The sequence below is a fragment of the Pangasianodon hypophthalmus genome, chromosome 20, assembly GCF_027358585.1.
Source record: "Pangasianodon hypophthalmus isolate fPanHyp1 chromosome 20, fPanHyp1.pri, whole genome shotgun sequence".
NCBI classification, from domain to species: Eukaryota; Metazoa; Chordata; class Actinopteri; order Siluriformes; family Pangasiidae; genus Pangasianodon; species Pangasianodon hypophthalmus.
The window spans coordinates 8,384,035-8,516,218 of record NC_069729.1 but is presented as its reverse complement, the minus strand read 5'-3'; the positions used below and the strand labels follow the sequence as shown (position 1 = coordinate 8,516,218).

General features: G+C 38.3%; 2 protein-coding genes across 19 annotated transcripts in view; one reads left to right on the top strand and one right to left on the bottom strand.

Annotated features, from left to right (window-relative positions):
* Positions 1-18,735: 18,735 nt before the first annotated feature.
* nfasca (neurofascin homolog (chicken) a) lies at positions 18,736-101,521 on the bottom strand. Of its 18 annotated transcripts, none has more exons than XM_053226956.1 (34): positions 101,352-101,521; positions 100,315-100,366; positions 67,444-67,507; positions 61,376-61,534; positions 58,842-58,859; positions 57,778-57,883; positions 56,804-57,000; positions 54,859-54,981; positions 53,579-53,749; positions 52,649-52,702; positions 50,156-50,267; positions 49,861-50,045; positions 49,579-49,710; positions 49,309-49,452; positions 49,043-49,154; positions 48,796-48,962; positions 48,031-48,178; positions 47,777-47,907; positions 46,815-46,856; positions 44,896-44,997; positions 44,595-44,792; positions 43,957-44,027; positions 43,213-43,435; positions 43,016-43,131; positions 41,848-42,058; positions 41,540-41,662; positions 40,602-40,775; positions 39,738-39,776; positions 33,630-33,869; positions 33,049-33,168; positions 29,136-29,285; positions 27,687-27,818; positions 27,450-27,519; positions 18,736-23,871 (listed from the first exon to the last, which is right to left on the bottom strand). In XM_053226956.1, exons 4-34 carry the CDS (start codon positions 61,467-61,469, stop codon positions 23,643-23,645), a joined length of 4,134 nt encoding a protein of 1,377 aa, XP_053082931.1. In that variant the 5' UTR covers positions 61,470-61,534; positions 67,444-67,507; positions 100,315-100,366; positions 101,352-101,521; the 3' UTR covers positions 18,736-23,642. The 18 variants fall into 18 exon arrangements, 17 of the variants coding, with proteins under 17 accessions (XP_053082931.1, XP_053082930.1, XP_034169979.2 ...); XR_004580199.2 differs by lacking the exons at positions 100,315-100,366; positions 101,352-101,521 and adding exons at positions 26,434-27,297; positions 80,710-81,043 and having other exon boundaries at positions 23,735-23,871; XM_053226955.1 differs by lacking the exon at positions 100,315-100,366.
* Positions 101,522-117,549: 16,028 nt separating this feature from the next.
* The window catches only part of pik3c2b (phosphatidylinositol-4-phosphate 3-kinase, catalytic subunit type 2 beta), a 64,552-nt gene continuing 49,917 nt past the window's right edge, over positions 117,550-132,184 (top strand). The window contains exons 1-4 of the mRNA XM_026935382.3: positions 117,550-117,873; positions 127,573-128,436; positions 128,762-128,862; positions 129,971-130,131. Of these exons, the coding sequence (XP_026791183.3) occupies positions 127,678-128,436; positions 128,762-128,862; positions 129,971-130,131 (1,021 nt within the window). The 5' untranslated portion in view covers positions 117,550-117,873; positions 127,573-127,677. The remainder of the gene's footprint in view (positions 117,874-127,572; positions 128,437-128,761; positions 128,863-129,970; positions 130,132-132,184) is intronic.

Here is a 132,184-nt window from a genome sequence, read left to right as displayed (position 1 = left end):
TGTCTCTGAGCCAGTAGTTCATCTGTGGTTACACGGAGGCTCTGGATGATTTGCTGGATCACCGGCTGCTGCTGGCAGTTAGTTTCTAGGAGATGATTCAGCATGGGATCCATGACTAGGACAGGTTGGGCTTGATTTGTGTTCATGCCCGCATCCTCCACCAGGGTAGAGAATTCTTCATCTGCATGAGAAAGAAATAAATATCAGCAGGATCAGTGGTGGGAACATAGCTCACTTGGCTGCCTCTGTATTGCCCTTTTATACTCTTGGCATTTCTGCAAAAGGGTAGAGAGCCACCGCTGCAATTATTCCTCACCAGCTGTGTGTGATTTCACTGCCCCTCCTTGCAGCCACACGCTGCTTTGCTCTACAAAACAACAGAGGTGCTGAAGTGGCTCTGTCCTTTCAGCACCTTGGCAGCATTTGTGCAAGGAGCGTGTTGTTTTTGTGTGTGGGTGAAGCCCTGTTAGTTGGGCAGTGGTCAGTAGATGTGCCAAAACTCCCAAGAGGACTGTTTTGGAAAAAAGAAGGTTTTAAATATCTAGGAGTGTACCTGGGAGATGATCTCGTTGTGCAAAAGAAGTGGGAAGGGACCGTGCAAAAAATAAAAGGTCTCTTAGACAAATGGAAATGGCTGGTACCCAAAATGTCTATAGGGGGCGCACACTAATTATTAATAATCTAGTGGCATCCTCCCTTTGGCACATAATAGCCTGCATCGATCCACTAATTACACTTTTAGCAAAAATTCAGTCAATTTTATTAGATTTTTTTCTGGGACAAGCTGCACTGGGTGCCACACAGTGTGCTATATTTACCTAAAGAGAAGGTGGGCAAGGCCTGGTGCACCTACACAGGAGAACCACTGCCTTTCGTTTACAGGCGTTTACAAAAATGTTTAACCAGTTCAATGTTTTTGAGTTGGAAACCTGTGACCACTGCTATTCTAAGAACTTTTGGAGACCAGAGACTTGACAAATCTCTAGTCCGATTGGATCCAAGAAGATTAAACACCTCTAGACTACCTGTTTTCTATCACAATTTTTTTAAAGTGTGGAAACTTTTTAAGGTTCAATGGGCCATAGCCACAGACTCATTATACTGGCTGCTAAAAGAGCCCCTGATTCATGGTGCATGCTTGGACATTTTAGACAGTGTGTTCACTAGAACTCTCCTCATGTCTGGTCTCACCAATCTGAGACACCTGGTGGGTGGATTGTAGCACTCCAAAACTATTCCAAAAGTAGGACTCCCTCCTCTCACCTGAGGAAAAAGAAATGTTGAGAAGCACTGGTCACTTTTTAGAGTGTAAAAACATTACAAATATGAACTTGCATATTGTCTCTGGTAAAAACATTTACAAGGCGTGTTTGAAGGTTTTTAATAAGAAATTGCTCCATGGTAGAGCTGACACACTTTGGCACACTGTCCATGGGCTGAGCGAGGATGAGTGACCACAATGGAGAGCACTGTATAAGATACCACTAACTAAAAGAGCTGGAGATATACAGTGGAGAATCCTGCATGGAATTATTGCTGTTAATGCTTTTATCTCTATTCTATGTCCAGAGACAGGCCATGAGTGTCCTTTTTGCCTCCAGAGGGAGACGATTTTTCATACTTTCATGCAGTGCTCTTTTTTCCTTCTTGCGCACTGTTTTGTGTTGCTTTAATGAAAGATTCTCAGTGCAAACCTTTATCATGGGTGTAAAATATATATGTAGAAGGCAAGCTGAATGTCAACTTTTAAACTTCATTCTGGGCCAAGCAAAATGGCCATTTACATTAGTAGTAAAAATAAGGTTGAACAAAAAGGAAGCCATAATTTAATATTGGTGACTACAGCGATGATAAGTCCAGGATTTTAGAAGAAGACAGAAAACCTGATAACATTTGAAAGAATTTGGTGCTATAGAGGAGCGCTGTGTTGTCTTTTTGATGATGAATTTCCTTTTGCATATACCCAGTCCAAAAAACATAATGTGGGTTCCTCTTTTTTTAATTGAAATATTATTTATTTATCTATTTATTGGTGTTATGTTTTGAGCAATTGTAATAAACGTCCATTTAAAAATTAAATTCTCTCTCTCTCTCGCTCTCTCTCTCTCTCACTCTCTCTCTCCTCTCTCTCTCTTTTGTCTTTTGTGTATTGTCTCAGGGTCTTTCAGTGGGGGTGGAGTGTACAACCTTCTCCCAACCCCCTATTTCACACCTCTCTATTGAAAATTTGCACACATTTGATTGGAAGACCAAACACACTGGCTGGACCTGGATGCAAGCCATTGCAAGCTATTGTAGTATGGACAATGACATCAAGCCCCCATGAACTTAAATGACGCATTCGTATTACCACTGTATCGCCTTATTAGCACTGTATTGCCACTGGACATGTCATATGAAATTACACATTATGAGAGTACTTCATTTGTACCTATGTTACTTACCCTATACAGTAGATCTAATTCATTCTACTTAACACTTACTACTGACTTCCACTTGTCCTTTGCACCCTTCAAGTTTATTTTAAGTTTTTTAATATACATTTTTATATAAGTTTATATATATAATATAACATGCAAACTCATTTCAAATCTAAAAAAGATAAGCGCAATGTGGTTGGATTTCACTGGAAAAGATATGAAAGCTAGCTCCACCCATAACCTTAAACCTATCTTTAACATTCTTGTATTTTATTATGAATTGAGTTGTGCAAATTGTTATGAAGTGTGAGACCATGTTTGGTACATAATAATTTGCAAATGCCTTTGTGCAGATTTGATCAGATGTCCTTATATATGACAGGTGATAAATGAAAAGAAAAAAACACACAAAAATGTCTTTGGAAAGCACAGGGTCACCATGAGCCTCCAGAAAAGCTTCAGTGCATTTTGGCATAGATTCTACACATCTCTGGAATTGTAATGGAAGGACAGAGCACCATTCTTCCAAAAGATATTGTGTCAGTTGTTGTTTTGATGATGGTGGTAGAGTTAGCTGTCTAAAATATCACTCCAATCAAGATATAAATGCTTTATCATAGCATAAAGGTGATTAGTAAGAAAACCTTTGCAATGATTTGCAGTAAGCCTTAATATAAAGGAACAAGTGAACCCTAACAATGCCAGCAAATGCCTACATTTAATTGTTTGTTTTTCTGGCAGGTGTTCTTATTCTAGATTTCTGAGAGAACCACGAATCCTAATGATATTTGATATCTTCTGACATATGCATGCATATGTCAATTGAAAGTGACTATATATCTACAAATATCAATTTATATATCATCTTTTTTTCTGTGTGCATACCCTCATTGACATACATTGACTTACATGTCTATAACCTTAAGATTATTAGATTATTGGTCTTGAAGTTTACTAAATTACATAACTGTAATTTCATTTTCATACATCTATTTATGTTTTAAAGGCTGTTTAATGTGGTGATGTAGTTGTGTATTTGCAGTTGTATTAGAAATTCTAATGAAGGTCTTCTGAATGTGTCTTAGAGTCCCTGTTAAGGCTGCCACTCAGAGCTGCACATCTGTGGCAGGTGGTGAATATTATTGCTGAATATTATTGCTGTTATTGCCACTCCATTTTCTCTAAAATGTCCACTGACTCAGGACGACATACGCAGCAGAACTAGGTATCAGGTTAGGCAGCAGTGGGGAGAAGAGAGCTAGACCTCTACAAAAGCTACACTTTTACACAACAAGGACAGCCAAAACAATGCTGAAAAATATTGAATAAAACACTAGGCTATTCTTAGAAGCAAGTAAAAAGCAATGTGCTCAATTTTAAGAACACTATATATTTTATTTCAGCATCATTTTCAAGGCTATGTACCTTTTCCAATTATTTTGGAATCATATACAGACCTGTCTATTATTTAATTTAATTATTTATTATTTAAGAACACATTATAATTTTTCATTTATGTTTCTAATATTGGTTTTAAAGAATGAGCTAAATTAGGCCATCAAATGGCAAAGCACCAAGCAAATGTTTAGATAAGATTAGCTTAGCGGTTTTGTCCTCATAAATTTTAACAACAAATGTAGTTTTTCGTTTCGCTTCGTTTCGTATTGTTTTTGTTTGTTTTCACTGGTCTGAGGTTGCTAGGTTAGGTAAAACCAAGTCTTTATTTCAAGCTAATTTGAAAAAGTGGCCTAGCACCTCAACCAGCCAAAAACTACATAATAATAATATTGTATAGAGTAGCAGAAGGACAAATGACATGAAAGGATATGAAACAATGTCAGAAAGGCAGGTGGAAAAAAATGCTGGCAGAAAGCTGGAAGTTACAAATGTAGGGAAGCAAACAATGGATGGAAGGCACAATATATTATTTGCAAAAGTGAAATTTTTTTCAAAGGCTAATTAACAAGAGCCCATAAATTTTTATGGAAAAAAATATCTAATTATGCACTGGTCTGAAAACCCTCTGACTGAAAAAAAATCAAAGGAAGATACTCCAACTCGATACTTCAACAAACCTTCAACATTCAAGATGATGCTGATGTATAACCTTCAAACTGCAGGCAGAAATCTTTTTTTTTTTTGGAGTTTATAACATGTTCACTCTGAAACCTCTGTTACACTAATAGCAACAAAGCAACAAAGGGAAAACAACAAACACACACACACACACACACACACACAGACACACACACACCTTGAAAGGTACTTAGCACTGATGAAGAAAAAGCATGTTGCTAATTGACCCTGCTGCCTCAGGATGAAGTCATGGCGGAGATTTATTAAATGGTACTCAGGTTATATTAGTTACACGCTCTGAGTACCGGTGTTTTAAATTCAATTTACTGGCAAGATTCTGGGAAGTTCCTACTTTACTTCCCCCACAATGTGACTGGAGGATGGGACATTTTTTTCAAATCCCTCTTCCCTGAGTTCGACAGAATGCCTGGTTGGTGTGTTGTTCTCGGGAATCTGAGTGTCTGACTAGCTGTCCGTTCCCCTCCCTGATGTCATATTAATTTTCATTTCAACCATTCGATCCTCACCATATCTTGTTAGTGCTGTCACAGGCCAGGGAGGTGCATCTACATGGCAGATGCTAGCATATTTAATGTGTGTGTGTGTGTGTGTGTTTGCAAGACATGTGAGACACACTACATACTGGTTCTCTTATAATAAACACACGTATTGCCTTTATTGCCATTATTGTATTCAATCTATTAAATAGCATATAGTATACAGAGTTGTTTACCAGAGTAAATATTTAAAGTTTAAATTGTTATTGAATGTTTTCTCTAGCTGTCCATTTAGTTATATTTCTTCATTTGGTCTGGGTTTGCTTTGTTAAGGACTGATGTTGGTTCAGATAATGTATTGATAACATACAGTATATCCAGTATATTTGTTGTAAAAAAAAAAACATTCAAATTACAAATCATATTGTTTATATTTGTTTCAAGTTAAAGACCATGCTAATGTCAGTCGGTAATGCTCCCAGGCTGCTTCATAAACTACACTTACTGTATCTGTGCTGGCTGTCTCCCTGAAGGAGGCTCCATCTGTTGCACAAATGGGATCAATAGTGATGATTTTTAATGATGTCTAAAAGCCCTGGGTAACCTGAGTGCTTTATTCATGGTCCTGCTGCCATCTTTCTTACTGATGACCCTCCAGTCCAGTCCAGCCACAGTTACAGTTCACCCACACACAGTCACTGTTATCTGTTATGTTCATAGTAAGCTCTGCTGAACAAGCTGATTACAGAAAAGGTTTGAAGCATTACAAATCCATGGCAGGAAGATTAAGTTAAATCCATGGCACTGATAGAGAATTATTGCAATTTACAGGGATCTAATGTAAAACAGAGATAAATTTTTATGCACCACAAAAATTCAGATCATAGCCTGTTCAATGTTAATGTGAAAACACATTAAAAAAAAACCTTAGACCAGTGAAAAACAGAGAATGAGCTCATGCAAATGCAAATAGAAGTAAGAATGTGCTCCAGCCTCTATAACCTAGGGCCAAATATCCAAACTTTGATTTCTAAATGCACTTTTATGCATAAGCTGTCTGGTCATTGGAGCCCTCTTTTATTCTGTTTCCCTTCACTTTTATGGGGCAGTAGGACAATTAGCATTTAGATGAAGACTGTTCGTAGATGCTTCTGGCACTGTCAATGCCCATCTCTGAGAAGTCTCTTCCTCTGGATAATGAGAGTCATGGAGGGAGGGATGACAGAGGAAGGAATTCACTTTACAATTGACGGCTGGCATCTGGGCAAAGGCCTCGAGAGGCACGATGTCCCTCCTGGCGCTGTCTGTGTTTGATGGGTGCGATGATAACCAAGTTCATCTTTCTAAAAGGTAATATAGCAACAATATAGTGTGCTCAGACCTGGAAGAGTTTAACAAGTATTATGTGTACTATGGTTTAGTTTTTCATCTGGTCATCTCATGCTGTTAGTCAGCTTTGTGATCTGTATGTAAATAAATTTCTTTCTAATAATCAATAAATGTTGTTTGGCCTTTTAATATAAAATGAAGAATATTATTATTAAACATAGAGTGGGGTGTCTGACTAGTGTATTATTCAATACGCTATAAAGTCATATTTATAATTTATGTCATTTAAATATTACATTTAATTCAACATAAAACACAGTGGACAGCACAGTGGGGAAATCAGGTAGCGCTGCTGCCTCACAGCTCTAGCGTCCCCAGTCAAATCCTGAGCTCAGGATACTGCCGCATGTTCTTCCCATGCTTGCCTCAGTTTCCTCCCAAAAACATGCCAGTAAGTAGACTGGCTATGATGATTTGACCTATGTTGTGAACGATTACCTGAATGGTGTAAAAGACTGCTATTGACTGCAGGGTATCTTCCTGCCTTGTACCCAGCATTCTTGTGTTCTCAGGAATCGCCATGACCCTGACAAGGATAAAGCAGTTACTGTAGAAGAAGATGATTAATAGGTAGCACTTGCTTTTGGATATTGGTGTTTTGTGTGTGTGTGTGTGTGTGTGTGTGTGTGTGTTTTTAACACAAATGGAATGGTCTTTACATCTATATATATGTTCAGAATGTTTAAATGCAATTTTCTCCCTTTTCACTTTTGGAGGCAACCAGACTTTAAAATGTTATAACTTTACTGATTGAGATATTGTATATGCAAAACAGAAACTTGTTTCAGTTCAGTAAAACTGTTCATTTTCAGAACTTCATATAATAGAAAATATGAACATTTTTATAATTCCCAGAGTACCACACATATAACTTAGACTTGGGCAATTTTTTTTTTTAAGAAACTGGCTGATGGATGTCTACAAAAGAAAAATTGAATGTGGTCATTTTATTTGTAGAGGAAAGCTGATTCTAAGTCAAATTGAGTCAGATTGATTTGTTTCTGTAGGATGGAAAAATTTAAATCTTTACTACCTTGACTAGGGCATTAAAACGTGCCCTTGAGGATTTGTGCGTAAAGAGAGACCACTTACATATCATCATTGTTTAGAATCACAAATTTCCCGGTTAGAAGGGACCTAATTTTATAAGTCCTTATCAGTTTTGCCATTAGTATAATCATGAAGAATTTTTTCCAATCAAGTGACCTGATGTATTCCCTTGGATTTGTCAAGATTATTCTACAGTTCTGTTATCATTCTATTACCACTACAGCTCATTCAAACCTGAATCCATGGTCTCAGTACATCCTAGCAAAAAATATTGCTTACACAGATGTGGGATGGAATAAAGAATAGATTTCAGAATAAAATGCAGCTCAGGTGCATTTCAGCATATTTATCTTTAGAAAGCATCAGAGCAAAATGCCCAGAGAAGCACACATACAGTGCTAAAGCCATCTGCCTGTGGGACATCAGGTGATGGCCCACCACTGAGCTGCCAGCCAGGAGCAGATGATGGGTGTTAAGGAGTCAGCTTCACACCTGTGCTAACCCAACCAGAACAAACAGCATAAGTAATGACTGAACTGTCTGGGTCATGGGGCTGTTCTCCAGCCCACTTTTTCGAGATCGTGTGAGACAATGAGCTGGTATGGTCTATTATTATTATTATTATTATTATTATTATTATTATTATTATTATTATTTTGTTGCTATATCATTTTATTTTATTTTTGGTAACCACTTTTTCCTGATCCAAAGTTGATCCTGATCTCACACAAATTATACATCTTGGCAGTTCATCTCAGGGCATCACAAACTCATCCATCCCTAGGGGCAAATAGTTATAGCCAGCAAGGAGGGTGAGAGCAAACCCACATAAATACTTGAAGGACATGATGATCTCTTGAAAAGTGGTAACATTTTTCGGCAATTATAATAACCATAGATAAAATTTTACCACAGGTATCCAGACATTTATTCTATCGGATGTGGTAGTCATTTTTTTTTAATCTATGTTCAACATTGCAAAACACTAACTCAAAGCCCTCTGTGTGCTGAACCAGATATATTATAGTGGTTAACACTTGTGTTTGCTTAAGAATTTGCCCAGGATCTGCCTTTGTTAATAAATACTTTTACAAACCCCATTTGCACTAACTGACTTCATCTTAATGTAATTTGACTGAATAATAAATTACATTAAGATGATCAAAATATGCTTTGTGTACACTACTGCATTAAACATGCCAGCAGAACAAATATATTTTCCATGATGTGTGCAGATGACTGCATATGTAATGTCTGATTCATATTTCCATTTTGGCCTGTCTATTTAAAATGCAGTAAAATTAAAAAGAGAGGGGGAGTTATTTAATGATAGGCAAGAAAACCCAAAACAGATGAGGCACCCAATCCCTCAACCCTCCCCACTCACTCCTGCTCTTATCTTAGTGCATGGGCCCCAAGGGACAAGATCCATTAAACCCCATTATGTAGATATAGAGAACATGAGAAAGAAGGATTGATCCATCCAGACACAGGGGGAAGACGCCTACAATCTTTTGCACCAGTCTTCCTGGAGAGGCTGACATTTCAGGGGGCATCAGAAGCTTAGAGGTGACACTGCTTTGTGGCTTTCTGACACTGCTTTGTGTCCAGCTGTCTGTGCCCTTGACTCAACCCCCTGCTATTCAAGTAAACATTGACCCAGAACAGGCCACATGCTCAGGACCTGATCTCATCCACTGACAGGAAGAAGCTTAATTGTGGTGGAAGATGATGCTCTTTTTAGTGTGGTGCCATGCTGTGAGCGCCGTAGACGAAAGAGATGTGCCAACAAGGCAGACTTGCATCATCCATATGAAGAACCCCAACATGTCCAGGGTCAGAGGACATGGAGCTGATAGTGAGATAAGACTACCAAAACTGTAGGAGTGTATTAGTTCTGCTTTACGCATTGCTCCCTCTCTTTCTCTATTTGTCTGCTTATCTTTCTCTCTCAGTCCCCTACACTCTAGCAGATAGACTTAAAAGAGTAGTGAGATAAAATATTAATTACTGTTCAGATTAGAGTTCACACACCAGCTGAGAAGCTTTGTCAGGGTAAAGAGATGAAAATTAATTGTTAACAATTAACTGTCTTTTATTAACTGTTTAACATTGTCTTCAATGTTAATGACAATATTTTTTTTAAATTGAGGTCTCTGCCATTTCTCAAGGTGTTAAAGTGGTCTATAAAGAAAACATCTTTTAATTACTGGTTAATTAATAATTTTTTTTCATGTGGCTCATGTTTCAGATAAATACATTTGAGTGCAAAATTTTTTGCATTTAACATTTTACAGACATACCCTGTTTTGTTACTGATAATGAAGGAACATCTGTGAAACCCAGCACACTTGTTGGTATAAATTACATTTCTTTTTCTTCTTCATTTTGTATTAATAGTATGTAAACATTTGCACTAAATTTAAATGATGTTCTGTAGCCACAAACAAAATCTCAGATAATGTTATCCCTAATGAAATATACTGTACACAGTATATCTGATTAAATATGCCTTTGAAGGGACTTCTAATTAAAAGAAAATCAGGAGCTTGTTTTAAACACTCCCAGCTCTCGCTGTGAAATCATTGGTGAGTGAATCACACCTACTGAGGTCAGATGTTAAGACTGCAGGTTCATGGCATCACAATTTCACAGATAGATGGAATGCAGAGTAGAAGAGAGTGAGGGAAGGGTGTGCCCATTTATGACATGTAAGCTAATTGGCCTTCCGTAGCTTTTGCCAATTGTGCCAGCTGGTATGTTTTATTAAGAACCACTTTTATGTGGCCTTGGGGACCTGCCCAGGGGGTATCTGGAGTTAAAACTGGCTGGGATGGATGCATGTTGTGGCGAGTACACAGGAAATCATGAGCCTCAGGGCTGTTTGTACCCTGTTGGATTTTTGGTTGACTCTGAGCTTGTCAGAATGCCTTAAGTCCCATTAATTATTGAGAGCCAACTGAGCAATGGATGCTGGAGCTTTTAAGGGCAAAGTGATGCCTGACGTTCAACCCCCTGTGACAAATGAAGGGTAATATGATTACACACTGGGACTCTTTGTTTTTTCCTTCTGACTAATGGACAATGTGTGACAAATGGCACTCAGACCCGATTAAAACCTGAAAGGTGCATGGACACACTGATTAGTATGCAATAATCTGTTTAATGTTGTAGTGCTAATGGCATTTTTACAGTTTGTCAAATGTATATCTTTGCTTGTGGAATTAGTATACACCTAGGTGGTTTAATGTATAATTTACTTGAGAGTGTTGCATCCTATAGCTTCCCTCTCACGCACAGAATAATGGAGACTGGAACAAATGTATGGTGACAAACAAGCACACAGGCACACACGAACACAGGCACACATGCAAACACACAAATCCACAGATGCTTGCTGTCACGGATATATTAGTCAGATCAATACTGCACATGTCAGGGAAGTGAGGGACGGGGTTGAGAACAAGGAGTGTTTTTATCTAAACACACAAATAAGCACATCAAGAACATCCCCTCTCTAAGCAGTAACATCTTGTGAGTAGTTGCTATCACCTGTCTATATTTGCCTGATTGAATGAATGATTCATAAACTTGCCATATGAAACTAATGGTCATTGACTTACCTTTGCAATAAATTGGCAGCAGGCTGTGAATGGTTATGTGTTATTACCGGTAACACATTTATCTGGGCACAGTCATTGTTACAGTATATAAGTTCCATTGTGTACTGTAACTACAGTGTAGCAACTAGTTAATACATCTAGTTAATACAAAAGTCCTCCTAGCAAAGCCTGTCCACCTGGTGGCCATCTCAGTAATCCTACAGAAAAACGTATTTGCTTACTATAGTTATGCAGACACAGCTATATTTAGCCATCTCACCAACAGACTACACACTCATAGACTTTCTGTGTCAGTGCATTAAGGAAATAAACAATAGGATGAACTACACTGTTCTTTTAACAAAACAAAAGCAAAACAGTAGGTGATTCAGACCTCTATATGCCAAAAAATCTTAGCATGACCCTTAATAGTCATGTTAAAGCAATAACTAAATCAGCCTTTTATCATTACATCTATCCCTTTAACTCCACCCAGATGGAAAAAAATTTGATGTTTACCAACTATATTTTAGTTCTGTCCCATTTTTATTTTCAGGTTGAAAATTGAGAGTTACGTATCTATCCATGGTTTTTCAACTGAGGGGAGGCATGCCAAGTTGATTTCCTTCGGTACTAGTGGAGTATTCCCAGTTTCCTTGTTTCCTTTGGTTGCACCAATAGCAAAGCTGTCACCTTGGGACCATGATCATAATCCCATATGGGTAGCCTATAAAAATGTTCCTGCTATGTCATGTTTGTCCTCTGGTCATTCTTGTCAACCAGAGTGGCCTAGGTGTCCTGGTAGTCCTCCACTTCACAGTTATATACATAAACGTCTATTCTATTTCCTTCTGTTCCAGTTCCTTTGTCCCAGATGGTTTTATTTGGAATTACCAAGACCCCACCAGACCCACTCTGACCCAAACTGATATTTTTAAGGTGTGTGGTCTGCTGCAAAAGATGGGGAGCAGGCACAGAAATCCTCTCAGTAACGGGTCTCTTTGACCATAATTGGCCAATCAATACATAGGCTGTCAAATGTGCTGCATTGAGGAATTAGGTATGAAAATGAGAAGCATCCACTGAGTACAACAGGGTTTGCAAATCAACTGTAGTAAGCTGTATATTGGGACAATCATGCTCCAATGCATCCTGGCCAACAGCGTTCATCTCTGCCCAGTCCTCGTTGCAATAAATTCAACTTGATTGATTGCAATCAATTCAACTTTGGCTCTGCCATAGGTGTGCCACATTAGCTAATTTGCAAATCTTCCAGTTTCTGGGCACATAACTGCTATGAGATGCATCCACTATCTAACTGCACTGACCAAATAAGTAGTGCATTTGTCTACTTCCAGAGCTTGCATGCCCAACTTCAACATCACTTGCCATTTTGTGCCCTTTGGTGGTTGATTGAAAACTATCATACTATGGCCTTGCAGTCCTGAAAACATTGCAGTACTAGAACAGCTTTAATTCCATTGCACACACTGTAGGTTTTCTGTACCCATTGTGCCTGCCATTGCATGCATTACATCATTAAAGACCAGGAGCTACTGTGCACCATGTTGTGGATACAACACATTTTGCAAACCAGTGTTTCAGCTCCTTTATATTCAGCTGCATACCACACAGATTTATGTGCATCAGCATTTACCATTAGGGAGACCATCGGTATAACTGAAAGCACTGATATTGACCTTCTGATTCTGCCATTACAGCCATTGAGAAGTACACAGGGTCTGTCCCTGTATGAGGCAGCTGTACTAAGCATCTCAGTGTTCTGCACTTGCTGATGTTGCAGTGCTGGTAACAGGTCTTAAATCTGTCTCATGCCGGCTGCCAACTCCATCACTCTTCGTTTCAACATTGTATAGATGCTTCCTCTTCCCGGTCTAGGGGTCTGAGTAGCCAAGCCATCTGCCAATTTCTGTTCCTACCATGACAGTCCAGCAAAGGATAACTTACCGTTTACTTCCTACAGGGCTCCACAGCCTTGTCTGATGTTCACTTCACTCCATGCTGTAAGCATGCCATATCAACGAAAGTATAATGATTAGTCAGCAGTATTCTTATAGCCTGTGGTTTTCATGCATTGCTATGAGGCAAACAGGAATCAACACACCCTAAGGGAGTCTTTATTATTATGGGAAATTTCAACAATGGAAAAATGGAAAATCAAACAAAAATTTCAACAATGGAATGAGAAAATCAAACAAACCTCACATCAGCTCTCCCCAAATCCACCAACACGTGAAGTATCCAATGAGAGCAAATAACATCTTGGACCACATTTACTGCAATATATCTAGGGCCACACAAAACAATTTTCCACGTCTACCTCTGGATAATCAGATCTCCCTGTTTTTGCTGCCTGCATACAGATAGTTCCAAGGGACCTTCGGGACCAAGGGATCAACGCATCAGGACTGTATACACTGTGTCAATAAATGTAGTAACCGGAAGAAGTTCAAAGTGGCAGCTGCACAGGGCTGTCATATTAACCTTGAGGAGTATGCTTCATCACTCACTGAGTTCATTAGCAAATGTGCTGATGATGTCATGACTGAATAAAAGGATTTTACCAACCCAGAAACCCTGGAAGAAGAGTGAGGTCAGGAGAATCTTTCAATCTCATGGAGGCAGATTCCAAAACTGGCAGTAGATATGAGCTCAAAGCAGCTAGAAACAGAATCCAAAATAAGGCATAAAATCTGCCAAGAACATCTACAGAATGCAGACTAAAGAAAACTTTAACAACAACAATCAAACCTCTCAACATGTGGCAAGGTCAACAAACAATCACAGATTACAAAGGCAAAATGAAATGCTTGTGAACCACTGATGACTTGCAGAATGTGCTTTTTCTATGCATGCTTTGAAGTCAATAACCAAGAGTCACACTGTAGCATCATTACATCACCTGATGACCAGTCTTTTTAGATGACTTGATTTGATAGCTGTGGAAGATAACCACAATTATACCTGTTCAAACACCAACAAATGTGTGAAGGACTACCACCCAATTGCACTCACTCCTATAATAATGAAAGTACTTCATCATGGTACACATGAAACTCAGCAACCAAACAACACTGATTCACTTTGGTTTGCCTATTGGACAAATCTCTCAACAGAAGATGAACAAAAGAAGAAATCTCCACAGCCACCCACCTTGCACTTACGCAACTTGATAGGAGTAATGCTTATGTCACAAAGTTATTCATCAGCTTCAGTTTGGTGACTAACACCACTATTCCAATAAAAATTGGTCAACAAACTCAGAGCCCATGTCCTACACAACTGGATATATAACTAGGTTCTAGACTTCCTCAGTGGTAAACTCCAGTCTGTCAGGATGGGTGACCTCACTTCAACTATAATCATCCTCAGCACTGGTGCTCCACAGAGCTGTATATTCATCCCAATCCTGAACACCCTGCCATGCCCACTTGTTAACATGACCACTTTACAAATTGCAAAATACACTTTTTTAGTTAGGTGTAACTACATGTTTTGAGCTACATAAGTGATGAGATAAAGCTCTAAGATAATTTTGTATACTTTAACTTATATGCTTTATAACCAAGTCACCACCATAAATCTTAAGCTGAAATGTGGCTAATGGAACAGGTTCAGTGATTCTACTCATCCCACATGCTCTCAGATAATGATTGTATTGGCATTTTTTAATTATGACCTTTTTTATTATGCTCATAAAATGGTCAAGTGATGTCGTCTGCAGTTAGCAGAGGGGATTATTACACCCATGGCATATGAAATATGTTTCTCTGCCATATAGTAATCAATATAGAAATAGGTAGAGTGTCGTAAACCTTGATAACTATTCTATAGTTCTATCCTTAAAAGCTAATATTGATATTTTTCACAATGCAAATGCTAATACCATGTCACATTGTTCTCTAAAAGACTTTCAGAGACCAGACAAACATCCCTGTAAAGGCTTTATCATTATTAGTGTCAGTGACCACTTGGACAACTCTGTTCTTCTAATATCTTTAGGTCACTTTCCAGTGTACTGCATTTGCAAAATGAAATGGGGCCAGATGCATGTGATAAATCATATTTACTGGGGAACAAGGGGCACAATTTTGGCAGTTATCTTGTCTATGGATGCTGGAAGGGTGAATGGAAATGAATTAAGTAGTGGATTAGAATGCAGCAGGAGATGCAGGAGCACTCTGTTAGATTAAGAGAGAGCAGGACAGGTTGTAATGCAGCACCTGGCAGGAGTTTGTGTCAGGAACATCTGGCCATGTTTATTTTAATTGTACCCGATGGAGCGAGAGAATAAGAGAGAGAGAGAGAGAAGTAAAGATAGAAACGGACAAAGAGCAGCATCTGCTTTGTGAAAGTATTTGCATCCAAGTATTAAAAATAAGCCTAATATATATGATTATGTTAGTTTGTCCACTTACTTTTGAGCCTGTGAAAATGGAAAGACTCTGTAAAAATTACTGTAATTCCTAAATGGTTAATGTAATATTTTTGTTAAACCCCTTGAATTAAAGCTGAAAGTCTACACTTTAATAACATCTTGATTTCTTCATCTCAAATATCCATTATATATATACATATATATACTTGTATACTTATATTGTACCTGAGACTACTTTTTTTTTTCTTTAAAGCAAAGGGCTGTCACACCAACTATTGACTTTTTTCATTTATTACTGTTTACTGCTGTTTATAGTATATTTATAGCATATTTTTAATGTAGGAACATTTAATTTCATTATTTTTGAAGGCATCATTGCTCTCTAGCATTTCTTTGTATGTGCTTAAGACTTTTGCACAATACTGTATATATATATATATATATATATATATATATATATATATATATATATGTACATATAGTAGATTACACTCTGAATATGTGCATAGATCTGTTCCCATTTTGTTTATTTCCAACAGTTAGCTAAATGTTAGCTGGTTTTTATAAATTGATAGCGATGCAAAATTTTAAGCATATGCACAGAATGCACAATGAGTCTGTGTACCATTTTGAATAGCAAGAGCTAAGTTCTGCTTAAAAGCAAGACACACATCCAGTAACCAACTGCACAAATCCTTTTCAGTTGTCATAATGAAGAAGGGACATAATTAAATCATTTAGGTTTTAATGTTATGCCTTTCTTTCCCATTATTCACTAAGAAACATAATTTGACAGGTATGTCTTGGTGACTGCATATATAACATACTATACAGACAGCACTAGTACCTAAAATAGATAAGGCTAAACTAGCCTAAAATAAATACGATATCTTATATAGAGGTACAGTATGTTAAGGAGGAGGTGTAATGTAATGTAGGTATAGGTGTTTTAATTTTTTTAAATGTACTTTTACTTGAGTAATTTTCACTGATTTTACTTTTACTCAAGCGAATTATTACTAGAGTACTAGTACAGTGGCAGTATATATATATATATATATATATATATATATATATATATATATATATATATAGAGATTTAAAGAGACAAATAAACTATTATGTACAATATAATGAAATGTGACATGAAGTATCATGATTAATAGCAATTATGAACCATTAGAACAGACACAGTGTCTGATGAACGTTTTGTTATTTGTGTTTAGCATTGCTTTTATTACTATATCCTGTCTCATTTATGAACCTATGGATCAAAAATACTTATGGATGTATGATGTGAAATGTCAATCACAGGCAACAAGTTCAAGTTTATTATGGGATGTCATCAGTACAAGTGAACCAGTGAGCCAGAAGAGCAAGTCTAAATATACAAATATCTTGGGGCAAAAAATTGTAGCAGAATATTATTAAGGTTCAACAGTAAATAGATTTAATGCAAATAGCAAAACCTATTAACTGTACAAAATGTGTTGACTTTTGGGATGATTAGTGTGTTTAGAAATGTGTGTGCCCAAACCAGAACAGTCAGATAGGAATTGAGCCGAAGTCACTTATTCAACTCTGTAATAAACTGAAAATGAAGCTTATTCTGTAGTTTTATAGTTTTATAATGAATCTGTGTTTTCTTGTACTGTTTTTGTCTGTGCATGTATTCTCTTGTGCCAGAGCCCCAATTAATTTCTTATTTGTATAATAAAATCAAACTTGACTTGACTTGAACTGCAGCTGGAGGGTATGTAAGCTGTTGGTTTGTAGAAGATATATGTGAAATGCATTTTCATTTTAGAGGTAGGACAGGGTATGGTATTAATATTTACTAGTCTTATAGGGGTCAAGCAAGACTGTATTCTGGTCTTTTAAATAAAATATGGCTCTAGTGCTCTGCCTGCCGAATCTTGAATGGATTTATGGCCACAGAGATTTTATTAATCTTACCTCTGTTTTTTTTTTTTTTTTGTGCCTGCCATCATGTCTATAAAGAGGAGGATGCAAGCCGGGTGCTTTAATGGATATTCTTTGAAGCACTAATGATCAGATAAATCAATAGAGAGATACAGGGGGAGAAGACACTAGCTATAATAATACAAAGATTAAAGACAAGTTCTGATAATGTCTTTAGAAACACAGATACCTCCTCTATTGTCTTCTGACTAGGACTAGGGCTAGATTTGTTGTAAACAATTATCCTGTCTTGGAGTAGTGGTCAATCATTGAAACATCTCAGAACTGTACATAATTGTATGTATAATAGGAAGGTATATGGCCTTTGGTTCACCTAATGTGTCCTTTCTTTCAGAAATTTTAAATATAAGGGAAATTCATCCATCCATTTTCTGTACCGCTTATCCTGCACTGGAGTCTATCCCAGGGGACTCAGGGCACAAGAAGGGGGGTGCCCTGGATGGGGTGCCAATCCATCACAGAAGGGAAATTCATATGTTTGAAAAATAAATGTTCATTTGTATTAATGCAAAAAAAAAAAAAAAAGTATATATCATGATCTTAATATTATAAGGTTCTATCTGGGTGAAGAGCCATTTTGGGATATGGGCTGTCAAAGATTTGACATTCAATCTAGCAAAACTCTAAAGTACTGAAATTTGCATTTGCACTTCAACAAGACCAACTTTAAGATTACTTCAAATTTCCTTTTTCAAAATTTTGAGAAAATACTTATTACAAAATACAATAGACAAACATAGATAGAAACTTATTATTCTGCAAGATCAAATTCTATTATATAGTATATCATATATTATAATAGTTTTTCTATTCCTATTTTTTTTACCTTGAAATTAAATTTTTTTAACAATACTGAAGTAACAATATTATTAAATTAACAATATTAAAATACATTAGAACAGACAATGTATGTTTCTGTTCAACCACACAAACATGTCTTACCTGTCATGCTAGTTAAACTTCAGTCCCTGGTTACACTGGAAATTTCAGTTTATGAAGCATGTCGCATATAACAGTCTAATGTCTGCAATATTTAAAGTTATTGTAATTTACCTGATGCTAGCTTCCCACTACTCTGAAGTCTTTAATGTGTGGCAGAATATTTATATAATATAAACCAAGACCCAGCAAAAACTTTGTAAAATAATAATAATTAAAAAAACACTACAGGAGAAGAAAGAATCCCCCAGTGATGAAGTTTATGTGCTTAACACATTTTTGACAAAAATGCCAGATAGTACCTTATAATATTGAAGCAATGATATGCCATTACCCATTCTTATTTTCACACAATTAAGCATTAGCATAGACACCAGAGGTAGAGAAAATGACAGCTTTACTATAAAGAAAGGATTTTTTTCTAGCAGATTAAGTTGCAGCATCTCATCATACATGGTGAATCACGCATACATGGTGAATATGATCATATGTCCTTTTTTCTTTTTACTACATTTACATAAAACATCATTACCCTGCATGTAGAGGCAATATATCAATGAGTGGTGTTCCGGATGACTCAGAAGATGTGATGTATAATAATAATAATAATAATAATAATAATAATAATAATAATAATAGCAGCAATGGACAGGAGTCCCATCCAGGATGTATGCCCAACTCGTGCCCAATGTTCCCAGGATAGGCCCAGAAGCCACCCCAAAACTGATCAAGATGAAGTGGTTACTGAAGATAAATGAATTACTGAATAAATGATGATGATGAAGAAGAAGAAGAAGAAGAATTTACAACTACGAAATGTGATGGTGGTTTGGATTAATCTGATTTTTCAGACAAAACAAATCTAAGATTAAAGATATTTGTTTAAATGCTGAAACACATTATTGGATTGAAAATACATATACATATCTATATTTTCAGTTCTTTGACACTCAATATTTAAAACACACCTTTTTTCGATTTAGTAGAGTATGCTGACTATAGTATGCAGTTTGCCAGAAAACTTTGCCAGTGCGCATAGAAACTGAAAATGTACAAAAGAAATGGAAAAAGCATATGCAATATTGAAATATTCATATAATATAGTGTTATAAACCTGGACAGTACACTATTTCATTCTCTCTTCTTCATGGACAAGGAAAAGAGTCTATGATAGCAGTAAAAGTGTCTGTTTAGATATGAGTCCAAGGTCCAAAATAGGGAAAACAGACACACACTAAGTGCTCGTTTGCATGTACAGTAGAGTCTCTCACCAAGTTGGAGACTGTGAGTTCACTGACTTTGCAGATTTACATAGTATGCAATTACTCTAAATGGTTAATCTGTGGTTCTCAGAGACATCACTGCCACCATAATTCATGTGCTTTCATTTGGTCAATGCATGCAAGTCATCAGGCTGCCCCTTCATTCAAGTGACACTGATGGTAAGGAAAACAAAACAGGCAGAATATTTGGTATATAAGGTATTGGAGAAAGCTGAAATGATGATGTCCAGGAATACTGTTTTCAACATACCCAAGACGACTTTCTCTCACCATTTTCATTTTGTAGAAATCCCTACTGCCATGTTAAAGTCTATTCCAATGTTTTATTTCCTCAATGGAAGTCTGTTAGATGACCCCTTGGAGGACTGAGGAATTGAGTCTTATGTTAACTACAGACTGACACAAATTGCCAAGAAGGTACTGAGTTCTGATGATGCAATTCCTTTCCCAGAAATGACAAATGAAGCATATGAACATAAGCATAAACAAGAGCAATTCAATATTCCAAAAAATAAACATTCAAACAGAGTTCATAAGCATAAACAAGAACTATAAAATATATTTAAAAAAAAACATACAACAAAACAGAGTTTTATTATGTAGTAGTACTAGATATTAACATTATTTTACTCTGCTAAACTGTCAAAGAAATCTTTTTAATTACATTGTGCTTGCTGCCCACCGAAAGATCCTCTGCCCACTGCAACTGCTGCATGTGGCCACTTGTGATGCATGAGGGAAAGTCGATGAGGGTGTGTTAAAGGCAGTATTACAACACAGGATAGGTGAGTAGATGTCCCAGGAAGAGGATATTATGAAGAAGCAAGCCCAAGTCTGATATTGAGGTATAGTGATGATGGGAAAACTGAAGTGACAAAAATCTTGCTTCACACAGTAACGTGTACACCAAGAGAAAGATAAGCTCAGCCCCCAGTAGATGGGGGCAGAATGCTACAATAGCAAACCCTTACAGCTACCAAGATTTCTGCCCATAGGTTTGTGCAAGTAACTGGGACAAATATGCACAAAAGAAAAGGAAAAATTGGGTAAACAAGTTGGCCTCATTCAATACTCGAGACCAGGACTGAGGTAAGAATAACAGCTGAATCCAAAAAAATATCCAATCCAAGCGTAATATTTTGAACTGCCTTCAGTCCAAAATAGGCTATATTTGAAACGCATATAGTATTTAACAACACAAATAAGAGATATAACATTATAGGCTTAATGAACTGAAAAACAAAGAATTAGTCCTAACCTAGTTTCAAAGCAAACCCGTATGCAGAAGCTGACCAGCAATTTGATTAATAAAAATAAAACCATGTTGCAGTTACTGTCAACTGTCAATTTATTACAGCTGATCTTTAGCTCAGCTGGATGTGGACATGCCTCCTGACAACTCTTCAGCTCATTATATCGCTACTTTTGTCAGAAAGTTAATATACAGACACACAAGTTTATGATATATATGATATGACTTTATGACATTCAGCCTAATACATTAACAATGTGGATCCCCTCTGACAGGTTTTGGTGAAATCTAGGGGGCCTCTGGCTTTACCTTGGGGGACTTAGCGCTGCCAAGACCCCCATAATTTAAACACTGTTAGTGCTCAATTTGCAAGTGTCAAGTCAAAAATCTACAGATGGGTGACAAAGTAAAAGAAAAAAAAAAAACAACAACAACAACATACATTCTTTGGCTACCACAAGCCACCAGAACAGCTTCAATAGACACTGCCATAGACTCTACTGGACCTGTATTGGAGGAATGAATATTATTCTTCCAATGGATAAGTGGCTGCTCTCAAGTAGTGTTTTAAGGATGGTGGTGGAAAGTGCTGTCTAACACGTCACTCCAAAAACTCCCATAGGTGTTCATTTGACTTGAGATCTGGTAACTGTGAAGGCCACAGCATATGCTTTCATCATTTTCATCCTCATCAAATTATTGAGTGAGTCCTTGTGAACTAAGGATGGGGGTGAGTACATCCTGGAACAGACCACTCCCATCAGGATAGAAATGCTTAATCTCTGAATAAAGATGTTCAATCAGAACAACTTCATATTGATTAGCTATAAAGCTTCCCTCTAAGGGAACAAGTGGACTCAAACCATGCAAGCATAAAGGTTTCCCTTTAATTTGCCACCCGTCTGCAAATCAGTATTTACATTTATGACAGAGAGCCCAAAACTGTGTCTGACTAAAATAAACAAACAATATTTTTTTCTGTGTCATGTAAAAGTGACAGGAAATAAATTGAAATATATCAACATATTGGAACAGTAATACAACAACAATAATACAAAAGAAACAGCACTATTAACAGATAAAACATACATTTAATGGATACATACATTTAATTAGTGGATAAAACATCCACTGCCCTTATCCCACACATCCATTATTACACAGTATGGGTCTAATATAGTTTTTTTAAAGTACATATTTACTGTACCTTATATTAGGTGAGAAACTATTCAGTGACCTCATGAGACAAGCGGTTAAAATTGGGTGTTCATTAAATTAATCAGCAATATATTAATTATATAAATTGTATAAATTAAATACAAATAAATATTTAATTCTACATACACTGAGCCCTCTGCTTGAAGTAACTATATTGGTGCTGTATTGGCTAAGTGGCCACGCCCACCACTGTGAGTGGCACTAGACTTCAAGTTGCTTTTTAGGCAGTGTTGAAACCAAGCTCTGAAAAGAAAGCATGCTAAATTGTATGGTCCCCTATTTAAGCAATGTAAATAATCCTTTCATATAACCTCACCATGCAATGTTTTAATACCAAAACTAGACCCTATGTGTCTGGATCCACTTTTTGTTTTTGTTTCTGTAAGATGTGGGCGATATAGAAGATTAAAAATGGTTGATAATATCAAGCATGGCTTTAATGTTAAAAATTTTCAATAATGACTTTTCTTATGCGAGCCATTTAGCATTACTGCTTCCACGTCTATCCGTCTACTTTGCACCTAAACACCCTAGAACAAACTTACTAAAACAAAGACCACAGCCCAAAATACTAGAAAAAATAGTGGATGTCAGATTAATCATCATCATCATCATCCCCATTATTTAATATATAGTGCCAACTTTAAAAAAATGATTATACAATTGTGTTTTATTGAGCTAACAGAGATAAAGTTTTCTTTTCAACCACTCTATTGTCTCTTGCACAAACATGACCATGCTCCAAAATAATGCATTTTTTGTTTGTTTGTTTGCTTGTTTGGTTAGTTGTTTTTTTTTTTTTTTTTTAATTTGATAAATGATGGTGCTTGCCTACAGTTCTATAAACATCAGCAGTGATAATTAGAAATGCTATAGATGCAGCCAATGAAAATATACTTGCAAAAATAGGCATCACACTACAGCAGACATGTCTACTGCTAGGGCACGGGTGCCAGGAAGTATAGCATTTCAGTGACTTAACAGTGACTTAACAGTAACTTAATGCTTTTTGCATTATGAAAGAAAAGAAGAAATTTGATCACCCAATTTCAACCAAAAGTAAATTATGGTAATACATAGTGCATAGATTTTTATGGTACAGCAAGCTGTGCCAGCACTGATTACAGCATTCATACATCTTTTATTGACGCATCTATCATATTTTTGGCATTTGCCGATGTTCCTTTGTTGATTCGGCCCACTACTGGTATGTCACAGGACTTCTGCCTGTGTCTGCTTTTCTCTGATATTAGGAAGTGTGAATGTGGGTTCAGGATTTTGAAAAATAAAAAATAAGCCACAGAAAATGCTTGAAAGTCTCAGGTTGCCATTGTCTTCCCTGTGCCCCATTGCCCTAAAGGCACACTGAAGTCTGAGTTCTGAATTCCTCAACCAGGGGTTTGTTTTCTCACCCCTGCTTTCTTCATAGGGACTGTGCATCTCAACGTTAAGTGTGTATATGTGGTTCCAGATTTCTCTCTATATATTGAATTAACTGTGTGTGCATTTGGCCTTCTGTTCATTCCGGGATAATCTACGCCAGAGAGTAGATGGCATTGACAGGTGATGTGGCCTCTGAGCTCTCATTGCCCTCCGTCTCCTCCTTATCCTTCCTGACTGTGTACTGGCCTATGAAGGAGCCGTCCTCATTGAACTGGCCATCCCCTCCCTCTCCGTAGTCTACTAGACTGTCGTCACTTTCCTTGACATTGCCGTCTAGAGAGGTCTGACTTCCCTGCAAAGGCTTGTTGTCCTCATCGCTGCTGTTGAGGTAGGAGAAAAAGATGAGTGGTTATGCTAACATCCCACTTCGCACCTCTTCCAAATCCTAACCTCATGAAATTGAATTTCAGTTTGAATAACAAGTGCTGTAAACTGAAGAGTTGACACTCCACAGAACATCTATTCTTATGCTCACAAAGCAAAATTGCAGCTAGAAGAATGAAGCCTGTAAACAGAATTGTATCCACTGAATTGCATCCTTCCATTCCTACGCTTACTGCAACTAGGACAACAAGTGAAGAGTACACAGAATGGGACTATTCGAGCTGCCATACTCCTTTGTTACCTTTACATTTTTCAAGCACAGAGGACAATCTGCACCGGATAGCAAAGAGACAAACCCCTATTTTTTACCTGTAGTTCAGGAGAAAAACAATAGCGCAAATGAATGAGAAATTAAAACATCAAACAAAGCCTTCATTAAAAAAAAAAAATTAAAAACTTTCAAGGTAAACAAAGGAGGTTGGGGGTCAGAGAAGTAGGTGGGGTAGACCCTTTATTTATGAACTACTTCTGTAGTCTATAGAGAATGATTCTTCATGGTTCAGGCAGTATTTAGTAAATAATTAGGACACATATGTCCTTTTAATTGCATGCTGGTGCTGTTTGTGAAGAGAAAGCCTAATCATGCAAGAAGTGTAGTACTTTAGCAAGGTGCCCAAAAAAGATGCACATAAAAAACAAATGCTTATGTTAACCCAAGCATTTGCAATATTTTTTTAATGAGTAAATGATTATTCTCATTTTGTAGAATATCAGTGGGACATGCACTTATTTACAGGAAATAATTCAGGTTACTTTTTTCTTCTAAGAGAACCAATAATTCAATTCAATTCTTCCATACTAAAAATGCATTCATTTAATTTGAACTTCACGTAAGCAATAAGCATTGCCTAGATACACTGTTTATTGTAATTTTTTTTGCTTATGAAAATTATGATAAGGCTAGAAGACATGGTTCCTTGCTCTAACAACTCATCAGTTTCAGACCCACACCAATACTGGTGACAGTGTGATTACGGGATCAGTGGAAAAGCATTGGGAACATTATTAAAGTGAATTTATTAATTCCTTAATTTAAACTAGATTTAAACCATATTGGTTTGGTAACTGTACCACAATCGTCTAGCCTCCATCAAAATGAGAAACAGGCCAACCTCAAAACTGCTTATCTTGAGTTTTTGTTTTAATCGATTATGAGTGATACACTAATGAAGCTCCAAGATAAATAGCTTACTGTACATAAGACTTTATAGGAATAATTCAAAAACCTAAAATAATATATGTTGACAATGCAATAATGGATTGTGTGCTTGAAGATTAAAAATGAACGCTGAATTTATTCAGGAGTATCAGGGTTAACTTATAGCCAAAGGTTAAAAGCCTCTGAGGTGAAAAAGGTGGAAAACAATCTCACTATATTTTACGATGTTAAATAATTTAATTTAGCTGATGCATTAGGGTCAAACCAGAGGTCTAACAAAGAGTTATGGTAAAGAATCTCAGTGAAATTCACTTTTCTTAAATAACTTGCTCCAATACTGTATATTATACTTTGTATTGACCAACATGGTAATTGATTAAAACCAAAAACTCAAAGCAGACAATGTATTAACTGGGGAGTACGAAGTCTGAAGCAGCTGTTTCCTCTACTTTCATACCTTTTCCTTTCAAGAGACCTTCATGGACCAAGAGGGGAAAAAATGACAGGAGGGTTAAAAATAGAGGAGGGAAAACCAGTTAGAAGAAGCCACTGGAAAGGGACTGAAAATGTCCTAATAGCTGAACACATACATCTATCCAACATTTTATTTTCTGTTACTTTTGTTTCCCTAACAATTTGAACAAACAAAGAGCTATACATGTGTTGTTTCTGCTGATTGTCTAGGCTACTGGCTGGATTGCTGGCCTGCAATAGTGAATGTAATCATACTATAGCAAAATAACAGTAAAATATGATCTCTAAAACTGAAGCTAGAGATCACATTTTCACAGAACCTCGAAAAGTGAATATTTTACCATTACATGCATGTTTCATAGCTTTGAGTTTTGCTGCAGGCCAGATTAGAGCAATGCCATTGTTAAACCGCATGCAGGAAAAACAGTCTGTTTCAAGTTGTTAGTCTTGCTGGATACAAGAACAGTCCCTCAAGGGTCTCAAACACTGGCAAATGGAAAGGCACTTTGCCCTTCACTGCTACTCCAGAAATCAATTTGACCTCTGTGTCACAGGCTTTTAAATTACAATTCGCCAACAAAAAACAAAGCAATCACTCACTTACAGTAAACTGTCTTTTATGAGGAGTGTTTCTGGACCTGGTGTTGCTGTTACTGTATTCTGCACTAGACTACAAGAATTCTATCATTGACAGTAAGTGCATTGAATTACAGACATATTTAACAAGTGTTTGACACCCTTGAAGAACTACACCATGGATCTGGTATCAGCTCTAGCCCCTCCCATCTAGCTGACTTCCCCTTCCAGAAACAACCAATAGCTGACATGCTCAGGCTAAGAGGGATGCTGTGTTGAAACCAAATACCTGTTTTCGTTCCTTAACAATGTTCGGTGATTGGGGGAACAAGGATTTAATTTGAGAGGGACAGAGGTGTTAGTACCAGAACTATTAATTACTTGCAAAATACTGAGCCAATCATCAGAAGATATGTAATTTCTAGCGATTATATTAAGATGAATGCTAAAAAGGTGATAAAACTCTCATAACTGGCTGCACTTTGTCTTTTAGTGCACTGGTTAGCTCATGTTTATGACTTCCTTTAAGATGTTCCACAGAAGAAAACCACCTCTATCATAGTTTCTGCGTGACGTACCTATTCATGAAGTTATAAAAATATTATGGTGGATGAACGAACAGAGTCTAGGTTATGCCAAAAAGACATTAGAAAGCACTCCTTCACATGCTGCTAATGATTTTCTATCATGACTATTGCATAGAATAAAGTCATAGATATGATTAGCGCCACAATGCAAAGGCTTGTTAGCTGCCAAACAGCACACACACCGTCTGTGTGTTCAGACAGTATGCTACATGTTATATAATGCCAAATAGAACTTATTGTTCAGTTTTAAGTCTCAGCTCAGGCTTTTTAGAGCTGACTTCAGCAATGCCATACTGCTAACAGCGAAGCTTGAGCTTGCCTAATGAGATTGTGGTTTTTCGCAAAGCAATGCAAAGCTTTTGTTAATGTGTATATTAGATTTTGTTGATGAATATGATCTAACAGGATTGTGGTTAGTGTAAAACATTGAGATTAAGTTTGTTGAATTAATCTTGTTATACTTTGTTGCCAATCTTTAAATTAAATTTGTTTGCAAAGTTATTTATTAGTTTTGATTAGGACATAGAACGGCATGTCCCCCTCGTGTCAACGTTTTCCAAGCTAACCTGAAACAGGCAAAAAAAGGCACCCACCATCAGGAAAAACATAAATACATGTACAATATAATATCCACAGAATCATAAGGCAGCATAGACATCAACCAGGAAAATTAATTTTGATTATATGAAGCTATTATTAAAGCAGGCCACACACTTACTGGTAATCAAATGATCCATCCTGGTCTTTGTGGTCCACAGGGTCCAAAGGGAGGTCTTTTTTGTCTCTCACTGAGGTCAATGGGAGTGAATGAGCTCAGAATTAGCAAATGAATTTCAGTTCAGCGAGTCCAAATCTTATATATACCATATTTAGTGAATTATACTGAACTGCACTGCATGCTCAGTATAATACACAGTGAAATATATTGTATACTGCATAGCATTCTGTGTGTTACCTGGATATTTCCCTCCTCGGCTTCTTTTGATAAAGCAAACAATGAGCAGGATGAGAATGAGGAGTGCAATGGCACACATGAGACCAATGAACCAACCCTGCGTGGCAATGTCGACTTGGTCCGTACTGTAGGCTGTCAGTCAACACACACACACACGCACACAAACACACACACACACACACACACGTTCGTGAAAAGTGAGGAGGGATTTGGAGAGCACATGAAAGACAGAAAGAGATACTATGCAAGAAAAAAAAGGAAACTGAAGTTTCTGACATTAAACCATACGTATAATTTCAAGCTAAATGAATTACTCACCACCATTTTCCTGTGATTTATGACCACAAAACCAAAAATTGAGTCTTTAATGAATCTCTTTATGTTTTAGTAGGCAGAGCCTTCACTGACAACTATGCTTTATCAAAAACACATTAGCAATAAGAAGAGTGCATTAGGACCTGCATTATCAAACCCTGCTCTGTGTGAACAGAACTAGTCCAGAAATCACATTCTGGGAAAGAAAAAAAAAAAAAAAAAAAAAGCATGGGCCCATGCTTCTTACTGCTACTACAGCTTGTGTTCTGTAATCTTAAATGTAATCTTGACTGTCCCTGAATCAGTAATGTGTTTGTGTGTTTGTGGCATATTATGCTAAGAAAGGGATATAAAGCTACTCTGAACCAGAGACACTCAATATCATAAACCAGTCCAAGCCAGAGGGGAAAACAAGTCTGAGGGAGAAATTGAGGATCGATATCATATTCCGCATGTTATTACACGAGATGACATTGATGATTTCATTTGGCTTACCACACCCAAGGCACACAAGCATTCCAGGATTACAGCATCATATTAAAAAACTAGTATGCACCTTTTGATTTTTAGTACTGCACTAAAAACCACCACAATCAATATAACCTGGTTGTATTTCCAAAAGCAAAGAAGCAAAGAGGCCTAGCTGAATGACTCATTCAGCTATGCAACTTTAAAAGTGACCTTTATAACAACTTTTAACTTCACAGTAGAAGGAAAGGTAAACAGTATTCATTTTGAATTTGATTGATTGTAATTATTATTTTTGAATGGCTGTGTCTCTGGGCTGTTAAAAGTGTACATCCCAGGATAATGTCACTGTGCAAAATATTACATTTTATATAGGCTTTAGTCACCTATTATTATTAACAAAACTCTCAGTGGCTACGTTTTGCTAATGGCTACAACATTTTTTTGCTACAAGAAAGACATTCTGGGGGAATTATATTTCATTCCTTACATTACATACTAGACATGATTTTTTTTTATTAATTACAGTTTGTTGCAACTACAACTGCCAATAGCACAAAATGAAACCATTTTCAGAAGTCAGCTGTTCCTAATATCCATATACTTGTTGAACAGACATTGAAATAGCTAAACCCAGCAGTGCATCGTTTATACACCAGCCCTCACCTCCACTGGTCTCGAAGGTGACATACTCGCTGGTGATGCTGGGCTGTTCGTGGGAATACACACGGAGCCGGTACTTAGCTCCAGCTATCAACCCAGCCAGCTTAATGGGGGGTTCATGTTTGAACAGCACACTTTTCATAGACCCATTACCTTAGGAGGAGACGTAAGACAAATGTCCGTGAATCCAGGACACAGCAACCTGCCAAAAAACATGACTGGAAGCAGCCTTCACTTCCATGAGATGGAAGGTGCTGTGGATGTATTGAGACTAGAAGGTGAAAGTGCTCATACTGTATATCAGTGAAGTATTAAGACTAATCAATTGAGGACTTTCAAAAGTGTCTAAAGAAGTCTAAAGAAGGTGCAGTCTAAAAGAAATTTCCCACCAGACAGTGTGGCACGGCACAGCATGGTGACAAATTTGAATTCGGAACCATCTATATCCATATACCAAGCCAAGTGTGCCAATAGTTTAGACTGCATTTACAACACTGTTATGAGCAAACATTGAACTGAAGGTTTTGGGGTTTTTTTTGGAAATTTTAGTAAGCAACAAGAAAGCATTACTGTAAGTAAATAAAAATTAATTTGAAACATTAAATTGTATTACAAAATTGTGATATTGCCTAAACCTTAGAGAGAAAGGATATTTTCAAAAAGAAGGAAACTTTGGCAGACAATTACTATACTAATGAGCCTTATTGAAACATCAGAACAATTCTGTGAAGAGTGCATTTGACCAATTGTTGACCTGCTCTACGTGTAACTCAACTTGCATGTCCTGGGAAATAAAACTCAGCAATGTTATCTAATTTCAGAAATTGGAAACAATGGACCTCATTTATCAATCTTAGTCGAGTTGTGTATGAATGTTCCAATAGGCCAAACCAAATGAAATATTCCAAGTACTGTATATTTCAACATGTAAATTACCAAGCACGTTCACAGCACAGCTGATTTACATTTAGCGACAAAACTCCATAAAAGGCAAACCTCATCAAGAGCTGAAAATGACAAAATGACAACTAAATGGTTGAAAGCCTTTAATGCCTCCTAGGATGAAGTGTGCTAGTGTGCTTGGATTGCTCATTATAAAGTTATAAATCTAAAATTCACTAGTTGCACAAAATTTTCATTTAATTTGTGCATGCAACTGAACTACATTAGCTTTTTAAACTTACTAAGACTTACTTACTAATTTGTATATAAAACTGCAGTAACTCATGCTAATTATTATGTTTTGAAGTCTATCAATCAAGGCTCACATTAGTAAGTCTCCTTATATGTAAATTTACACAAACTCAGAAGCCCTTGTAGAATACACACGTTTTTCTAACTAACTGGATTTAAATGAACACTAAATTTCTCATGTAAATTTATGAATAAATTAGTTTATATCCAGGTCGATAAGTGAAGCCCTTTGACAAAATAGATAATCACGGATAATTTACCACTTGCCACACTGTCTGGTGGAAAAACATATTTCTATAGAAAGTGGTATAATAAAAGAAAAATGTATTCCTTTCCTTGCATCGTTCATTAAAATAATTTGGGGGAAAAATACAATAATATATTTATTCTGAGTCAGTACTGCCAATTAGGGGTTGATAGAAACAATTGAGCAACAGTCTCAAACGTCTACAGACCTTTTCTTATCTTGAATGAAAATGCACACCACCATCACATTATGCCTTCTCAGAGAAAAGCCAAGCTAGCATAATGCTGTTAAGAGCATGAGCATTACTCGGGTGGTATTCCAGAAGCTGATGACAGCATGCAACATACTAAAATAAGAAGCAGTCACACACTGCTTGTCGAGAATTCAGCCATTTCCACTCCCTGAATTTTAGCACAGCACATGCCTTTTCTGTGAAGAACCATAGCAGCAATAAAATATGGCTTAAGTGTGATGGTTAGCTAAAGCTACAAGGTAAACCAAACTGAAGGTATTTGCTCAATATCTTTATAGAAATCATAATAACTAGTCCCACAGAAACTTAAAGACATAATGGCCCATCATTTGTAGCTTTAGCTTTTTGAAAAAAAAAACCTAATGGTTTTTTTTTCCAGAAAAATTGATGGACATGCTGAATGGGGGGAAAAAGAAAAAAAAACTGCATGCCTGTGGGCCAGTATAGACTCCATCAAAATGTGATTTTCTTGGTTGTCTTCATGAGCATATTAATGTACAGAGAACGCATAATGAATTCAAAAGCAGTATATAATGTGTTAGATTTTTGTTCGAGGTACAAACTACAACAAATCAAAGCAACACCAGACAAGCAATTCTCCTGTCCACCTTTACACGCCATTTCACAGTACGGCACACACACAGAGCATGCGGCAGCCAGCTACTTCACAGCACCAGAGCGAGACAGAGAGAGAGGGAGAGAGACAGAAGTAGGCCCATCAACTGTCTAATTACATATTCCGTTTTGTGAGTGGAGAAATCTGCAGAGGTTACTTTATAACGTGTGTGTGTGTGTGTGTGTGTGTGTATGTGTATGTGTGTGTGTGTGTGTGTGTGTGATATCATACAGTGCCATGATATCTAATCTATCCACTACTCCTCCCCACAATACACAGGTTCATATTCATATTTTGTACAATCTACTCAGATGAAACCACCAGTGTACATTTACACTGTCTCAGAGTGTGATTGCATCACCATGCCCTCATATACTTGTTTCAAGGTCAAGACTGTGATTCTGATAGCCCCCTTGAGATAAAGTTGGGTAGAAAACATTAACCCCTTCATTATCCCTCTCCCCTAAAAGACAAAAGAGGAATACAGTAGAGGCCTAGCTTGTGCATTAGATGCCAGCCAGGCTCTTGCAGTTTGCTCACTAGGTAAGAACTGTGAGCCAAGCTAAGCAGCAGTGAGGCAGCCATACAAAGAAATATTAGCATAAAAGGCACATGGGGTGGAGGTAGACAATCAGGTTCAAATGGTAGAGAATAATATAGACATGTGAAGAAGGAAAGACCAAGAGAGAAAGAGGATAGAGAGAGAGAGTGAGACAAAGGGAGACTGTTATCCACCATCAGCTACTTAATACATAGCTCCTGAATCGGCCGCATAAATGCAGTGAGACTTTTGTGTAACAAGAAAGAGCTTTAATTAAATGTCACATGCGAATCCCAAAGTGCTACACGGAAAAGTGCATGACTAAAATTAGGGATATAGTTACAAGCATTAAATCTGTAAATTAGGCAGAAATGTAAAATGGTCGTTAGCCACATAACAAAGGAAGAGGAGATTTTCGTCAGAGAGAAATGTTTCGAGTGGTGATATCTCTAGGCATTTGGTATAATCAAGATTCTGTCTTTTGAGTCATTTTACTCCCTACTCACTCAAAATAAGAGGGTCTTTTTTATTACTATTAGTCTCTTTCTCTCATTCTCTTCTTTCCTCTTAATTACACTCTCTTTGTCACAAATTTACTCAAATCTCTCCCTGTTCCTGCGAGCCACCAGAAGGAATAGGAGCTTCATAAAGGGAACTTTAAGGACTCGCGAGGACACAAACCCAAAGCCCAATGAAATGACTAAGACAGGCTCATTTCATCTCTCAGAGATGGCAGATGAAACAGAGCACTGCTGCTTTGTTCTTTCTAAAGTTCATGGATGGAATATCTATAAGGATCACTGTACAAGAAGGTACACAGCATGAAAAGTAGCACTGCTCATAGCTGTTAGATATGATAAATGTTCCATTATTCTGTACAATATCTAAGCTATCACAGAACAAAAGGAGCTGGAATTCACAGCAATATCTGTGACTAAGCATATCTCTGCAATAAACTCAGCAAGTTCTTCAGATGATCTTGGTCTTGATTTATGTCCTAGCAAGCCCAGTCGAAAGCACAGAGGTTCCCTTCATAAGCTCTCAGTGGGAGAATCTGGGTCTTACTGTCCAGTGTGAACTCTAGCACAAACTCGCTGCTGTCAACCGGGAAGTTGTGCTTCCAGCTGACGTTAGCATAGTCACTGTTAGCATCCACGGTCAGATTCCAGATCTTTACATGCGGGGCTAAGCAGAACAGGTGGGAGAGGAGTACATTTCACAAATTTCAACCACTGGAGGAAAGTGACAAGAGCTAATACTTACTACACCAGCATGTTAGAGCCACACCACTTTAATACCGTTTTGTTATAATTTCTGCCTTTAATATGATGAAGGCCCTTCTAAAGCTGCTTCATCACATTCTGTAGAGACTGTCTTTTAATCTCATAGGGGAATAACAAGCTAATTGGATGCCACAGTCAATACAAATAATTATTATATGTCGATCCTAATTTGGGGAAAATGTCTTTTTTAAGGGCAAAGGTCAACTCTCGGTCAAGCCATTTGTCAAAAATGGGCACTTAAGGCATCCATATAATGAATACTTCATCTGAAATGTCCAACTTAGCTCAGTCAGCTATAAATACGATTGAATTAACTGCCTTCTACTTTTACATTGACTTTTATACTGAAGTCTGTGCAAATACCCGGCATGAAAGGCAGGGTGGGGTGGGTTGTAGTGGTGGTGGTAGTACTGGTAGTGGTAGTTGTAGTTGTAGTAGTTGTTGTTGTTGGAGTAGTTGGAGCAGGAGTAGTGGGGGTGGCATCAGTTGTAGGGGCAATGGTGGTAGTTGTTGAGGTTGTAATGGTTGTACTTGGGATGGGAGGTGGGGAAAAGGGGGGAAGAGGAGTTGCAAAGGCATCCAAGGCATCTGTAGAATCGATTACTGAGAGAGGAAGAGAGCAGCAGTTAAGCATATCAAAATGTAGTTAGCAGCATAAAAGACACACAAGCAGAGATCACAAGAGAATGACCATGAACTACAATGCTGGAAAGAATTCCCACAACTATAATTTAGAAATTCTTCTATTTCTGCCATACAATATAAATTATGAGGAAGCTTCTCTCTCATAATGAAATTCCACATACAATGGACATAAAAAGTCTACACACCCCTGTAAAAATGTCAGGTTTTTGTGAAGCAAACGAATGACACTAAGATAAATCACATCAGATCTTTTTCCACCTTTAATGTGAAACTGCAAAGTATACGAATTAAGTGAAAAACAATCTTTATAGGGAAAAAAGAAAAATAAAAAACTTACAATAACCTAGTTGCATAAGTGTACACACCCCTAAACTAATACTTTGTTGAAGCATCATTTGATTTTATTACAGCAGTCAGTCTTTTTGCGTAAGAGTCTATCAGGATGGCACAATCTGACTTGGCAATATTTTCACACTCTTTCTTTCAAAAACATACTAGATCCAGCAAATTGTGAGGGCATTTCCTGTGCACAGCCCGCTTCATGTCACCCACAGATTTATAGTTGGATTCAGGTCTGGGCTCTGGCTAGGCCATTCAAAAACATTGATCTTCTTTTGGTTAAGCCATTCCTTTGTTGATTTGGATGCATGCTTTGTTTCATTGTCATACTGAAAGGGAAAATTCCTTTTCATCTTCAGCTTACAAGCAGACACCTGAAGGTTTTGCACTAAAATCGACTGGTATTTGTAGCTATTCATGATTCCCTCCACCTTGATAAAACCCACAGTTCTGGCTGAAGAAAAGCAGCCCTAAAGCATCATGCTGCCACCACCATGCCTCACTGTGGGTATGGTGTTCTTTTGGTGATGTGCATTTTTTGTGCCAAATATACCTTTTGGAATTATGGAATTATTATACCTTTTTTATTACACCTTACCAGCCTCTCTGGTAAGATTTTGTCTTGTCCTTTCATAAAGTTTGGAGGGACATCCTGTTCTTGGTAATGTCATTGTGCTGCTCCACGTTTTGGAAATTTTATACCCCTCTCCTGATCGATTCTTTTCAACAAATGAGAAACCATGCTTGCTTTGTTAGCTCTTTGTGGACCATGGCTTCAGCAGTCGGATGAAACCAATAAGATGTGAAGAAAATCCTACAGAAATAGCTGATCGTTATTTGGGAATAATCAGAATAATTTCATTGATGACAGCTGTATGATAATTACTTTTGAACATGAGATTGAATGTGATTGGTTCATTCTGAACACAGCCACATCTCCAACTATAAAAGGGCATGCACACTTCTGCAACCAAGCTATTGTAACTTTTTTATTTTTCCTAGTTCTCCTTAAAATTTTTCTGATTGTTTTTCACTTAATGTTTATATGTTGTAATTTCACAATGAGGGTGGGAAAAGTTCTGACATGGTTTATCCTGGTTTCATATTTTTCATCACAAAAACCTACCATTTTAACAGGACTTTTAGACTTTGTAGACTTTTTATATCCACTGTATTTACTTATAACTAGAATTAAGACAGATTCAGTTAACTACAAAGCAGCAGATTTCACACTTTCCATTCATTTAGGATTAGGACAGTGGATTTCAGTTCCAGTTCTGGAGACCCCCAGCTCTGCTTTTGATGTTTTTGTTAATAGAGTCATGTCTATTAGCCTTTATGCATCATAAATATACTGCAAAATACTGACAACACAATTCAATGTGATATTAATATGCTGTATGTTGAAATTTATATTTAAAATATACACTCCCTGGCCATTGTATTAGGAACACCTGTGCCCCTGCTCATTCATGTAGTTATCCAATCATGTGGCAGTAGCGCAAGGCATAAAATCATGCAGATACAGGTCAAGAGTTTCAGTTAATGTTCACATCAAACAGAATGGGGAAAAATGGGAACTGTGTAACTTTGACTGTGGCATGATTTTTGGTGCCGGCCGTGTTGGTTTGATTATTTCAGAATCTGCTGGTCTCCTGGGATTTTCATGCACAACAGTCTCTACAGTTTACACCGAATGGTACAAAAACAAAAACATCCAGTGAGCAGCAGTTCTGCCAGCAGAAATGTGATGATGATGAGTGTCGTCAGAGAATAGCGGCCAGACTGGTTTGACCTAACTCAAATAACACCTCTGTACAACTGTGGTAAGCTGAAAAGCATTTCAGAACACACAAAATGCGATGCAAAACTAGGCTTGTGCGATAAACAAAACTATCATCCCTACACAATATTACATTGCCACGATATCCAGTGACATTTATTACCAATTATATTATATTATATTTGATTTCTTGTCTTTTTCAGGTTAACAGTTCTGGACAATTAAATCATTTATTGAGATATTTTAAAACAGAAAAATCATGATCAGGAAAAAATCAATATCACCGAAACAGGGCAGCTGAACATTGGAAAAACATCTCATCTTAGGCAGGGTTGTAGCCCATGTCACATACTTATTTGGAAACGTGGGGGTGTCAGTGCTCTGCTCAGCTTTTACATGAAGCACAAAAGGCAACCTCAGAGTCTGGAGAAGAACTGACATTTCTGTTTCATTTGTCCAGGTGCTCAACCTATTGACATTGTACAATAAGGCACTGCTGTTGGTGAATGCAGCTGAATTTTTTGTCTGAGAAGTTTATCTATTATTCCATATGCTATTGTAGTATATAATATATGTGCTACAGAATATATTGGATTTCCACTTCACTACATGTTACAAAGCTTCAGATAGAAGAATACAGAAATGTCTCAATTTTAAACAGTGAAGACTGTAGACCAGCAACCTTCACTTATACCAGTGCCACACACACTACCATCTACATATACACCATTTTTTTTTTCATTTATTCTAGCATATGCATGATCATATGCTTTGATACATACAGTAAACAAGCAGTATACAACGTCCTACCTATGTTTTAATCAGTTGTAAATTATATTTATATGACATATACATCAATTAATATAGTGTACTGTACTTAATATAATTCATTTTAGTATACTGTTAGTGCATTTGAATCTTTTTCTGATCATTACCAATACCAAAGAATTCATGATGGAAATACTGGTCAACATATTAGACAGTAATATTGCATTTTTTTTCATAAAGGAGAGTAGGGGGTCCCTACAGGCCTGTAACTGAAAGTGATCTAAGAGACAAATGTTCCTAAAGTTAGCGTGGCATGAGTGTCTTCTCAAAGAAAAGCACCATCAGATATGGGGTGTGGCAGACTCAAGGGGAACTTCATTTCAGTTGTTTGAGAATCACATGAACTGATGCAACACTGCCACCAAGTGGTTTCCTCATTGGATAATATAGTTGTGGGAAATCCATCATGCAAAACATGTCCACCACCATAAACTGTACCATATTGCAACCGTATTGCAGAAGGGGGCTAAGCATCTCTGTACCCGATATTAACAAAATTAATGAAAATATAGTAAATAACACATGATTGAAAAGAGAAGAGACAGCCTTACTCTTTCACATCTTCACCTAGTGAAATCCTTCAAAACAATGCAACATCACAGAAGCACACCTTTCCCTGTATTAATCCATGCAAACGCAGCCACAGAGAATAAGCGTTAAAGCAAAGCTCAACAATTCTGACATCTCATTAGAGCCGATCAGCAGGCAAAATGTGAAATGTGTATGATGGTTAAGAACAGCCAGCAGGATACGAAACTGCATAAACACCAAGGTTATACCTATCAGAGGATGTCCCTCTGAGCTCAGTACTATTTACCAAATCATTATGCTTTCTAAAAAAAAATACAGTGGATGTGGGCTGTGCATTCCCAATGGCCAGTCAGCAAGCAGCTCAGTGCATTCTTACCTGTAAGATACCCTGGAGTAACAAAACATAGAGCTAACTACAACAGAATAGATCAAAATGAAATCAAAACATAGTGGCAAAAGCACAAGCATTGATGGTACATGGATTAAGCAGTGAATGAATGATTCCTAAACTTCTTACTTAAAGGAAGTTGTAGGACGCATGCTCAGATATTAAGTTGATGATCTTCAAGGCCTTTGAAGCAAAGCAATGTTCTGAATGAGTAAGATTTGAGTCTTTCAAAACAGCATTAAACCTTGAATACTCCTACGTGGTATTTGTGGTTGTATAACATTGCTGGAGACACTTAGCTCAGCAGAAATACCCAACAGCTCTCTGTTTCTCAGACAGTCATGTCACAATGTAAAACCCTTATAAGGACCACTCATTCATGAAGCCATCAGTTTCCTGCATGCTTAAGTGTGAAATGAGAAGAGCATGCTGGGATAGGCCACATGAGACATGTGACAGTAAGGGACTCCATGATAACGGTGCTCTCAGGGATCAGGGGTCAACTGATAAGAAATTAAAAGTAAGAAGTAAAAGAAAACTCTTAGTTACCTGATAACAAATCTAGAACCTATACACATATATAGGCTACATCCTAAAGAAAACAGCTGCACTAATGAACATAACACCATTTATCTAAACAAGTATAGTGTCAGTAAGTGGTAACAGCTGTGCAGTGAATGTTTCCCATCCCTGAAAGCACATAGTGATATGGACAGAAAAATAAGGGTGGACACACAAACTGAAAGATAGCCATCATAGTAGCCAGTGCAGTTAAGACCACTTCATTAAAGTGAACATGTTAATGTGGACCACTGTGCCACACCAACATGTACACGTCACTGTGTAAATCATCAGCATTTTTCATATCACCCAAGTCTTTAATGATTTAAGCAAAAAGGACTGTATTTAGAGTTGAGTTAAAGACTGAATTAATACTGAAACAGCATACATCTCAGAATTATCTATATTTGGTTTGGGCCTAAAAAAGATGAGTATCTCAGTTATTCACTACTATCCATTATGTTAAACTTAAGTACACAGCACCACTGCCTGACAATATGTTGTAACTACAATATTTCAACTTGAAAGTCAAACTCAACCTCAAGGTTTGTTCTTTATGCAATCTCAGGGAGTTTTTCCTTGCCTGGTGTCGCCTCTGAGATCTGAATCTATACCTGGAGTTCTGAAAAGCAGCTTTTGACAATGTCCATTGTTAAAAGTGCTATACAAATAATATTGAATCAAAATAATAATTATGAAAAAAATTCTTATAATCACACTTCTGCTATAGCTCACACCAGCTTCATGCTCTCTAGCATTGCTGGTACCAAACAGCACTGCATGCTCATTTGATATCTCTGCAGGTTCATCATGTGAAACACTAAGCGTTCCTTGTCTGGTGTCTTCTCCATTATTATTAAGATATATTATTTATATATTAGGCAACAATTTGATGTTCTTCCCTAATTCTCATTTGTATATTATCTGTATGTATTTAAACTGGTTATTTTATTAAATATTCAATTAATTATTATTTTTTTTAATTAATCTCTTTCATGCTACATATTGCTGCAATTGACAAGATATTAAAAATGTATTCTTTATTGGTCTGGATTTTTTACAGCTTAAAAGCAATTGCTTGTTTTAAAGAGAATGGCGTTGACGCAATCAAAGAATACATGTATTTTAGAAAAACCTGTATAGCAGATGTCTGAACTTTCCCCTTGTTTTTACTGGTGTATTTTTGAACGTCAGTATTATCAGCTCTATATACAGCCCAAAGAATGCTGTGATTGTACAGCCATAGTGGTGTTGATGTACTGTGAATAAAGCAAGCAAAATTTGTAATATAGGTCAGAATTTTCTTTATCTGGTTACAACTGCACTGTGCAAGAAGGGAAAACAGGAAGACAAGCAGAAAGACAGAAAGGCAAATGGACAGGCCATTCCTCATTACCTACACCTGTAGGGTCAGTACCTGAAGTCACAAAGTCTTCTTTTCATACCGAGGGAGAGACAGACAAGAGAGGAAGGAGGAAGGGGACAGGTCAGAGCATACTGAGAAAACACAGAAGTCAAGAGGCAAGCAGCATGAAAAAGAAAGGATAGAAAAAGAGAGAGAGAGAGAGACAGAGAGGATTCTCACAAAGAAGACAGGAAGACAGGAAAATGACAGACAGAACCACAGAGAAGAATGCTGGGTGATTGTGCTCTCAGCAGCCATCCATTCACTGATCCTAACTACAGTCAACAATGGTGATTGACCTGAGCAGACCTAGGTGACGTCAGCTTTCAGTGGAAGGCATTCTTCATACTGTTTTAGCATTACAAAACAAGCTTCTGTTCAGTGAAAACGAGAGCGAAGCTGCCTCGAGAGAGATCTCTTACACACTTTCCTCTCTCTCGCCTAATTCTCTATTTACACAGGCCGATGCACTCACTCTTATGAATGTGAGTCTGTGACAGTGAGTCTGTGCTCCAGTACTGAAATTTAATATAGTTTCATAGTAGGATTAGTTTCTTAGAATGTAGAAAGGAGTGTAGGAACATGGATTTACTTTTTTTCTCACTTTTTTGTCAAACTGTCAAAAATCAAGCAAGTTCTACAAGTGTAAAGTAGTAAGCATATTACAAACTGTATTAACTTGTGATTACACAACAATTTGTAACTTGATTCGTGTGCATGCTGCTCTTTCTTGAAGCTCCCACTAACCCCTGAGAAATAACCCAATATTCCCAAGTTGCCACTGATAACAAGGATTTGTCAGTCCACACTCACAGCATGTAGTAAGCGGCATATGCTGTATGTGTGACAGCTCACCTTCATTGGCAAAGTGAGGCGATTCCTCAGCATAGACCTCACCAGAGCCGACCTGCGTCCGAGCAGACAGGTAGAACTTGTAGCGGGTGAAGCGGTCAGGTAAGCGCATGGTGTACTCTGTCTCATTAGGGAAGAAGCTCAGGATCTGTAGATTGCCCTCCTGTGTCCCATTCACTTGAAAATACAAAAAGCGATTTGACAATTTTGACATAATTGGTGTAGCCATGTTAACTGTCAAGTCTGAATTATTTTTAGTTTAGAGCAGCAAAATTTCCTTACTTCTCACATCCTTACTTGTAAATTAAGAAACCGCCAAGACTTATAATGTGACAATTAAGTTATTTTTTTGTTATTTTTATAGTTATGTCTGTGAAAGGTAGATCTTTTGTGTTTTAGATCTTGGGATAGCTTGACTGCTTGAGAGTTCGAACTTACTTGAACTTTTTATGTCCTTAATAACATATTCAAGTAAATGTGTGGATGATTTTGAGTCATTAGACACTTTCTTGAGATGACATCAAATAAAATAACTAGAGCTTGTCAACAGTGGTACAAACTTTTGAGCTCACTAATAAAGACAATTACTTATTTACACTTAACTGCAGTAATAATTAGGCTATATTTTATTAGATACACATTAAATACACCATTAAACAAAAACACCATCAAACACTGAATAAACTGAGTTTTGAAGATTGTGGCAAATTATTTATTTATTTATTTCATTTTAGCAATTAGCTGTATATATTAGATTTGATTAGATTAGAGAAACAATTAAAACAATTTAACATGAATATAAATTTATAGTAGGACTTGAACTAAAAGACGTTCTGATTCTTATACTTGCCATATACTGGAGCCGTCAATAATATAAACATTTTCTGGATCACACTGACTTTTCAGACTAGACGTTTAGAGGTTAGAAGATTAGAGCTAACCTGTCTTGTATTGGAGTGTGTATCCGATCAGAATGCCATTCGGCTCTAGAGGCTTATTCCACTCTAGACGAATGGTGCTGCTGTCCCTCTGGACAATCCTGAAGAACTTAGGAGCCCCTGGCACTATTGAGCAGTCAGAAAAAGAGTTCATTATTCATTTGTAAAAATTTAGGATTCAAGATAATAACAGACATTACTGCTGTTTTAGACATTACTGCTGTTTTAGTCAATTGGTAAATCAGTCCTTTCATTTTAAAAAGAAATAAAAATAAAAACAAAAGGAAAGTAAGTATCAGGTAATGTCTTACAGCCTTCCTTGGTCTGAAACTCCACAGTGTTGCTGTGTGGTCCCTCAAATTTGTTGTTGGCCACCACCATGTACATCTTGTATTTGCTGTAAGGGACGAGGTCCATAAGGACGCCACTGTTCTGAGACACATCGCTGAAGAAACCTTTTGTTTTCTTGTCCTTATTCACCTTCAAGTCTTTCACCAAGCTGGCCTCCCTCCAGTAATATAGCTAAAAGAGTGGACAAGATAAATGAATAAAGATTATAGGCCTCTTTACTTATATAGACATGTATTGGTAGCGAACATACCATAGACACAATTGATTGTACACAGTGCCACATTAAATGCACTCATCGGACATTAATCCATCTCAAACAGGTGCAGTAGGCCCTGAGCCAAACTATAGTCAAACTATAGTTCACATACTTAGAGGTGGAACAATACAACTTTTTCTTTCCTGACACCATAAATTAATTAATTAATTAATTAATTAATTAATTAATTAATTTAGCTTTGCATACTAGTTGATGATACTGATCCAATCATTTTTTAAGTACTAGGCCTTAGAATTTTTATGTAAAGTTTGTTATACTGTTAAATATATATTATTTAGATGTATCTAAATTTATAAGTTTAAATTTATAATGTAAACAAGCTCATGCTAAAAGATCACAATTTTATTTCTTTTTTTAATAAGTGATTTTTTTGCTGAAGCTCTTCACTTAAAATTACCATACCCATACTACCCTACAGGAAGAAATACATAGCGCGCACCATAATATTAAAAAAACAAAAAAAACATAAATATCACAATGCAAATGTTTGCAATATTAGAGAAAAAATGTAATTCCATTCCATTCTAATACTTATTCATGACAAATGCAATAAAATCAATATGTAAACAATATGTATGTGTCCATGAAAAACATTCACAGTAAAGCATAAATAAAATCTCTGTACACCTTTAGCATGTTAGCTTATTACATAATTGAACTGGGTTTGCTTTTTCACTCTGGTATGTTATCCAGACATATCTGCTGAATATCGTATCTGTTACATCTCTAACGCTGATGTGACAGATAATAAAGTAGCAGTGCTGGACACTCTTTCTTTTAGGTTCAGTGCAATGATGGACATTGAGGTCATATCCACTTCATGGATGACAGTAAGGCAGGTAAGAACTCACCCTGTACTCTTTAAACTCTCCATTAATGGATTTCGCCTCAACAGGGATCCAGTTTATATTCACTTTATTGCTGTTTAACTTTGATACCCTGAGCTCTCCAGGTGCCTCCACAGGCCCTGAAAGTAAAGTGCAAAATATTGAAGCATGTGGAATACCAAGCACATAGAGGTTAACATAATTCAAATGCAGGTACTTACTGTCCTCCCCTGAGTAGCCAATCACTATGTTTGACTCAGGGCCTGGACCAAAGTCGTTGACTGCCTGGATCTTGATCTCATAGGGGACATAAGTATCTGTATCAACAACCACATGCTTCGTATTGGTAGTGGTGATGTTATTCCATTCCTCCTCCAAGTCCTTCCTCCTCCAGGAGACCACATAACGTAGATCAGGACCATTCCTTTGGTTATCAAGTAGGGGCTGTGATCACAGATTCATATATTAGTTTAAAGAAAGAGTCACTGCAGGAAATAACTAAGCCTAGTTACATATTTTATATAGGTATTATAAAAGTGAAGTGACATACACAAAGTTTCTGGAGAAACAAGATGTTTCAGACAAAAGTCCACTGGTTTCACCTCCTACAGCTTTAGAAACACTTTGTTTGCACAGCTGACGAAGGACAGCTACTCAAACAACTAGATACTTGAATTGTATTCTGTTTCACTTCTCAGTCATTTTAGACAAACGCTGGTGCCAAAGGAATAAATGTACACAAAACTACTATAAACGTATCCCAAGAATGGGATTTTGTGTGTTTGTGTTTCCATTAACAATGTTTCTGTTGTTAATGACTGTGAGATACAGAGGAACATAAAATATATTGAATAAAAGATAACCGTTCTCCAGTTGTAATGCTATAAAAATCAAAATAGATGGTGTTTTAATGGGATAAACAGAAGATGAAGGTTAAACTAGAAAGAGATTACAACAGTAATTACCTGCCAAGTGATCTCCATGTTGGTTTTCTTGGTACCCCACCCTTTAAGGCCACTGGGATAAACATAAGGAGCTAAAAACAGAAAGCTACACATTAGCATCCTACTAATAGTTTACCAACAGAAAACTTTGTGCAATTTCTATAAACAAAATTTTCAAAATTATTCACTACATAATTGTATTAGAGATTGCATTTTAGGTCATTTCAACCCCCAAAAAGTCTCACCTTATTTTATTTTAAGTCCCACATAATTTACTAACTATGATAAATTCGATAAATAAGATAACTTATTTTAACAACAGTGAGCAATATAAACCTGGATTCACCAATAGCTCCTGGGAATTTAAGGGGTTCAAATAAATGTGTTCAAAATGATTTTAGTCCTCATCACATGACCTTCATCTATTACCTGCTCTATCAATGCCTGCACACACCTAACCTCAACAAGTATGCGAAGGCGTTTTGTGCATCTGTAAATATTGTTGGAAATATGAAGGTCAGCCTCTTAACTATACTGTGTTTGACAAACATATTGCTGAATAAATGTGATGTTGCAGTCATGTTTCTAAGAGCAGTGGAACAGGAACAGTAACATTTTCTCTTTTAAAAATAGTTTCCCCTTGGCTCTCAGTTACTTACGTGCTCCGCTGGTCTGGTAGCGGGCTGATGGCCGGCTCGGTCGGCTCTGACCCACACTGTTGATTGCGATCACTCTGAACTGGTAGTTCACAAACGGAGACAGATTCAGGTTCACAGAGTTCTGATCACCTGCGTAACTGGACAGATTTTGCCATTCGCCTGGTCTCCACCGGTTCTCTTCATACTGAACAAGGAATTCTGCAAAGATGGGGTCTTAGATTGTTAGATATTCAAGCAATATCTGAATATTCACATGATATATTTCTGTATTTGTATGTCAGGAGTAATGATGGAATCGTACGTGTAATAGGACTGTTGTTGTCATTGCCGGGGATCCAGGTGAGCCGGACGGAGCGTGCTGAAAGATCAGACAGCTCCAGGTCCTGAGGAGGATCAGGACGATCTGGAGGAAACACAGGACAAATGTGAGCAAAATCATCACATTTTAGTTTCTATGTCGTCTTTCCAAAGGGTACGGTTAATAAAGTCGGTATCTGAATTATTATAGGCAGAGCTTGAAATTAACACCTATTCATCTGCCAAAAGTTAACACAATTTGCCAGTAGCAGGAAATTCACCAGCCACTTTGATGCATTTGATAACCTATGTTGGTCATAAAAAAATAAATAAATCAGTGCTACAAAGGGTCTCCTTGCACATGCACATTTTCTGGGTTATCTCATAGAAGGATAGATTTAGACAGACAGAAAGTTTGCTAGGCAAAATGTGCAAAATGTAAAAATACCACATCAAATAATAACTGAAAGCTAAAATTTTCAATGCTCTAGAAAAAAAATGCAGTAAAATTTATCATGCTTGTAATATATTTGCACACACTCATACATGCACAGTGTTCTTGCAGAAATACATTGCTACAGGCTACTAAATTTAAAAAGAAAAACTAGCAAAAGTGGCTGGTCACAGCAACTGATGGAATTTGTAATATACGAATAGGTCCATAGATTCTGTTCATATAACAGCAACAGACTCCAAATGCTAATGCTACACCTGAAAGCAACTCTAGCCTTTATCTGCTTACTTGTAAGACAAATAATGAAGGAATAACACACAGCTGACCATGGAACAGCTGAGCCAATTGTCTAATTACTTTTGGTGACTTAAAAAGTGGTTGACCACCAATAAAACTTTAAACGTTAACCTTAAACTTTCACCCGATTTGGATGTAAATAGCCTCAAACTAAAGTAAAAAGTCTGTATTTTGAGATCATTATTTCATTTCAACTCCTGTATACTGTGGTAGACAGCTAAAACAACAATAATTTTGTCAGTGTCCAAAAGTATGTACCTGACTATGTACTGTATATATCATTTTATTTAGCAGCAAGTGACAATCTGCAGGGTTTTAGCCCCCTTTGGAAGTAACATCCTAAGTGGCCAAGTGGCAAGTTACATTTAAAACATAAAAAAAGACCATAGATGAACACGTTGCTGATGTTTTTTTGATGATGTATTTAACCCTGTCAAATGCTTACTGAAACAGATTAGGTGATGACTGCCATGTTTTAATGTATTCTAGTTATCATTAGAATTCACTTACATTCAGTTAAAGATTAGCAAAAGAGGAATAGTGGAACACATTTCAGCACTATTGGACAGTTCCTAAGAAAGATTTATGTGAATGTTATACTGCCTACATTGATCAGCATGTCCCAAACATAGCAGACATCATCTGAACATGAGCTTTCAAGAATAGATGGTTTGTAAATCCATCAAACCAATCATAATTTAAAGCTATTTGAGTAAATCAAGCTCTGCCAAGGAAGGATCTATTGGTATTGTTTAAAAATATTACTGACGTTCAGGCTCTCCCGAGTATCCGGATAGCAATTTTTGTGAATAAGCCAAAAATACTACTAATAGTATTCAAAAGTAGGTTGTTTTTTTTTGCATATTGTGCAAATAGGAGGAAATTTAGTGACTGGAATTGATTTTTTGGGACTAAAGGAATCAGCAGTGGAAATCATTTTTACTGTACACCTCATTTTATAAAAAAAAAATTTAAATGTAATAATCCGCTTTAGAAATGTATAGTGCATTTTAAAAAACTGAATATAGAGTTTTTTTTATATAAAAAAGAATATAGCACAGTGAGAAAAGTAAATCTATCAATCATACAGTCAGTAGATTTCAAAAATAAATAAGCAAAAATAAGTCAACCACAAAAAGCCTTTAGGGGAGCAGAAGGAGAAGAATTGTTACCTGCTAAGGCACTAGGTTTTGAGGGAGCTAGGGATTCATCCTCTGTGAGGTCAAAGGTGAAATGTTATGGGTTAGTGGATCTATTAGTAAAGCAAGTAAACATTTATATACAGTGTCTATGCTACTGAGCTTAGAAAACAGAAAATACTATAAATACTATAAATACCAAAAATACTATAAATACTACAGAGACATATCAAGTACCAGCTAAGATTAAAAAAAAAAAAAGAAGCACTGCAGACATGCATTCTATGGAATTACAATGTCATCTACAGATCACCAACATGATTTAACTAAAGGAAAATAAATATTCAGAAAAACTATTAGTTAAACACAGCTAGTTAATAAATATTGGAATATTTTAGTTACCTATACATGACAATGTCCCAAGTAATGTGTTAAAATTGCCAGCAATTAGAGTTAACATTGAAACAAGCCAAACCCTGCTTTAATTCTGTATCTCTGCTTTCATCCAGTGTGTGTGTAAGAGTGTATGTGCATATGTACAGACAGGTGACAAATCAAAGGAAAGACAATAAAGTGAATTACTAATGTGTTATTTTATCTCTCAATTTGCTATTTCAAGTTCTCAAATTAAGAAGATTGTGTCCTCATTTTGGTTCATTTGTGTTCTTCTCTAAAGATAACATGGCCATGATTTAGTGTAATGGATAAGCTGGCCAAGCATTCATCTGGTACTGCTGCGCTGCAGCTCAGGTTTAGTTCATAAGTCTCTGTTTTGGATAGGAAATCTTAATTAAAGTATACTTTTTCATTTCCTCTCAGAGGACAACCCGAACCATGCCAGGGAAATGCCTATAGCATAAGAGAGCCACCATTTTTTTTCCCTTTAATTTGTCACCTGTGCATGTATGTATGTATGTTTGGGTGTGCCCATGTGTCTGTGTGACCAAGAGGGTATGCATGTCAATAAAATGCAATGTGTGTGTGTGTATATATACCTAAAACAGTAAGCCGGGCCGAGGCAGAGTCCTGGTCTAACTCTGTAGTAACTGTACAAGTGTATGTTCCCTCATCATCAGGCTGGACGTTGCTAAAGGACAATGAGTCCTCCTCCTTCTTAAACCTGCTCCTAAGTGCAGCAGACATATTCAGTTAGATTTAAAATGACATTAGATAAATCAATATGAACTGAGTGTGGTGGTAATGCATGGCAGACAATAGTGTGATGAGGAGTGTAGTGTGTATTGCGTACAGCCAAGGAAAATGCAGGAGCTTGTCGTTTTTGAGCCAGGTGACAGTAATGGGGAGTGAGGAATCGTGTTTAATCTTGCAATCAAAACGAGCCACACTTCCTCTATTGGAGGAGAGGTTCTCTGGAGCTCGGACAATCCGCGTCGGCTCTGGAAGGAAACAACGCAAGTAAGCATTAAACACCTAATAAGCATGTTACACCCTTAACCTACCTCTTTTGATTGTATAGCAATGGCATTGAAAGGGTTATTTAAAAAAAAAAAACGAAAATATCTTGCCTTAATCTTACATTAAGAAATAATCATGAAAGAGGCACATAAAATATCATCTTGTTTTTCTCACATCTGTTTGATTCAGTACATGATCAGAGGCATTTTTTAGAGAAATTAGGCCAAGAGTGTAAAGTTTTATTGTTAAATTTTATTCCACTTTTAACAATTTATTTTAGTTATGATTTATATTGTTTGTTTGTTTTACTCAAACAGAATAATACTACTCTCAGCCTTGCATTCAATTACAAGGTTTTTTTAATAATTAAAAATAAAAGAATATAAAAGAATAAAAGAATAATAAAAATTAAATAAAAGAATAATACTACTCTGTGAATCTTGCATCCAATTACAAGTTTTTTTTTCCTTAGAGCTGAAAGAATAGTAGAATTCAACTTGGCATGAACATTTGAACAGAATTCACACTTTTAGAACTTTGTCTAGACATTAAAACCTGATTTGGACAATTTTGTAATACTTTATTTTAGATTCCTCACCTTTGACTTCTAAACGGACCTGATCTTCAGCTTTGCCCAGGATGTTGCTTGCCACAAAAGTGTAAGTTCCCTCATCTTCAGGTCGAACTCGCTTGATCTCCAGGGTACCATTTTCATGCAAGCTGTACTTCCCACCATTCGGAACTATACCCTGGCCATTCTTAAACCTAGATGAATGCTCACACACTTAGCATGGTGCATTCTGAATCTCAACCTTATACAATTATACAACCTCTGTAGAACTTACCACCGCACAAATGGGTAAGGTGAGCCAAAAAAAGGGCAATCCAGAAAGGCTTGTTTGTTCTCGATCACCTTAATCAGCTGGTTCTTGGGTCCCAATAACCGGGGTGCCATATCTGTAAATAACCGGGGTGCCATATCAGTTGCTATAACTCAGTTACAGTATTTTCACTTCCATTTCTAGTTGAGCACTGAAATGTGTCATCCCTCTACTGCTACACCGGATTCAGCTCAACATCTCACTACTTAGTTCTTCAACAGATCTCTTACCCAGTATGTTGACAAATGCGTTAGCCAGCAGGTAGCCATGTTCGTTTGAGGCATTGCACTGGTATACAGCGCTGGTGCCAATTTGCACTGAGCTGAAAATGATCGCATCACCAACCACCTCCCTGCTTGGATTTTCCAGTGAGCCTAAAGTTTCAAATGTAAAAAAACAGACAAAAAAATTAGGTCTTGCGACAGTTGTTGTGTTGTGTAGCACAGTGTTGTGTTGTGTTGTACTGTGTTACGAAAATAAGGATCGACGTGCAGACTCACTCTCTATCGGCTCTCCATTCACAAGCCACTGGATGCTAGGTTTGGGGTTTCCACTGGCTAAACACTGCAGCTGGCCATTCTCATTGGGTGCTAGCACGAGGTTAGATGGCTTATGTAGCCAAAAAGGAGCAGCTATGGGAAGTAAGACATAAAACTTACAAATACATGTGAAAATCTTTTTTTTTTCTGATTCTCTTTATTACCAACACATCAAAAGCATCAAACAATAAAAAGATTTCAAAGGTGCCAAATTTTTAGACAAATATCTTCTTTGGGTCTTACCTTTAACTTGAACGGAGATAGTGTGGCGGATGCTGCCCATCTTATTACTGGCCATGCAGATGTAGTCTCCAGAATCCTCGTCCGACACAGAAACTATAGACAGGGTCTTATGGAAGTTCTCAAATTTGACCTTTCTCTCTGGCAAATCCCCTCCTTTCTTAAACCATTTGATTTCAGGAGTTGGACTGTGTGTGGATCAGAAAGCAAAGGTGTCAAAAGGCAACATTTTGCACCTAAACACCAGAACAGCAACCTTTCATACTACTGAGTGTGTTTTATCTTAAGAATAACTCACACTCCAGCAGCTATACATTCCAGGAGAAGCTCCTCTCCGCGGAGCACCATCTTGGTGCTGGATATTCCCACAGGAGAGAGAAAGGTAGGTGTTGATTCTTGAATGTTACGTGCTGCGGGACAGGAGAAGATTCATTTACTATGCAGAATACACACAGATAAGACAAACGGACCAAGAACCGGAGTTAGGGTTCTATGTCTTGGGGTCTGTGCTCCCTATTGCATTTTAGTGAATAGCACACACACACACACACACACACACACACAAAGCAAGGTTGTAACATTTTGTAACAACTAGGACAAGGCCTGTTAGTGACACAGGGACTATAGCCTATAAATGTGACAAACACATGTTGTACAACTTTCTTCTGATAACACAGAACTTGATCTGATTCATGGAAAAATTTCCAAGACAGTGGAGACTTCATAGAGAAAATTAATTTTATTAGTCACGTAAACACAAAATTAGTTGTAAAAGTCTGCTTGTTGATTTATCTGGTTGTACTAATGCACTTTGCAAAGTAATTATTCTAAACTTAAACCAGTGAAAAAATTTAAAGATGGATGTAGTGGAATGGTTTGTGGTGATTTTAATGATTAGTGGTTGAAATATACCCTACCATTTAAGGTGGATACCAACAGGAAGCCTTCGCAAGTCATTTGAGTGATACGGGTATTAGCATGCCACAAAACCCACTACAATTATTATATCTATTTTTTCCATGTTTGATCCTGTTCAATATGTGGCTTGAAATAAGTGGATCTCTGTGGCTATTTGAATATATGTTCTGCCAAGTCCAAACACATGCGTCGTAGGCTGACTGGCATTTCCAAATTGTCCGTAGTGTGTGAATGTGTGTGCGATTGTTCCCTGCAATGGATTGGTACCCCGTCCGGGGTGTCCCTTGCCTTGTGACCCGAGTCCCCTGGGAAAGGCTCCAGGCTCCCCTGTGTAGGAAACGCAGTACGGAAAATGGATGGATGGATGTTAGCCACAAACTACAGCTCAGCTGTATTTGTAGCTAACATTAAAGTTAAGATTATTGTGAAATCGTTAGCTTGTTACTTAACTATTCGATTCGCCTGCATCCCCTTGGGAAGTCGTATATGAATCAGATCAAGTTCTGTATTGCCAGAAGAAAGGGGAGTGTTTTAGCATGACTAATCATAGGTGTGGAACCCTCTTATTTCCATCCCAAAGCCTCAAAAATCAATGAATTAATATTTCAGACTCACAAGATACTCTCCTTCAATAACCACACTTGCTGATACTACTCTGTGCACTCATGTTGGCCATGCTCTATTAAAGATATTATTATTTAAACATTGTAGAAATGTCAGCTACCTCATCACACTATCATGCTAACTAACTTGGCTAAAATCAACTAACTACAAGTTTTTTTTCTAATTAATGTTAGTTAGCCAACTAGCTAGCTAACTAACCATAACCACTAACATTAGCTAAGCTGGACAGCTAATTAGCATTAGTTGAAACGTCTTTTAATTAGTTTTGTTATAATTATAGGACTGAAATAACTGTAATAATTATGGGATATTTATGAAAGTTACATGACATTCCATGAGTAGAAACATTGTTTATTGTTAACGTATAGGACTACAGTTGGAGTCGGACTTGTAGCTGTGCCACATTTTGTGTATCTTGACAGTTGATTCCTTAGTCTAGGAATAGTAGATAATACTCCTATTTTGTTTAACAATCACATGTTGTTATAAATCCCCCCTCTCAGCACGTGGTGCATTTCCCAGTACAACAAGTACTCCTCTCGTGTTGTTTTGTTAGGATTTCACTCCTTTTGTTTATGGAATGCCATGTGCTTTTGTTTCTGTTCTAGTCCTGTCTCCACCCCTGCCCTGTCATTGGTTGATTACCCTAATGTGTTCATCTGTTCTGTGTCTCACCTTGGTTAGTTTGGTTGTTTGCTTCTGTTCTTTTGGAATGTATTTTCTGTTCCTCCTTGCAAAGTCTTATTGTGTATTTTCAGCATTAATTCTGAGGCTTATATCCAGTGCCTTATTTCCAGCTTTCATGGTTTGGTTTTGACCCACGCTAGTGTTTTCATTTTGTGATTACGAATTGACCTTGTTTAACTTGATCTACCAGTGTTCACGTCCACGCGACATTGACAATGATTCTTGGAGTTCCCAAAATAAAACACATATTCAATAACTGCATGTTATATGTATTTATCAGCTGACCAAACAACAGCTGATAGGCAGCACTTATAACATTTTTTGGCTAAAATGTGGCTTAATTAGAACAGGGGCAGCTAAATGTCTCCTATCTAAATGACATGCTTTTAATAATAGCCAAAATAGACGGTCAGGCAATTACTGTGACATGACAATGTTATATTGGCACATGGTTATTAAAGGCATAAATACTAGCCCTGTTAGAAGACAGGAAACTGATGCTAGAGCTGGTTAGGGAGAGAGAAGAGAAGCTGAAGCTGTAGAAAGCCTTTCTATGACTCACCACCGTATATGTAAGTGTCGTTTGGAGAGTAAACAGTGTCATTATAAGGTTCTTCTGTGGACAGAATTAGATCATCAACGTCCAGAAAGTTTGTTGTGCTCTGACATTGCTTTAAACTATTTATTCATCCCGATTCTGTTCCTTTTAATCACAGCAACTGAGTGGGTAACTATCAAAGTCAGGGAAAATTAGCAAACTTTCTACACAAAATAGATTGATAAGCCCTGTCTGAGATTCTGGGCACCAGATTCAGGTCAAATATCAAGTTTATCATTGACACAATTGGAAAAAGATAATAAATAATAAACTTGGGGAAAAAATTATTAACCATATAAGCAGAATTATCTCCTCTGAAAAAGAAATCTGCAAAAAAAAAAAAAAGTGCAAACAATTTACACAGAATTCCATATAGGAGAGCAGTGATCTCATCCATGAATGGCTTTCTGCAAAGAACCGGTAGACAAAGAGATCAGTCAGCTGTCAGGAAGAGGGGGCTGGGCCCCTTCTGTCCTACTCCTCATGCTGAAAGCTGATTGGATCAATAGAATCAATTCTGAATAACTCACAATAACCCTCAGTGAAAACCCCACATGTCATGTTACAACTCAGCCCTGCAGTAAACAGCCTCATCATATTTCAAATAGTGCAATTATGTATTGACACACTTTAAAAGCCAGGAAGTATTTTACTGGTAAGAGTATAGCTATGTGATGGATCTTTTTGGATGGACAATTATCTCAAACCCTTTCAGAGATGTTCCTTCATCTACTAGCTATGTGAAAAAAATCTGAAAGGGAAAAGTTAAAATATGACAGTGCATCCAATCTACAACATGGAGCAATGCACTGTAGTAAAGGCACAGCATCAATAGATGGCCACATTCTACCTCGGTATTTATTATCAGCTGAACCTGAGTCAAGCCTTACTCACTTGTCTGTACTTTGAGGATAAAAGGATTCTTCTGTTGGATGGTGTGTGTGAAGAGAAAACGGGCATTGCAGCTGTAGTCAGTGTTAGCGTCCTTAGCAAGCACATTAGAGAAGTAAAGATCTCCATTCAGGCCCATGGACACTCGAGCATCCTGCACTATAGGCATCATTCCTGGGAAAAAATGAGAAGAACATTCATTAACTGAAATGAAAGCCTGTGTGCTTCTGAAAGCTTCTGAAACTAATCTGAACTACACTCATATGCCAGTGGCCTGTCTCGTGGCTGGATAATAAGATATGCCTTTTATAAGGTATATCAGAGGTTCTCAAACTTTTTGCAGCCAACGAGCCCTTTAAATGTAAAATCATTTTTACAGCCTCTGTCAGTATACATATACATTTTATGAACATAATCCAACTATTCAAATATCGGACTTATTCCTTAAGCATGTAAAATAATCTTCTGGCTATTTACTGAAGCCACAGAGTTTCTTATTCCTGAAATTATGTTAGGTCCAAGTTGACATTATTTATAAGTTATTTGTTTTTGAGATTTTGCAGTTTGGATTAAATCCACTCAATTCAAGTAACCAGTCAAACTGACTAATAATTGTAAGAGCTCAATAATAAATATAGAAACTTTGATATGGTGGGTATAGTAAAGTAAAAAAAAATTAAAAATCACTGACCCTATAGCTACGCTTCACGGACCCCACTTTGAGAACCACTGCTGTGTCTATATTGTATAAATGAAGACTATAGCTCTGATATTACCATAAAATTAATTATGTGAAAGTACTGTATTTATTTGCTTCAATAGAAAGAGACAACTTTATAATTTTGACAATGACAATGACTTGTCACACTGTCATTATTCAGACCACAGTAAAATAATTTTTTTTTTAAATAGTCCATGTGCACTCAACAATGTGACTTTGCTAACTGTCACATATTACACAGACTGTACTTTGATAATAATAAACTATGCATATATGGGCTCATGTGCACTTAGTGATCTGCTAAATCAGATCTGCTAAAATATCCCTGAGGCCTTATTTCTGTCCTCTCAGCAGTTTTCCAAGCACTGCAGAGTCATATACACAGGTTCACTCTCTCACACACAAATTCACTACCTCAGCACTAACACAGGCACATGGGAATGAGGCAGACAGACAGAGACACACATGAATCAAAAGAGAGACAAACACAAAGTAAGACAGGAACAGGTGGCTCATACAATCAGGACAGGCTGAAATGGAGGGAAGGAAAGTGCTGACTTACTACTGTCCATCCAGAATGTTTTAGGTGGCGGAAGGCCAGGAGGTGGGTTACAGGCCAGGACAAGAGGTGATCCCTCACTTATTACCACTGGCTCCAAAACCTCTTTAGGCCACAGCGGTGCCTCTGAGGAACAAAGGAAAGCATTAGAGCTGGTCATTTCGGTACAGAACTTATTGCAGTGCCACAGTCTTGGGTTGTTGTATTACCAGTGATTTGTTTATCATCTTTTCTGTAGGTTTCATGGATACTTACAGCGGTTATTATTCGATTATTATTCGATGCCAACATGATTTGAAATGTTATTTTTGTGATACTAAAGACCAGGAACCTAAGAAACATTAATCATGAGTACATTCTAGAACAGGGGTGTCCAATCTTATCCACAAAGGGCCAGTGTGGCGCAGGTTTTCATTCCAATCAAGCAGGAGCTACACCTGATTCCACCTGTTTAATCAGCTGATCTTGGCTTTCAATAGACTCAGGTGTGGCTTCTGCTTGGTTGAAATGAAAACCTGCACCCACACCGGCCCTTTCCGGATAAGCTTGGAAACCTCTGTTCTAGAAATATTCTGTATATTCCTGATGACAATTTAACTATTGTCATTTTGTACATATGTTGTACATATTTCTAGGGACAGGACCATAGAGGCAAGCAGAAAAAAATACTTAAGATTGTGTTATATGTGCAATTGATTGGTACTGTGCTACTTTCCACATCCATATAGTTTCATTCTGTGCTCCACTGTACGTTGAGAAGTGACCTCCAATATAAACACTGGATTTGACAGTCAAATGTAAGGTGAACAATAAGCATTACTGCTTTTGCAAAAATTTTCTGTTTTCTATTATGTAAACATGTTGAAATAAGTTCTGTTTCAGTTTGCAATGTAAGTCTAGTGATTTATATTTAAGAACACTATATAGAAGTATTTTTATTCCTAAGATAAAGCCTACTACAGTAGCCTGCTCAGCAACAGTGCAACTGGACAAAACGTGCTATGTTAGCAAGTGACTGGATTTTTCACTTAATATTAAGATAGGCAAATAAAGGATTTGAAACATGGAAAGTCAAATATTGCTGGAGTAATTAATACAATGCTTAACAAATTACACAATTTGCCACACAAACACATCCATTTGTAGCAGGCATCTGTGTTTTCCTCAGCACTGGAATAAATGTAGATCAGAAAATGTGGACTTAATGTTGAGGTTTAAAATGAGCTGCTAAAATAGATTTTCTTAACACTGAAGGTACTGCAGCAATTTTGCAGAGGATTTTCTTTTCTAGTACTACCGCATGTATTTTTTAATGTATGGTAGAACATCTCGCTATTGTCACATGTATATCACATTACTTAAAAATGCTAACTATACTGTTTTATCACATCAAGTGCAAAGAGTCAAGGGAAGGAGTCACGTCATGTTGGGGTAAAGGAGCAGCTGACGTAAGCATATTGCTAATTCAGATTCTACACTGTTAGCTAATGTGATCTACTTCCAGCGTAGTCTCTGCCAATTCCAAACTGATCAAAAGAATACAGCAGAAAACAGGCTGTAAAGATCAACATTGTTCTTTCTTTTGCAGTTGAATATATGGTACAGAAACCATACATAATAGTAAGACACTGATAATGACAAAATTTCAAAAAACTAATACAAAAATCATTTATATATAATTTTCAGGTTTAAGGTCTTGACCATGCAATGCTCACTCATGTCAGTATTGTTTATTACTGTAGAAGCAAAGTATCTCTAGTACAGATCTCATTGTTACTAATTGGGTATTACAGCGCCGAAGTCCTGGGTTAATTCTAGTGTTAGCATTGTTATCGTTTCTGTCATCTTTGGTCCTGATCACTTGGCAGCTCATAATGTACTTTGGTGCTTATTGTAGTGTCACAGTTATTCATATATACATTTTAACACAGATCTCATGCTTACTTACTGGAAACACGCAGCAGTGTTTTGTTGGAAATGGCAGTGCCAAAGTCATTCATAGCAAAGCATTGGTATTCTCCCTCGTAGTCCTCAGGCTTTCCACCATTCCTGAAGCTGATCTCCAGTGTGCCCGAGCGTTTCCGCATGGACACACGTGGATCCTTCTCCACATTGAAGAACTTCCCATTTCGTCTCCACCAAAATCTGGGCAAACCAATGGCATGCAGTTTCAGTAATGTTTCACAGTGTTTCATAATTTTAGGATTATTACACAGACTGGTGCACTGTTTGACAGCAAAGAAAATAACCCTCATCAAATTACTCAGTATGTTTAAAGCATATTAAAAGTTGCTATTTAGACCATGAGCGTTCCGAATCAGTATTCAGGGAATGATCCACGGAATGCATTATTCTAGCACAATAGCACTGTGGCTAGACTAGTGGAAGGTTATATAAAGCTCAGTACACTGACAGAAAAACAGCCCATCTGAATGGGATCAATGTGCAAACATTCATGTAAGCTGGTGGAAGAAATTAGATGGAATTAGTGCCAAATACACACTATCATCTAAAGCTGGAGGTGGGCGGGGGATTGGCATTTCCTCTGTCAGTTTGGAGTGCAGAATGTAATAGCACATACTCAACTTTCTGTGCTAATGGCTATCAACTTTAATTAAAGAAAAAGAGATAGAAAAGAGAGAGAGGGAGAGAGGGGTGAGCGGGGACAAAATGTGACAAAGACCATGATTGTGGCAGATCCGGAGGGACAGTGAGACTGGACAAAAGAATACCAGCAAGAAAATAAGGCCAAATAAATAAAAGAGGAGGCCTACTTTTGAGGTTTGGGCAAATGCACAGCAATGTCTATAAACAATGTCCAGGACAGGAGACTGGGACAAGCAGGGAGAGAAAGAAGGGAAATACAAGAAAGTGTAAAAGAAACAGTAGGAGAACAAGAGCAATGGCTTTGTGCATGCTTACGTTGGTACAGGATTGCCCTTGGCCTCACACTCAATGATGATGTTATCTCGGGGATCCACAATATAGTCCTTTGCTGACTGCTTCACAATAGTAGGGGGCTGTTTCACTGGAGCAGGAGGAGAGAGAAACACTTATCAGAGAAAAGCTGTGGATTACTATGGTCCCCTAATGAGCCTCTTATAGTCAGAGACTTTAGTTCTCAAATTTTCAGAACATACAGTTCTCTTACTATACACATAACCTCCATCATATGCACACATTCCTGACTTTTGTCTGTCCCTTAAATATTATTTCTATTGTTAGAACTTGAAGGAATTTGTATTTTTAGAACCTTACGCTTACTGTGAGACAATTTGCAAATGCAATTAAAACACTGAAAAGCTTTATGTCCCCCAAACTGATCATCTCTGTTAAAACTAAGCTTGCCTTTGAGAAAAGATGCAGAGCTGAGCAGCTCTGTTAGGGGTGGAGCCTATTTCTGGGCCAGAAACAATATAAACCAAAGCCTTAACAAAGAAACTAAGGTTTTTCTAAGTTATCTTTGAAATTCTATGATTATTCTAGTTCTGGGAGCATATTTTTAAAAAAATGCAAAAGATTGCACCATTAAAAGGTAGCTTAAATGAGATTTTATGACTCAATTTTATGACTTATTGAATCATGTCGACATCTTCCTGCTCTCATTGGCCTGTTTAAAGCTGAGTTGATTGTATTTAAACATGGACAAGACATTGTTTTGTATTCTCCTCTATTTTAAGCTGATTGAGCACTAGAGAAGTGCGTCCTCATGGCAGAAGATCACCTGCTGTATGGGTAAGGTTAAATTCTATACTAAAATGGTTTGTTTAGAAGCAGGTAGATATTAATTATTCAGCACATCAGCCATATTAGTCTTAACTTTAGTTTTACTCAGTATTAATCTATTACTCCAGGGAAATGGAGACAGTGTCCAACAATAGTGCAGAGTGGTTCAAATTGTACATTCGATAATCTCAAATGAAATGTTACTTGCAGTAAGGTACTCTTTAATTGAACAAGTTAGTCTATGTTAATGAGACACTTACAGTCCTGCTGGATCCTTGCTGTTAGTTCCATGAAATAGTGAGAGAGGGAGAGAGAGAAAGAGCACATGAAGCCCAGAATGACTGATTAGTATACCTTAGTGAAAGCTGAAAGCTAAAATATAGCTACAACAGACACTATTGTTTATATTAGATTGCCAGACAACTACAATTACAATTAAAGTCTATTTTTAGGAGTCCAGATTTCTAGTTAGTGCAACTGAATAGGACATACCTGTTAATGGCGTTCCAATGTGTAGAGAGCACAGATAGCCGGAATAACAATATATTTATTTAACAGGAAGAAAACAGAAAAAAATTGTTAAGTACATTTGATTATGAGTAAAGTAAGAAGTGACAGAAATTAATATGACATTAAATAACTATAAATCACTGTCACTGATCATGCTTAATAAAGCCATTTCTTTTTATTTTAACAGCATATTTGCATTTTTATGTCTTGTCTTTTGGTTTAAATGACAGCCCTAGTAGGGGGTCTAGCACATAGATAACAACTACAATTATTATGATGTATGACTGTGTGCAGTCCAATCTGCTTTTCTATTGTGCCACAGTAATTATAATAGATGACTTTCATTTAAAGGGCAAGACATCTTTAACATTACGCATTTATGTGTTCATAGTCGCTTGAAAATAATGTGGCGACAGGTGCAACTCTGCCGCTTTGCTATTTATCATCTTACATCAATAAAAGCACATATCTGAGACCTCAGGGGTCAGGCCATCATAAGGGGATATGTGAGTGGGTGTGTGTGTGTGTGTGTGAGATAGAGAGAGAGAGAGAGAGAGAGAGAGAGAGAAAGAGAGAGAGCAGCCAAGGTCAGCTGGAAGGCGATGACAACCCTCATCAATAGGCGTCTCAGAGAAAGCAGGAGGGGGTTGTGAAAAACTGAACAGAGAACATATTTAAGGCTATGTGCATACAGCTAACCACCCTGGGAGAGGTAAAATCAACAACCCATCAACAGGACAAAAAAATACCCTAAAATGGATTAAGGAAATGTTTTCTAGTTTATTCTTTCAATCAAAACTCAAACCGAAAACCTGATATAGGATGAGTTTCCCAAAAACACTCCCACACTGAGATAAAGGTAGAGCAAGCACCATAGTGAACACCCTCTCTACCAGTTAAGATGATTCTTAATTTACAGTGCTGTGAAGAAGTATTTGCTCTGATTACTTCTATTTTCACATCTTTGTCACACTTAAATGTTTCAGATCTTCAAACAAAATATAAGACAAAGACGACGTGAGAAAACACAAAATACAGTTTTTAAATGATCATGTCAATAATTGAAGGAAAAAGTTATCCAACACCAACTGGTCCAGTGTGAAAAAAGTAATTCCTCCCCTAGTTACTCAACCAATTAAACAAATTTCACTGAAAATTGGGTTGAATTAGACTAGCCATTCCATACTGTATGAGGATCTGAACCATTTACTGTGACAAATATGTGAAAAGAAAGGAAAATGTGGGGTGGGGGATACAGTACTGTACAGTACTATATGGTGCTATGTACGGAAACTGAGCCCAGAGTGATCGGTTGGCAGAATGCACCAACCAGCCAATACACTCCTAGGTTTAAAGGCCATTTAATGAAAATCATGCGATGTGTAAACTAGAAATATTGCATAATACTAAAACAATATAATTCTACACAAAATATACTGCATATACTAGGACAAGCTCAGTGCTGACACTCAGTGCTGATTGTTTGGAATGGTGAGAACGTTCTCGGAGAAAATGGGGGTGGGTCTCTCCATTTTCTCTCGATTCATTTTTCATCAGATGTCTTGAGCAGAGAATAGATCATTTCCTCCATAAACAAAAAAAGATAAAGCTCAGGAGGCACCTGAGCAGATGCACACTTTTCTCGATTCCCCCCAGTTGATAACTTATAATAATAAATGCATTGATAATAAATGCCTTGTTTATAACCTTTCAATGTTTTATAGTGATTTAGATTTTTTTTTTTTTTTTCAGAAATAGTGTGAAAATTTTCTTTCTGGTGTATTTCACCCGAAAAAAATGTGGAGCGTTAAAGAGAGAAGGCAGGCACTGGGCACAAAAGAAGCCATTACAGTTGCTATCAGTGGTGTTATCGAATATGCTCTGTGTGTGAAATAATGACAGAAAATGACTGAAAGCATTAGGAATCAAGGATAAGAATGTATACATTCACAACATCATTCAATGTGTGTGTGCGAGAAAGAGAAAGGTGGGGAGTGAGAGAGAAAGAGAGAGACAGGGGAGGGGTAATCGTGCATTCTCTGTCAGTGCAAATTGCCTGCATTGCAGAAAAAAAAACTTGACATCTGTATTTTAACATGAACTGCAACATTATCATAGCACTACACACCTCCATATCAGACGGCTTCCTGCAATCACTGTCATCCATTAGTGAGCACGCTAATCTGCCATCTGTCTTTTACCACACCAATTATGCCAATAATTATTTACTCCATAAGCAGTGATGAGTATCTGCCTGTGTTATGATTTTATTACTATGACTCACGGTCTGGAGGGACATCGATGGGAGCCGCCTCCTTCCACAGCAGCACAATGATTGACAGCACAGCCAGAGGAGCCCACTGCCCCTGCGGCCACATCTCTCTCCTCCGATTGGCTGGCTCCAACCTTCACGCCGCTACTGACTCCGATGCACACCTTTGATCTAAAAAAAAAAAAAAAACAAGAAGCATTACAAGAATTCCACTTATAAACTGTATTTTGTAAGCAGAATTCTTCGTATTATTAATATTGATAGTAACAAGACCTTTCTGATGTATTTTTATGTATTTAACATTTATCAGTACTAAAATACAGTATATTCCAAAGACATCTAATAAAACATGATATGTGATACTTATATACTTAAGATGATTATTTAAGTATATGTTGTTTAAAACTGGGTCAGATAAATGATTTAGTATTTTTGGAGAAACATTAAACTGAAATATAACTGAAGATCCTGTTCATAAACCGTATGCTTCATTTTTTGCCTCTGTTAATTCAAATAGGTAATAAATATATCTAGTCACAGCAAAGTAATATGACAATACAGTATCAATATTGTGAAAATTACATCACATACTTATGTATATATATGTTTACACTATTCTGAGATTACTGCAGGTACTGTCAGTACTTTTATTACACTAATCACATGACATGTTTCTTGTTAAATAACTTATTTTTGTCAATGTTAAATAAAAATAGAATTAAAACCACTGATAATCTTGGTTTTGTTTAATGTGGCATTGCAGGTTTTGCTGGCAAACTAATATATTGTGATACACATTGAGTATATTCAAATATAGTGATATGACACATGTATGTTTGCTGAATACCACAGCGCTGTTGTATTCTCAAATCTTGTCAGAAGGTGTTGATTAATTTTCTATAATAGCAGCTCTGACAATAGTGCCAACTAATTCAAATCATAGGTTTATATCATCGTGCTCTTTCTACTACATTATCGTTTCCATAGCAACAACTCATTCACAGGGACTTGTATGGCAGATGATCTAGCTGCTATAATGTAAGTGATACCAACATTAAATGTGGAAATAAACGGTTAAAAATCACAATGTGTCATTCATTAATGAATGGTATAAGTGGAAAAACACACAGGGACAGGAAAATAATCTGTTCTGGGGTGATAACAGTAACTCCAATAACAGTAACTTTTTGTTGGGCCACATCACACAACTCCATTGTTGATTTTCATTGTTGATTATTTTCATCATGGCCTTTGGTGTTTTATTCCTTACATATTATCCAGTTCCATTTTTAACACACACTGTTAATCATTGTCATTTATTAATAGTGATATTAATAGTGTGATTTTGTTTGAGTAATGTAAAAAAAAGCTGTATTATTTTTTGATATACGTATTAGTAGTAAGTTGAGACCTGTGGAGTGTGTGTTATCATTATAGGAGAGAGGAGTGGAGAGGAGAATCTCTGCTACACAGAGTCTATTCTAGTTCATTAACAGGAGCACTGGGCCTAGAAATACAACATAGAAGTGATATGAAATACTGAACACATCAATGAAGGCACACAAGTGTGTGTGTGTGTGTGTGTGTGTGGGTGGGTGTTTGAGACTGTATCTCTCTGCATCAGCAGTTCTAAGTCTCCGCATCAGTACATCTGTCACTCTCTCTCTCTGTTTCTCTCTCTTTCTCTCAGCAGGAGAGGGTCAGTTAGAGAGCCGCCATTACAGAAGCCCCATGCCTTCCATCTAGCCTGCTTATTATGCGTACTATCTTCCTTTGTGTTTGAAAACAGATCATCCGAAACTAAGACCACCATTAAATACGCAGCCTTTTGTATGACCTTATACACAAATGTAACTTTTGTCCCATTTTACATTATTTTGCATATTCTCAGTATGTGTGCACTCTTGCGCTACTGTAATAGGAACACCTGTACACCTGCTCATTCACTCAATTATCCAATCAGCCAATCATGCAGCAGCAGCACAATGCATAAAATCATGCAGATACAGGTCAAGAGCTTCAGTTAATGTTCATACTAAACAATAGAATGGGGGGAAAAGTGATTTCAATGACTATGACCATGACATGGTTGCAGGTACCAGGCGAGTTGGTTTGATTTTTTTTCAGAAACCGCCGATCTCTTTGGACTTTCATGCACAACAGTCTATAGAGTTTACACTGAAAGATGCAAAAAAAAAAAAAAATCCAGTAAACTTTAGTTCTCAAATAACCACTCTTTACGACATAGTGAGCAGAAAAGCATCACAGAATGCACAAACTACATCAAAGCTTGCGGCTGATGGGCTACAACAGCAGAAGACCCCACTGGGTTCCACTCCTGTCAGCAAAGAACAGGAATCTGAGGCTACGATGGGCACAATCATCAAAACATAATGAATCACTGCACATCTTCAGTCTTATATAGATACTAACACACTCACTGTATGACACCCCCACCACACACAATCACAAGTCCTCCCTCTGTCTCCTGTTTTAATCTGTCAGTCTACCTGGCAGGCTGAAGATGGATGTCAGGCTGCAGGTGTTGAGATTTTGAGCTGCATGCCTGCTTGTGTGTATGATATTGAATGAAGTAGCCAGACACACTGAGATGTAGGAGATAGATGTACAGTCAGAGACAAAAAGAAAGAAACATATAGCTTCCCTTTCATTGTACCAGAAAAGAGCTGGAGAGAGAGAGATAGAGAGAGAAAGAAAGAGAGAGAGAGAGCAAATGTGAAGCCTTGAAAGCAAACTCAATGCGAACTGACGCAAAAGAGGTCAGAAGAAGCCCTGCAATTTTTTTTTGTTCCTTTTATGTTTTTTTATTAGCAGAGAATAAACAGCCAGCAAATTATCCCATGACATAAGCCCAATGCGAAAGAGAAAATCACCGTACTCTCCAGAGCAAATAGTAATACTGATGCTACTATATAATATTATATAACAGTATATAAAAGCTGGTAACAAATGTAACATGGGTTCTTAAAACAGGGCACCTTACCTATAAATAAGCCCTAATATACCTGCCCCAAATCAAATAATACAGTATTTACACATTGTTTTGATAACCTACGGCTAAGTGCAACTCAAATCCTTTAATAATATAGTTGGTTGGCAGTTGTGCTAACCAATTTAATAATTTAATCCTCCTACTGCCACTGCAGAATTATGAAATGTATTGTCATTCTTTTTAACACTAAAAGAATTTGTAGTTCCAACAGCTGTGGTTATGAGCTTGTCCTCAATGCAGAACCATAATTTCAAGGGGTGGACCTGGATCCAAGTCCTCCTATAAGCGTGACCCTAACCCCTAACCCTAGCCCACACAATGCTGTACAACAATAAACAACATTTAACACACTTAGCCTGAAACACACTGAGTTGTCGCCACCCTTTTTGACTTTTGGTTCGACTCCGCCCCACGGACTTTTTGTTCTGCACCAGAGGACACTTTGTGATTACAGTTATATAGTTATTATACTGTAAATATTTATGTTATGCTGTGAATATTTACCCTAGTTGTAACACTTATACATATCATCGTAACATTATGATATTTATTTGATATTTCAGAGATAATGTAGAACAAAGCCCTCATACATGCACTAACTCAGGCAGCAATAGCACAACACTGGTGCTGTCTAGCTCCGCAATCTACTCAGGCTATAGGATGATTTCTATTCACACCGCAGCAGTCTAACCCTGTTTCCTAATGGTGCACTACTCTGTATTCCCTACAAATGGCAACAGGCAATATGGATACACTTGGATAATAACCTATTGCAATGCACTGTGGGACATCATGGGGGCAATGAATATTTTCCACTATATTTTCTGACATGGGTACAATGTACTATTTAGTGCATTTTCTGCATAAAGTTCCTGCTAGCTTCCTCACTCCTGCTCTGAGCACACGTTACCTATTCCCTCAAGTAGTATTTACACCTATTCTTTATCATTTGTCTTATTGTGCATTGTTAGCCTTGTTTTTTTTTTTTTTGGTTTTTTTTTGGAATTACACAGGTTTTCATGGTCCTTATTTCCATAGAAAGGTTTTCATTGTTTCCTATGATTTTGACTTTGTTATTCATGTCTTGATCTTGTTTATTGATTTGCCTACTTTGGACATCTCTGCCTATGCTGTGACTGGGCACCAGCCTGGTGCCTTCCTATTATTCCATCAGGACAACACACTGAGAAAAACAAAGAGCTGCAACAGCTCATATGATGGAGCACTGAAAGGCCACTTTTAACTTCTATATGCAAATTATAAGCAATCTGTGACAAAGATGTGCCTGAGCATTTGGACTAAGAGCATGTGCCAAAGTTGCAGTCTGTCACCATATAAATAGGGGTTTGGCCAAATGTGTTCTCGCTTGGCTTATGTTTCAGTCATCATATTTAATTTTGTAAAGAAATGCTGTCAGTTGCGCTATTTAAAGGCAGAAACAGCCAGTCAAGGCAGTTTCATATTTAAATGTGTCTATTTAACAGAGGTATCATCAAGGAAGCAAAATCCTGTTTGCTTTCTTAGGAAATCCATCTGTAAAATGTTTCAGTTTCCACAGTGCAATTACAAATTGCTTTTTTAAAAGGAGTTATGGTTAAAAACAGGCTTGTAAGAGAAAGCATTAAGCTGGTGCTTGCAACCCACATTAACAACATAATGGTGCTTAAACCTGAACCCACTTCTCTTACATGTGTTTGGGCATGACGTCTGTCTCGAGCCAGTTATGTGCAGAGAGGTCTGAGACTTTGATGGATTGAAATGCTAATTTGAACGCCAGCTACAAATCTCTGGTGGATATCCAAGCTAAAAGAGCTCCAGCCAATTAGAAATGCTTAAAGTGCATACTTAAAATGCAGATAGAGAGAGAAATAAAGTTTACAGTCAGGGGGTTTCAGCAGGAAGGCTCTGTCTGAGGATGCATAGTCCTAAAACATAAAAATAAAATGCCTCAGGACAAAAACTAATGCCGCTAGTCTGTCTGTAAGATGAAGACTACAGTTAGATGGATGTCTCTCTCTCTCTCTCGTCATAGTAGTAGAGCAAGCAGTGAGATGCCACCACTTTGACTACACAACAGCCCTCACCACACAAACACATAAACAGACATCATAATTTCGAGCTATAAGTACTCTCATGCCCATCACAGGCAATTACAGGCAATTAGAAAGTTAAAGGCTCCCTGTTCCAGATATTCCTGTCCCCACCTCTCTTTTTTTCATTCATTGTCCCCAAACCCATGCTGCATCCCTGATTTCAGTAAGACAGAGAACGAGAAGATTTTATAGGAGAATATCCCAACAAAACAAACAGCAGCAAAAAGCATTGTGTAGAGAGTCTGCTTTTTCAATAAGCTGTTACAGGTAAACTGCACTACAAATTTCTCACCTAGAGATATGTCAACACCCTTATTAAACAAATATATATCCACACACAAAATGCATGCTCATAAAACTACAACAGGGCTTCAAAGGAAGAACCAGCAAAATGGCCATTGCTCTTGGTGCAACTGGGGTCTGCACTGGGGCATTGTTTTTGTTCTTTCGGCTGCTCCCTTTAGGGGTCATCACAGCGGATCACTGGTCCGCATGATTGATTTGGCACAGGTTTTACGCCGGATGCCCTTCCTGACACAGCCCTCCCATTTTCTCCAGGCTTGGGACCAGCACTGAGAGTACACTCCCAGTGGCTGGGTTGGTTCCCTGCCTGGGAAATGAACCCGGCCCACGGTGGTGAGAGTGCAGGCTCCTTAGCCACTAGACCACCAGGGACTGGGTCTACGCTAGGGGTGTAACAATCGTAATCATCAAATAAATTATAATTGAATACAAAGTTGGTCACATCTATCAGGGGCTAGTAAATTGAATCGTATCATATCGTAGCAGACTCAGTGGTGTATCGAATCTTTGCCTTAAGAATCAAAAGTGTATCATGTGGAAGACTGAGGTTTACAGCCCTAGTATGCACATGGTGTATCTATACATAGTGAAGAAAAATGTAATACATGTCTAATGATAATTTTGTAAATTTCAGAGTTAGTAACAAAAAAATCTAATACAAGAATACTTACACAAAAACAAGGGGGAAATCTGGGCTGATGGACTAATGGATGACGAAAGCAGAGTCTCTTAGACCTGTAAACAAACAAACATACAAACACAATTTAAATTGTCTTCAGAATACAGGGAAAAAAAATTATTTTTTCAGGAGCTTCTTCCCACAGGCCAATCAGGCCCTGAACCAGGACAACTCCTAGGACTAGACCTTGGATTTTTTTGCATAGCACCCACACTCCCTACATTCCGGTTAATATACTCGTATTATCCTGTATTTCTAAATGCATTATGTCTTAGCTATTTCACTGCAACTGCCTCAGACCGATGTTGCACAGCATCGTATTGTACATACAACTGCACATCTCTGCACTTTATTCCTCATATAGTCCATACTTTTTCCACCAACTATCTTTTATATCCTTTATATTATGTTTTTATCTTTTTTCTTTCTCTACTTGTGTGCAAGTAAATTCTTTTTTTATGTAAATTCTGTTTTTTTATGTCACCGGACAGTTCTAAAAAACATTTCACTGCACATTGTACTGTGTATGGTTGTATGTGTGACCAATACATTTTTAACTGAATCATCAGAATTTGAAAACAAATATGCATGCACCTAAGGTAAGTGTGATAAGTGTGTTAGAATTTGGTGTCTGTAATGTTATGTGTTATGTCTGTAATTGTCATGCCGTGACAAAAAATTTCCCTCAGAGATCAAGTAAAGTAATCTATCTATCTATCTATCAATCTATCTAAGATGGCATACATCTAAATGTCACTGTAGGTTCTTTTTTGGGATTGACTATACTAAACCTCTTATAAATTGGTTTATTAGTCCTTCTCTTAAAACAATATATGTGGTTCAGGAAGCTCATAGCTGCTGACTGCTACCTGCAAGATACAGTTTGCCCTTACAGATTGTTACAGATTGGCAGAATAGCAAAAATAATTGCAAGAGGTGGACAAATAATGCAGGATAATGATTTTTAAAAAAGCTGTTGCAGAAGAATGCACTGTACATACCATACTCTGTTAGGACACTGAAAGAATGAATTACCTTCTACTTATACTGTGCCAGTGCTAGAATGTATAATAGTGTCAATTTACACTTAGTCCTTTCTAATTTGGAGGTAGTTTGAGTTGTAGTCTTTTGCCAAAAATATATAATAGTATTTTTGTCATTTAGCACAGGTGGAAAATACTTGAATAATTATACTTCATTACTATACCTAAGTATTATATTGGTGTATTTATAGTTGGCATGCATATTATTAAAATTGAATACTTGTACTTTTACATAAGTACATTTCCAAGAAAAAAAAACATACTTCCTACATGTTTATTTATTAGCCCTGAAATGTAGTCATTACAAGTCCCGAATGTTTCCTTTTCTCTTCTCTCTCAGCCATTAGCTGTGCGCTATACATGAATCAAATGGACTCAGGTTTAGCATCCAAATCATTTCGGTTTATCATCCAATCAAGTTCCTCAATAGAGAAAAAAAATCAATCATGAATCATGCCAATTTGTAATCTCTAGTGACCTGCTCATGTCACACAAGGTTAACGCTATAGCTACCCATGTTCATTTGAAGATGAATAAGCCTCCACACTGCAGTGTCCACCTTGATTAGAAGCGCCCGGGCTCTACCACAGTAAAATGTTTCATTATGCTGGAGTAAGCAAGGTCTCGTATAAAATGAGGCGTCTCCTCCGAAAAAGCTAATTTGAAAAGCATGCTAGGGTAAACGTTTTGCTAATTTGTTAACATTTACTGGCTATATTTAACTAAGTTGGCTGGTTTACTTTGCTAATGCCAGCTTAGACTAGCACTGATTCCAGTAACTAATGTAATGGGCTTGGCAGCACATTCTACATTCTAGCTAATGGGAAATGTTAGTTAGTTTCAGGATAATTTATTTCTGATTACTGCATTATCAAACTGCATAGTGTTATTCATGACATATAATCAGCAAACCCTCAGAGACTGAAAATAGGTTTTTAGGATAGCATAGCAATAGCATAGTTTCTTTAAAAGCAAAAATCATCTTTTAAAAGATTTAAATTGACATTAACTTAATTTCATCATTTAAAAACTTTTACTTTTTAATACTTCAGTACATTTAAATGTAGCACCATTAGTTTACTTTGACTCATCATCTATACTCATCATCTGCTCTGTTTAAGTTTCTAAAATACAAACGCTCTAATTTACCATATTTTAAAATTGAACTCCAGATTCTTCAATGGAATGCTGTTCGCCTTAACAGCCTTTCCACAGCCTTTCTCTTTTAATTTGTGTTATTTAAATGAAAGTGTTAGTTCTAGCTAGCTAACATTATATTAACTCAAAAAGAGACTACAAAGCAGTTTTCCTAGGGCATAAAGCACCCTAGCTAATGAAGTTAATATAATCAAACCATTTCTGACATTTATGTCTTGTTTTAATTCATATTTATGTCACTACATTTTGTCAGAAATTTTGAGTATATGGGTTGATTATTATTTATTTAATGTTTTGTTGTTTCTGTGAAAAAATGTTAAAAAAAAAAATGCTGGAGTGTAAAATTTGTTTTGTACTGACCTTATAGTGCCATATTACGACATATTGTACAAGGCGTTACTGCCATTAGTCTTCCATTATAAGGTTTCTCTGAGTAAACATTTTCCCTTCTTTTCTCATTGTCAGCAATACTGTCCATGCTAGATAATGATTAGGTGGAAAAACCACTGGGGTATTCATTGGAAGAACATGGCCTCAGAACTGAGCTGATATGCTGCATGTATACGAGCAATCAGGTCAAACTCATCAGTTGTCTAGTTAACTTGATTTCTCTTAAAATGAAGAATGACTTTGGGACAGACAAATGCTAACAAAAGACATTTCACACAGTACTGGAGCATTCAAGTACTGTGTGAAATGTCTTTTCGATTGAAGTAAAACAAGCAGGAAATGTATAGTTAGTGATACTGTTCATGCAGCAAGTCACTAGGCAATGGAATGCTGTAGGTTTTTTTTTCCATCATTAAAATGTAAACTATTCTTGTTAACAAAGTCTCAGTGGAGAGAGAGAGGTGGCACTGGTAGCAAAAACGTCAGCACTGGTATTATTTAGATAGCGTTATCATTATGTCTAAAGTGCTAGACTTATACAATAAGTCTGCCAAATAGCAGATGTTATAATGCCAGAAAATGGCCTTCGAAATGTAAATAAATAAATAAAAGTGGACGGTGGAACTCTAGCTAGTTCATAAAATGACCTTGACTTGCTAGGTTTTTAAACGTGTGGATTAAAGGACAAATTTAAGAACGTGGTTCTCTTAAGTGCTGTCTTTGTGGACAAAGTTTCATAACATCCAGTCTTGTAAAATGTACATGCATACACAAACGTGCACGTGTCCTCACTGCCTTGGGCTTGATATGAGAATCGGTATAAAGGTCACATGATGCTCTTGACTTGGTCCCCATCTGTCCAGTTCTGTTCATTAGCTCTCTGTAGTGTCATAAACTCACATCTCGTCTCTCATCTGCCACCCTCCAGGGCTATTTTGCTGCCCTGACCTCTGACTCAGTAAATTATGGGTCTGGGCAGGTCAGGAGGTCACAGCAATAACTGTCCACTTGGGTAGAGGAAGAGAGTCAAGGGCTTGGACCATAACCCAACAACTTCATCAATGAAACAGACTTTAATCGTATTGCTGTAGGGACAGCTGTGACAGTGACACTGTTAATGAAGCTAGCAGATAATAAAAGCTTCTTGGTCGTTATGTTCCTCTCAGTTCAAAGCGTTGAAGCAGATGATCTCAGTTAAATAAGCTAATATAGAGTAATTTAATGAAGATTTAAATCACAATTTTATTGGAATGAAATCAAAATAGATAGCTCGGGTAAAGGGGATGTCCATTACTACATAGTGATTTGGATTATGCTGTATTGGAAGCCACAGGATGAATGTATTAAAAGGATAAACAGATCTCAGAAAAATGAAAGAATGCACCATGGTGCAGATCTCATGCTTGGCAGGAATGATGGCTGGATGCTGCATAGTGACCTAGTTTTAACAGGAGGAGCAGAAGAGTGACTATGGGGGTGTGCAGAGGAGTGCGAGAAGAGAGAGGTTTCTGTAGTAAAGAGGGATGGAAGGAGGAAGAGTGTGGAAAAGGGAGGGTGGAGGGAGGAAGAGTGTGGAAAAGGGAAAGAGGCTTCTCTTTTTACCCCCTGAGGACAAGCCTGAGGAAATGGCATGTTCAATCAAAGATAAATCAATCTAGCCTGTCCCTGACCCATGCAAAGCTCTTCTTCCACCTAATGTACGAATTAAAAAGTAAGTGGCAGTATAACTGGAACATGCACACACATTCTCCTCTCTCATTATATAGCCGCTATCAATCAGTGCAAAGCCTTGAAACAGAAAGAAAACAGTTCACACATCAAATCTGTCCAAACATCAGTATCACTTAAAGAAATCTCACCTACATTTGACACTAACTTCTCTAAAAAAAAACTGTTAGAATTTTGCTGTCACTTGACACAATTTGGTTAATGACGGAATTGAGACAGAAAAGAGCCATTGGGGCTTTAAGTTGTCTGATTCAGTGATGTATGATGTTAATGAGCGTAAGGGGCAAGTGGGCTCCACGAGGCAAGGAAATATGATTATGGGTCACTGGGCAAAAACAAACCACAAAAATGAAGCACCTGACACTCAAATTATTAATATGTAATTTTAAAATAAATTTATATATATATATATATATATATATATATATATATATATATATATATATATATATATATATATATATATTAATTTTCAAATTCACTTTCATGTGTTTTGAACTTACATGTACATGTTTTGCTTATGGAAAGCTATCATCTATCATCTGAATTCTGGAAAACTGTCAAGACTATGAAAAATCTGGTTTTGACAAAAGTTAAGTTTTTCTGCCAATAATATACTTTGACATTGCTACTTAAAAAAATTATATTTTACCAAAATGATGAGGAAAGGTTTAATCTAGCTATTTTCTATCCTAGCCTTGGCATCTGTCTACAAAAATCATGCTGTATCTGTGTGATTTTTTTCACAAATTGATCAGATTTTTGGATAGTTACCTGCCAGAGCAAAACAAACACAAACCTGATCAATTGGGTTTGTGACCAGATACTACAATGCAAAACGTCTGCGATGATCCTGCGCCATCACACTGTCATTAAAACAGAGAAGAGTGCTTACGCACACTGTACAAATCACCAGGGACAAAGTATTAAAATGCTTCAATAACCTTATAAAAGACATTAAAAACAAGAAATGTAGTCAACAGAACTGACTCAGTTAATCAGAGCTCATTTCAGCACCAAAGTTAAGACAAATCACTTGAGTGAAGGGACAATAATGAGACATGCTTAAATGCTGTGACTTTTACCTCAGACAGAGACTGATGTGGATGAAGCTGATCATCAAAGTGACATCCCATTTTCCAATGTAAACATATATAATTCTTCATAATTTGACAGATATAAATGCATATAGAAATGGTTAGAAATGCAGAGGTTGCAGTCAGAATGGAATGTTTAAAATTAATTTCCTCCTTTTCACATTTTACCCACACTCCAACAATTACACTGACTATTCAGTAAGTTAAACATATTTACACACACCAGACACCTCTTCGTCTCTCTAAACTGGTGAGCATTATAAGGCCTTCGGGTACTTGTCTATTAGTGGAGCCTAAGACCAGACTGACATCACTGGGGGACAGATTTTTTTAGTGCCATAACCCCCAGACTTTGGGCTTTGACACCAGACTTTGACTGTTCTTCTTCTCTATTTTAAGACTCATCTTGAAATGTACTTCTCCTTCCAACATTTTTTTTATTGTAATTGTAAAGCGACTTCGAGTGTTGAAAATGCCCTCTGTAAACGGAACCTATTCTAATGCTAATAATTTTTAATATTATTGGTTTATTATTACCAGTGCTGTAGCTGTCACTTTCACTCAAGTCTAAGTCGAGTCTATGACTCTCACCCTCACATCACGTCAGTTTTCACACACGAATTGGGATGTAAAAAAGGAAATTTGCCTACTGCTATGCAAACTTTAGGGCGTGCATACTGTATGCGCATATTGCTGAGTTTTGTTCACTGGCAAAATCAAATGGCAAAGTAGTGAAAATATGTTTCCACAATTCAGCCATAAACAATCTGACATTAAAACACAATATGCAGTAATAACAGGTAATGTAATAAGATTAATATTAACCCTATATGCTGCCTTTGTGGATTATAAAAAGTTCTTTTAAATTGGTACCTTTTACATTACAATGACTCAGCTTGACCTAAAGGCAAATCAGAGTACACCTCACACTTCTTTTATGGATTTTCCTGCTCAAAAGGGCAAACTGTGGTCTCCCAGTACCATAGTGCTGACATTCATCTGGTGGGCATTGATCCTATCAGGATAAACTTGATAGGCCACTTCAGTAATCAGCAACTCCATCTCATAATCACACTTTTTTTTTGTCTTTTTCATGGCTTTTGTATCTTAAAACAAAGTGAAATTCAGGCATTTACAGTCATATGCATATTACAAAAAGGAGTAGGCTAGCTGTGTGTGGAAACAAAGAAAAGGCCAGAGGCTTGTGCACATGCGCTCGCTTTTACGGTGACCGGGATTTACCTACAGTTTGCATGTGTGGTTTTATAAACCTAAATCTTCCAAGGCTTTGTGCGTTTGCCACCTTTGTTGTTAAATCTCTGCAAAGGGTAATACATATGACCCATGGATTTGAGTACAATAATTCACACATCCCTTTTTCCCCCTTTTTCAGGCAAAGAAATAAAGTGGGTGAGACTTCATTACTAAATCAAAGAAATGAAACAGTTCCTCCAATTCCTTTAACATTCTCTCCCTCTTGACTTTCTCTTTCACTCTCTTTCCCTTCCCCCAACTGCCTGCTTTCAAAAAGCAAGAACAAAAAACAGGCTCATTATCCAAACTGCAGCTCACTTCCTGTGAGCTCTCTCATCCCAGACTCCACCCTGGCCAATAGTGGCAGACCTGGTTGTTATGGGCCCTTAGCAACAGCATCGGGTCGGAGAGGATTAAATGTGTGTGTGTGTGTGTGTGTGTTCGAGGCTAGTCCCGCTGGGTGTGTGATAACAGAGGTACAATACGCATTACCAAACCAGCGTGTGTGAGGTAGGGGGAGTGGTGCGGTAGTGTGTAGTTTAAAAAGGCTCTCTGAAAACGAGATATTTGTAAGATTTATTTACATTAGAGAGACTGAGACATGCCTCAATTATAAAGGCAAAGCCCAAGTAAAATCTTCTGCTACTAAAACATATTGGTATTGCAAAATTCTGACCTAAAATGATTTTAGAGTGGAATTACTGTGAAGTTTCTTTTTATACATTTATTTCACAATAAACATTCGAAAGTTAAATTTACATATATAGAGTACATTACATATTTTTATTACACAATACACAAATAAATCTAAAAAAAATAAGAATTTCTCACTTTGCTAAAGAGCTGATTTGTATTTGATATTCATGCAAGTGAAACAAAATGAGCAAAAGCTCTACCATATTGGAACTGTGTCTGAACACTAAGCTCCATGTTACTGCTGTATGTTTTCCATATGGATATAAAGGTCATGAATAGGCCACTTATAAATATTTAATGTGACCTGTTTTCCTTTGGCTGTCTTGCTATAGATTCTGATCTAGAAGACAATTTTAAATCTAAATATGGAACCAAGAGCCTAATTTTTTGAGCCCTTGATAATCAGTATATGATTTAGTTTAGCTGGTGAGATGGGAAGCTTTACAGGAATAGCTGCTGGGTCTAATTTGTATAGCACCATCTGCCTGGAGTTACAGTGATGATTAGAGATGTTCTGAAGCTCCTGATGGATTTGACTGTGCTGTGCCATCCCCTGGGACACAAGTATCCCTGTATTTCCCCTTTCCCCCTTTTTGCACCTCACTTCCACTCCCTCTTTACTCACTCCCCACATATGGAGGATTTGTGAGCAAAGCGAGAGGTGAGAATACAGTCCCTTGAGACCCCTGCAGTCTCTGTGCTCAGCAGGGTGTGTGTGTGCGCAGTGACAGAAGGGGAGTGAGAGCTGAGCTGATGACAAATCCATTAATTAAACCCTTAGAAATCTATCAACTGCATAATAACAAGTACAAGAAGCACCTCCTAGAGCAAATTTAGGAGGTGGCACTCTTCTTCTTTTGTGATTCTATTCATTAAAGCGAGTCACAGACTTTGGGTTTAAATGTGAATTATTTAAAAAGCCCTAATTTTGACTAAGTATTTCAGTCTTCCCCAGTTATGGACTAATCGTTATGTTGCTTTGCATAATCAAAAAAAAATCAAAATGCTGTTTGTGAAAATTTCCAAGTTCCAAACAAAGGCCCTTCCAGGAAAAGGATTAATTATTGTGAGTATCTGAAGAATGGCTGTGAGACTGAAATGCGCTTCCTCCATCAGATGAACACTGAAGGAGAAATCTGTTTCTCCTCAATGGTCTTTAATTTGATGCTTGTCCAAGGGCTAACGGGTCACTGGACTAGATCCACTTAGTACGTGCGCATTACAATACATCATGCCAGCATTTTGCTAACTGTGAGTTCAGCTAAATGTAGTATACTTAAAACTTCATTGACATTCATCAGCACAAACCATGGATGGCAGCCAGACAAAAAAAAAAAAATCACACATAGAAATGATTCCCACAGTAGAGTACAATGTAATACTATATTATTAAGCATGTTAATGTTGCCTCAGGGGTTACTGGACATCATCATTATTCATCTTTTTGTGATGAACTACAGTCCTGTGACTCTGTGGAGGTTAATGTTGAGTCACAGTCACACACTCCAGTGTATTCTGTTCCAACATTGACTGTACAACTATTTGCACAATAGTTATTAACAGTTATTGAGTTATCAACTGTTTGCAAAATAGTTCATAGTTATCAATATTGAGTTTGGGAAGGTCTACATACAGGGGTTGTGCTCAAGCATCCACATACTTTTGGCCATATAGTGTATAAAGGTTAATGTTAGGGTTATGGGTTGGGTTTTTCTTATAACTTTATTCATATGAATTTCAATGATATCCAACCACATTACCTCAGTGAATAAAGCTTAATATAAAAGTGTACATTCAGCAGGTACCCTCCTAGCATATAGCTTGACACAATATGAGTCATAATCTTCAACTTGGTGCAAGTAGCTAGCCAATATACATAACATTAAACCTACAGTTCAACCTGTAGTAAAGTGTAATTTTAGGTAATTAAACCTAACAAAAAGTTACACCGAAGCACTGCTAGTCCACATCTCGGCATTCGCAGAACAGGTTTTGACATCTCCATGCTACACCCATGACTATGAGATGTATTAAAATGCAGAATAATAAATATTCTCTTTCCTTGTACTTCCTCTAATAAAATTTTATAAAATTGTATTTTTTTTTATAATTGTATAACCACATAGCCAGTGAATTTGCTTGACCTAAATCTGTTCACATGTCGGTTTGGGCTTGGCGAATAAAGAACACATTTACAGGAATGCCATGCAAAGTATCATGAATTTGAATGTGCATTTACACAACACAAAAGCACACACACACACACACACACACACATGCAAACATTTGTGACATCTCAGGACATGTATATATGTATCATACATAGGGCTATATGTATTATACATAGGATTATATCATATGTATTGTGCATATTGTGCATAACTACCTACAGTATATGTAATAATAATAAAAAAAACAAATACATATCTTCCTAAGTCTAACTCTAGCCTTAACCTTAGTAACCACAAAAAACGTTTTTACCCTTTCAGTTTGAAAAAAAAAATGCACATAACTTTTGTAAAGCAATTTACTGTATGTTGCTGGACTTGACAATGTAGGTTACCCCAGTTTTTCTGGTTGTCTTACATAGTGAGGACTTCTTCATGACAAAACAGACACACACATACAGACACACAAATAAACACACACCACTGACACACTGCACAGGGTAATAACTATTTTAAATTTAATTTAATTACAGAAACTGCATAACTAAATACACCACATGGCCAAATATATGTGGACGCCTGATCATGACACCCATATATGTTGGCCTTCCCAAAACTTTTGCCACAAAGTTGGAGGAACATGATTGTGTAGAATGTCTTTGCATGCAATAGCATTATGGTTTCCTTTCATAACCATAACTAAGGGGCTCAAAACCTGTTCCTGTGCACAAAGAGAGGTCCATAAACACATGGTTTGCCAAGGTTGGTTTGGAGGCACTCAAGTGGCCTGCACAGAGCCCTGACCTCAACCCCACTGAACACCTTTGGATGAATTGGAACACAGACTGCACACCAGTCTTCCTCGCCCAAGATCAGTGCCTGGCCTCACTAATGATCTTGTGGATGAATGAGCACAAATCCCCAAGCAATATTCAAAAGTTAGTGGAAAGCCTTCCCAGAAGAGTGGAGGCTGATATAGCAGCCAAGGAGCAGCCAACTCCACATTAATGTCATGCCTTTGGAATTGGATGTTCAACAACCACATATGGGTGTCATGATGTGGTGTCCACATACCTTTGGCCACATAGTGTAATTCATAACAAATATTATGCTTTAATAATGACTGAATAAGAAGATGTGAGTATAAGGGGTTAAAAAAGGTCATTTTATCCTGAACAACCCTAAACCATAACACTGCATGGCAGTGACTAAATCACCAGCGCTGCCATCCTCATTATGTAAAATCTAAAGGGATTAATCATGTGTGTTGGCTCGCAAGTGGGAAGAGGTGAGCTTTGTCCTTAATATGGTATTACACTTGCAAAATAATCCACATGAGTCAATATAAAATCCACAAGATTCGTAAGTTACAAAAAGGTGAAGTTTGGGTTAGTTTGGTGTTCATGCCTTTTCTTATAACAAAATTCAGATGAAATCAAAACAGTGACTCAAAATCCAAGCTCACCATCCTTGATCATTCTAATTTGTACAAATTATTCATATGATCCTGTTCCTCACTGGATGTCTTTAACCCCTTAAATTCCCAGAATTCTTTGTCAAGAAACCAAAGTCTGACCCTAACAACACATGTTTTCTGTTTAGTTTCATTATAGTTACTGAATAATATACTTTAAGATGAATAACTGTTGTTTACTGATAGCAGCCATATGGACATTACGTGGAATTAGCTCAAGTGTCTTGTGATGAGGGGTACACAGTGATAAAAATGACAGAAATAGGCTAGCACATCTAACAAAGAGCAATTAACCTTGCTTTCCGGGCACTTGGTAGTTGTATAGCGTTCTCCAGCATATTACAAGTCATACTTATATAGTTTGTACGTACTGTAGTATACTGTGTATATACTGTAGTATACTATGCTAATACATTCTACATTTTAAAATATTTTAGCATTTTCTAAGAAAACTAGTAATTCAAAATAATCTGTCTATTGGAAAATTGAGGCAAGAGTTTTCATTGTTCCAGCCTAAATCCACTTTTCTATTAAACTCTTTTTTCTCCAGAATCCTCAACCTCTTGTGTAAGACCAGGATGGGTTTTTCCATCTCTGGCACACAAATTCACAATCTTCCCTCTGTTTGCTTCTCAGAACACAATCACAGCTCAGTGTAATTACATAACAGTGGCCTTATGATGTGTAGTGCTGATGTTGGTGAATTATAATCAGTGTTTTTTTGTTTTGTTTTGTTTTTGTTTTTTGTGTGTGTGTGTCAAAAGAATCCACCCTAGGTGCAATGAGCGCTATTTTTAAATGGAATTACTATTAATGGAAACTTATAAATAATAGATTGGCATGGCATTCTGGCATTTACGCATCCTTTTTCAGAGTATGAAAAAAACAGCCTGAGACAATGGAGGCAAGAGATGCATGGCATGGCATGCATGGTAGAGCATGTTAAGCTACTACGCCCCATCCAGATGTGACAGATGTCTTGGAAGTCGACACTACAGATCAGTGGAGCAAGATTCCATTTGATTGCATTTCCTAGACCGGCAAGAAGGTCTGACAAGAAACTGATCTAAAAAACCAAACCGTTTTTGCCAAATCCTAACCACAATGTTCCAACAAACCAACAATGAACTGCTTAGAAGGCTTAAAAAGAGGTAACATGTACAAGAGAAACGGTAAGAGAGATGAAGAATGAGAGTAGTGAGAGTAGAAAAGAGGGAAAACTTGGTCCTTTTTGTTTCAGGACTCTAAATCATGTGTAATTATGTGTGAAAACAAATGGTGAGAACTATTCTAATTAAGCTCTTTTACAATTTTACGGTAAAAGTAGCTCATTAATTGACTTTAGCTACCCTCAAACAAAGACAATCAGATCCAGCTGTGCTATTTAACAAAGCCCTTTGTATCTATGTGCACTGTAAAATTAAATGTACAAACAAAAACTATGCTCCATTCTTTGTTTGTACAGGTTTATACACAAATCTGACATTTCTGTGTCAAAATCTGCAAATTATATGCACAAATCTACACTGTTGTCTGAATAAATCTGACAAAAATCCAGTTCAGTTTAAGCTGAAACAAAAGCACCTCATCAGTCTGACAGAAGAATGACCACTAAGCAACAGATCCAGGCAGCCAAATCAAGAATTAAGTGTGACAGTTTGGAATCATTAAAAACGCATGCTTTGTTAGATTATAAGGCTTGAAGTGCAATCTACAGATCACCACCAGTTACAAGAGTTCAATAACTCCACTCATCTGTGTCAGACAAACTCATTATTAAGTGTCTGAACTGAAAGCCTCTATTCAAGACACAGCATTACATACAATAACCCTTTCTTACTATTTAATAGATGACATACATCAGTTGTTAACATCTGAGCCTAGCAGTGAAAGTGTGCCACATCAAAGGTGCACTTATAGGAGTGATGTGCAGACACCATGACAAACGAGAATCATTTCTCACCGGCACACAATTATATAATGACAGTTTTTCAGTCAGAGAGACAGATACCAAAAATTAAAAGTCTACCACAAAGGGTTAAGGCTGGAAAACATCCTATCAGTCTGTATACAAGGTTTCAAACGTCCAGTTTTGTTAAGCAAAGCATTCCAACAATTATCCAAATGTCACTGACCCCATGGAATAATCAGTACAAAGCTCTGAGCACAATAAGCACATTGCCTTCTTTCTCTACGAACAAGTGACAATTACCAGGAAATGTAGGCTCAGCGTCAACACAAACGCATTACCTCTCACATGAGATTTCCTGTCCTGGTTAGACAGAGCTGGCCCACAGCCTGAGGCATCTTCAGCAATGGTAAATTCCTTCGTCTCATCCGATACAATCAGTGCATGATTTACGATGCCAACTCTCTTGGTTTAAATCCACATACACTCAGAAGTCTGGGTCACTGTGTCTTACTGTGTCCTGAATGAGAAATGACTAGTAAAATAGAGCAAGTGTAGAGGAAGTGTCTGTGTGTGTGTGTGTGTGCGTGTAAGCGCTCTGGTGTCTTGGTGCATCCCTACTGTCGTGTATTCGGAGATTTCTCTCTCCTCCTCTCTCTCACACACGCACAGCAAACACAGATTCCCATCTGCTGCTGCCCACTTGGCCATTTCCCAGCCTACCTCATGAATAATAAACAGCCCCCTGGGCTTGCACCCACCCCCAAACCCCCATCTTGGCAGAAACACGAGCACATGCATTCACATGGATGCACATCCACACACACATTGACACACACCTTATCAGATGCATAAATATACACTGAGATGAAAGGCATTTCTCTCTGAGTTTGACCTCTACACCTCAACCCACTTTTCACACCACTTTTTTTTTTCTGCACCCTCTCACCTCTATCTTGCCAATTAATAATGTGTTAGAAACATGCAAAGCCTCCTTCATACAATCAGAGATGACCAGCGTGCCCAGGAATAGATAACCATCAGTGTCAGCTAGAGCATCAGAAGACCAAATCCGGTTCCACTCCTTTCATCCAAGAACAGGAATCTGACCAGGATAAAGACCAGGTGACATTTTTCCAATCTTCAAATGTCCAGTTTAGGTGAACATGTACCTGCTGTGGACTCAAATTGTTGTTCTTTGGAACCTGTTGTGGTCTTCCGCTGAAGCCCATCCACCTCAAGTTTCAGCGTGTTGTGAACTCACCACAGGACTGCCACTCACTGAAGAGTTTCTGAAAAACTCAAATCAGCCCATCTGTCACCAACAGCCATGCCATGGTCAAAGCATGGTCTGAGATCATACCTTCCCCATTCTGATGTTTGATGTGAATATTAGCTAAAGCTCTTGACCTGTATCTGCATGATTTTATGCATTGCTCTACTGCCACCTGATTGGCTAACTGGATAATTGCAGGAGTGAGCAGTTGTATATGTGTTCCTATTAAAGTGGCCAGTGAGTGTACATCAACTGTAATAAAGACCAATGGCTCAGTGTAATTTGCATTCCCTCTTATTCCTATTCTCATTACGTATTAAAGGACAAGTACCAAAGTCATTATAAGAGATGGAACATTCACCTATGACTCACTCCAGTGTTGTTTATTCAGACTGAAGTAAACAAGGTCAAAGACACTGCAAGATCACGTAACAACCAGAGCATGAGGTTTATGCAAATATACAACCAACCAACCAACTTCTCACTCTGTCACTTTCTGCCTATCGGACCTGCAAGCTGAAAAGGACATTCAGTAGTCCAACAATGTAAATAAGTGTTTATTAATTAGACACAGATTGATCTTTATATTGATTTGTTGCCATTTCATTTGAATTCCCTTTAAGCCTTTGGACAACACAATGCCCTGTGATATGAAGGTGTTTACTTACTCTGTGTCGAGGGCTCTTTTGTGTGACTATAGCACCAAAAACTAAAACCAGAACAGTGTACATTAAGACTCATAAACAAATGCTTCATTTTCATGCTAAGCTTGATTTAACACAAGAGTGAACCGTCTTTGCTCGTCTCCAGCTCTCAGACAGAGGAATGCTAAGTACAAACACTTCCTGTTGTAAAGTTTTTTGTTTTTCTCTCTTACAGTCATACAATTACAGCTCTATGGATAGCAATGTAGGCATCCTTAGCTGTGGGAGAAGTTTTACATTCCCTCGTTGCTGCTGACGTCCATAGTGTGGGCTTCAGTGTTGGTAGATAGAAAACAAAGCCACAGTGGACTAAATGACCTGTTTGTTTTGACTGTAGATCATTTTCAATGCTCTGAAAAGCATGGATAAAGACATAGAGAGACATCTGAAGTGGACAGAATTTGGTGCCAAATGGAATTATCAGCTAAGACTCATCGAGGTGATTCTAAAAAAAATAATAATAATAAAACTTTGTTACTAGAAGTCTCAACTCATTCAGACCAAGGTCCCCAAATCTGATTGATCGATTTATTAATTGATTCACTGTTTGATTTATTGGTTTGTTTGTTTTGTTTTTTGTTCCCACAGGTTGGGGACTGAGCATTTTGTGTTCATTAGATTAATTATGTCTATAAATTAAATTAAACATATACCCGAACAAGGTAATAAATAATTTATGCCCAAATTATATACCAAATATATATACCAAACCAAGTACCGTAGACATTGCAATAATTTGGGCTACTCATAGCTTAACTTTATTTATTATTACAATAATAATATGAGACCATTTACAACCTTGGTGAAAGAACTAAGTATGGAAACCATGTTTTAATTGCTTTGATAAAATGTATATTAATTTACGTATTAACATTTGACAAGAATAGTTATGGGTGTTGAGGTTTAAAAGCTGTGTATAGTAAGAGGGGTATCCATTAGATTACTATTGGCACTCATGGAAACATTTATGGAGTAGCCATAAATACAAGCGAAATGAGCTTAATGACTACTAACCCCATCAGTCAGTTGATGGTTGTATATTTGAAATCACATTTGACAAATTTCTGTTTACACGGTTTCAGTTTGCAGGTTATGATGATGAGATTATGGTGCACTCATTAAGTTCTGTTTGAATTTGTACAGGGCTTTACAAATAACAGTCTATATAGTGAATAGTGAGGGCTTAAGTGTTCACATGATGCAAACACAAACACAGTGAGTTTAATAAACTCACATGTTCAGACTTTTTAATTAATATATTTCATTTATCATTTTAACAAGTCTTTATTGTGTCCATTCTGGGAGACTCAGGCTAGGTGCAAATGATCTCGGTGAATCTTGGACATTGATATCTGTCTTATTGCAAAATGTTAAATTAATAAATTATTCACTCCTATGTGAAAAGGCATTCTCAGAAAATTTTATATCATTTCTTCCAACAATTGTAGTACTGTAGTACTGAACAGCTCATCTAATGCCACTGGCATCAATCTAATTTTACATATACACCAACTCTGTGTATTGAGACACTGCAATTTTAGCTTCCTAAGCAATCTCTACCAGTGTACTGCTCAGCATAAAGTACTTGTATTAACACAGTCAGTGCAAGAGTAAGCACAGGCAAAGAAAATAATAATGTTCATACAAACGTGATGGAGGGTAATATCAATGTAAATTCTTCTGGAAGACAAAATGCACTGTTTAAATTTTTAGGAAGTTGCAATGAACCAAAAAAAAGGCAACAGACAAATAAAGGAAGTCACTGAGAGAGACATAAAGAGAGAGAGTATATGGCCATGAAACACAGGAACAGACAGCCTCTATTATGCAGAACTAATACACTAAACCCCAAACAAGAACACACATTATCAGAACACAAAGCCTCCTGGAGTGAAACACAGCAGAGACAAACAGGATGCCCGACACATTTGAACATCAAATTCCTTCAACTGGACAACTCATTAGAGAGCAACAAAATATTTGGGGTAGCCCTGGTTGATTCAATTCCCACAACACTGGTAGAATATACAGTGCCCTTCATATGTAATGCCCCCTTCATTAAAATGAGCAAAATTTATATATAAACTCTTGTCAGCCCAGAACAGGAATCTGAGGTTACAGTGGGCACGGGCTCACCCAAACTGTGCAGTTGAAGATTGGAAAAAGGTGATTGGATTCATGTTTTTCCCATTTTCATCTGTCCAGTTTCTATAAGCTTGTGCCCTCTGTAGCCTCGGATTCCTGTTCTTGGCTGACAGGAGTGGAACCCAATGTGGTCTACCGCTGTTGTAGCCCTTCTGCCTCAGGTGTGTTATGCTGTGCATTCTGAGCTGCTTTTCTGCTCACCATGGGTGTAAAGCCTGGTTATTTGAGTTACAATAGCCTTCCTGTCAGCTCAAACCTGTCTGGCCATTCTCTTCTGACCTCTCTCATCAACAAGCTGTTTACCTTTAGAAGTACTGCTCACTAGATGTGTTTTAGTTTTTTTTGCTCCAAACATAGATCTCTATGATATTATGCATAGTACGGTTTATTCACTGTTATGATATTATATATACCACATGCATAGGCTCTTCATGATGTCGAAACATCTAACTAAATAGTTATAATGAGAATTATTTTTGTTAGAACACAAAAAAATTCATTCGCCTATTGTTCGAAAATTTGAATTATTGTGTATAATGTTTATGTTTATAATATTTTTATGAATGGTGCCAATAATTTCTAGACCTGTAGAACCTCACAGAATTCTTTGGTAAGTCTCTCTGCATGGGGGGAACCTTTAAGGTTCTATGTAAAACCTTTTTTCTGTAGAACAGGGTCACTGCAAAGCAATACAAAGTTATTCTCACTGATTTTGTCTCCATCCACAGGCCATGAGGGCTCACTGAATGGTCTAATGAGTATGAAAATCATATGATGAAAATCACATGATGTAAATCATATGCTATGACCTTCACAGTCACCAGATCTAAACCCAGCAGAACACCTGTGGGAGATTTTGGAGCAATGTGTTAGACAGTGCTCTCCACCATCTTCATCAAAATACTAGCTGAGAAAACAGAAAATGTCTGGAGTTTTTTTGTGTCTCTGCACTGTATAGTATATTGCATAACACTGCCTTGAGTAATGACACACACACTGTGTTCTACACACAAGTACTATCACCAAATCCTGGTGACCATGGACATTTTATGAACGCTTACATTAGTGTGTGCTCAAAGATTAAAAGCCTTCAATTAAAGAAAGCACAATAATAATATTATCTCACCTGTTTTTCTAAACCCACCTGGCTTTTCACATTGGCATTACAAAAAGCAATCAATCAGATTATATGCTTTATATATGCTTCATCTTATGTGTCACATATATATATATATATGTGGTGTACAGACCTGACTGTATATATGCTGTGTCTGTGTCCTGGGCAATTGGAAGAGAACAATGCACAGTTCAAACCCTACATAATAGTTCAAACAGCTTGTAAAAGCATATTTGAGTAAAGCTAACAAGCCTGTTAGCGATGCATCTGTGGAACCAAATTCAACCATGTATACACAAATAGCCATTAAGTCTGAGGATTACGAATAAAAAAGGAGCCTTTGAATTTGCGACAGCTTGTCTATTTGCTGTCAGTCCCATACCCTCTATTCCTTCTCTGTCTCTCGTCCTCTAAATTGATCTTAGGCCCATGTGCTCTCGCACTGAGAGAGACAGAGAGTGGTCTAAGGGTCAGATTAATGGTAGCAGTCGAGAACAGCTGCTGCCGCAGGCAAACTAGACTCGGTCGTATCCGCCTGTCTTCCTCTATCTCCCTTTCTTTTATTCATCTCTTTTTATTTCCTTATTTCCGTTCATTTGGGCTATAAATACAATCACATTAAAAAGAAGAAATGGCATATATTGGAAGTAATCAATCAATTACTAAGCTCACCTTTAAGCAGAGTAGCATTTTAGTAGCTATAGTAGTTTGCTGTGTGGAAATTCTTTTACTTGTTTATTTCTTTTTAAAGTGTGCATGTCTGTGTATTATCTTTACACACCAGCTAGGGTTTAACAGTATAATGTTTAAAGAATTATCAAGTACATAACAAAGAGAACTCGTGCCACCTAATAATTAATGTAACCTTTGGGTAATGAATGGGGTCAGAAGTTAAGATCAGGTTATCCATTTACAAGAGCAGATGTCACATACGCCTTAGACAGAAAGACAAAGAGCTGAGACCAATATAACCAGCAGGACCCTGAGTGCCCAAGCATCTTTGCCATACGCCCCGAGCGCTCCACTTTTGTGTAATATGGGAACATATCAGGCTGGAAATTGAATGAGGATCCAATACAACAGGGGGTGCTAGAAAGGTAAAATGTCAGAGTGGCCTGATTACAACATTTCAATTCAATAATTTGTTTTGAGCTACAGGTTGATTGTAAGTCAGCATGACAGAGAGTTAATTTAGAGGACACACAACACAATTAAGGTAAGACAAAAATGAAAACAGGAGATGAGTCCAGGAGTGGTACGTTCTCTGTGGTTTGATAACAATGCCAATATTTAACATGTCTTGTGTTTTATAACAGAGATCTGGCAACCCTTGTGGTAGTAGCACACAAGCTGTAAAATAATCATTATATCATTTTATTAATTAGATATGTGCCATACAGACCATGCATTAAAATAACTGTCATTATAAGGAAACATTTGTGAAAGCAACAGGTCAGGATGTAGAAGTTGGGCAGTTAGTAATCTGTCAGTCAGTAATCCAACTATTGTCTTGATGTCTGATGGGGTCACTCTTCAGACCTATTTTACACTTACGCCAAGTAAATGGTTGAACCTGAGACTGCGTTAACAGCAACAAAAGCACTTCCCTGCATGTCAGTCACAGAATGGCTGCCACATGCAGGTCTATTCATTCTCTCCTCTCTGGTGTGTGGGTTCAGCCTCCCTATCAACAGGAGGTCATGTCGTTGCTTCAGTTAATTGCTGGCCAGATTCTCATATAGCCTGCAGAATCTGGACCATACAGGGGAAGCCTGGGTTTCCCGCCAGAGTGCTCATGCACCCCCTTCTCTAACACAAATCCACACACACTCACACACACAAGACAATGTATCAGGGGACAATAGAGCAAAGCAGCTGGACAGCAAGACCACAAAGTAGCCCTGCATAAATAATTATGGAACAGAGAAAAGCCATCTGTAGTATAGACCAAACATCTGCTTCAAATCAATACGAAACCTAGCAAAGGATTGTATAACTTTAATTTGTTCTTAATGCTTAAATGCTTGTAATTATTTTTCAGTTCTTTAATTTGTGCAAGTGTACTATCCATATGCCAATATCGACTTTTCAGCTACTGTATGACAGAGCGATACCTGATGCTGACGCTGATGATGATGTCACCTCCCTGTAGGACTCAGTGAACACTTGTTCTGTATGTAAACACTAATGACGATCTGTTACCCCAAACATGCCTCTGAGAGTTCTGCTAAAGAGAGTTGGGGGTTGGCTAGTGGAAAAAGAAATGGTGATCCCGCCAAGCACCAAGCCCTTCAAAATACATGTCAAGACATGTAGAGAAACATTGGCATGTTGACACCTATTATTCCCTTAAGAGACATGGGAAAGTATGGTGACAGAGACATTGTGGCGTACAGTCTGCTTGCTTGAGAAACACTGAATTGCAGAATCCCCTCTGTGAAACACCTGGAGGCATGCTTATTATTCCTGGGAATGAAACACTTGCGCCAAAATCATGGTTACTATATTTAACGCTTCATTTGGTGGGACAGCCACTGTCAATAACTGCCAGTATCTTCAGAATCTCTGCTATATGCCAGTATCTTTATAATTATATATAATCTGACAGGTTTATTGCAATACAGGGTCTTGAAATTTAGAAGCGAGATGAAAAAAACTTTTTTTTAATATAGACATAACCCAACACCCTGCATTACTACAATATTCCTGCTGGTTTGAGCTGTTTTTTTTTTTAGCCAATAATTACGGTTCACTGCTGGCTTGCAATTTTTAAGGAACCAGTTAAATTTGTTGTAAGTATGTGAAATTTAGGTAGAGGGTCAGCTCTGATATAGCAACTTCATTGCTGCAAATCTGTAGGCAGAAGGTGGTGTGCCAACCAAAAGACCTTAGGCAAAAAGATCTCAGGGCCAAGGGTATTTTTATACTAAACAAAAAAACTGAAAGTCAAGCAAATATAGCAACACTGGCTAGTAGTTAGCAGTTAATATTCATTCATTCATCTTCAGTAACCATTTTATCCTGGTCAGGTTTATGGGGAATCCTAAGCCTATCCCATGAACACACAAACACAAACACACACAAACACACACACTCATTCACACCTACAGGCAATATAGCATAGCCAATCTGACTACCTGAATGTTTTGAACAGTGGGAGGAAACTGGAGAATCCACAGGAAACCCACATAAACACCACAAGAGCATGCAAGAACACTGCACAGACAGCAACCTGAGCTCAAGATCAAAGTGGGGAACTGTTAGGTGACGAAACCATCCATTGCACCACCGTGCCATCAAAGCTTATATTGATTCATAGAAATCAGGAAGCAGGTTAAAGAATTACAATCAGATTTCTTTCACAGAAATGCATTCAGCTTTACTTCCAACCAGCACAATATCTTTTCTAAGGAAATCTATTCATCTCTAATGAATACTGACATGCAGGATTCAGAAAGATTAAAAATGACTCGCTATGAAAACCCTTCAATAGAGTAATCAGAGACAATTTGGAACACACATGGGCAAAAGAAGCGGTATATATCATCTCATGCCAAAATAAATATTTCATAGAAGCTCCCTTCATCCCAGCAAGGGTCTCTGCCCATCCCCCTGTACACGCTACACTAAACCCCCTTCATACTACACACTACATCACACTGAGTTATAGTAACTCTGAATTTAATGTCACATTATTTTCTTTGTCAGTACTACACTCTGACATTTACCACTAACCTACTATGGTTCATTAGGCTATAATCATTCTGCACTTTTCGACTGGATGTTGCGCGAATCGATGGACTCGTGTGGTCAAGGAGCATTAGTTTCCCTCGGTAACAACCTTCAAAAGAGAGAAGCACAGACATTGACCTTTAGGTTATGACCTTCAAGAGACGAAACGTAGCTCATCAGAGAACCTCATCAGAGAAAAAGCAATCAGCAACTTTTACAACCAGGACAATGAGAAACAGACACAGACTTGAGCTATTAAGCTATTCGTTCCCCATAATAAATGCAAAGATAAGGGACAAGAGTGAGAATGGCCAAGATTTACACAAGTATCACTTCTTGACCTTTGCTGAGAAAGGCCCTTCACTTCCACTGTCTGATCACATCAACGCCTGTCCATAGTAGCTCAATTTAAAGGCCAAGCTGTAGCCTGTATTGAGTTATAGTTAACATATTAGTGACACTTTAACAACAAATTTGACCTATTGGCTATACCGTCAGCATCTAACAAATAATACAACTTTCTAGCTGGATGTTTAATTAATAGAACATCTTAATGAATAGCATAACCTGCATAGCAAGATTGTTAATTAAATATTTTATGACCAGTGTTTGAATCAGTACAACCATTGCATCAAATGCCCTGGGAGCCAAAAAACACGGCTACTTATCATAGAGGGGATTGTAAAATATTAATAAGACCATCGGAGAATCTGAATGAACTAAGATATTATTTATTTCACTGTTACTTCCAAAAAAAAATTAATTCACTGTTACACAAATATAATACAGTGTTGTACCAGTCATCAAACTACTCTCATTTACAATGGATGTTATTACATCTTGTATATGCATATATAATCATTGAGTTAAATAGAATTTAGTTGGTAACAGTTTTTTTTTTGTTGCTGTTGTTGTTTTTTTTTTAAATCGCCATTTTCCGCATTGGCATTGGCACATTCTTCTAAAGCTACATGTTAATTCAATTCAGTTTTCCCTTAACCCCTAATCATTCAGTCACTGATCTTTTTATACAATAGCCTTAATAGCTATGTATTCCTCGACTCTTCATTTAGCATTCTCATTACCCTCGCTGCAGTCTCTCAAGCTGAGTGCTTTGCTCTGAAGACTTCATTTGTCTGACTGATATCCCTTTGTGCAGCTCTGTCTCTCTCCGTCTCATTTATACACACAATACTACAGGATTTGAAGAGTTCAGAATGTGGCACAGAGGAGGGCACGTGAAATTTTAACTTGTTTTGCCACAAAAAGCCAACAGCTATTTCTTTTGTGCCACACGTGCATCATGGACAGGTGCTAATTATCTCTCTTTAGCATCTGGAACAATGAGTTGACCTACAAAAAAAAACATTTGATTGTAAGGTTGATGTGCCACTAATAGGCAAGAAAGAATTAGATTATGTTGGTATGTTATAAATAAGAAATGTGCTGAATTTGTATATTTATCTATTTAATCACTAGAAAATAACAAAGACCAAGTACCCCCAGTGTTACATTTTGGTGGATAGCTCTCTTGACCACCCCCACCCCCAGAACATCGTATACACACACACACACACACACACACACACACACCATTCTTTCTCTTCCCATTTGCCAACATAAAGAAATCCCCCTGTGATATATATTGCCTAAAGCAATTCGATTCAACTCAAAACATTCCAGGATGAACAATCTTCTGGGATCCAAACCTCTCTGTCTCGTCTCGCAATTTACATTCTGCTTACCCCTCAAGAAATTTAACAAGACAGTGAAAATGACGGCCAAGGCTCACTTTCTTATTTCGTGTATCTTCGCGATCATATCAGTCCCTTTTCTGTTAGTCTTATCCCTTCCGTACGTCCCTTTCTTTCTCGGCCCAGTTTTGGACCAACAATGGAGACAATTGGGTGTCTCCCTGAGGGCCAAGCTGGGCGAGTTTAAATATCAAAAGGCTACAGAGGATACTGGGGCAGACCCCAAGGAGAACTGCTTTAGCCAAGCCTCCACTGTCCATCTGCTGGTATGAGGAGAAAAAGAGGGGAAATGTGAACCAGCATGGCTTATAGACAGTGACAGAATGTGTTCTGTGTGCTATCACTTTCATTTTTCTTCTTATTGTTTTTGAGACAGGCAAGCACGCCTCTGTCATCTGTCAAGTGATACTGCCTCCCAGACAGTTATTATTTATTTCAATTTTTTTTTACCCCATTGTTCTCCCAATTTGTCAATTTGGGCACCTGCCAATTCCCACCCACTAGCTAGCTCTTCCCTGTCATGCGACAAATACCAACCAGGGAGGGTGAAGGTCAGCCACGCATCTGCAGGGCAGAGCAACACACGTGGAGGAAAGCACTAACTGCCCTCTTCAGGCACATGAGCTCACAGTCACAGAGGATTGGTTAGTGTTGCTCAGAATGACAGAGGAGACAGTAAAGCCATTGCTCCCACCCAGAGAGCACAGCCAGTTTTGCTTTCTTGGACTCCAGACCACAGACAGCTGTGGCCTCTTCAAGATTCAAACTCATTAGCTCCCACACCCCTAGGGCCAAAACTTTTCTATTGTGCCAATTGGGAGCCTGCCTCACACACACATACACACACACACACACACACATGCTATATACACAACCTTCCCAAGCCATTTCCACTGCTCCTTACAATCCTTGAGACATTTTTTGAATCTTGAGTAAATCTTTTTTATCTTCCATTGTCTGCATATACTAAGGAACCATCAGTGAAAGCAGAGCCCACAGTATGAATGTGTCAATGTAAGGGATGAACTGTTTCATTTAAAGTGTCATGTCACAGCTGATCCAGCTGTTCTTAGTGACATCTCAAAGTCTCACCACAATATTACACTACTGGCACCAAACCAGTGTTATTTGTCCACAGACTGACCCTGCTGTCTGTTATGCGTGGCTTGCCATGCCTGATGTGCATCTAGAGATAATAACATGTGTGTTCTAAGCACGTGGCCCATCCACCACAGTGGTCTCCACCCCCTGACCCTGTGACCCCAGTGACATCACCTCTGTTAACACTGCTTGTTATCTACCACACACCAGCAGGAATATCCAGATCTGTACAATGGAGGATGGGGAACAATATAATAAGATAAAAAGAGAGGTTTCAATATCGCATCATCACCTTTTCTCCATTGTTCTAAGAGCAGGTGTTGTGACCAAGTGGGGCTTTGTGAACAGAGCCTTGGGTTTGGTTGCTATTTAAGTCCCTGTGGAAGAAAAGTGATCTGCTAACAACATGCCACAACCATCTAGATGTTTTGAATTGTGTCATATCAAGTGACTTCTACACCATAAATTGTCGCTATGCTTGCCTAAACAGTCAGACATCATTTGGAAAGGGTACGAATAGAGAATATTCAGTATGTTATGGGTTAACCAATGTAAGCAAAACTGGTCCTAAGTAGAGTATGATGTGTTAATCTATGATGTGTTAATCTACCCTGTATGCCTTTATTATAATAATTTTGCCAACTTAAATATTTAAAAACAACCTAAAATAATGAATTAATTCATACTGGCCTGTTTTATTGAATATTAGTAATTCTTTTTGTAAAATCATATGGAAACCTGAAGTTTTGAATTTTGCACTGATCCGCAAAATGTAACAAATATATCACAATTTGCAATTTATTTCCATTTAATAATAATAATAATAATAATAATAATAATAATAATAAAAGCTATGTATTATGCAGTTCATGAAAGGAAAGTGAATACGCATTCACTACACGTATCTCATAATAAACACCTAGACATGATTTCAGGCAAGTGTGTTTTCAGGATTTCTTGCTAATGGATATCCATATGTTCTTTACCCAAACACCATGTGAGTGTTTCACATGGTGTTCTTTGGACATCTGCCCTTTAATGAGAGCTCTAATGGCCCTAGTTTCCTCCAAGAACATAAAGGTTAAAAGCAGCCCGGGGGTCAGATGCACGGCAGCAACAAAGAGAGACAAACCCTCTGTGTTAACGGATTCCCTGCTATCAACTACACAATAAATCAAACAGACTCGAAAAGAAACCACATTAATAAGTAAGTGGTAGAATTTTTAGGCCAATATAAAATATTTCTCACATGAAACTGATCTCAGTGAAAGACAGACATATATCAACTGAGCTACCAGTAGCATCTTTTTTCCCCTGCACACATTCAGAATAAGTAACTTTCTGTCCATTAGTCATTTTTAAATAATCTTCCTTATGTTCTCTAACAAACAGCAATTAATAAAATACTGAAATTAGAGCCAGGAACTTAGAACCTACACATTCGTAGTTTGATTGACAGCTCAGATAGTGACAGGTGACAAATTAAAGAAGAAACTGGTGGCTCTGTTATAAAGTGGAGGCATTTAATTTTAATTATTCTGACTGATCACCTTTATCTTATGATGAAACATTTCTATCCTGATGGGAGTGGTCACTTACAGGATGACCTTGCCCCTATCCACAGGGCACAAGGGTCATGGAATGGTTTGATGAGGATGAAAATTATGTAAATCATATGCTATAATTTTCTTAGTCACCAGATCTCAACCCTGGGTCAATGTGTTAGACAGCGCTCTCCACCACCATCATCATAATACCAATTATCCTTTGGAAGAACAGCATTCATTCCTCAAGTACGGTTCCAGAGACTTATAGAATCTATACCATGATGTTTCAAGGTTATTCTTGTGGCTCGTGGTGGCCCAAAACCTTTTATTTTATTAATTATAGATATAGATTTTAGTCACAATAATTAATTATCAATTCATAATTATGATGTTTTCACACTACCAGGTTGTGAATATCTCAAAGAAGAAAGGCAAACCTCAAGCTGACAAATTTTATTGGCAGTAGTATAAAGTTGACAGAAGAGTATGACTCTTGTAAGTATAAATCATAGGTATAGAAAACTTCAAATCTAAAGACTTTTGACTCTGAGAAATGGAAGCAATATCCAGTGTTTTTCCAATTCCTGACAAGACCTCAGTTGGGATGTGAAACTACTCAAGCCTGACTTCTGAGTGCTTGTAAATTCAGTCTATGAAGCACCTGTCCTGATGTCCTGTCTACAAACTGGTCATCTCTGGCAGTTTACAGTCCATCTGCAACCATTACAGATACGTGCTACTGGCTTCAGCTGGTAAAGTGAGTCATGGAGTAGATAAATGGCTGAATGAGGGAACGGATAATGCAAGATTATATTTACTTGGGAGAATATGCAAGCAAAACACAAAAATGATTAACCTGATGCAGAAACACATGCATTACTTTTGACATCTGATAGGTTTGTTTAGGAGGCTTTTAAGTGTAATTTTTTTATTACAATTACGAAATGTAAAAAGCTATATGCAGACAGAAGAACAAATGATGGAATGAATAAAGTAATGCAAGATTATATTTATTTAGGAGAGTCTGCAAGTGTGCTGCACTGACTAATATGACTAATACTGTTGAGGCCAAAGGTTTACATACTCCTAGGCTAAAGACATTCAAACTCAACTTTTCACAACTCCACACATTGACACATGTGATGGTTTTCTATGTAGAAGTCAATTAGGGAATCTATTTCCATTATTCTATATGAGATCATTTCAAAATAATAAGATTTATTTCAGCTTTTGTTTACTATATCAGGTACACTTTGTTAGTATTTGGTGGAATTGCCTTTAATTGCTTAACTTGAATTAAACATTTGGGGTATCCTTCCAGAAGCTTCTCACAATCTCAACCTTTTTCCTCTATACATAACACTGATCATTATGTCTAAACAGATTAATTTTCTGACGAGAGAACACTCCTCCTACTGGTGATCACCTGCATACTTCAGAGTGTCTTTTTTTATGCTGATCTTGGAGTAGGGGCTTCTTCCTTGCACAACAGCCATTCAGGCCATGGCTATGTACGACTCTCTTAATAGCGGCTGTATGTTCTTCAGTACCTGATGCCTCCAAGTACTTCACCAGGTCCTTTGTTGTTGTCTTGGGGTTCAGTTTAACCTTTCAGATCAAAGTTTGTTCATCTCTGGGAGTTAATTTGTGTCTCCTTCCTGAATGATGCATTGTCTTTGTGGGCCCAAGATTTTTATATTTACATACAATTGTTTGTACATTCCATTTTATAGAAATTGCTCCTAAGAAGGAAGTCCACTTTTTTCCTAAGTCTTGGATGAGTTGCTTGGATTTTCCTATGGTACCAAGAGCAAAAAGGCAATGGCTCAAAAGTTAGGTTCATAAATACAGCCACATGTGCATGCCCAATTAACTAATTATGACGATTGGCCAATCAGAAGCTTCTACAATTATTACATCATTTTCTGGAATGTACCAGACTGTTTAAACAGACAGGCACCTTGGTGAATTTTTGACTCACTGGAATTCTGATATAGTGAATTAAAGCTGACATAATCTGTCTCTAATTAATCGTTTTAAAATTACCTCAGAAGTAAACAACATAGATGCTCTAATTGCCAAAAGAAATGTATGGTAACATGGAATGTGTGGATTTGTGAAAAAACAATGAATATATTTAGCCTAGGTGTATGTAAACTTGTTAAATTTGTGGCCTCCACTGTAGCAACAACTAATCATACATGTAGTATCATTACATGTAGGTAGTGTGTAATACTGAATGGTCAACACATTGTGAGTTTTTCCTTAAAGTTTCAAGCTAGAATAATTCTACAGCTGCTCTACCCTTTAGATCACCAACAGAATATATCCTGAAGCTACTGGAGCTTATGAGATTTTCCATTAAGGTCCACTCTGGGCTCTGCAGAAAGTAATGGATGATTCATCAGAAATGTCAACTCTCTACCCTTCCCTCTGTCTTTTCTTTTAAAATGCAGGACATTTTCCGCTTCCATACAAGCAAGTGTGATATTTCACACATATTTCATCACTCATGCATCCTTGCTCTCTCACATATTGACAATATTTGCCTTAATATTCAAGCCTAATTTATGAGCTTATCCTATGAAAGCAGGCAAATTGGAAGGACACCATGCTGTATCTTATTAAATCTGCAGGGTTCAGAGGGCTCGTAGCTCGTTCACCCTCTGGGTGAAAAGGCAACCTCAAAGACACGGGCAGAAATATTAAAGCTTCAGATGTGTGCAACAGCCCTGCAGGTAGCTGTATACAATACTGGCATTCTGTGACAAGGAGATAATGCATCAGCTGCAGGCCTAAACTTCTTTCAAATTTTCTGCAGATATAGTACTATAAAATAGATATTATCGTGATATTCATATCCTGCTATTCCTCTCTCCCCAAATATTAAAGCGAACAAAAAATACAGGACAAAAAACACTATATCTGCCAGATGACCACCTTGCTTTGATGATGCACTTAAAAATGAACAAAAGCAACAAATGTCATTGTTTTATGTTCTTTTGTGGTATTAAGGGGAAAAAAACTTGACTTTGATCAGAGTGTGTTAGATGTGAGGATAAGGCCATAGGTACTTCAACCATAAATAACAATTCGACACAAACAAAATATACGATCGCATAAATCTTCAAAGTATGTCTATTAGTTATGAAAAAAAATCCCTAATGGAGTCCAGTGACAGTTCATTCATCTGCCCATTTTTACAGTAAAGACTTTCCTTCTCTCCTTAATCCATTGCAGCTAAAGAGAAAATCCCTGAATATGGAAATACAGATTTTGATGAAAGGGGAAGCCCTCTGCAGGCAATTACTGCACACATATGCATTAAAGTCTAATTTTGTAGCACTGATAACTTTTCAATGTCAAACAATTCAGCTAATTTGCCCTTGTGACAAGCTGAAGGTCCAACAGGAGGATAAAGACAGCATGAAGCAACATTCATAAAAGTCTGCTAATAATTCTACATAATGACGCAATTACAAGAGCTGAAGATTTAAAAAAAAAAACAAAAAAAAAACACAGTCATCAAATTATATAAAAAATTAAGGTTGTTACTACCTGCACTGATCTGATGTGTAAATTTTAAGTATGGATGGGATCAAAACATTTATGAAAGTGATATCGCAGAGATCACTTTCATTTTATAGGAATAAGAAATGGGATACTAGTTTTAAAAGGGGTGACTGCTGCCTTTTTTTAGTGTCCTGAAGACACTAAATGATTATCTGATATCCCTAAATGACAGAAGTACACAAACATGCTCTAAAGCTTATTTGACTAACAAAACTACAACCAATCAGATCCATGCTGCTATCCAGCAAGACTTGAGCCAGTGAGTTTTTCCATTTACAATCAGTGAGTTATTACAAATGGCATTCCAAACCAATGCCTATACACATATCTAACAACATGAGTGCATTATACTACATTGCAAACAAGGCACAACTGTGTTGTGTTAAATGGAAGCTAATGATTTAGGTAACAGTACAGACCTTCTGAATAATTGAAAGAAATTTATGCATATGCTAGAGGCCAAAATGTATTGATTCAAGCCAATACACAGCTGGCAATCTATTCTTGTTTGACTATTCTTTTAAATCCATAACCAGACAGTGTGTTTACTGGGCTGAACCCAGACAGAGTGGCCTTTTGGGCTTTTTTGAGTCTTCCATTACTGTTCTTCCATGCTCGTTGTTGTTCCAAGGCCCGCGAGCAATCTACCAAACCACAATGTTCTGTTAAAACAAGCGAAATGCTGTGGCTGATCCCTCTTAATCATGCCCTCCTCCAGACGCACCCTTCTCCCACTAACTCACCCCTCATCGGGAGCAAGCTGCTGTTTCAGAGCTAAAAATAGAGCGTCGGAAAAACAAAGGCCAGCAAACTAAAAGGTGTGCATCCAGTTGCAGTATGAGAAACCTGAGCTTGCATTGCACTTGGCTTCAGGGTGGAGGGGAAAAAAGACAATCCTATATAAAGATATGGATGTTCTTGGGAGGAAGGAAAGGTGTAGTGCAAGCCACGTCCTATATAAAGAACGCCAGGCCAAAGAAAGGCAAATCCAAAATAAATACACACCAGTGACATTTTATTATGTTGTTAAACAATAAATCTTCATTATAGCCTACCATAACACCTGCTATGGAGTGTGTATACTGTACAGTAGAATAGAGAAATGTCTGTAGTATTCTGCTGGGGACTTTTATTGTACTGTTCCCAGAAATAGATGAGATGCGATGGTTCCGCTAATGCTGTTTTAATTGCAGGGATGCAATACCTGCCGTGACCAGCATGGAAGGGCAAATGCCACTCTATGCAATATCACAGACATGATGCCAGGTAGGAGGATTACTCAAAATTATCCACATGGCAGAAAATGACTATCACAGGTGATTTAAACTCGCCTCTCCTCAAGCTACAGACTATCACTGAACCAAATATAAGAATAAGAACACACTGCTTTTATGAAATCTGCATATTACTTTTGTTATATTCCAATAATTCAGACCGTACTAATTTCACTCAGATATTATTTCTAGTGTAACACAAAGTGGTTAAAATGTCATCATCTAATGGTGACTTACGGTACTGCAGTTCAGAGCAAGCAGGGAAACTGCAAGTCACTATCTGCAAGTTTCTATGCTCTAAAATAAACAACAAAATGCCTGATTTTAGAAAAACACTGTGAGTCTAGACAAATGCCTACAATATGGCAATATTAGCTTGCACTAAAATAACTATTACTATACTTCCTGAGGGCCGTCTTCATATTGGGGCTGTGTGTTTTCATCCTGTCCTGAAAAAGTACATTTCCAAACCCACGGCAACACTTGCTGTAATCCACTATTATTCTTGCATTTTTACATGAGTAAATAATACAAGAACTCCTTCAATTAACCTCACACAATAGAATGAATGACTCTCTAATATCTTTTCTTGCCCATTCAGGTGGACAGACCTCTGTCAACAATCAAACATTCGGAGATCAGACACCGTGGGTCACGTTTCACGTTATGGTGAATTAAGCCTCAGTGGAACAAAAATATTACTGCAATCTGAATAGAGATGATGACATATGTACATCTCTCCGTCATTCACACCAAAGGGTCCAGCTCAGCAGGAGTTGTGGGAGTGCGGCTGTGGTGAGATCACATGGCTACAGATACAATCTTAAGTGGGCTTCATTGTATATTTAATTCATGGTGGAAAAGTTATTCAGTCAGTGGAGTAATTCTGGTAAGCTAAAGCGTCCCATGCTACTGGAAATACTTACAAATGGGGATATTATATCTGTGAACCTTTAGTTATAATAATAGGTGTCAGAATAAAAGACAAAATGTAAACTCTGAAAACAGTGAACATCTGAAATATATTTCTTTCCAATATATGTTAATGTTCTTTATCCAAATATGTTACAAATTGAATTATTCATAATCTAATAAAACCTCAAACGTATCTGCTCACTCTTTTTTTGTTGTTGTTGTTGTTTTTTCAATTTCTGCTGCTTGTTGTAAAGACTGCTACACCTTACAAACACTTTGAAAACTAAAATATTAGTTTCACATAAGAAGAGTATAACAGTACAGTAGTTTGCTCTAGTCAGTCAGAGACAATGTTTATTTCTACATTGTTTTAATAACCTACTAAAGGCAAAAACTCTTCTTAACAATTATATTATTAAAATAAAGATATTCTCTACTTTCCCTAGCAAATAATTCTACTTTCACTGTTTCTGCCAACACATTCCCATGCATAAGTAACAATTCTCTCAAATCAGTACATATGAAAAATTACAGATGCTATGTTTCGGCATATTGCTCCTCCTCGTTTGACTCTGATGAAATTCCTTACGAGATCAGGTATGCATCTTGCAGTTGTACTCCAGCATTTAATATCATCTTCTGTAAGCTGATACTATGAAATACAGAAAACTGTGATATTGTTGTACAATTACCATGTTGTGAATTCTTCATACCATCTCATTATCTCATGCACTGTCAAAGATCATGTGATAAGCTGTCATCTGTATGAGTATCTACACTTTCTGAAAAAAAGGGTAATATACTGTACCCTTCCTGGTAGCTGGTGTGGCACTGTTATCGCTTGTACGTTTATCTCTCACCTGGAAAGATTCAGATTGGACTGTAATTACCTTTTAGAGTAAAGCTTGTAAGACACTACATGCAGCGTTCTAGGTAAAAGACATATACAAAGGGTACTAATGGCGTAAGCTTGAGGGTACCACCCCTTTTTAGTATGCAGTATATACAGGCCTACTATATAGTGTACTTAATAGAGTTATTCTGAATGTATTAAATCAGTTCAGTGGTTCCTCGACGTGGTCATTACGCCTGTGTCGACAAAAATGGCACAAGGATAAACTGCATCTCTGCCCTCTGCATAAAGTTTTCTCCTCCTCTGCTAACTGAGAAGGACATGACACAGTCATGAGGTAAGCTGCTATTCTTAGGATCAGTGTTAAACCAAGAATCACTGTATTGCAGTCGTGTTATAATGATAAACTTCTGCATCTCATCACTGTAGGCCCCTTTTACGCAGAGACAGAGGGGCAGCAGCAGCATCCATCTCTCTCTCTCTCTCTCTCTCTCTCTCTGTCTCTCTCTCCTCCCAGCATGCGGCTACATTCGGCCTCACAATCAACTTATCAGCCTTAAATAAGCCCGTATTTCACTACAGAAGCTGTTCCGTTCGTGTGGGTAATCATCCCAGGGGTTGCCAAACTCTTTCTTACGAACAGCCATGGCATTTCTGTGAATAAGACAGCTTGTTTATCATTTGCGCAGACAAGTAAAAGATGACACCGCATCACGGAGCGATGCGCAAGTGAGCCAGAGGATGAGGAGGAGGAGGAGGAAACACTGAGGATTAGCAGATCAGCTCGATCACCACCACCACCACCACCATCATCACCACCATCATCCTCAGCATCATCAGCATGCCCTGTGATTAGGACAGAAACCAGAATCCCGGGCTTTCCGTGTTGTCTGCTGGATGTGTGCACCTGCCTGCAGGCTGTGCGGTGAGGCCGCTGCGTCCCGCACGCACGACCCGCGGAATGATCGCGACACCGACGCTGTGCTTCTTACCTCCAGAGCACCGCTTTCACCACGTATTCCTCAGTCGAGATGTACAGCAGGACTCGGCTGAACGCGCTCCTGATGAGCGTAATGTGGATGTCCTCTCTTGTCCCCGGCTGTCTCCGAAACGGCCGTTTCCTCAACGGAGCGCGCCCCCGCTCATCCCACGCGCGCGCTCCCGTTTCTCACTCACACTCAAAGTGAATGTGGAGCGGGAGCGCGCATCAGTGCTGGACAGGTGTTCACGCCAAGGGGCTGTCTTCTAGTCTCACATTTAACCCTTATGGGACCTCATTTGGTAATAACGTGATTTTACAGGAAATCTTTTAGAGCACATTTCACTTTCAGTCCCACACTGGTTTAGACAGTAGCTAATATTGTGGACAGTAGCTAATATTGTGGACAGTAGCTAGTAGACCCCACACACCCCTCTCACACACTCTTTACTCTTCTGCCCTCTCATTGTGGATGACCCTCTCACACACTCTTTACCCTTCTGCCCTCTGGTAAACGGTACCGAAGCATTCGGGCCCTCACGTCCAGACTGTGCAATAGTTTCTCCCCCCAAACCATCAGACTCCTCAATACTCAGAAACTGGACTGAACATATACACATACATATATACACACACAACTGAGCATCCTCCATCCTCTCTGCAATTTTTTTTGCAAGTTTTTGCACATGTTTATGCTGCTACAATACTTATACTGTACATAGGCTGCTACTCTTATGTTTACACTATTTCAGCTACTTGTATTGTACTCTTGTACCCTTTGCACTATTGTCACTAGGTTCACTTTAAACAGAACTGTGTACTGGTCAGCGCTGCACTGGGACTTACTATGCCCATTGTCTGTCCCAGTAGTCATTGTACTGTCTTGTGCTGTCTGCACATGTTTGCACTGTGCACTGTGTTATTCTGTGTTTGTCTTATGTAGCACCTTGGTCCTGGAGAAATGTTGTTTCGTTTCACTATGTACTTTTGGTTGAAATGACAATAAACTCCACTTGACTTGACTTGAGCTGCCAAAAGCATCTGGAATTCCTGAACTCCAGAATTATTGGAACCCTCCATGAAAATGAACACACATATAGCTACACTATATAGGCTAAAATTTAATACCACACACACAATTAGTACTATTTTGAGCTTAGAAATCTTGGGATATTTGTTAATCCTGGTATTTTATATATATACAGAAAAAAAGACATCCATAATGTCACGGGTCAAACTGACCCACACAGTTTAAATACACACAAAAACAGGCAAAGAGTCAGGTCAAAATAGTAAAACTGTATTATGCATTGTCAAAATAAAAAAAGAGCAACATACGGTATATACAATGCACCATATTTAACAAATATTGAATAAACATATTTCTTCACAAACTTTAGCAATTTGATATCACTGTTAATTCATGCGATGCTAAAGATTTCAAAATTCTTTAAGATTTTGTAAATTCTTTTGTATTCTCAGTTATGGGTATTCTTTCACTCTTTCTGTCGAAATAATTCTCTCACTTTTACAGTTCTCCCCACATGATGAGCACAGTGTAAGTGTGTGCTTTCTGCAGATGTATTTCCTGCACTGTGGTGCTAGTTTCACAGTCTTGTTGAGGGTGGCCGACCTGGCACCTTTTCCGCTTCTTGCCATCACCTTTACCTACTTTATTCATTGCTAGCTGATTGGCTGCAGGTTTGGATATGCCAGCCTGAAATTTCTGGACAATGGTTGCAGCTGCTGGGATTGAGGTTGTTGAGTTTGCCTCTGGATCTTGGGAGTGATGACTACTTTGCCAAGTTCCTCCAGGAAAATCTCACATCTGTGCAATTTGTCCTCATTCCATTGTTGGATGACTTCAGTTCACAGGATATAGGCATTGTAAGCAGATACATCTACAATGTTGTAGAAAATCACCAGAGACCAATAGACAGTCATGCACTGACAGCTACAGTCGGGTCCTTAAGTATTTGGACAGTGACACAATTTTCTAAATTTTGCCTTTGTACACCCACTACAATGGATTTGAAATGAAGCAATCAAGATGTGACACTTTCAGCTTTAATTCAAGGGGTTTAACAAAAACATTGCATTAACCTGTTAGGAATTACAGCCATTTTTTTAACATAGTCCCTCCATTTTCACAGGCTCAAAAGTAATTGGACAAACTTACATAATCATAAATAGCAGGATTAATTTTAATACTTGGATGCAAATCCTTTGCAGTCAATGGTGAGTTTCCTCCCGTGAGCTGCTTTGCCAGGCCTTTACTACAGCCGCCTTCAGTAGCTGCTTATATACTTGAGTGACAGCAAATCTTGTAGACCCTGAAACCATTTTGATTTCACTGGAAGCTGATAGTCTGTCTTGGCTTTGTTGTGGTGAAGGTGACCATTCTATACTACCTTCTTTAGATTTCCATGGTCCAACTCCTCTCGATGGTGGATGTGTTCCATTGTTTCTAACAGAGGGGAATCTATGGCAGACTCGTCCTCTGAATCTTCTTCACCTGAAGAAAATTCAACATCTGGATGTTCAACTGTATTGTCCTCTATATCTGAAGCATCCTCTGTTTCTGAAACCTCTTCCTCTATTTCAGTATCACAGTGCAAAATCTGTGAGAACACTTCTTGGACTGTCAGGCTTTTAGAGCTCATTTTTAGCATCTATGTCTGACAAAGTCTGTTGCAGCACTGACAAGAAATGTTTTTACCTTCTCAGGGCAATCAGAACCAGTCATAACTATAGACATGAAAGACTTTTTTATTTTAGGTCTGTGAAACCATGTCTGAAAGTGTCAAAATGACCCACAACACCATGACCCTATGTTCATGACCCTAAATGAGGAAAAGTCAAACAATTTCAGGAAGAAAAACAGAGGGAAACCAGTATTTGAGACTACTCAAAAGTGAAAATGGGTCAAATTGACCCATAACATAATAGCAGGTAGAACCGTACATTTTAATGTATTATTTTACCACAATATTTTAAAGCATAGATGGTTTCATAGGTAATGCAATTTCAATCATTAGAACGGCATTGAACCACTTCCTGGTGTTCTTCAAAGGACTGGAGATACTTGTAGCAGGTTCTACTTCATGCAGAACAACTGAAGCTCCTTTATGTTCTTAGGTTTACATATGTACACATTTGTACAGATTTTTAATATGGATACAGGGCACTGACACTGCAACCATTTGGAGGCATGTTTAGAGTTGCTATTCTGTTGTAAGATACATCTAGGGACAAGCCTTAATCTACACACTTCAGAATTCATTCTGCCGCTTTTGTCAACAGTCACATCATTAATAAATACAAGGGAACCAGTTCCATTAGCATCCCACGGCAAAAGATGAGGTGGTAAGCTTCAGATCATGAACAATTCCTTCCCTTCTTCATATTCTTCTCTTCCCATCATTCTGGTACAAGATGACCATTGGTCTCATCTGTGCATAGAATGTTGTCGCAAATTCTAATCTGGTCTTCCTGTTTGTGAGGTCAATGGTTTATGTGGCAAGTGAGGGAGGGTGTTAACTAACTTTAACAACAACTACCCCAATACCTCTAGACTACCCCACCCTTGGAATCTCCCCCAGGGAATTTGGCTCTAGAGGGAGTAGGCACAAAGGCTCATTACACCTAGAAGGCCAAGAGACATGTTTCCATTAAGAAAAATATTTATTTTTGATCAAAGATCACATAAATAATTGCAATATGACAATAACACTAATAAAACACATTGGGCTCAATAGTATATGCTGCAGTAAATATTGTTGTGTTCTGTACTGTACTGTACTGTTGTGTTTCATCAATAAATGTGAATTACATTCAGTCACTTTATTCCTTCCTTTTTATACTGACATAAATCATTAAGCAACAACCAGTTCACACTACACACATGCATACATATTTCACCACCAGTAACCAAGGGAAAATGAACAATATTAAAGATTGAAGCAGGAGGGTGATAAAGAACCTGGGGTATTCGCTTACCTAATAACCCAGAAACTAAACCACACTAAAGAAATACTCAAAGCATACAAAAATTATGCAATAGACCCAACTGAATGTGTACATCAGAAGCAAGAATACCTCTAGGCTAAAACTACCAGCTTTGCTGCAACAAAATATAAAGGAAAGGGGGAATCAGGAATCCAAAAATAAACAGACATTAACAAAAACAAAAGAATTTAAACCAAAATCACAGCAATTGGGCAAGCAGGAAGGAGTTGCAAGTAAGCAAATTCAGCAAAGCTGCAGCACCAGCAGGCTTCACCAGCAGCACGGTACCAGAGATTACTCTGGCACCAATAAATATACTATTCAGCCTGCCAGAAAGTGGACATACACTAGAAAATGGAGCAAGTTCCCACAGCAGCCAAGTTGTGCCACCACACTACAGGCAACAGGTATCAAGAGGGTTCGGTGCCCAACCTGTATATCCCTCTTTTGTATATAGTGTGCTAATGAGACAACCTGCTTTCAGTTAGCCCATGCGATTACGGGTGAAAGGGGCCTTGCGATGGCAACCAGAAGGAGGAAGAAAAAGGGCAGGGAAAAATGAGCAACATGACCTTACTGCAATCATATCTTGTGGTAAACCCTCTGTATTTTTCTGATGAAGTGTTCTCTTGATTGTTGACTTTGACACAGATACTCCTACCTCCTGGAGAGTGCACTTGATCGGGTCAACTATTGTGAAGATGTTTTTCTTCACCAGGAAAAGTACTTTTCTGTAAATAGTTAGTTAGTTGAATAGATGTCACACTTAATGTTTTTACTATCTCTCTGATGGGTTTGTTAGAATTTCTGATGGCTTGCTTCACTGGCAGTGACAGCTCTTTGGACTTCATATTGAGAGTTATCACAGATTCCAAATGCCACACTTGAAATAAACTCTAGATCTTTAATCTGCTCTTTTATCTGCTTATTAGTAAGTGAAATAATTAGGGAATAACACACACCAACAAAACAAAAGATTTAAGGCCGATATCCAGGGCTCATTACATAATATTACAACATGGAAATTATACCTGCTCAACAGCCACAAACAATGCTGGAGCACACACTGGCTTCATCAATGCCCCTCTGTTCTATACACATTGCTCTTTTCCTGACTGAATCTACATCATCTCATGTGACTCAATAACACACTGGCACAGATCAGCATTATATGCTGCCAGGCACAACAAGACATATATAACACAGTGCTTATGTCTATACTGCATAGCTTTAGAAAGAGCCATACAGTCACCTCACTACGGCACTAGAAAGTGGATAAATTTTATGCCTATTGGCTCCAGTTGCCCAGTTCAATCCTGATTACAGGTTACTATCTGTGTGGAGTGTCTATGCATGCAATAACCTGGGAAATGGACTGAGAAATTGAGAATACCCCAGGCCTAAGAACCCCCAGTCAATGTCCAGCAGGAAAAAAAATATATGCCCCCTCAGTTAAGGAGTAAACTCATCATTTGGGAACACTCCTCACCTGCACCCACAAAATACATCAGCTCCTCCGAGGAAAATACTGGCCCCACATGCACTCCGACATCAAAAAGTTTATCACTTCATGTACTATGTGTGCCCAATCCAAGGTTCCCAGGGCCCTACCCACGGGCAGGCTCCTTCCACAATGACCTCAGTCTCACATTGCCACAGACTTCGTCACAGACCTGCCTCGAACCCAAGGTAACACTTTCATTATGGTGGTCATCAACTGGTTCAGTCCCTCCATCTGATTTCCCTCCTTGGTCTCACCTCAGCCTTCGAAACTGCCAAACTCACCTTCACCCATGTATTCATAAATTATGGAACTCCTGAAGACATAGCAAGTGACCGGGGAGCCCAATTCACATCTCAGGTATTGGGAAGCTTTATGGAAAAGCTGGGAGTATCAGTCAGCTTCACGTCTGGGTACCATCCCCAACGGTCAGGTCGAGAGGGCTTACCAAGAAGTGCACTGCTTCTTGAGCACCTATTGCACTGAAAACCAGGAGGACTTGGCCTGGTTCTTGCCATGTGCAGAATACGCCCAGAACTCCTTCTGTCCCTCTGCCAAACAACTAACTCTGTTCCAGTGTCTTCTAGGTTACCAACATTCCCTGTTCCCGTGGAACGCCAACCCATCTGACTACCCTGCAGTTGACGAATGGGATGGTTGCACACCAACGACTACCCTGCAGTTGACGAAGTGTGGGATGGTTGCACACCAACACCTGGAACATCCAACCCAAAAGAACAAGGAATTCACAGACAGTTGTCATAATGCCCTGCCACAATATAAACCCGGGGATAGAGTCTGACTCTCCACAGAAGACATCCGAGTCACACACGGATGTAAGAAACTCATACATTGCTACACTGGCCCCTTCAAAATCCTGCAACAAATCAATGAAGTCACATGCAAGCTCAAACTACCATGCCACTGCTGCCTTGCACCCACATACCACATTTCGAAGCTCAAGCCAGTCACCCCAGACCCCCTAGCTGAAAATATCCCCCGTCCACATCCCCAGCTCCTCTGGACATTGAAGGACAGCTAGCCTATTCTAGGATCCCATTGTCAAGGCGATCATAGACACCCGCTGAAGAGAGGGTCAGCTACAATATCTCACTGACTGGGAGGGCTATGGACCTGAGGAAAGGTGCTGGGTCCCTGCCTGGGACATTCTTGACCCACTACTCTGCCATGAATATCATGCCAAACACTCAGACAAACCAGGTCCACTGTGTTCCCACATCGAGTAAAACAGAGCGGCCAACAAACATAGCCACTGAGGACTACAACACCCAGCCATCATGAACTCTCTCCTGTTCATGTTCACCCCCATTCTGATTGCACAAACCTGGACACTATTGCACATATATTCCTTATATTTAAGGACTCTCAGTTCAGACACACATTGCGAAGTATGTGTGCAGTGTTACATACCTGTCTATACCAAGCCTTATGAGACCTTTCTATTGTGTTTAAAAACTGACACCACAAATGAGACTTAGTATAGTATCTTATTCATACTTGTAGTTTTGGTGGCCATTGTTGCACGCTTGATGAATTTACTTTAGAACACGATATCTCTGTAGAATTACAGTATGTGTTAGAAAGTTCAGAAGGCAGTGGTAGCTCAATGGTTAAGATGTTGGCCTGCTGATCGGAAGGTCATGAGTTCAGTCCCCAGCACCACCATGCTGCCACTGCTGGGTCCTTGAGCAAGGCCCTTAACCCTCAACTACTCAGATGTATAAAAAATGAGATAAAAGTAAGTCACTCTGGATAAGGGTGTCTGCCAAATGCCATAAATGTAAAGCTCACACAAATGAGAAAAATCATATAAAAAACAACTATATAAAGTGCACTTGGCCTTCTCATTGATTTTCTTGACATCTTCTTAGTTTAATCCAATTGCAAAAGCCGTGGTCCACAAAGAGTTTGCAAAGTATGTATGGGATCTCATTGTCGAAAGGTACGTATCAGGAGAATCATCTAATTTCCAAAACATTAGATGGAAAATGGAGCACCATGAAGGCCATCATCACCATTGCGACATTACCAAGAACAGGGCGCCTCTCCAAAATTGATGAAAGGACAAAAAGAAAACTTATCAGGTAGGCTGCTGGCAGCTGCAGGAATATCTGCAAAGTACTGGTCACTCCCTGCAACAATCTCTCATATTCTCCACATGTCTGGGCTTTCTCACAAAACAACAACAACAACAACAACAAGCCCACCTAAATTACCCCAAACCATGTGGCAAAATGTGCTATGGTCTGATGAGACACATGTAGAACATTTTTGAGAATAATTCTAAAATTGGAATTGGTGCAAAAAACAAGAGAGCTTATCACCCAAATGACACCATAGCCATGGTGTTGCATGGTGGTGGCAGTATCATAATATGTTGCTGCTTCTCTTCAGCTGGGACTGAGACTTTAGTCAAGATAGAGAGAATCATGGATAGCTCTACTTTGGCACAAAACCCACAGGCCTCTGTTACACAGTTGAAGATGAAGAAAAATTTCACCTTACAGTATGATAACAATCCAAAGCACAAACCCAAGTCAACAAAGGAATGACTTCAGAATGGCCCAGTCAGAGCCCACACCTAAATCCTATTGAAAACTTGTGGACTTGGAGAGGGCTGTGCATCAGAGATTGTAATTTGATAGATCTGGCGTATTTTTGCAAGGAAGAGTAGAATATCATTGCCAAATCCAGATGTGCTAATTTGGTAGATACTTACCCAAATACTTACCCTCTTTTTTCCCCTGAAACATTTCTATTTGTTTTTCACTTAAATTTTGTTGCTTGCTACCTTACATTAAAGGTAGAAAAAAGATCTGAAATTATTTATCTTGGTTTCATATTTATATCACAAAAACCTGCAATTTTAAGAGGGTGTGTAGACTTTTTATATCCTTTGCATAAAGAGATATAATTCAATTAATTCCCTTGATGAACTCCAGTGTTGAGGCAAACTCCACTCGGTAATGAATGTTGACGAAGTAATAAATGCCAAACATCAGAGAGATGGCAGAGATAAAAGTAGGAATCTTGTCATTAATAATCGTTTGGTCAAATCTCAGCATGAACACTCAATAGCTCAATAGCAACATAAGCCAAGATGGAAACTGTAGAACAACATTAGAAATATCAACATCATTTATAGATTCTTTTACATATTCAACATTCAAATAGTAATTATTCCTTCAACTGTCCATTTCAGTGATTTGGCTATTCAGATTTTAAAAAAGGTGGTCATTTTTTACTTACCACACACGATGCTGCACAGTGTCAGAGAAAACCTGTTAGTGGATTTAAGGGAATGGCTTTTTCCTGACTCATGTCTTACTATGACTGATTATTATGAAGTGAAGTGAAGTGACTTGTGGCATTTGGAATTTGTGCTCTCCATTTAACCCATCCAAGTGCACACACACAGTAGTGAACACACACACACCGTGAACACACACCCGGAGCAGTGGGCAGCCTTTTTTTGCTGCGGCGCCCGGGGAGCAGTTGGGGGTTCGGTGCCTTGCTCAAGGGTCTCACCTCAGTCGTGGTATTGAGGGTGGGAGAGAGCGCTGGTCATTCACTCCCCCCACTTACAATCCCTGCCGGACCTGAGACTCAAACCCACAACCTTCAGGTGCACCTTCGGGTTGCAAGTCCGACTCTCTATCCATTAGGCCACGACTGCCCCCAAGTTTTATCAGTTTGTAGATGTAAAAGGTGACTTGTCTATGATTACAAAAGTAAAGTTTGGTGTTCCCCAAGGCTCTGTTCTAGGCCCACCGCTATTAGCATCCACTGCTATGACACACAGCTGTATGTTTCAGCAAAGACAGATGACAAATGCCAGTATAATAAAGCTGAGCAGTCTACAAAGTACATTATACACTGGATGCAAAGTAACTTCATCCTACTTAATTCTGACATGACCGAATAACTTCTACTAGGAACACAGGCAGCTAGAAGTAAGCTTTCTGATTATGTAGTATCAGATGGTACTTTCAGTTACATCATGTGCAGCATCTTTCCTTAGTGCATTGATTCCTGTGTCTTGTTTGAAGTTCATGTAAATGTTACTAGTATAGACTATTTTCATCTCAGAAATATTGCTAAGATAAGACATATAATGTCACTCGATGAAGCAAAAAAATAGTTGATGCTTTTGTTCTTGTAATGACTTGCTGTGTGGATGTTCCAGTAGGTGCGTAAACAAGCTACAGTTTCTACAGAATGGAGAGTCCTTACTAAAACCTTAGCCAGAGTCCTTACTAAAACCTGAATGTAGAACCTGGCATAGGTAGTCCAAGAGGGTGAGGACTGCAAACAAAAACAGATTATTATTTCGCAAAGAAAAGTGTATAATCGTTGATATGGTTTAACATTTTATAGAGTCTTGAATGTCAATGCTTCGTAAAAGTCAGTAAGTTTCCTTGTGAGACAAGGGAGTTAATTCCTGTTAACACTTATAGCAGATACGTATATACCGTTGTTCCCTCTCCAGCCTCTTCTTTTCTCTCTTTCTTGAAATCAATGAGACAAAAACTGCAGCTTGTATAAATAAAAAATGCAGCATATTACAGCAGAAGCGCAAACTGTTCTATCCTGTGGACTTTGTGGACTTGTGTAACATTAAATGTATGAAAAGTTAAAAAGCACGGTATAGCTACATTACTAAATTAAATATTGCAGTCGTTGGCAAATTGTGTTTTTTTTTTTTATTTGTTTACATATAGTTACATATAATCCTGAAAGTCAGGGATGCAGCATCCTCAACACCCCTAAATCCCACGTCCTTGGATACATCTGATGTCTTTCAGAGAGAGTGAGACACACATCTGAATGTCACATCTGGGAGGGACAATTCATCACCACACCACCAGAGGGCAACCTCCCCCGAATTCTAATGCTCTTCTTTGGTTGTTACAGGGACTTCCTGTTTGTGTATTATGTAAAGCACATGGGCACTTGGCGAGATGTGAAGTTTTGTTGATGATTTAGTGATTTGTGTTGGTGACTATGTTTACATGCACATCAATATTCTGATATTAATCAGAATTTGTCAATATTCTGATTAGTATTGAGTCATGTAAACACTGCAATCCGATTGCCTGAATCAGATTAAGACAATATTCTGATTCCCCTAATTCAGAAAATCCACTGAAAGAGGTATATACAATCTGCAAGGAATTGTGGGTGCTAACAGATGCTTAGCTTAACAGATGCCTATCTGACCCTTTCCATTTTGAGGTGGTGTTGTGGGGCATTTTTGATGGTGAGAAGTGTTAGAGTCCTAATTCAATTAGTGTGAAAAAGTAGTTATAAAACAAATAGCTGAGCATTTTGTCAATCTTTTGCACTACTGTTTTATGACTCACTTTTTTATTAGAACAGTGTGCTAGTCGGTGCTGCACTGTAACTCACCTTGCCCATTGTCTTGTTTTGATAGTTTTTGTACTTTCCTGTACCGTCTGCACGTTTGCACTGTGCACTTTATGTAAATATATGTAATGTCTCCTGTAGTTCTGTGTTTTGTTTTACGTAGCACCTAGGCCATGGAGGAACGTTGTTTCGTTTCACTGTGTACTAACTAGCTGTATATGGTTGAAATGACAATAAAGCCACTTGACTTGACTTGACTCTATAACCAACGGCAGCATCCTGACTCTCCTGGGAAATAACAGCGGGAAAGGAAAAGCACATGTGTAGATCGGCATACTTACAGCAACCATGTATACAGGGATATTCTGATGCCTTACGCATATAAACATCTTATTCAGACTATGGTTCCAACCTGTATATAGACCTTAAACAGAATTTGATGTGCATGTAAACATAGTCAGTGTTGTGCTTTTGTTATTCCTGATTGTTGTTTTGTGTTTGACCCCTGCTACTCTTCCCAGTTTTCCTGATTTGTTGATTTATCCTCTGGTTCTGGTAATTCTGCATCTACTGACAGCCAGAGGAGCTTCTCTGATGCTTTGAACCTTTTTGAACCATTATGTTTAAAAATTGATTTGCTAACTGAAGCTTCATTCATAGTGTATGTGGGTGACATCTACTGGCAAAGAGGATATTGTGCATGCAACCAAGACACCATTAACAGATCTTTTGGATGTGATGTATCATGTACATGCGCATTAAATAGACCAATTTTCTGAAATTGTCTGTAATATTGATTCTGCATTTCAGTTGGCAGGTCAGATACTGTAATGTACGATTCCACTCTTTCTATGAGAAGAGCGCTTCTCTTATTTCAGTGTTCCATAAATAAAATACTGACTGAATAAGATAGAACATGATTAATCACAAGGGAAATTAAAAAATTTATTGATGCCACTTATCATGTGGAAAAATAATTGTGTACAGGAAGGAGTGTGTGTTTGGGATACAGTAGAAAAGCTTCTGCTATTTGATGGTGAAATTTCAAGAAATTGTATTAAAAAAATGTAAATATTTTCGAAACTGTTTGGCCCTGTAATGCCTCAGCATAGACAATGTGTTATTATATGTTGGCAGAGCAAGCAGTGAACCTGCAAAAACATCAAGTTGCATTAATAATAATCATTTGAAGGTGTTGTATACCCTAGCAATGGCAGTCTTCATTTTACAGTGAATATCTATGGTAGTATACTTTGAATGTCTCCTTCAAAAAACTGTCTGTAATGCTGCTCTACACAATACCCCCTCACCTCCTACTACACAACCCATGACTGTGTCATTTCAGGTCCTTTAAAACATTGAATCCCTCCAGATTTCGAAGCTCCACCTCGGAAACTAAACCCGTCAGGTGGCTCCAACTGCAGCACAGCTGACTGAAGCACCCAAGTGGTTCAAACGCCATAAATCACATGGCTTCTCCTGGGCCTCGGCACAACGTATCATTAGAAACTCACTAGCGAGTTCGACACAAGCTTCAAAGCCTCTGTGTCAAAAGCAACATCACAACCTGTATCTGTTCTGTACTCTGACCCTGGCCTGTCCTGTTCACTAATGTTTACTGATTCCCCTGTGGATCTGGAAGTTAAGTGCATTTTGTATATGATCTTGGACTGTTTATTATTTATGCTCATTGGATTGTGGATTGTTTCTTAATACAATAAACCTCTTGCGAATGGATCCTAACTACCCCTCTGAGTCCTGTATGTTACAAATCAGTTTTTAAAGTTTTTCAAATTCCTGGCACATTTATGCTTATGTTTGAAGTGCATTGTCCATAATCTAATGAGCGGGCCAAACTTTAGACTCAGTCCTGGGTAATGTCGTAAATAATGATGATGCTCTGGCTTTAGGCTATTTTCAGGAAACAATGTTTTTGAATGAGAATATTAAAAGAACTTGGAGATAAATGTGCTCAATACAAATCACAGCAATGTCTTTCAGATGCAAAATTAGTTGCCAAACATCACTTGATGCATCTTGCACTGTCATCAATCATTAGAGGCGAATTCCAGTTCTGAATAATCTGACCTGCAAACATAAACACCGTAGGACTGACCTTACATGATTTACAAGAATCAGATCCACTGTATTTGAAGTGCTTAATGTGAGAACTACTTAAGTGAACCACTTTTTGTCTTAATACTTTATTAAGGTACAGTGCAACATACAGGAAAAAATGTCATTGCCAAGACTACACTGTTATAAACTGTTGTAAATTTTACAGTAATTTACTGGCAGTTTTGGTTGCCAGTAAAGTACTTTAAAATTTACAGTAAACAACTGTAAAATATATTTACAGTAAAATAATGTAATATCTTAATGTTGTGTAAAATGATACATAACCCAGCACACTTGCTCTTTGGGCTGATGCAGGATGCAGCTGAGTTGAAGGTTACAGGTCTTGCCCAACCATGACAGCATTGGGATTTGAACACACAACTGTCTGAACTGTACCTCAAAGTCTTAACCACTGAGCCACCACAACATCACTGCAACTAGTTTGCAGTGATTCAACTACTTCTAGCACTGAATTAATGCCACTAAAAGATTACAATGAGTCAGTGTAGTGGAGTATCTTCACTCTCTGCCAGTGCACCAATACAGAATTGCAGTCCATAATCATGCATGGTGGGTCATACAAATTTTGCTCCTCACTCTGAAATTCAGTTCTGGTTATAAGGCAGTATCTACAGAAATATTGGGAAAGGGTGAAATTTTCAATGAAGCCTCCAATGCAGTATGAAGCCAAGTTATCTCCAGCAATGCAGTAACAAGTTCATTTAACAACTGATCCCTCTGAAACAGGTCTCCTCTCGTCTTCTAAATCTTTTAAGTCTGCCACTAACTCAGAGAAAACACCAATATGGCCAAAATCCCTAAAATCCCTCTCTCGACACAGCAAGACAATCTGTAAGTGATTTATGCCTGAACAAATGTAAGGTGGCAAAAAGACAGAGGTAGACAGCCAAAATTTTGTTTTTTTTGCTGAACCTGAAAGGTTTACAACTTAAGATGCATGTTATGATATAGCACTAATTTCTGGCATGTTGGGTTTTCCTGTTGGAATTAAATAATTGGCTATCACTGCTATCGTGAACATCTGAAAAGGTCTCATCAGAATGATTAGCAGACGTGCATTCATGTCAGAAATCTGAATTTAACAGGCTTTTCAGTATCTTTCTTACAGGTATATAGTATGCTTAGTATGTGTATATAGTGTGCTGTTCTGGCCGAGAAATATATATATATATATATATATATATATATATATATATATATATATATATATAAGTGTTTTAAAAGCCAGCCTTAGAGTATGTTGTTCTCATGGGCCCTCTATGACATGAAGAAAAGAATATTCTTATTCCTTCACTGCATCACTGATGTTTGCAACACCCTCATGTGGAAGTGTGAGATGTTTCAGAACCACACTTGGCTTACTTAAAGTATCTGTCTGACTGTAGCCCTCTGTCGAGGCTTATCTTCTAGCTATGTTCCTGAAAGCAAGCACAACCACATTGTTTAGAAACTAGCCTATATTCATGCAAGTCATTGTTAGCGACTTGTGAAAATGTTGGTTTAGAAATGAAGAAGCACCACAGATGTCAACTCCGCTGATGATGTGTGGAGTATTTGGCTCTGCTATCAAGCAATGTTAGCTTTTTCTAAATAATGAAGTACAGCAATACCGTCAATAAATAAACAGCCTACCTCATCACTTCAAGGTGACATCATGACAGCTCCAGCTGAACTCCACTGGCTTCTATAGATTCGAGGGTGTACTTTGTGTACATGGGCAGAAATGGGAGGTGGGATAAAGGAGTAAAAAAAAAAAATGGTTCTGGTGTTGCTGTACTTCATCTATTTAACAGCCAGGGGCGGACTTAGCACTAGGCAAAGATGGGCAAGCGTCTTGGGCCCCCAGAAGCCAAGGGCCCCCTAAAAATGCAAATTATATATATTTGTAATTATTAATGCTAAATAAAATATGCTGAAATTTAAAATATTGATATTTCAACACTGACACGTGGGCCCTATTCCTATATTTTGCCTAGGGTCCCCAAATCACTAAATCTGCCCCTGTTAACAGCTCGAGATCTAATCTTGTCTAATGCACCTTTAACAGTCTAATATTGTCTCCTATATAGTGTATGATTGGGCGTCTGTTTTTGATTATTTTGTCAAAAGTCCTCAGTAAAGTGTGAGCTACTAAGCTCCACCTGCTCCATATATGGCTCGAATGCGCCTTCACTGACCTCACGTGATCTCATTTTGTCAGTAGCAGGGTTGCCAGGTTTCATAAAAACACCCTTTCCGTCACAAACAGCTCCAGTCCCAGCCGGCACGTGACCGACCTTCAGCGCTGAAATGTGGTTGAAATAATATCAGTTGTTGTTATTTTAACGTTGAAATAACGTTGAAGCAATCTTTTATGCCAAATGGTTGTACAAAGGTTAACAAGAAATCAACACTGAAAATTTAGCAATTATTATGATCATTATTATTATTTTATTAGCATTTTATTCTATTTTGATCATAAGACCTCTTCAAAAATCTAAATTTATATGTTAAAAATATAATAATAATAATAATAATAATAATAATAATAATAATAATAATAATAACAATAATAATGTATATATAATAATTAATAATTATATATTATAATTGAATATTATATATGTAAAGTTCTTATAGATTTAGATATAATATAGATATCTCACATAAAATATAAATAAATATAAAAAATAAATTATATAACATTTTCAAGCCCATAAACAAAAAATATCAAATATATAATAATGGTGCTCCTCCACACGTAATATATATATATATATATATATATATATATATATATATATATATATATATATATATATATAATAAATAATAATAATAATAATAATAATAATAAACATAATTAACACTAACATCATGACAAAACAATAATACATCATTATTAGCAAGTAACAACATGCAGAACTCCCACAGCTCTGATGCGAGGTGTGTGTGTGTGTGTGTGTGTGTGTATGTGTGTGTGCGTGTGTGTGTGTGTATATGTGTGTGTGTGTATATATGTGTGTGTGTGTGTGTGTGTGTGTGCGTGCATGCGTGTGTATGTGTGTGTGTCTCTCTCTCTCTCTCTCTCTCTCTCTCTCTCTCTCTCTCTCTCTCTCTCTCTCTCTCTCTCTCTCTCTCTGGCTGTTATTCCTCTCATGGCCACTAGGTGTCCTCGTTACTGCTCCGCAGTTCCTCTGCGCCTCCAGCTGCATTGGCTTCAGCAGTGAAAGCGCGCTGAAATGAGAAGCTCGACTAAAGCGACAATCCTCAGCGAGGCAGAAACGGAGTAAGCCGCTCTTGGAGCACAGTGCGGAATCTGGCGTCGTCGCGTACAGTACACGCAGCACGTGAGTGTGGAGAGCGCTGTGATTTAGAAGCCATGCGCGAGACTCGGGGCCATTACTGACCGGAAACTGGCGCATGCACCGGACCTGATCATCCTGAGGATCGCCGATCAATTCATTTGGAAGCGGGGCTTGAAGAGCATGATCCAGGCTTCAGAAAGGCCGTAGACAAGGTATGTGTGCTGGTTTTCATTCTGTGTATACACACACACACACACACACACACACACACACGGAACCAGTGTGTTTGGCTCGCGCCTGGAAAGCAGCAGTGTTTAGAGGCATGGTGCGCAGAATGGTGTGATGTTATTTACATTTCCCACACAGCTCGTGCAGCGACACTGAGCCTCTCCATATCCACACCACTTCTGAGTGTGCAGTGGAAATAAGCTTTGCTGTAACCTTTGAGATGTTGATCGATATACAATTGAGCAGTTTCAGCTTAGCAATCTCACAGTAAGCTAAATTATACTCAGCTCTCCAAGTTTTGTGAAATCAGATGGTAAAATCTTGCAGATTTCCTCATCAGCTCTGTTTGAATAGAATTCTGTTTGTGTGGCATTGCATGGTTGCTAGGTCCACCAGGAATGTAAACAAAGTGTGAAGTGGGAAAGAGCTGAAATAGCAGGTTAGAAGAGTGATTTATAATTTCTCCCAAGTGCACTGCATGATTGTAGAGTCCATCAGTGCAGAGGCAACCTGTTCACTTCATCTGCCTCAGATCTGCTCTGTGAGGAAAGTGAGTGAGGGGGAAGGGAAAGCAGGATCTCAGAGAGCATCAGGCTTGTGTTGGGTATATAACAGATTCACACACTCTCAGTCAGTCTCTGCTTTGTGTAGGACTGAGGTTTGTTTGGTTTTTTCAGGAGAAGAAACATGTATCATCTTATCTGCTGTACTGGAACTCGCTGAACGGGTTACAGAAATGCTGACACATGACACAAACCGCTCTCCAACTCGCTACACATGACACAACGCTTTCCAACTCGCTACACATGACACAAAACGCTCTCCAACTCACTACACGTGACACAAAACACTCTCCAGCTCACTACACATGACACAAAATGCTCTCCAACTCACTGCATGTGACACAAAACACTCTCCAACTTGCTACACATGACACAAAATGCTCTCCAACTTTGACGAAAACAGCAGAAAACACAGTCCAGTTCACCACACATGGTACAAAACACACTCCAGCTTGTCACACATGACACAAAACACACTCCAAGTCGCTACACATGACACAAAACACTCTCCAACTCACTACACATGACACAAAACGCACTCCAAGTTGCTACACATGCCACAAAACGCACTCCAGTTCACTACACACGACACAAAACACACTCCAAGTTGCTACACATGCCACAAAACGCACTCCAGTTCACTACACACGACACAAAACACTCTCCAACTCACTACATATGACACAAAACACTCTCCAACTCACTACACATGACACAAAACACTGTCCAACTTCAACAAATAGAGCAGAAAACACACTCTAGTTCACCACACATGATACAAAACACACTGCAGCTCACTACACATGACAGAAAATCTCTCCAACTTCGACAAACACAACAGAAAACACAGTCCAGTTCACCACACATGTTACAAAACACACCCTAGCCTGTCACACACGACAGAAAACACACTCCGGCCTGTCACACATGACAGAAAACACACTCCAGCTCACGGCACATGACACAAAACACACTGCAGCTCACTACATGTTACAAAACACACGCCAGCCTGTTACACATAACAGAAAACACACTCCAGCTCACTACACATAGCAGAAAACACTCTAACTCACCACACATACATAGCACAAAACACACTCCAGCTCACCTCATATGACACAAAACGCACTCCAGCTCACCTCACACGACCCAAAACGCACTCCAGCTCACCTCATATGACACAAAACGCACTCCAGCTCACCTCATATGACACAAAACGCACTCCAGCTCACCTCACACGACACAAAACACACTCCAGCTCACCTCACATGACACAAACACACTCCAGCTCACCTCACACGACACAAAACACACTCCAGCTCACCTCACATGACACAAAACATACTCCAGCTCACCTCATATGACACAAAACACACTCCAGCTCACCTCACACGACACAAAACACACTCCAGCTCACCTCATATGACACAAAACACACTCCAGCTCACCTCATATGACACAAAACGCACTCCAGCTCACCTCATATGACACAAAACGCACTCCAGCTCACCTCACACGACACAAAACGCACTCCAGCTCACCTCACATGACACAAAACATACTCCAGCTCACCTCATATGACACAAAACACACTCCAGCTCACCTCATATGACACAAAACATACTCCAGCTCACCTCACACGACACAAAACACACTCCAGCTCACCTCACATGACACAAAACACACTCCAGCTCACCTCACACGACACAAAACACACTCCAGCTCACCTCACATGACACAAAACACACTGCAGCTCACCTCACATGACACAAAACACACTCCAGCTCACCTCACACGACACAAAACACACTGCAGGTCACTACATGTTACAAAACACACGCCAGCCTGTCACACATAGCACAAAACACACTCCAGCTCACCTCATATGACACAAAACGCACTCCAGCTCACCTCACACGACACAAAACACACTGCAGGTCACCTCACATGACACAAAACACACTCCAGCTCACCTCACATGACACAAAACACACTCCAGGTCACCTCACATGACACAAAACACACTCCAGCTCACCTCACATGACACAAAACACACTCCAGGTCACCTCACATGACACAAAACACACTGCAGGTCACCTCATATGACACAAAACACACTGCAGGTCACCTCACATGACACAAAACACACTCCAGCTCACCTCACATGACACAAAACACACTGCAGCTCACCTCACATGACACAAAACACACTCCAGCTCACCTCACACGACACAAAACACACTGCAGGTCACTACATGTTACAAAACACACGCCAGCCTGTCACACATAGCACAAAACACACTCCAGCTCACCTCATATGACACAAAACGCACTCCAGCTCACCTCACACGACACAAAACACACTGCAGGTCACCTCACATGACACAAAACACACTCCAGCTCACCTCACATGACACAAAACACACTCCAGGTCACCTCATATGACACAAAACACACTGCAGGTCACCTCATATGACACAAAACACACTGCAGGTTCACCTCACATGACACAAAACACACTCCAGCTCACCTCACATGACACAAAACACACTGCAGCTCACCTCACATGACACAAAACACACTCCAGCTCACCTCACACGACACAAAACACACTCCAGCTCACCTCACATGACACAAAACACACTCCAGCTCACCTCACACGACACAAAACACACTGCAGCTCACCTCACATGACACAAAACACACTACAGGTCACCTCACATGACACAAAACACACTCCAGCTCACCTCACACGACACAAAACACACTCCAGCTCACCTCACACGACACAAAACACACTCCAGCTCACCTCACACGACACAAAACGCACTCCAGCTCACCTCACACGACACAAAACACACTGCAGCTCACCTCACATGACACAAAACACACTACAGGTCACCTCACATGACACAAAACGCACTCCAGCTCAGTACACGTGAGAGAATACACACTCCAGCTCACTATATGTGACACAAAACACCCTATCTTACATAATCCCTTATCACAATCATAACTGATCTGGTGCCAATCTCAGCATTCAGTTTCAGAATTGTACTCTTCCTCCAGCTGATTGCGGCCTGAGTATTAGGTGGTTTCCACAGCTGTTTTTTTTCCTTTTGAATTTCTTTTGTTTTTAAGTTATGAATGGCATCTTGTTCTGTGTTCACCTGACACACTTTTCGTTTGCATGTTACTAATTCAGAGAATGTGACTGAAAGCTACAGCTCCACGGTTTTTTCAAAGGGAAATCTTTCAGCTGATAGCACCAGGTAGTTACCAGGTAAGATCAGGTTTTGCTACGGAGCCAGTGTTTTTGTAATGGTTGTGCCAATTTGATGTTGAATGGTGGTATCATTATCCTATTTCATGTTGTAGACATGTGATTTTGAGTTACACATTTTTTTTTTTTCCTCATGAACAAAGGATACAAATTGTCTTAAAGCACAACTTCTGTGACATCAGCACTGTGTACATTATCTCTCATATTAGTATTTTATCAAACACTTTATCTTTTAGTATTTCTACCAGTACCTCAATATTTGGATGTACCACTTTAGTTCCTGTGGGTTTTGTGATTCTTATGTCTAGCACTGAGCATCTCCTACAATTTCCTTTTGCTGCCAAGCTAAGGGAAGTTCAAGATGGCATATATATCACTATATGCTTGCCTATTGGCTTGCAGTAGTGGGTGTCTTTCCCTGCTCGGGTTGTGATGGAAGCTGTGTGTAAGAGGGCGCTGGTTTATTTGTTGGTGAGTGGGTGTTATTTGGGGGGGGGGGAGAGGGGGGATGGTGTGTGGGGGTGCATGGCCGGAGATGACAGCGGCCTCTTTGTCTCTCGTTTCTCTGAGGCGTGTGAACGTGTCTGTGCCGGCCCTGGCTCACGTGTTGTCCCCCTCTCTGTGTCCTTTGTTTGGCCAATCTGGGAGCCGCCCCTAATTGAATGGGATTATATCTCGGCGGGGGATTGATTCCAGGGTCCCAGGGCTGGGACAATGCAGACTCCGCCCTTGTTCCCACCCCTCCTCTCGCTCCTGCTTCCCTGCGGCCAAAAGGCCTTGGTGCTCAGAATGGGGAGATGATGGGAGAATCACACTCCTGGGAAAAGGAGGCCAGCCACAGAGATGCTGTTTGGAAGTTGATGCCGCGTGCACATAGCGCTATGGATCCATCTGTTGATGTCTGGGCTGTCTGTTTACAAACATGTCTGGATTGTGAATCTCCTTTCAGTCCTTTGAGTCTGATGATCTCTGTAATCTGATCTGCCTATCGTATCTCTCTGGTAGTCCACTGTCCTACCTGTGACTGAGATTATACCAGTTCCTGACTGAGTCGGGTCTGACTTTCATATACTGTGGAGGCCTTGTATCTGTGCATCTTTGTATGCACACATATGTTCAGCTGTGCACAAATGGGCAAAACAGGTGCTAAATAGAGTGGTTAACAATAAGCCAAAAGAGATCTGATCTCAGAGGAGTCAGTGTAGCCCTCTGTTCATAGGCCTAGCAGTTCTTTAACTCTTTATTCAGACCCCTCTTAAAGTGGCGTTAGTCCCAGAAGCACATGTGCTCATAAATTTTGGGGGCACACTTAAAAGATGTCAAAGTATGGAGCTCTTGAGGAATGTGTGTCACGTGTCTGTTTCATTTTCTTTTTCTCCACTCCTCTCCTGCAATCTGTCCCTGTTGTTTGGAGGGCTGTGGGTAGAAGTGTGTGAGAATTTCCTGCGCATTGTTATGAACAGAGGGAAAAACCCACTGCCAGTCTTGCTGTCAGTGCAGGTCAAAGCCGGGGTCAACGGGAAGAGGAATTCCCATGTATATGTACATATGGCAATAAATTACTCCATCTCGTTCTATTCACGTAGAGCTACATTAGAAGCTGGAGGTTGAGAGGTTAAATATGGCATCAAGACAAATCCTTCATATTCCAAGGACTCTGCTAATCCGACTTACCAAGTTACAGCTCAGAATGACAATTAAAATCTTGTCATTTTGAATAGGTTTAACTTTATGGGTGTGCAGGAATTATCTTGTACTCTTTAGAGAAGGGGCAGTGATGTGGAGAATGCTCCTCAGAAAAGTCCAGATGTTGCTGCCTTTACCTGAATTTTAATCCAACAAGTACTGTTGATTTGTATATTTTGTCATTTCCCTGCATCTGGTCCACTACCTGATCTAACCAATTAGCTAATGCACGTGCCCTTCCTGAGTTGGTGCAGGTGAAATAGAGAACAGGCCAGGAGGAATCCAGGACAAAAAAACAATAGGAACCAGTTGTTGTTCTTCTTTCGGCTGCTCTAATTAGGGGTCGCCACAACAGATTATTGGTTCGCATGATTTGATTTTACACATTTTTACGCAGGATGCCCTTCCTTACGCAACCCTCCCCAATTTTATCCGGGCTTGGGCCTGGCACTGGGAGTGCATTGTCATGTGCAACCCCAATGGCTGGAGTCGGTTCCCTGGCTATGAATTGAACCTGGACCACTAGTCCTCCAGGGACCGAACCAATAGGAACCAATAATGCAAATAAATATAAAGATGCTGGTAAATCTGCAGGTCTGCATGTCGGCTATTAGAAGGTGGGTGGACATGCTTAATAAAGCAGTGTTCATGTATTGTAAAGTTCAGTTTGTCCCATATAAGGCCTTGTAGGTCATTTATTTGAATATTGAAATTTGTTCTTCAGAGTTAGTTTGAATCTTGTGCTTCACAGCAGGTGTCTGTGATTTTTAGAAGTCTAAAACGAAGACTTCATGTACCCTTTGTAATATGTGATGTTCTTCTAGATCACATATTTCAGATTGTCAGTAAAATATCTTCTGAGTTGTGGTGACTGCCCCAGGCTCTGTAAACAGGGCAAAAGACAATAATTTGTACTACTGACCTTCAGCTACAAAAGGCTGGTTTATAATTCTGCATTGAAGCATATTTGGGTATTTGCGTCACAGTGCAGAGAAGGGGATTATGGGCAAGCGTTGTGTGCAGAGGAACACTGATGGACTGAGGTGCAGTCTTTCAGTGTCCTAACATCATGTTGTGTATATCTACAATGCTGTGCCTACCAGCCTTCAGCTGATCACTGATTGGTTGAGGAGTGGGGAGGTGTGTCTGGCGGCGTAGCTGGAAACATTGTGACGAGACGTTGTGATCTACTTTTTCAGATTAGGACATGATTAAGTTTAATGTAAGCGGCATTTTTTGACAAATAAAATCAAACAATACAATTTGATATCATACGCTGCTTATGTGTGTATATATCCACTATATGGCCAAATATTTGTGGACACCTGACCATCACACCCATATGTAATTCTTCCCCAAATTGTAGCTACAAATTTGGAAGCAAACAATTGTATAGAATTTCTTTGTATGCTGTAGCATTACAATTTCCCTTCACTGGAACTAAGAATCTCAAACAAATTTGTTTGAAAATGTGCTGTGTAAGGCTGTAAAATGTAAGGTGTCTCTGTTATTCTTTTTCATCAGTCAGCTACTGACTGATTTCATTAATAGGGAAGTTAGTTTGATTGCTCTGTTCATTAAATTGCAAAATAGTCTTAGAAAAAAATATATCATGATAGGATTGTGGATCGTGATCCAGCCTGAAAACAGCGTGGTATAATATTTTTGCCAGCTCACCAATAAGGCAGAAAATTAAGCCTGTTAAGGCATAAAGGATTAAATATAAAGAATAAAAATGTCCCTCCCTTTTCCAATACCAAATTATTTGACCTATGTTATGGTCTTTTTGTGTGTTTTTTGAGAAGCGGTTGGGGTGGAACTTTTGCTGAGACCTGGCAACCCTGCACATCAGCTCTCCTGGCCATAGAGCTAATGTTTAACTGGCCATAATTAATTTTGTTACTTTCCGATGCACAGCTTTTGTTTTATTATATACTGTTAAGAGTCTAAATGGATCACACAGACACTGTTATGATTAAGTTTCAATTATTGTACTTTCATAACGTTGAAGGTTTTAATCGATTGAAAACAGAAACCTAAGGCACATATTTGGGAAATCCTTATTTTTGCTGTATCGAACATGTGTTATATCAAGACATCATCTTATCAAATTGTATGGAATTAGAATTTTGTGCATCGTTACACCCCTACTAATAGTGCAGTATCTTTGAGCTGTGATTTAGAGCAAAGAAGTAAGTAGTATTGATTCAGTCTTTCTTCTACACTCATTTTGTGTGTAACATAAGACTTATTCGGTTTACATGGTTCCTGGTGGACACATTCAAATTCACATGTGAGGGCAGACGCGTGTTGTATACATCATGTTGTACCAGCTAGTTTTAGCCAGACCATGTGTTTTGGGAACATGGCCTCTAAAATCTCTGAGACTTTCTCAGTATTTCAGTAAAAACTGATTTGGGGAGTGTGACATTTCAGCTACGTCATGAAATATACACCACAGCTTTGGACCACGTCCAACATTACAGGGTGATCTGGAACCCCAGAACCTCCATGTTAAGCTTGTGGGCCTGCTGTCTAACTTAGCTAGTGTTACTGATGAACAGAGTCACCATTATTATGATATATTTCGAATGGTGTGGCATTTACAAATTGCTTGTTCATGTATATTCATAGATCCTATAAATATACACCAATCAGCCATAACATTAAAACCACCTACCTAATATTGTGTAGGTCCCCCTACAGAATATTAGCTGTGCCGCCAAAACAGCTCTAATCCATCGAGACGTGGACTCCACAAGACCTCTGAAGGTGTGATGTGGTATCTGGCACCAGCACCTTAGCAACAGATCCTTTAAGTCCTGTGAGTTGTGAGGTGGGGCCTCCATGGGTCGGATTTCCAGCAAATTCCACAGATGCTCGATCAGATTGAGATCTGGGGAATTTGGAGGCCAAGTCTTTGTCATGTTCCTCAAACCATTCCTGAACAATTTTTGCAGTGCAGCAGGGCACATTATCTTTCTGAAAGAGGCCACTGCCGTTAGGGAATACCGTTGCAATGAAGGGATGTATTTGGTGTGCAACAATGTTTAGGTAGGTGGTTTCCCAGCAGAACATTGCCCAGAGCATCACACTGCCTCTGCCAGCTTGCCTTCTTCCCATAGTGCATCCTGGTGCCATCTCTTCCCCAGGTAAGCAATGCACATGGTTGTCCTTCCTTGGAGCATTTTGGTAGGTACTAACCACTGCATACCAGGAACATCCCACAAGACCTGCTGTTTTTGGAGATGCTCAGACCCAGTCATCTAGCCATCACAATTTGGCCCTGGTCAGAGTCACTCAGATCCTTACTCTTGCCCATTTTTCCTGCTTCCAAAACATCAACTTCGAGAACAGACTGTTCACTTCCTGCCTCATATATCCCACCCCTTGATAGGTGCCATTGTAAGGAGATAATCAATGTTATTCAGTTCACCTGTCAGTAGTTTTAATGTTATGGCTGATCAGTGTAAGGGTAAATGTACAGAGATGATCTTATGCCATTTTATTAACTTGGCCATTATTAACATATAAAACAATTTATTGTTCTACATATATTATGTGTTAGACAGTTCCGTATGTTGATTCTGGGCTATAGATGGACAATCAACATTTCATCCATTTCATTCAACCAAGCTGCATTCTTACACATTTAGAAAGAACCCAATGACCTCCTAGAGTCTGACTGTTCTGTAGTTCTGCTGGGGCCAGGATGATGACTAACTGCTTTGCTGCCTGCAGAGCACTGATAGCCATGTTCAGCCTACGAGAGGCAGGAGACAGCAGTCTGACTTTTGCTGAGCAAGCAAAGATAATTGGAGCCAGATGACTGTCCTTCTAAAACAAAACCCATCTGGGGTTCTCTTTAGATAAATGCAGCAACTGTAATTGAAAGCACCGCCGCTGTCATCTTTGATCCAAATGGAGCATAAATTTCAAGGTGTTTTGTGTTGATATGTAATTAGTTGTGTGTGTAGTTTGTTGATCATGCAGCTAATAGCCTCTTGTTTAATGAGGTATATGTGTTGTATTGGGGAGCACTTTCTGTTATGGACAAGCTATGTACGGCCAGGCTAAGTTATGTGTTGTAGGCAAAGGGATGTGAATAGTCAACTGTTTAATATCCTTTTTGCTCTCTTATCTCTCAACAGGGCTCAATGGTTCTGCTGTGGATTTTGTAGAGACCTTTTCTCCCTCCAAATCCCCTTATTTTTTTTTTATCCACCCACTGTAGTGGCATTTTTCCCTACAGGATCATGTCTGCAGCACAGACACAGAATGACAATGAGCAGCGCTGGAGCTGCCTGGAGTCTCTGGGTCTAAGTCCCAGAGAGCTGGTTCTGGCTGAGGCTTTGCAGATGGAGTATGATGCGCTCTCTCGCCTTAAACAGGACAAGGATCCCACTGGAAGGGGAGAGTCTGAGCGTGGGAAGACGATGCCATCCAGGAATACACAATCTAGACGTATACCCAGCCCACCTGGGACAAACTTGCGCCAAGGGCTATCAGGGTCTGATCCGATTCTCAACATCATCCAGCCTGGAGTCTCTAGCCCATCAAGACTGAATGTGGATCCTCATGGTTACAGCAAGGAGCCCCTCTATATCCTGGAAAATCCTGGGAAGAGTGATTATGAGAGGATGACTGAAGGGCTTTCAAAGGGGTTGCCACCTCCGGATGAGCCTCCTCCAGCGATTCCACCAAGGAATCCAATACCTCAACCAGACTCGTTTCACCTCTGCAGGGGTTCAGCTCCCAGAGATGTGAACCTGTTCAGCCCTGAGGTGGACCAACCCAAGCTTCCCTCTGGAGAAACCATGAACTATGACAACCTGAACGACTCCCTTATGAGAATCAGTGGTGGTAGGCAGTCACCTAGGCAACAAAAAGTTAATGGCGACCAACCTGGGAAGCCTGTGGCTCGCAGCAAGACGCTACCCCCTCAGGTGCCACCTCGCACCTACTTGCCTGGGCAAAAGGGTGTCAGAAACAACCGCAGGGTGTCAGCTGATCCGGTATGTACTATAAAGAAGTAATGTTTCTGCCAAGAGTGTCAGGTTTGGTACATGATTCAATAATCGTATAACGGATTATAAATTATATTTACTGGGTGCACCATTTTGATGGTTAAAAAAAGAGTTAATTGTAAGTAATGTCATCTTAATAATTATAAACACTAGACTTGTAACTCTGTAGACTTAATATTTAAAAAAAAAAAAAAACAATTATTTATGTAGCATGTGTTTTTTTTTGTTTTTTTTTTTTTTTTTAATAATTTTTTTTTTAATTGTAAATAGTGGTGTAAGAAATTGGACTGAGTTTTACCTTCATGTCTTGCAGGTGTCCCTTCATTCCAGGCTCAATGGTTTTGGCTATGAGCTCTTCCAGGTCTCTGAGGAGCGTGATGAGGAGGTGGCTGCCTTCTGTCATATGCTCGACGTGTGAGTTCTTCTTCACTTTCTTCTTCAGAAACATAAGGTTTTATCAGAAATCTATACCACTTGCAAGAAAATAAAAGAAAAAAGAATATCAACATTGGAAATGACATACTACTATGTCAAATTATAATAATCTATGGTTATGTAACGTTTTTACATAATCAGGAGTTCAGTAACGTGCAAATTTGGATGTAGCCACAGGCAATGGCTGATTCTCATAGTAACTAGAAAAGCATGTTTTTTAGCAAACGTATCTTCCTAAAGAGTATAAACCACAGGTGACACACTACTTAGTACATTTGGGTTTGGAGATAGCCCATGACTGAAAATGCTTTTCATTTTTCCATGATGAATATTTACTTAAAAGTAAATAAATAAAACAAGGTTGCATATTTAATTGTTGAATGATTAATAGGTCATGAAGACTACCGGTATGTTAATATCAAATAAACTTTTTTTTTTTTTTATATTTGCTAATTAAATTTACTTTTAATAAAACAGAAACCTGCAGGAGAAACCTTCAACAGAAACCTTCAATTTAGATATAAAACTAAAAACATCTTTAGGCCAATAAGGCTGAATGCAACAAAAACCTGTCAAATCAAATAAGTCTTTCAGAGCAAAATAAAACAAAATAAACTAGTAAATTTTAAGTTGAGCTTGAAGGCAGTGAGTTCTTTGCTTGGAACAACAAGCTTGACTACCACTTGAAACTGCCTTTTTCATGAGAATGCAGATGGCGTGACGGTATTGTAAATTTAAAAAGCACAGTGAAGACTAAACTGAAACTAGATATAGCACATCTGCAGATATAAAAATACACAGTATCATGTCAGACATACTGTACAGGCTAGCATAAATGGAAGCGATGTGATGCAACGCAAGATAATCAGGAGTCAGTTATATTATTATCGAACAAGCCTAATTCAGATTATTCAGTACAATGTTTTGAAATCATTTATAATTTCTTTTCAGTTTTTTTTTTACCAGTTTCAGTCGACATTAAGATCTAAAGAGATCTTTTGATGCAGCACAGTGGGCATCCTCCTTTAATGATAGTGTTAGCGTTATCCAGTACGATGTGCTCTGAGTGCAGTGTTGATGTGTGTAGGTTGCGCTCGGCTTACCCGTGCACAGATCGATCCAAGAACGCAGGGTTTGTGTGGAGCCCATGTGTGGCGCAGGAGGAGCTGCAGCAGGGACTCGGGGTCAGCATAAAGGTCACCGTCATTGGTGAGCACATCCGAGAGCCACTCATCTTCACCTGTGATGGTAAGCCAGCGTGTACTGACATTCAGCATGTTTATATGCGCAAAATAATGTGATAGTTGACAGAGTAATGTTTGGCAAGTTTTTGATCAGTGCATTTACAAAAACTTAAAGTATTGTCAGTCAATAATTGAATTTCTTTCTACAGAAATGTGTTGGGCTGTAGCTTTGCTATAATTACTGAATCTATCAGTGTAATTATGTATTATAATTATATATATCACATGATAGAGTGTGCTGTTATAGGAAAATAATCAACGACTGGGTGGTCTGATGTGGCCCGATGCAAACTGGAGGGCCATTAACACCCCAACATTGATTATTTTTCCTGTAACCGCAGCTCTGACAGTAGTTCCAGCTGCAAGACATATCACACGTTTATATTAATGTACTGGTTCCAATACATTATCATTTCTATAGTAACAGCTTCCACAGCAACTTGTATGTTGGACGCTCCACATAAATGGATTATGGTGAAGTTTTCTGTGAGTTTTTTTTTTTTTTTTTTTTTTTTTTTATAAAGCGTTTCTGTAAGGAGTCTCCAGTGTCAGCGCTTTAACAGTTGGAGGTAAAGCTGTTCCTTTGTGTTTTCAGGCATAGGGAAGTCTTCAGAAACTAACTTGTCAGGGAAAAAAAAAGTTTCATAAAAATGTGCTGTGGTATATGAGGAATAAAACGCTTTGGGACATAATCAGTGTTGGGGTTGGGTGGATCCAGGAACACTGTGGGATAAGTTGTATAATATCGAATATATTTCCAAGATTCATTAAGTTATGAATTTCTTGGTTGGTTGGAAGCAAAATTGCTTCCAAGTCGGTACTGGCTACTAGTAAGCCAGCTCTCAAAGTAAATATTTATTTTAAAGTAGATAAATTACAGATACTACTGTCTCTTTTTTAGGTCCAGAGCAGCTTTTTCTGTATCCACTATAGTTCATGTTCATGCGAAAAGATATCAGATTACCAGTTTATATGTTCTTTCAAACCTACGTGGCCATAAAATCCAGTTATGGCTTTAATTTGATTTATGATATTGTAATATGGTGTTTCTTGAATAATGCAATAAATGTCACTATGAGATAATTAGTGTGCATGTTAGTGTGCTCATTCAAGCAGATTTGGTAAACTGGGTCAGGTGCTGGCTTGGGGAACCCATGCACTGTCATCGTTGCTGTTCTCTACCCCTGGCTTGATATTTTCCTGAGAACTTGAGTCTGGTGTATTAGATCCCCAGTCTGCAGCTCAGGAAACAACTGTGATGTGCCAGTTTAATAGGCCTTCATGATTTATAAAACTTGTCAAACTGGGTCTTTGTTTTTATGTACATAGCTTGGAGAACTGCGCACCATTTTTTTTCTCTACAGCCAGGACTAGAGAATCTCATCTGATAGACTGCAAGGGTTTCACTTCTGAATCCTCTTAATGGAGTTACAGTGAAAGGAAAGTGTGCCAACCATCTGTTTTGTGTTTTCAATTAAAATAGACAGCTTTTCATTCAACCAGCTGAAATGAGCGCACACACAAATACGTATTTTTATCTCTTGTTTTTATTCCTTTGTTTTCATCTCATCATGTGACTTTTTTTTTTGCTATGCTGACCCATGGCTTTGTAACGAATACGGAGTGTTCTGCATTTCTGGATGTGTTTTCTAGAGCTGGGCAGACGTGATATATCCATTAGTGATAGGTTAAAGTGTTGTGGGTCACGTGCAATTTCCAACTGATTCTGTGGAAATGATAAAACCTGCTCGTCTCTGGAAATGATATGTATTTTATAAATTGGACCGATAATACACAATTTTGGCTTGAGACCTTCTTACTTGAAAGTCTCATACAAACAAAGGCATATTTACAGAAAGACAGAGTACACTAGTCAGATCAACAAGCTTAAATCATGTTGTTATTTAGCAGTTATATTTTGATGATTAGATTATGGCATATTTTGGAAAAGACGTGTCTCTCTGTGAACTCGATGATCCATCCTCCTCCTCCCCCTTCCTGTCAGTGGAGTGTATTTGCTCAGTACACTTCATGAGTCATGCCTGTGTTTACAAGTG

Excerpts from the sequence above, each read along its gene's own strand:
- nfasca (XM_053226956.1), bottom strand. The coding sequence starts at position 61,469 with ATGTGGCCGCAGGGGCAGTGGGCTCCTCTGGCTGTGCTGTCAATCATT. Across the intron at positions 44,998-46,814 it reads AAAACCTAGTGCCTTAGCAG|ATCGTCCTGATCCTCCTCAG; the intron begins GTAACAATTCTT and ends TGTTTCCTCCAG. Across the intron at positions 29,286-33,048 it reads GCTAGAGTTCACACTGGACA|GTAATGGGTCTATGAAAAGT; the intron begins GTAAGACCCAGA and ends TCTCCTCCTAAG.